The sequence below is a fragment of the Macrotis lagotis genome, chromosome 3, assembly GCF_037893015.1.
Source record: "Macrotis lagotis isolate mMagLag1 chromosome 3, bilby.v1.9.chrom.fasta, whole genome shotgun sequence".
Lineage (NCBI taxonomy): Eukaryota > Metazoa > Chordata > Mammalia > Peramelemorphia > Peramelidae > Macrotis > Macrotis lagotis.
In genome coordinates, this window is record NC_133660.1 from 32,692,906 (window position 1) to 32,817,801 (window position 124,896).

General features: G+C 36.9%; 2 protein-coding genes across 2 annotated transcripts; both read left to right on the top strand.

Annotated features, from left to right (window-relative positions):
* Window positions 1-25,519: 25,519 nt before the first annotated feature.
* LOC141517426 (uncharacterized) lies at window positions 25,520-50,136 on the top strand. Its single transcript, XM_074228392.1, has 3 exons — window positions 25,520-25,660; window positions 29,572-29,646; window positions 43,635-50,136. Exons 2-3 carry the CDS (start codon window positions 29,593-29,595, stop codon window positions 49,329-49,331), a joined length of 5,751 nt encoding a protein of 1,916 aa, XP_074084493.1. The 5' UTR covers window positions 25,520-25,660; window positions 29,572-29,592; the 3' UTR covers window positions 49,332-50,136.
* Window positions 50,137-87,492: 37,356 nt separating this feature from the next.
* AMTN (amelotin) lies at window positions 87,493-104,877 on the top strand. Its single transcript, XM_074227377.1, has 8 exons — window positions 87,493-87,546; window positions 91,491-91,547; window positions 92,561-92,647; window positions 96,737-96,802; window positions 98,460-98,552; window positions 100,038-100,073; window positions 101,490-101,516; window positions 104,365-104,877. The coding sequence occupies exons 1-8, from the start codon at window positions 87,493-87,495 to the stop codon at window positions 104,875-104,877; spliced, it is 933 nt and encodes a 310-aa protein (XP_074083478.1).
* Window positions 104,878-124,896: the final 20,019 nt, after the last annotated feature.

Sequence of the window (124,896 nt, forward strand, 5' to 3'; positions counted from 1 at the left end):
CATGAAGGAATTTATTGATGATTTCATACCCTGTCTCCAAATATTTTTTAACTTTCTAAAAGAAATTACTATTAGAGCAAAATAAATACACTCCCAAGAGGACTATGTTGTAGATTTCCGTATTGGATTTTTTCTTTTCCTCTCAGTTTGCACATTTTATTCTTGGTAAATTTTCAGATTTCTAATTTAAAAACAAACCCAAAATGGGATAGAAAAGGCCCTGACACTAAATCAACATTAAGTAATTCCAAGACTTCTTTGATCCCTGAAAGTTATTTTAAGGGGTGGATACCTCCAAAAAAGTATTCAAAAATGCTTTCTTCTTTGCAGCAAATCACTTTGTTATCTATTGATGACAAATAATCCTTTGAAAAGGGGTCATCCTTCATGAAAAATCCCATTGTAATTGCTCCTTTCACAAAGAAAATGCCATCTCATCCAAAACATACTATTTATTACTGCAATTAACAATGGGAGATCATATTGTTTGTTATGGGAATCCTAACAACCTAAAGGATGAAACCACTTGCACTTGGACATCCTGGCTCTCATCTCTTACTTTCCGGTGAGCCTCCTCTTACAATGACTCTGCTATTGTGTCATATTCAAATTCACAAAGAAAGATTTCAGATCTTAAAAGTAAGTTTTTGTTCTATGAAACTGTTTTTCTTGAGATCAGAACATTCTGATTGACTGGTCTACATTCTGTCCGATCTCTTCCTTTTTTCTGCCCTTCCTCATTTAACCAAGGGCAATCGGCCTTAATATCTGGGGAGGGGATCTAATTCACATCTGATATTAGAGGTACTTCATAAAATATATTAAGAGGACATTTCAGTCCTACTGCTTTCAAGAGCAATATATGGGCTCCTCTATTGGGTTAAATAATTCTTAGAGAAGACCTTAGGAGTTATGGGCAATTTCCTAGGCATATTCATTCACTCAACCCCCTCTTCAGGGGACATACACTGGGACTTGAGTACAAGGGATCAAGTACACAAAAATATCAGATAGGAAAAGGAATCTTTTCTTCTTCTTGAGACTGGAAAGGATTTCTGATAGGTTTGGGGAAGGGGGCTGGAAAATCTTCAAGGAAGAGTCAGATGTAAATGTCAAAAAACATTAATCTCCAGAAAGAAAAGACCTGTAACTATTATCTTTATTTTTCTTCTCTGGCGCTATTACCAAAGGATCATAAGATTTTTTGACCTTGAGCATCATCTCATCCATCCTCTTCATTTTATAAAACTGAGGAAAATAACTTCCATGAAATCACACAGGTAAAAGCTAGAAGATCTGGGTTCAGTAATGAAAGATTCAATTATGTTCCATTTCACCCCATCAGTTCCCCCAGTCATAAAAAATGAAACCTGTGCCTCTATATAACAATATAGGGAACACAGTTAATGAGAAAGATTCAAGAGTACCTATGTGAGATGACATGAAAGATAAAAAGAGTAATCACAGACTATTCAACAAAAACATCCCAAGGCAGAAGGCAGGCACAGAAGCTTACAACCAAGGCATGTCTCTCCTGCCCTGCTCTTTTAGATAAGCATTTAAACATCTGAAATAGTTGAAGCAAACTGAAAGTCTTGGGCATTTTTTTGTCTTTTCTTCTTATGTAAACCTCAAAGGAGGCATTTTGGAAAATATGTAATTATTCTTCCACAAGAAAACAATAAAAATGCAGCAAGTTCAAGGTCATCTTTAACTGACATTAATATGATTTAAATACTTCATTTAAGGAGGGAGGAAATTTTTGGCTTTACAGATACTGACTGACACACTTGCTTCACTATTTTTGAACTCATGCAGAAAAAACAACAAATGTGAACTCAGGAACATTTACGCAATTAAATGGCACACAACTCTGTAGGTCTAGAAATCATTGTCACATTGTTTTAATAAGAATCTAAAATTTAACTGTCTTAGAATTGCTTTAAATAGCAATTTATGGCCAAAACTTTTTATTTTGGAGGGAATCAAGGTTAAGGGACTTGCTCAGGGTCATACAGTTGGACTCACATTTGAGGTCACATTTGATCTCAGGTCTTTCTGAATCCAGGGTCAGTGTTCTATCCATGGTGCCACCTAGCTGCCCCTGTGATGTGCTTTCAAGAAACTGTATGCCAGAGTACTGAGTTCTCATTCTGATTTTAGCATAGTTTCTATAGCCCTACCAAATCTTGTTACTTCTTTTGGGTTCCAGTCTCCTCACTTGTATGTGTTTGTGTGTGTGTGTGTGTGTGTGTGTGTGTGTGTGTGTGTGTGTGTATGTATCTATGTATCTATGTATGTGTATGTCTGCATATGTATATACATATGTATATTTAAGTATATATATATATATATATATATAGCTATATTTGTGTATATATTGAACTAAAGGATTTCAATATTCCCTTCTCAGTTCTCTATTGTGCATCTCCCAGAAAGATTATACTTCCCAGGATTTATCAAATTCTACAAAAAAATTGCTCTTGACAGTAATGACTTTCTTGAAAACTCACAAATGTCTAAAGAAGGAGTCACTTAGATAAATTTCACACTAGGAAAAATTAATTAATCATTTATTTTTGGCTCAGGGTACAACTCTTTACTTATATTTGCATAATTAGGAGAATATTTTGAAATTCAAAACACTTAGAACAAAAGAATGAAGATATATACTCTAAAAAAATCAGTATAGGAGAAACTGGAAAAACTGGTATTGCTCACTTTCTCATTCTTGACATATGCTATAAAGGTGCTTTTCTGAGCCAAAACATTGATCTTCTGTTTTGTCGTTCTTCAGTCATGTCTGACTCTTCATGACTTCATTTGGAATTTTCTTGGCAAAGATACTGAAATGGTTTGCCATTTCATCCTCCAGTTCATTTTTACAAATGAAGAAACTGAGACAAACAGGGTTAAGTTCTTGCCCTGGGTCATACAACTAGGAAGTTTCTGAGGCAAGATTTGAACTCAAAAAGCTGAGTCTTCCTAAATACTAGCTAGCCACAACTCTTTCTCCTAGCTGCCCTCGTCTTTTATTAAGAAAATGCTTAAATGATAAGACTATAAGAATGGGACTTCTGGCCAAGATGGCAGAGAGAAGACAAGAACTGTGCTAAAGTCTCCTGATCTTCCCTCATATATAATATGAAATAAACCTCTTAACAGAAATCTGATCAACAAAACCGAGAAAGTGAAGCTAGGAGAAGAACATCTACCTCAAGGTTTGTCTTATTTAAAAACAATACCTCCTTTAAAAGGAGGACAGTAAAGAGATGGGAGAATGGAGGACACTGGGGTAAATCTCATTACATTAAGAGGTACAAAGGACCTATTGCAATAGAGGAGAACAAGGGAGGAGGTGAGAACCACCTAAATCTTACTGTCATCAGATTTGGTTTAAAGTTAACATACAATCAGTTAAGATAAGAAACTTATCTTACCCTTCAAGTATTAAAAGGCGGAAAAGGGGAGAGGGAGGAAAAGGGGAACCAAGAGAAGGAAGGGAAGGAAGAAGAGGGAAAGGGGGGAAAAGGGGGGAAGTGGGTTGGATATAGGAGGGCATACATGCTGAAGGTGGTGGTATTCAGAAACAAAATACTGGGGAATATGGATAAAGGGGGGAAAGGGGGGAAAATAGAGGGAAGATAACATAAAGGGCAATAAAGATAATGTGAATGGGATGAACTCTCCTTTAAAACATTACCAAATAGCAAAGTGGATTAAAAACCAGAATCCTACAATATGCTGCTTAAAAGAAAGTCATTTGAAGCAGAGAGATACATATAAAATAAAGGTAAAAGGTTGGAACAAAATATATTTTGCTTTAGGTGAAGTGAAAAAAAGCAGGGGTAGCAAACCTTATCTCAGAAAAGCAGCTGCAAAAATATTTAGCATCAAAGGAGATAAAGAAGGAAAAGATATCCTTCTAAAAGGTACCATAAGCAATAAAGTAATTTCAATACTAAATATGTATGCAACCAATGGCATAGCATTCAAATTCTTAGAGGAAAAGTTGAAGGAGTTAAAGGAAGTCATAGACAGCAAAATTCTACTGGTGGGAGACCTCAACTTCCTGTTCTCAGATTAGATAAATCTAACCATAAAATAAAAAAGAAGGAAATTAAGGAGGTAAATAGATTGTTAGAAAACCTAGGCATGATCGATCTATGGAGGAAATTGAATGGGGTTAGAAAGGAATATCCTTTCTTTTCTGCAAGACATGTCACTTACACAAAAATTGACCATGTACTAGGGCATAAAAACCTAATAATTAATTGCAGAAAGGCAAAAATAGTGAATGCATCTTTTTTCAAATCATAATGCAATAAAAATCACATGCAATATTGGGCCAGGGAGATATAGATCAAAACTAATTGGAAACTAGATAACTTCATTTTAAAGAATGAGTAGATTACACAACACATTACAGAAAGAATTAATTATTTCATCCCAGATAATGACAATAAGGAAACAACATACCAAAACCTATGGGATACACTCAAGGTGACTGACAGAGGATATATTATATCTTTAAATGATTACATGAATAAATTAGAGAAAGAGGAAATCATATATGCAACAAAAAATTATAGAAAGAACAAATTAAAACCCCTAATTAAATACCAAATTAGAAATTCTAAATATTAAAGGAGAAATTAATAAAATTTAAAGGAAGAAAACTATCAAACTAATAAATAAAACCAAGAGTTGGTTTTATGAAAAAAAAACAAGAAAATTGATAAACCTCTGGTCAATTTGATTTAAATAAAGAAAGAAGAAAAACAAATTGCTAGTATCATAGATGAAAAAGGGGAACTCATGACCAATGAGGAGGAAATTAAAGTAATAATTCAGAATTATTTTGCCCAACTGTATGCCAATAAATTTCATAATCTAAGTGGAATGTATGAATATTTACAAAAATATAAATTGTCCAGATTAAATGAAGAGGAAATTAACTACCTAAACAAGCCTATCTCAGAAAAGGAAATTCAACAAGCCATTATAGAACTCCCTAAGAAAAAATCTCCAGGGCCAGATGGATTCACAAGTGAATTCTATCAAACATTTAAGGAACAATTGGTTCCAGTTCTATATAAACTCTGAAAAAAATAGATGAAGACAGAACACTCCCTAACTCTTTCTATTAGAATTGGGAACGAATAGACAAACTCTCACTCTTCGCAGACGACATGATGGTATACCTAGAGAATACAACAATATGGTGCCGATACCTAAACCAGAAAGAGTTAAAGCAGAGAAAGAAAATTATAGACCTATCTCCCTGATGAATCTAGATACAAAAATCTTAAATAAAATCTTAGCAAAATGATTACAGCAAGTTATCACTAGGACAATACACTATGACTAGGATTTATCCCAGGAAAGCAGGGTTGGTTCAACATTAGAAAAACTGTCAATATAATTAATTATATCAATAATAAACCTATCAGAAATCATAGGATTATATCAATAGATGATGAAAAAGCTTTTGACAAAATACAGCACCCATTGCTACTACAAACACTAGAGAGTGTAGGAATAAATTGATTGTTCCTTAGAATAAAAAAAATAGTATCTATCTGAAACCATCAGCAAGCATTATATGCAATGGGGAGAGGATAGAGTCATTCCCAGTAAGATCAGGTATGAAACAAGGATGCCCATTATCACCACTACTATTCAATATTGTATTACAAATGTTAGCCTCAGCAATGAAAGAAGAAAAGAAATTTGAAGGAATTAGAATTGGGAAAGAAGAGACAAAACTCTCACTCTTTGCAGATGACATGATGGTATACCTAGAGAATCCCAAAAATTCATCTAAAAACTACTAGAAACAATTAGCGACTTTAGCAAAGCTGCAGGATATATAATAAGCCCTCATAAATCCTCACATTTCTATATACAACTAGCAAGATGCAGCAGAAAAGCTAGAAAGCGAAATCCCATTCAAAGTAACCTCAGATAATATAAAATACCCGGGAGTCTATCTGCCAAGGAAGACTCAAAAAATTTATGAAAACAATTGCAAAACACTTCTCACACAAATAAAATCAGATTTAAATAACTGGGCAAATATCAACTGCTCATGAATAGCCCAAGCTAATATAATAAAAATGACAATTCTACCAAAATTAAAGTACTTGTTTAAGGCCCTACTAATAAAAATTCCAATAAATTACTTCAATGAGTTAGAAAAAAATTATAAGTAAATTCATATGGAGAAATAAAAAGTCAAGAATATCCAGGGATTTAATGAAAAAAAGTGCAAAAGAAGGTGGCTCAGCACTACCAGATCTAAAATTATATTATAAAGCGTCAGTCATCAAAACTGTCTGGTGTTGGCTAAGAAATAGAGTGGTGGACCAGTGGAACAGATTAGGTGCAATAGCAGGAAATGATTATGGTAATCTGCTGTTTGATAAACCCAAAGAGTCCAGCTATTGGGATAAAAACTCTTTCTTCCATAAAAACTATTGGGAAAATTGGAAGTTAGTATGGAAGAAACTTGGATTAGACCAATACCTCACACCCTATATGAAGATAAGATCAAAATGGATACAGGATTTAGAAATAAAAAACTGTATTATAAGCAAACTAAGATATCAAGGAATAGTGTACCTGTCAGATCTATGGAAAAGAAAGCAGTTTATGACCAAGGAAGAGATGGAGAACAACATTTCAAAATATAGGGGTGGCTAGGTGGCGCAGTGGATAAAGCACTGGTTCTGGAGTCAGGAGTAGCTGAGTTCAAATCCAGCCTCAGACACTTAATAATTACCTAGCTGTGTAGCCTTGGGAAAGCCACTTAACCCCATTGCCTTGCAAAAACCTAATAAAAATAAATAAATAGATAAATAAATAAGATAATTTTGACTACATTAAATTAAAAAGCTTTTGCACAGACAAAACCACTGTAACCAAGATCAAAGGAAATTTAGCAAATTGGGAAACAATTTTTACAACTAGTATTTCTGACAAAGGCCTCACTGCTAAAATATACAGAGAACTGAGTCAAATTAAAAAAAACAAGCCATTCCCCAATTGACAAATGATCAATGGATATGCAGAGGCAATGTACAGATGAGGAAATCAAAGCGATCCATAGTGATATGAAAAATTGCTCTAGATGAGTACTTATTAGAAAAATGCAAATTAAGGCATCTCTGAGGTACCACCTCACACCTCTCAGACTGGCCAATATGACCAGAAAGGACAATGATCAATATTGGCAGGGTTGTGGGAAATCTGGGACACCAATACATTATTGGTAGAGCTACGAACTCATCCAACTTTTCTGGAGAGCAATTTAGAATTAAGTCAAAAGGGCAACAAAAATGTGCATACCCAGGGCGACTAGGTGGCACAGTGAATAGAGCACTGGCCTTAGAGTCAGGTGTACCTGGGTTCAAATCCGACCTCAGACACTTAATAATTACCTAGCCATGTGACCTTGGGCAAGCCATTTAACCCCATTGCCTTGAAAAATCTAAAAAGAAAAAAAATTTGCATACCCTTTGATCCATCAATGCCACTACTGAAGCTATACCCTGAAGAGATTATGAAAAAGGGTAAAAATATCTTTTGTACAAAATATTCATAGTAGCCCTCTTTGTGGTGGCAAAGAACTGTAAATTAAATGAATGTCCTTTAACTGGGTTATGGCTTAAAAAACTGTAGTATATGTATGTGATAGAACACTATTGTTCTATTGGAAACCAGAAGGGATGGGAATTCTGGAAAGCCTGGAAGGATTTGCATGAACTGATGCTGAGAGAAATGAGCAGAACCAGAAGAATATTGTACAACCTAACAACAACATGGGGGCAATGATCAACCTTGATGGACTGGCTCATTCCATTAGTGCAACAATCAGGCACAATTTTGAGGTATTTGCGATGGAGAATACTATCTGTATCCAGAGAAAGAACTGTGGAGTTTGAACAAAGACCAAAGACTATTACCTTTAATTTTAAAAACTTCTTATCTTATTATGCAATTTTGCTATCTCCTATACTTTATTTTTCTTCCTTAAGGATATGATTTCTCTCTCATCACATTCAACTTAGATCAATGTATACCATGAAAACATTTTAAAGACTAACAGAATGCCTTCTGTGGGGGGGTGGAGGGAGGGAAGCAAGATTAGGGGAAAAATTGTAAAATTCAAAATAAATAAATGATATTTAAAAAAGATAATTTGCTGGGGCGGCTAGGTTGTGTAGTGGATAAAGCACCGGCCTTGGAGTCAGGAGTACCTGAGTTCAAATCCAGCCTCAGACACTTAATAATTACCTAGTTATGTGGCCTTGGGCAAGCCACTTAACCCCATTGCCTTGCAAAAACCTAAAAAAAAAAGACTATGAGAAGGGAATCTCAATTCTGTTTAACCCCTTAATTTTTGCGCTGAACATAAAGACACTCAACACATAAATGTTAACATTATGACCTCTAAAACTGTAGAAAACCTGACAGAAAATTATAGTTCTTACATTTATCTCAGCAATGATGTATTCCAATTCTCTATTTTGCAAAAAAAAAGTATCTTTGCCAAGAAAATTCCAAACAGGGTCATGAAGAGTCATTCACTCATGACTGAAGAACAACAAAATATTAACAGATAAAGTGACTTAGGAAAGGTGTCTCATAGAAGGGAGCACCTTAAGTGAGCATTGAAAGAAGACAGGGATTATAGAAGGCAAAAATTAATATTGCAATCTAAGCATAAATAACATACATGAATGGGGTGGGGAGATGAAATATCAAGTTTGGGTAACAGTAAGTAGGTCAGCTTGACTGGAATACAAAGCATTATCCAGAGTAATATGATGCACATCCAGAAAACTGTTTTACAGCCAGATGTTAAGAATTTAATATTTAATTCTGGAGGCAATAATGAACCAATGAAATTTCATGAAAATAGAAATGGTATGATAAGAACTGTGCCCTAGGCAGATTAATTTAGTAGTCATTAGAAGGATGAATTGGAAAGGGGAACAATTGAAAGACTTTGAGCTAGAGCATCTATTTTTAGGAAAATAAAAGTGTTCATATAATACTAACATTTCATAACACTTGAGGTCTGCTACATTAGGAAATGACACTTCCTATTTGAGATCTCAAATATTAGTCCTGCCCTTTCATTTTTAGATGAAGAAATCTAGATCCTAAGAGTTGATCATCTAATGCTAAAATCTGATTTGATACATCTTTGATATATATTAATTTCTGTTGTTGAGTAGGACATAGCTGGGAGAGGAAGAGTCAATGAAGAGACCATTTCTGACACCTTTGACCCCAATGCAACCATACATGATGATATGACCACACCTGATTATAGTGTTACCCATGATACTCCCACTAGGACAGACATCTCCTTCACTTCTGTCCATGACTTTTGTCTTACACTGGACTCTGATGACTCTGGAGGAGAGAGTGTGGTTAATGACTTCACTCAACTCTGCCTCACTTAAACTTTATTCAAGTCCAGGTCAAGACATCAACTGCATGATACCATTTGTCTTCTTTTTAGAACAAAAGACCAGTTACAACAATTCTACCTGAGACCCCCTCTATCTCTATACCAGCACCTGCTACATTTACATTTTTTGCACCTACGACTTCCACATCTGTTTCTTGTTTCCATGGTTACCACTGACAGCACTTTTGTTGCCTCTAATATTTCCTGTTTCTGTAGCTTCTGCAAACTCTGATCCATATTTACTGCCCTGGCATCACAACTTCTAACCCTATCAAATTTATTACCACCACCATTACTTTATTCATCACCACATCTGATGCCACCAATACATGTTACAACCACAACATTTGCCACCATAATATCCACCCCTGCTAAATCTACTTTTGCTGCTACAAGATCTATTGCTGCCAGCACCCCTAGTGCCACTAACCTAGATGTTTTCTCTACCACAACCTCTTCTTTCCCTTCACCCCTACAACCATGACCCAATCTGTCTTTTCTACTACAACATCTATTATCACTCTGTCTACTTCTACTGTGGACACTCCTACCCAGCTCTGCGTCCTTAAACAATCATTGGTAGGCACCAAATTTACTATCTTTAACACGATACCTGCTTGTGGGTCTGTGAGGAAAGGGATACTAACAATTAGTCCATCAAGAGACAGGTTTCGATTAGTTATGTTGTCACAGCCTGAAGTTGCTGAATGTGTAGTCTCATATGCTGTGTGTCTCCATGTCATCAGATATCTTATAATGGTGCTTTATCTGGCATAATTGGAGTGCCAAAGTTCCTCACTGATACTGGAGGAAAAGAATCATAATCAGGGGCCAAGGACTCCTGTAGCACCAGCCCAAATCAGACCATGAGGTGAAATGGTTCTGATAAAGGCAAGTGAGCAGGATGTCTTTGCATGACTCTCCCCTCACTATAATATACATAATTGTGTAAATCATGTCATAATGCATATGACGACATGGTCCTCTTCAGTGATGAAGGGTGAACATCCAACCATTAACACTGATTCAAACAACAACCATCTAATACTCCTACCTGTGGCCCTACCACACAAGTTGCCATAATCACTTCTACCACCTCAACAACCACCATTGCTTCCTCTAATACTACTCCTACTAGAACCATTTCTGCTGCTATGGTGCCACTACTTCTGCACCTACCATAGCCCATCCCTCTTCTACAGCATCTATTAGCACCATGTCTACAGCCTCACCACACCTATGGTCACAATCACCTCTGCTAATACATTTTTGTTATTAGTACCACATCTAGAGGCACTGATTTTCCATCTTCTCCAACAACTCCTTTTGACCCTACATCTTTTGCTACTGTCGCCTTTGATAGCCCCCATATCCCCCACTAAGACAACCACCACCAATGCATTGGCCACTCTTGATGAAATGCCTGCTTGACACAAGCACAGCTGATGAAATAGTTATTGCTGAGAAAATGGTCAATCTAATGCAATCACCATCTTTGGAGAACAGTCATTATTGTGGAAACCATCACCACTGAGGAAACAGTCATATCAGATGAAAGCACCTTCCCTGGGGAAACAATGACTGCTTAAATTGCCATCATAACTGATTTCATCACATTTAATGCCAATTAAATTGAAATTAAGAAAAAATGTTGACATTAAGACAGTAAACTGTGACTCTACCAAACCTGATAGAATCAACTACATCTTTGCTTCTACCCCTAGATCTGATGCTATGACATCATCCACTACTATATCTTAAGAGGAAATTGGTCCTTTCTACCACTCCCATACCCGAACCAATCACAATAAGCATAGTCATACCTGATTATACAAGCTCCTCTCCAACACAGATTCAATCTGAATTCCATTCTAAGACCAATATCTCAGCCAAAAATAGAACCTTCATAACTATCATTCTTTCTAACATCTAAGCTGACCCTCCTGAAGACTTCAATATAATTTATAATAAACCCTATTATAGTCTAAATTAATACAGAAAGATCAGAGTAACTATAATTAGTGACAACTATTTTAAAAATTAATGATGGGGGCAACTAAGTAATGTAGTGGATAGCACCCTGGCCCTGGAATCAGATGGACCTGAGTTCAAATCCTAACTCAGACACTTGATATCTACTAGCTGTGTGATCTTGGGCAAGTCAAGGCAGTGGGGTTAAGTGGCTTGCCCAAGGCCATACAGCTAAGGTAATTATTAAGAGTCTGAGACTGGATTTGAACTCAGGTCCTCCTGACTCCAGGACCGGTGCTCTATCCACCGCGCCACCTAGCTGCCCCTAATAAATGTTTTTAATGATCATCTCAGATGTTTCACTAGTAAAATTATATTTTTATGCATTTCTGTAAAAGAAGAGAGAATTATTTCTGTTGCAATATTAACCACATTTTCATTGGATGTCATATGTATAAACAGACAGATATTGGAAACACAGGTTCACTTGGTATTGTATGTATAAATAGACAGAAATTAGCCAGTTATTAATCATCTGCCCTCTAATCAGAATGCTCCAAGTACTCATGAAGTGTGGGTACATGAAGTGATCTTGCATAAAGATGAAGAGTTTCCTGGGGCATTATGGAGAAGTTGAAAAAAGAGCAAGTAAAAGGGAAATAATTGTGAGTAATGAGACATTTTAATATTTCTTTTCAGGATGCCTTTAAAATCAAACCTATTTTATGGAATTTTTGATTCTTACATAAAAATAATTCACATTCTCAAGTTAAAATAAATACACTATTTAGTTAAACCAAGTCATCTAAAATAGATTGCAATCTCCAAGAGACAGAGGTCATCTTCTGACCTTTGAATTTAACCTAACACATAGCTGTCAGCTAACAGTAAGAATTATATAATGCTTACAGGGTAGCTAGATGACGCACCGGATAAAGTACTAGGTCTGGAGTCAGGAAAACTCAATTCACAAGTTCAAATCTAGTCTTGGGCACTTATTTGCTTTTTTGACCCTGGGCAAGTCACTTCATCATGTTTGCCTTAGTTTCCTCATCTGTAAAATGAACTGGAGAAGGAAATAGCACACCACTTCAATATTTTTGCCAAGAAAACTCTAAATTGTGTCACGGAGAGTTGGACACAACTGGAAAAAATGAAATGACAAATACTTTAAGGTTTTCAAAGTACTTTGAAACGTGATTTTAAGGGGTGGCTAAGTGGCACAGTGGATAGAGCACCGGCCCTGGAGTCAGGAGGACCTAAGTTCAAATCTGGCCTCAGACACTTAATAATGACCTAGCCATGTGGCCTTGGGCAGGTCACTTAACCCCATTGCCTTGCAAAAAAAAAATGTGATTTTATCCTCTTCAAATAGGAGATACTTGATGAATGTTTATCAGAGCCCTGAGGACCTTACCTTCATTTCCTCCAGAACAAATTGAAAATAAAACAAAACTATACTCCAAAATAATTTAGTCTTGGTAATACACAGACACTCTCTCTAGATCTCTGAGAGCCTCCTAGGACTAAACAGGAAAGATAAAAAGAAATCAATTTATAAAAAGATTTAAATGACAAATAGGAAATTATATTTGAAACTAGAGATGGTGAGACCATACATGCATACACATATACACATACAAACTCAATTATTTTGATTATTGACTCTTGTTTCCATGTCCCATTATCTTCCTCTTTGTGTAGATTATCAAGAGTTGAATCCATAAACTGTAAGACTGTGACTTGAAACTGCATTTCCAATAACGCAGCCTAAGAATGCATTAGGTTTTTAGCAGCCACATCACAGAGCTGACTCACTTTGTCTGTCCCCACTAGCTAACAGCCTATATTTCTCCTCTCACACTACGAAAAACTTCTCATCTATAGCGCCACTTACTTTCCTTTGAACCTTCTGTGCTCTCTCCCATCTGGTTTCTGACCTCATCATCCACCTGAGAACTGCTCTCCCCAAAGTGGCCAGTTGCCAGATCTAATGGCTTTTTCTCCATTTTCCTTCTTCTTGACCTCTCTGCAGCCACTGACACTGTCAATGGCTGCTGACCTTCAAATTCAATTCTCTCTAGGTTTTCAGAAGACTATTCTCTTCTAGTTCTCTTCCTGCCTGTCAAGCCACTCTTTCTCAGTCTTTTCTTCTGCTTCTTCTTCTAAGTTATATCCACTAATCACCCCAAGTCTCTATCCCTGACCCTCTTTTATTCTCCATCTACAGCATCCTGTTTGATGATCTAAGTCAATATCAGAAACTAACATTATAAATTGAAATTATATTTTTAAAAAGAAGCTTTAATTTATGTTTTGCTGCTGTCCCAAAAGGACCATGGGAATTTCCCACCCAATTTATTATTGAAACCTTATGTCTATGGTCTCCATACATTAGAAAATAAGATCCAGGGATTGTCTTCCTTTTCTATTTGTATTGCCCAGTACTTAGCCCCAGTGTCTTGAATATAGGAAGACTTTGATAAATGCCTTTTACATTCAGATGATTGTTGCTTCTATTTAACCAAGGTTAACCTCTCTTCTGACCTCTAGATTCATATTTCCTACACATTTTAAATTAGAAGTCTCATAATGACTTACACTTGACATATCCATATATTTCCTCTTCCTAAATTCTTTAATACTGTAAAGGGGACCGGTATCCTCCCAGGTACCCAGGTGTCATCCTCAATGATTCACTTTCCTCTCCTATATTCAATCTGTTGCCAAGTTCTATCATTTCTACCTTCCCAATAGTTTCTATAGCCTTTAAAATACATGCACTCATATGAGAGATAGCATTTGAAACTAAAAATAGTGAAGAACAGCTGCATATGTTTGCATGTGTATATGCATGTGTATGGCTTCACCATCTCTAGTTTCAAATATAATTTCCTATTTGCCATTTAAATCTTTTTATAAGTTGATTTTTTTATCTTTCCTGTCTAGTCCTATGAGGCTCTCAGATATCTAGAGTGTCTATGTATTTATTACCAAAAAATGCATTAGGAAAAAGAAGAAAAAATAAATTTAATATGGCTTCATAATGTATAAAATACTTGAAAGTCTATTAAGAGACAAATGAAATACATGAATACAACTACAAATGATTCTTTACAGATTCTTTACTTCTAGACACCTAAATAATAAGACAAATATTCATTGTTCATTGGCAAGCTAAACCAATCTAATAAAAATGATGATATTACCTAAATTAATTTACTTATTCATTTCCATGAGAAATCAAACCAAATCTCAAACTAAACAGTAAACATCAAAACCATTTGGAGTTGGGAAGAAAAAAACCAACAAGGATTGTTCAGTAAAAGATATTAGATATACAACATACAGAGGAAAACAAACATAATAAGTAACCTAGTGTTTGATTAGTCTGAAGACTCCTGTTATAAAGATTCACTATTTAATGAAAACTCATATACCACAGTAAGCTCAAAATAAAGAGGTGACCTAAATAAAAAAGACACCATTATCAAAAAGAGGAACAAGGAGGAGATTACTTTTTAGATATAAGAATGGAGAACAGTTTATAACTAAACAAATTAGAGAAGATCACACTCTGATCAATGCAACATTCCATTGATGGAATTCATTGAAGATAAAATGTGATTTAAATTCCTCATTTCAGCAAGGCAATCTTTTTAATTCTGATCCAATTGATTTTTATTCCTTCACTTCATTCATCCCCCCTTTTTTAAGTTTGTTTGGGGTTTTTTTGCAAGGCAGTGGGGTTAAGTGGCTTGCCCAAGGCCACACGGCTAGGTAATTATTAAGTGTCTGAGGCCAGATTTGAACTCAGGTACTCCTGACTCTAGGGCCGGTGCTCTATCCACTGTGCAACCTAGCCACCCCCCCCCCATTCATCCCCTTTCAAACCTTCTCCTCCACCCTCTCATCCATATCTATGAAGGTCAAAGTCATTCACTCTTTGCTCCCTTTTCTTCTCTTTGCTCCAACTCATACTCCTTTGATATCCTTTCCTGTCATCACCTCCTATCTTCCAGGCTCTGGGAAGCTACCCTTCTCTTCAAGGCTAACTACCCCATGAATCCTTAATTCATTCCTTTCCATTTTTTTCTCTCCAGCAGATTGTAGCCACTATTTTCCTTTCTCTTTAATCTTCAATTTCTCCATAATCTACACTTAATCCTAACATCTCTATAAACTCTCAAACTATACAGCTTTTCCCTTTTTCAGCTCAGTCTCCCCTCCACTCTAACCACTTTCCTCATTCTTGAGTCCTTGTGTGTATCTTGATGTCTCTTCAGATAACCAATATTTGATTTCTATGACTCTATGGCCTTCCACCCCACCTCAATTACACATGCAGAGATGATCATACCCTTGATTCCATTGTCACTCATAGCTGTTTCAACACTATTCACCAAAAAAAATACCTTTATCTCAACATAACCCTCTATTTCCATTATAGTTTGCCCCTCCTAACCTACTCTTGGTTCTCACTGCGGCCTTCAATCACTGCATCTTTTTTCCCTACCCAGCCCAACTCAACTCTCCAGAATTTAATACCATTCCTCAACTTCCTTGTAAGTCTAGAAGTTCCCTCTAAAGCTATGACTTCTGCAGGATTACATCTCCAGTCATCCTAATCGTCTCTGGTCACTGCATCCAGATGAATCCAGATAAAAAGTGAGGCTGATGACTCCGTCACTTAAATCCAATTCACTTGAATGTCATGGCATAACCTCCCTGATGATAACTACTCTTCAATAACCAAGGACAAACTTTAACAACATATATATTTACTTATAAATTATAAGCCTGTCATCATGAGCAGGTAGATTTCAGAAAAACCTGAAAATATTATATGAACTGATGCTGAGCGAAAGTAAGCAGAAACAGGAGAGCATTGACCAACTTAATAGCAATACTGTGCATAGATCAACTATGATAAACTGAGCACCTCTCAACAATACAATGGTCAAAGACAATTCCAAAAGAGTTGAGATGGAAAATACCATCTGCATCCAGAGAAAGAATGGAATCTAAATACAAATCAAAGTTTACTATTTTCATCTTTTTAATTTATTATTTTGTTTTTTTTCCTTTTTTTGTGTTTTTCCCATTTCACTCTGATTCTTCTTTCATAATATGATTTCTATAGAAATAGGGGGCAGCTAGATGTCACAGTGGATAGAGCACTGGTCTTGGAGTCAAGAGGACAGAAGTTCTAATCTGGCCTCAGACACTTGATGTTTACTAGCTGTGTGACCTTGGGCAAGTCACTTAACCTGATTGCCTCACATATAGGGCCATCTCCAGTCATCTTACCTCATCTCTGGTTAGTAGACTCAGATGACTCTGGAAGAGAAAATTAGGTTGGTGATTGCACAAAGCCCCCCTCATTCAAATCCAATTCATGTTCTTGTCATGGCATCACCTCCCTGATGTCATGGTCTTCTTCAAGAATGAAGGACAAAAATCACCCATCCTATTGATCTGGAAATAGGTATAATACAATTATAAAGCTATAACCTTTATCAGGTTATTTGCTATCCTAGGGAAGGAGAAAACTTCATGGAAATAAATTTTGAAAATTATCTCTACATATAATTGGAAAAATAAAAAAATTAAAAGAAAATTGAAAAAATAAAAATAAATTTTATTCCTGAAAAAAATATAGTATGCCTTCTTCCACTATCTGCTCCTTTTAATCATATCTCACACAGCTAGGGCTCTTTTTTTGCCAAAGCAAACTCCTTGACATGCTTAGTAATTTCATTGCATCCTATCTTCTTCAACAGATAAAAGCCTCCATCATCCCTGCTCTCTCACTAATTATTCCCTATCAGGTGCTTCCCTATTGTCTACAAACACATTCATGTCTCCTCCATCCTCAAAAATCCCATACTTAATCCTATGTCTCTTTTGTAGCTTAACCTCCTGGAGAATGTCATCTATTTTCTATGTTTTATTTTCTCTCTTCCTCTTAATTCTTTGTAGTATGTCTCATCAAATGAAATTTCCTCTCTCCAAAATTGCTAATTGTCTCTTAATTGTGAAATCTAATGGCTTTTTGACAAATCTCATTTTTCTTAATCTCTCTTTGATTTCTTTGACACTTTCCTCCAGATTTTTATGACATTGGTCTCTACTGGTTCTCCCCTAACATATCTGACTAATTTTTTTCATCCCGGTTCTATCTAGTAACTATGCGTGTCCCACAGGGTTCTTTTCTTTTCCTCCACACAATTTCACTTGGTAATCTTATCAATTCCAATGGATTCATTTCATGTACGGTACTATAAGATCTACTTGTCCAACCCTTTCTCTCATCCTCCATCACATCTCCAACTACATATTAATCATCTAAAATTTAATGTCAAGATCTCTAGAACTGAATATTTAGCATCTTCCTCCCCTCTACTCAATTTTTCTGTTACTATCAAGAGAAACACCATCCTCCTGGTCACCCAAGTCCACAAGGTCACATCTTTGACTCTTCCCTCTCTCTCACCAATTCCTGCAGACTTTGTCTTTCCAATGTTACTCACATATTCCCCCTCTGGCCTAAAATTCTCTTCTGACCCAGAAACATTCTGGTTCATGTCCTTTCACATCTAGACTATTGCAAAAGCCTGTTGCTTGGGGTGGCTAGGTGGCGTAGTGGATAAAGCACTGGCCTTGGAGTCAGGAGTACCTGGGTTCAAATCCAGTCTCAGACACTTAATAATTAATTACCTAGCTGTGTGGCCTTGGGCAAGCCACTTAACCCCATTTGCCTTGCAAAAAAAGAAACCTAAAAAAAAGCCTGTTGCTTAGTCTCCTTATCTCAAATATCTCCACACTCCAATCCATTTTCCACTCAGTTGATAAATTGATCTTTTTAAGGTTTGACCATTTCACACCTACTCCTTTCATTCAATAAAAATTTGTTATTCCTGACCAGTCATTTTCAATCATGTCTGACTCTTCATGGCCCATTTGGGGTTTTCTTGGCAAAGACACTGGAATAAATTGCCATTTCCTCCTCCAGTTCATTTTAATGATGGAGAACTAAGACAAGCAGGGTTAAATGACTTGCCCAGGGTCATACTCTTAGGAAGTGTCTTAAGCTGGATTTGAACTCAGGAGAATGAAGCCTAGTGTTCTATCCACTATATCGTCTAGGTGCCCTTCAATAAACACAAGCAACTCCCTATTATCCCCAGGATCAAATATAAAATCTTCTGTTTGGCTTTCAAAGTTTATAATTTGATCTCTTCCTACCTCTTCTTATACTTTACTAAGTACCAATGATACTGGCTTCCTTGCTGTCTTTCGCATAATCAACCCCATCTCCTCTAAACTCTAGGAATTCTCACCAGCTGTCTGCCATGCTTGACAGCCTCTCCTTCCTAAATTCTGCCTTCTGGCTTCCCTGGCTTCCATCATGTTTCAAATTAAATTCCTATCTACAACATGCTTTTCCCAGTCCTCCTTAATCCCTCTATCATTTTCTACAATTTAATCTGCATATATCTTGCTCATGGTGTTGATGTTTGTTCTTTGTTCCGTGACATTAGGGAGGTGATGCCATGACATGCAGGTGAATTGGATTTGAGTGAGAGGGGCTGTGCCTCACTTTCTCCTCCAGAGCCATCTGGGTCCAGTGACCAGATATGAATCAAGATGACTGGAGATGCTCTGGATGTGAGGCAGAGTTAAATGACTTGACCAAGGTCACACAGCTAGTGAATATCAAGTGTGTGAGGTTGGATTAGAACTCCCATCCTCTTGACTCCAAGACAAAGATCTGACACCATCTAGCTGCTCTGATCTTGTTCATACATAATTATTTGCCTGCCATGTCCCTCATCCCTCTCAAGAACAAGGACTGTCCTTTGCTTTCCTTTAAATCTCCAACACTTAGCACTTAGTTCCTACCCCACAGTCAGTGTTTAATAAGTGTCTGTTGATCTCCCAATGGACTGTTTGTTTAGTGGATAGAGAAGCATAGGAGTCAGGAGGGGCTGGGCTTAAGTCTCTCCATGAATTCAGACTGACCATGTGACAGTGGGTCAATTAACAAAACTTCTCAGTCAACAGACATTGTCTGAGATCATGAGTTGTAAAAAAAAATAACAACCTGCATTTCATGAGCTGACCCTCTGCTAGTCTATGTGCAGAATTAGGAAATACTTCCAGCTTCAGAGAAGTTCTTGAGCATCCTGCTTCCTCAATATTGCTCTGAGGAATTGAATCATAGTTTGCCAGTCTAAACATAGCACCAGTGTTCAAAATAACCCACTGAGGGTACTATTAGACATGATACTCCTGAGGATCTGGAGCACTAGAGTGACTCTGAGTGGTCATTTGTGCCAAGGAGATAAGGAAAGCCTTTGGGATGGACATCTAAGGACATCTCTGTCCTAAACCAGTCTTAACACAAACATGTGCTCATCACAATGAGGCATGGGAGAGAGAATATGGGAATGGAGCCAATGGGTCAAAGAAAGAAAAGAGAATAGAATAAATATTTATAAAGTCTATTATATATCAGATACTGTGCTAAGTACTTTATAAATATTATTTCACCTAATGATAAAATATATTTTAAAGAGGGTGGGGGAAGCCATTCATTAATATCATCCAAAATCTTCACTGAGGTATAAGAAGATACAGGTAACTGTAAGGTGAGAAGATGACAACTGAAGACAGCGTCCCAGGACATTCAATCCAAGGAAAATACTGGGTCCAGTCCCCCCAGTTAATTCATCTTGTTACCATTACTGACCCTCTCTACACTATGAGGATAGAGAGCAAGGCATCCATGAGGACTTGCCTCTGCCTCTGACAACTCAAAAAAATGGAGGAAGGTCAATTAGGGCTCTTCCTCTGTTCCTGGCCTAGGATTCTCTGGCAATGACTTTGAGAGTTTGGACAAAAGAATAGGGAAAGGTTACAAAAATAGTGGGCTATGTTTTTAACCTTGAAAATCAGTAGTATTGGTTTTATTGGACCAGACAAAGAAATTAATGATAAACTCAATGAAAAAATTAATTCCAAAGTACACAAAATTCTATAAAAAGTATACAAAATTCTAAAACCCAACTAACCTCTAACTTTAATCTTAAAAAAATTAAAGTTATAGGATATGTCTGTATCAAGAAATTGTGAGGCAAACTTCAGTGAGAGAGACTGAAAATCTCAAATGAGCCATGTCCTTTCAGGTACAAATTGTTTGCCTAACCTTCCCATGATCCCCAGGGTGACATACATTGAGATTTTATGAATAACAACATTATATATTGTTAACAAAGAGGCAATTAAGAAGCCATATGGGGTTGTAGAGGCAAGAGTCCTGGATATGGACTCTGGAGAACCCGAGTTCTAGTCCTTCCACTCAAGCTGCATGATATTCTACAAGTCCCTTAACCTCTCAGTGGCCCAGATAACTTTCCAAGATTATAGGTTGAAAATTAGGTACCTATCTGTTTTAGTAGAAGTAGTTTCTTCACTAGAAGTTCCCAAGAAAATCATAATTCTTTTTTCTTCCTCCCCATCTCATCTCTTCCCCACTCCCTTAAAAAAGGCACATGTATATTCATATATATATATATATATATATATACATATACATATATATGTATATATATTACTATTTATATCATGTATACTATATATAAATATTGGAATTAGTTCAAATGCACATTCACTTGCTGAAGTTACATGTTAGCATACACTGGAATCCTAAAAAGTAACTAGTTTCACAATTATCCTTCTTTGGGTGCAGTGAACAATGGAATGCAATAGAAGGAACTCAAGATCTAATCCTAGGTCTGCCCCCCCTATGATCTGGGAAAGCTTGAGTAAGCCCAAATGAGAATCACCACTGCCCACCATCTTTTTATCCATTAAAATCAATCAACAAGTGTTTGTTAGGCACTGTGCTGTGTTCCAGGCTTTGTGCTAGCCTCTGGGGATGCAAAGACAAGGAACTAAAAGGATTCCCATTCAAAATGAGTTCACATTCCAATGGAAGAGACAACAACTACATACATCTAAAAAGGTATAGCATAAATCAAAAATGAATAAATACATGCAAAATAGCTTAAAAAGTTAAAATACTTTTTGTTGTACTATAGGACTCCTGAAGTCTCCTCCGACTTCAAGATTATGATACTAATGAAATCATCAGATCTTTCTGTACCCACCAGAGACACTATTTATTTTTTATTATTTTTTTAAAAGATTTTATTAATTTTGAGTTTCACAATTTTCTCCCTAATCTTACCTCCCTCCCCCCACCTCCCACAGAAGGCAATTTGCCAGTCTTTACACTGTTTCCATGATATACATTCATCCAAAATGAATGTGATAAGAGAGAAATCATATCCTTAAAGAAGAAACATAAAGTATAAGAGATAGCAAGATCAGACAATAAGATATCAGTTTTTTTTCTAAATTAAAGGTAATAGTCCTTGGTATTTGTTCAAACTCCACAATTCTTTCTCTGGATACAGATGGTATTCTCCATTGCAGATAGTCCAGAATTGTCCCTGTTTGTTGCACTGATGGAATGTGCGAGTCCATCAAGATTGATCATCACCCCCATGTTGCTGTTAGGGTGTACAATGTTTTCTGGTTCTGCTCATCTAGCTCAGCATCAGATCATGCAAATGCCTCCAGGCTTCCCTGAATTCCGTCCCTCCTGCTTTCTAGTAGAACCGTAGTGTTCCATGACATACATATACCACAGTTTGCTAAGCCATTCCCCAATTGAAGGACATTCACTTAATTTCCAATTCTTTGCCACCACAAACAGGGCTGCTATGAATATTTTTGCACAAGTGATGTTTTTACCCTTTTTCATCATCTCTTCAAGGTACAGACCCAGTAGTGGTAGTGCTGGATCAAAGGGTATGCACATTTTTGTTGTCCTTTGGGCATAGTTCCAAATTTCTTTTCAGAAAGGTTGGATGAGTTCACAGCTCCACCAACAATGTTATAGACACTATTTATTTAGAGAAAGCAAAGTTAGAGTTTTCTTCAATCAGCCATACTATTCTATATTGGGCCCAGTTCAACTCAAAGCAGAACTTAAAATAGTCAATAGATTCTCCACTTCATCCTGTAATCTATTGTTCAGTAATTTCAATCAGGTCTGACTGTTCATGATTCCATAGCATTACCTTGACAAAGTTACAGGAGAGGTTTGCCATTTCCTTCTCCAGCTCATCCAACAGATGAGGAAACTGAGGCAAATAGGGTTAAAGTGACTTGCCTAGAGTTACTCAGCTAAGTGTCTGAAGCCAGATTTGAAGTCAGGAAGACTCATCTTCCTGACTCCAAATCCTGTACTCTATCCACTGTACCATCTAGTTACCCTGGGAAATAATACAAAAGAACTGAGGAAGAAACTGAAATGGTAAGGTCATAAATGCATTGAAACTAACTGGAAAATAATTTAGTTTTATGCAAGTTTTATGCAAATTATGAATTGCTCGTAATTTTTGCCCAGAGACTGTGATAATTGACATGTACTCCAACAAAATCAAATCAAATAAATACCGAACTATCAAGAGTAGCATTTTTGTGGCAAAAAAGAAAATGCAGGGTTAAATTAAACAAAGTAGGTACCAGTCCACTGAGGAATGGCTGAACAAATTGTAACATATAAATGTAAAACATGTATTATTATGCTGATTTCATAAATGAGGCACAAAAGAAAGATTATATAATTATATAATTATATAAAGGAACATACATATTCATGATTTAAGACAAATACAAAAAAAGATGTACTTATTTTATGTTAGTATAAACTGTATTATAGGCAGCAAATACTTTCATAGTTTCTGGTGCTATTCCCAGGATGTGCAAGGTTACACATAGAGTTAATTTGCAGAGTCAGCCAGATCTCATACTTGAGAAGCATAGGATGTCTTTCCAGTACTCAAGGATGTAAAAGAATATTATTGTGCCATTTAAAAAAGAAAAAAATGAGGAATTCAGGGAAATAAAAGTCTTTTGTTAATTGATGCAGTGAATTAAATAGAAGTAAGAAAATATATTCAATTATTACAATAATGCAAGTAAAAAGAATACTAAAATGAAACTCAATGTTGTGCAATTATAACCACTAATCTTAGATTCAGAGAAAAGATGAAAAAATTGTTCCTCCTTTTCCCTGGGTAAGTAGATTGTTAAGGGTATATTGTACACACGTTAGTCTTGATCTTTGTTAGGTAGTTATGAATGAATATTTCCCTTTGTAATAAAAGAAGTCTCACCAGATAGGTAAAGCTGACATATTACAAAATTATTTATATAAAACAATGTATTATTATTAAAAATACAGGAAGCTTTCCCACCACACACATTTTTGAACTCACTTTTAGGAATTATCTTTTCCTATTAGAATGCAAACATCACGAAGCAGCAACTGTCTTTATTTCTTCTTGTGTTGGTATTCCCAGCTGTTTGGGTTTAGCACAATAGCAAGAAATTAACAAAAATTTGTTGATTTGAGTCACAGTCAAGGATTTCAAACATATATACATATATATATATATATATATGTACATATATATATATATTTAAAGGAAGCAATGGAGATTGTCTTGATTTTGTTTTTAGCTCATTAATATATACTTAAAGAAACCAATTCAATGAATAGCTATGACTTTTTAAAAATCAATGTTAGGTGTCAAAAATAAGAGAATTGCTAAGGAGCATTAAGATTACTTCCACTGGTTAGCAACCTCAAATTCCCTCCTATTCAAGAGATAAGACAATCATAGAACCACTGAATTTGCCTTAGAGATTTTAGAGACCACCTAGCCTCACTAACATCTTTTATATAAGAAAACTTAAAGTATTTGAGGTAAAGAGATTAGTCCAAGGTCATACAAATGAATAAATGGCAGGATTAGGACTTGAGTCTGTTCATTGCTGGTTCATAAGCTGAAATAAATAAAATGTGTATTGTTATCTTCACTTCCTAAATAAGATGCCTAAATGAGAGAGAGAGAGACAGAGACAGAGACAGAGACAGAGACAGAGAGACAGAGACAGAGACAGAGAGAGAGAGACTTCGAGTCTTCATTAAGGAACATGCATGTTCTTGAATTGATGCAAATATGAGGTGATTTGTTCATTTTTAATGGTGACATAGATGGACAAAGATATGAGTGCAAATTCCAAAAATGTGTTAATTAAGCCAGGGAACTATACTGTGTCACTCCAATGCTAAAGACCTTAAAATCTAATTAAAGAACAACACAAAAACAGGAAGGAATGTAGAAACCATATTACTAAGAGTTAACATTCCAGACCCACAGAAGAGATTGAAATCAAACTCAATTTAAAGGATGGGGAAACAAAGATTGAAAGTTGTGAGGACCAAAGATCACAAAAGATCCATGGACCCTAACTGTATGTAAGTTAGTCAGTATAAAACATGATTTGATGATGATTTCATATGCTATACTCTAAGTATTTCCCTAAATTTCTCAAAAATATTACCATTAGTATAAAGAGCAAATGCAATTCATTTTTTTCCTTTATTTCCCCTCTATGTGCTCATTGGGGAAGTAGGTCTAGTGATTTCTAAAGTTCCTCCCAGATTGTATCATAATGACACTAAGTACTAAAGGTTATTGCTTGAAAGCAAAATAAGATTTATTTTATCTAGTGCTGCAAAGGATAGCAATATGAAAAAGGTCTTATTATGAAACTTTATGATGATCATACTGTTCTAGCAGAAATTTTTAAAAGGGAAAAAGTCAATTAGTCCTGCAATGATATTTTACATATATGTCAGTGGATAAAGATATATGACATTATATATAAATTATATGTTATATGATTACATAAATTATATGTCATGATATATAAATTTTTAGATGATAAATTTGGAAGTTCTCATCAAGTCAAGCTGTTTGTTCTTCAGGAAGAAACTGACACTCAAGAATGATTGCCAATGTTAGCAAACTGCTACTATCATTCCTTTGTTTGAGTAATAACCCAGAAGTGACATTATCTTCCATCAAATTGTTTTCTTATCTCCAGAAGCAATCAAATAAGACAGTATAAGAAGCACAACACCTCAGGTGGGTTCTTCTTGTCATTTTTGATCTTGAAAGTCAGTTACCATTCCCAGAATGTCAAAACACAGAAGTTGATTGGAAGGACTCTGATAAGCAGTCAGATCAGACTTTGGAAGAAAACTTCCCTACCAAGGTAGGTTATTGAGAATTCTCATCTTAAAACTACTGGCTACTGACTTCTGCCCAGATCCTGGGGTTTTACACATTCATGTGATAACTAATAATTAATAAATATCTTTGTCCCAAATTCATCTGGCTCAGTATGCTTTCTGGATGAAAAAGTGGAGAAAGATGGTGCTTTTTAGTGCAGTTAAAAAGAAATAAACTATTCAGGAATTGTTCAATGAATAAGCAATCCCTGCTCTAAGGTATAATGTGGAGACTTCTGACATCTCTTAATAGCTTCTGATGGTCACTTAAACAGAAAAGGCCATTACAGTTTCCTAAAGAAATTTTCCCCGGATCTAAAAATACAACTAACTGCCTGAACAGTGATTGGCTTCTCATTTCTGCCCTATTTCTGATTTCTGTGTGTTTCCAAAGGAGAAAAAGCAGTTATCCATGTCAATCTGTAAAAACTTATTAATCACACACTTTTTATCAGGAACAGTAATCATATATATACATATATATATATATATATATATATATATATGTGTGTGTGTGTTTTTATATGTGAGAATATATGTCATATAGAGAGAGGTCTACATTCATGCAAAGGATAAATTGGACATAATGTCAAAGGGAAGGTGCTACAATTAAGGATAACCAGGAAAGTATTCTTGCAGAAAGTAAGATTTCAACTGGAACTTGAAGAAAGCCAGAAACAACAAAGTCAAGAAAGGAGAGAATTACAGGGATGGGGGGGGGGGGGGGGAGCTAGTGAAAGTGTACAGAGTTTGGGAGATGGATGATCTTCTGCAAGTGATAGTAAAAAGGCATGTGTCAGCATGACTAATATGAAATTTTTTACATAATTACACATGTATAACCTGTATCAAATTGCTTTCTGTCTTAAGGAGAAAGGAAGCAAAAAGAAAATTTGGAATTTGTAAAAAAAAATTATCTTTTCTTATAAGTGGAAAAATACTATTTTAAAAAAAGGTCAGTGTCATTGGATCAATCATAAGAAATGTGTGGGTGATTAAAGTGTAAGAAGATTTGAAAGGGAGGAGGGGGGTCAGGTTTTGAACAGGTTTGAACACCAAAGAAAGAATTTTATAATTGATTCTGAAAGCCACTGAAGTTTGTTAATATGGAGGTGATATGGTAAAAATTGAATTTTGGGACTATCAGCTTTATAAGTCAGGAGAAGATAGGCTGGAATAGGAAGAGATCTGAGGCAGAGAAGCTAACAAAAGGACTATTGCAACAGTTTAGAATAATGATATTCCTAAAGAAGACCATGAGATTGGGGAAGTGATTCCATGACAAGTACATAAATTGGATTTGAGGGGGGGGGGGGGGACTGTGCTAAGGCACCAGCCTCACTTTCTCCTCCAGAGTCATCTGAGTCCAGTGGTCAGGTATGAGTCAGGATGACTGGACATGATTCTCAATGCGAGGCAATCAGGATTAAGTAACTTGCCCAAGGTCATACAGCTAGTAAATATCTGAGACTGGATTCGAACTCCCTCCTAACTCCAAGGTCAGCGCTCTATTCACTTCGCCATCTCTAGAAGTGAAGTGATAAAGGATACATCAACTTGATGGCAGTGTTAGAGGAGAGAATGGAGTATATGTATGAAAGAGATGGTATCAAGATAGAAACAACAGAACTTGGCTACAACAGGCTGGAAAACAAAGAAGAGAGAGGAGTCAAAAACAACACCTGGGAAGATGACAGTGTCTTCAACAGTAAGAGAAAAGCTAAGGACAATGGGGAGTTTTGTGAGAGGCAAAAATGAGTTCACTTTTAAACATTTTTATTTTAAGTGGTCTATAAGACATCCAATTGAAGATGTCAGACTGGAGGTAGAAAAGTAGAGCTAAATAATTTGAGAATCATTTGCATAACGATATGAAAATCGTTTGAGAATCGTTTGCATAAAAGATTTGTAAAAATATGCAGAAATTACATCTGGGGCTGTGAGGTGGTTCAGTGAATAGAGCTTCCAGTCTGGAGTCAGAAGGACCCGAATTCAAATGCCCCCTCACACTTACTACCTGTGTCACCCTTAACCCTGATTGTCTGTTTCCTTATCAGTAAAATGATAAGGAGAAGTAAATGGCAAACTCCAGTATCTCTGCCAAGAAAACTTCAAATGGGGTCTCAAAGAGTCTATGTGACTAAAACAACTGATCAGCAAAATAACCAAATCCCTGAAAGCTGATGAGATCACTAAGTGAAATAGTGTAGATAGATGGAGGATAATAAGAAGCCAGGACAAAGTCATGTGGGAAGCTCATAATTAGTGAGTATGACCTGGATGGAAATCAATTGACAAGGGGAGGGAAGTAAGATCAGGGGGAAAATTGTAAAGCTCAAAATAAATAAAATCAAAAAGAATAAAGATAGAGTAATATCATGGAAACCTATCAAGAAAAGAGTAGCAAAAAGACATAGGACTCAAGAGATCAGTGTAGGGTTCAACTGATTCACCTATCAGGTAAAGTAAGGAAATAAAGAAAGTGTAGCCAGTTCAGGGGTAGTCTGAAATAGCATTGAGGGACCAAACCAATTCACTGTTGTAATGAGGATGAAGAAAGGGGTTTGGAGTTGCAAGACAGAGGGAGAGGTTGAATGAGAAGCAACTGAGATTAAATCAAGGATTTTCAGAATTCATGAACATGGAAATGGTGCAATTGTGGGTGATGAAAAGATCAAGAGTCTGATCCTTTCTGAATGTAGCTGAGGTGGGGTAGAGGAAGAAATTCTAGGAAATAAGTAAATTGAGGTGTTTGAGAGACTATTAGTATGTCTGGTAAAGTCCTCTAGCATGTGGGAAGGAGTCCGGGAGGAGAGAAAGGACCTAAACCAGGGATTGATGGTATAAAGAAAGAAGCCATGTGTTCTTAATTTTTAGTCAAATCTCTCCCAAAAATGAACTGGTGGGGGCAGCTAGGTGGCTCAGTGGATAAAGCACAAGCCCTGGAGTCAGGAGTACCTGGGTTCAAATCTGGTCTCAGACACTTAATAATGACCGAGCTGTGTGGCCTTGGGCAAGCCACTTAACCACATTTGCCTTGCAAAAAAAACCCCCTAAAAAAATCAACTAGTGAACAGATATCCTTTCAGAAGAAGGAAAAAGTCACTAAAAAGGAGGTATCATCTTGAAAAAGAGGTATCTCCTATCAGTGATAATTAAATGTCTAGTACATAGAGATGATATTGGATTGTATGTTTCTGAGTCTGGATTTTCAGAAGTTGGAGAAACTCCTGGTGTGGAAATCTCCTCCATTAATACAAATAGCAGTTCAGGAAATTACAGACTTAAGGGGCTATCTAGGGTACTTAGAGGGCAAGAGATTTGCCCCTGGCCACACAGTCAGTGAATATCAGTGGTAGGACTTGGGTCCTGAGATTGCCTGATACAAAGTCCACCCCTCTGCTAAGCCATGCTGCCTCTCTAACCATATTAGATACAGGAGACAAATATGGAAAAATATATTATTTTCCAACTTTATTTTCAGTAAATTTCCAGATTTCTGATCAAATTTCCATGAAGTGATCCCAAGAGTGATATTTAATTAAAGGGTTACATGCTTCCCTGAAAGGGTTTAAAATAATTGTACTAGGTGACACAGTAGATAGGCCACCAGCACTGGAGTCAGAGGACCTGAGTTCAAATCCAGCCTCAGATATTTAATAATTACCTAGCTGCATGACCTTGGGCAAGTCACTTAACCCCATTGCCTTAAATAAATAAAATTAAAAAATAAAATAAAATTATTCCATCTTTGCATCTCTTTTACATCATTTACTGACATGCATGGCAAATCCTTGTGTCAATTGTTCCTTTTGCAAAGAAAATGTCACTTCATCCAGAATATGCTGTTTGTTACTGCAATTTAACCATAGGAAATTATATTTCCTTATTACAGGGAAGACCAATAAGATCAAAGATGAAGCCATTGTATCTGACTTTGGGCCTCCTGGCTCTCATCACATGTTTTCCGGTAAGTCTCTTCAGATACAATCACCCTGATACCATATCTTATTCAAATTCATAAAAAACTATTTAGATCTGTTTCAAAAATCAGTTTTCACTTATATAAAATTTCCCTTCTTGAATTCCGAATGGTCTAACTGCTTTCCACTCTGGCTGACCTCTTCCTTTTCTCTGCCATTCCTCATTTAACCAAGGGTATCTGGTCTCCCTAGTTGCGATTTGAATTTTCTTCACATTTGATATTTGAAGTAATTCTAAGGACCTTGAAATAGAGTAGAACAGGGTATTTCTATTGCCAGATTTGGAAGAATGTCTATAGGTTTCTCTGTTAGGCTGAAGGGACCTTTAGGTAAGGCCTAAATAGTCATGGCACACTTTCTTATTATGGTCACCTCATTCATCCATTCAAGGCATGTACACACTGGTACCTAAGTATGATGAAGCATGTTCAGTACAAATAGGTGACACTTTGAGAAAGGAATCTCCTCTTCATCCTGAGTCTGGGAGGAGGTGTTTAGAAGATTTTCAATAAAGTGCAAGAACTGTAGAGATTTAGTCTCTCAATGAAGCTCTGGCAGTCGTTTAATGAGATGCCACATGAGTTAAATAATCAATGGTAAAAGAGCAAAGATTTCTGCTATCTTCCCAGGTCTCTCTCTATTGGCATAGAGTCATAGAGCTTAGACCTTGGACATCAGTTCATTTTCTCTCTATTTTTGTCCACGAAGAAACCGATTTGGAGGCACATAAGATCACACAAAAATTAAGTAGCAGGGGAGAGTTCTCAGATGACAGATTCAATTATATTTCCATCATATCATGCTATCTCTGAGTCATGAAGAATAAAGAAGCCCCTGGTTCATACATATATTCCCCAGCAATGGGTCATCATAAAACAATAGAGGAAACCAAATAGGTGAGATGGGTTCAAGGACAACTAGGTGAGCTGAAATAAAGAACAGAAAGTCAACTAGAGGCTATGGGATAAAACTGCAACAAGCTAAAAGGGCTGGCCGAGCAGGGTGCAACTGTCTGTATAGAAACCTCTCTTTTGCTTTTCTCTTTCTGCAAATTATTGAAACATCTTGGGGCAGCTAGGTGGCACAGTGGATAGAGCACCGACCCTGGAGGCAAGACGACCTGAGTTCAAATCCGGTCTCAGACAATTAATAATTACCTAGCTGTATGACCTTGGGCAAGTCACTTAACCCCATTGCCTTGCCAAAAAAACAAGAGAAACATCTTTATCAATTGGGGCAAAACTAAACATCTTGGAGATTATTTCATTTTTGTATTTTCTTCATATGTGAGCCTTGAAGGTAGGACTTCAAAAACAATGCTTTAGAAAAAGTTACATTGATGTACAAGAGGCAAATATAAAATTATGCTTTCACAATAAAATACTGAAAAGTACTGATAAGGTCAAAATCAACTTTAACTGACATTAAAATAAGTGAAATTCTTTATTTAAAGAAGGAACTTTCTAGGTTTACAAATTTTGCTTAAAACTCACTCCAATATTTCTAAAACAGACAGAAAAGTAATGAATCAAAGGCATGAAAATTTATGCAATAAAAAGACACCTAATGTTTTCAGTCTAGAAATTATTGTTACTTTGGAATTTACTGAGGAACTACAATTTTACTGGCAAGTATTGTATTTAAGTGACTAATCATAATAGAAATTATTGTTAAATTGGAGTTTATTAAGCATCCAAAATTTAACTGGTTAGAATTGTTTTAAAGTAGTAATTCATGATAGAAGGTGTTCTTTCATTAGATTTTATTAAACACCTATAATTTAACTGGTAAAAATATTTTTTAAGTGGTAATTCATGATGGAATTGTTGTTATGCTGTATTTTCTTAAGCATCTATAATTTAATTGAGTAGCATTGTTTCAGACAATTTATGATATTAAGATTCTAGGACCCCTAAATTCTACTCCAATTCTACCACCAACTACCCCCCCCCCAGCCCTGGAGAAAATTGCCACCTTGAGTTTAAATTTCTTATTTATAAAGAAAGGGGATGGGGGATTAGCAATGAATAGAGCAAGAGCTCTTAAGCTAATATCCATAGCTTTGTTTTTTTAATGTTTTGATCAATGTATTTTCATATAATTGGTCTTTCTATGAGCCTATGTATTTTATTTCATTCATTTAAAAATAAAATTTGGCGAAAGATTTCATAAGTTAACATCGGACTGCCAGAGGGTCCAACCATCAAAAAAGACAAAACAAAACAAAACAAAGATTCCCCTAATTACATGATCTGGTTGATTCCTTCAGACTCCTCAGTTCTGTGTATCTGTCCAAAGAATTATCATTTCTACAATCTATTTCTAGGGAAAATTTAGATTTCATTATAATCACCCTCGTGAAAATCTCCCGTCATCACTCAGTGGATCAATATCCATTTATTTAGTGTTTACTATGTTTCAGGTACTTAATAAGCACTAAGAAAGGCAGAAAAAGTTCCGGCCCTCAAGAAGGTTACATTCTAAAGGGGAGACAAGACATAAAAAACACATATAAAATAAATGTATTCCCTTAGAGGGAATAGCTGTGGCAGTTGGTGGGGGGAAGATGCCAAAAATGTCTCCTGAGGTCTTATCTGAATTTGAAGGAGATCAGGGATTCTGAGAATAAGGTGAGGAGAATTTTAGACCTGGGGTGCCCAGAGACCAGGAATGGAATTTTCTGTGGGAAGAACAGTATAACTGAAAAGCAGAGTAGTGGGGTGGGGATGTAACATGTTAAAAAGATTACAAACCCAAGAATGGACCAACACAAAGAATTTTGAATGCCAAACAAAAGATTTTACAATGGATACTGAAGGAAATCATTGGAGTTTCCTGAGTAATGTGATTTGGTCAAACTAGAGATTGATGATAGAAGGAGTCACAAATAAATTCATACTAGTAAAATGGATGAACCGTTTCTTTTCAGTTCAGTGGGTTATCTTTTTGCTTCTCCTTGCATAAGCATGAGTCTGAGCAATATAAATTCAAAACACATCAAATCAAAGACTGAAGGTATATTGTGAAAAATAGCTGGAAAGCTTATCCTGCTCACTTCTTCCTATTACCAATTCCATTCCAAGTACATGTAGTAAAAATATCTTCATCTGTTTCAAAAAGTTGAGGTTCTGTTAGGGAAATGATTAAATGACTTATTTTAAATAGGTTCAGAATGAGAAGGAAATCTCAGATGTTACCTAGCAGTTCCTTTAACCCATTTATATATTTTAATAAAATTAATCTGAGAAATATCATGTCAGCAGGCCTGTTGAAAATCCTTGCAGAACATGGCTGGCAAGAGTCTTGCCAGAGTCCTCCTTAATAGACTGATGGAAGATACTAATTTAACTGAGCCAGTGCGGCTTCAGAAAAGGCCAAAAAATGGTGTTTACTGATGAACAACTTCAAGAGAAATGCCTGAAGCAGAATAGAGCATTCACCAATATGACCAAGGCCTTTGAGACTGTCAGTCTTGTAGAAGACCATAGTAAAATTTGGCTATCCAAAAAAGTTCATCAATATTATGCATCAGTTTCATAATGGCATGCTTGCATGGGTTCTGGATAATGGGTAATGTTCCCATGCTTCTTAGCATGATGTTTTTAGTGACATCAAAAAACAACAAGAATGAAAATAGCAACAAGGTCAGCTACCCTACTGTAGCTAGTAAATTTAATTTGAAATTCTTAACTAGTCAAAACTAAAATGGAGGGAGCGTTGCTGTGTGACTTTTTGTTTGCAGATGATTTTGTGCTCAATATAGCCTTCGAGGCTGAGATGTGACAGAGTATGGATTGATTCTCTACTGTCTGTACTAATTTTGATCTGATAGCAAGAAAACAGAAGCTCATTTTCAACCAGCACCATACCATCCACTACAGCAAATGGAGAAAATTTTAGTGTTACTTTGGCAATAGATATTCCAAGGATGTATACACAGATGATGAGGCTGACACACATTGCCAGAGTTAGTTCAATAGTTTCCTTTGGGAGGCTCCAAAGAAAGGTGTGAGAGAGAAATATTAGTATTAGGCTGCCTACAAAACTGAAGGTCCACAGAGAGTGAGGACCTCCTTGTTATATGCCCATAAATCTGAATAGTATATCAGCACTATGTGAAGAAATTGCATTGCTTATATTTGAATAGAGCACCTGGAATGATAAAGTTCCAATCATTGAGGTCCTTTCTTGAACTGAACTGCCAAATACCAAATGTACATTTGCCTAAAAATCTAATTTATGAAGAATCTGCACAAGGCAAGTGCTCACGTGAAGGTCAGAAGAAGTGACACAAGGACTCTCCCAAGATCTCCCTGAAGAATTTTGGAATAGACAGTGAGACATGGCAGACATTGGACCACCCAACATGGACCACACGGTGGACATAGGAGCCAGCATGGCAGCTCTGCATCAAAGAAGGTGCTGTACTCTATTAGTAAAGTAGAATCGCAGTAGCTCAAAAGAACTGAGTAAGGCAAAAGAAATTTAGAGACAATTCCATTCTAAGGTTCATATGGACTGAAAGAGAACCTTCTGAGTTTATGAGTCTGACAAATATAATCAGACACACAGTGATGCCATTTTGTCTTTTTTGATTACTAAGGATAAAAACAAAGCAACCAATCACCAACCATATCAAACTGATTGCCTTTTCAAGAAAGGCAGTGGGGATGGAGGGAAAGAGGAAGAGTAATTGAAACTCAACTTTATATTTAAAGGAATGTTTAAAAATTGTTTTCACATGTAATGGGGAAAAATAAAACAAAACACTTTTCACATAAAAAGTATACATAATCACTTGAGAACAAACTCATCAATGAGAGATAACAACAAAGTGAAAATCAATGTTATCTCATCTGATCCTGAAACCTCTCTGTGAGGCAGGTGCTATTATTATTCCCATTTTACCACCATGAAAACCGAGAAAGACGGGTTGAGTGACTTGCCCCAAGTTGCAAGTAGTGTTTGAGGCAGGATTTGGACTCAGGTTCCCCACTTCATCCACTATATTATCTAGCTACCTACATGTATAATTTATCAAAGATATCACAACATCATGGACAAGTAATGAATATGGAAATGACTAGTGTGATCTAACAATCTGCAGCATAGTAACACTATATGATGAGTAAACTCCTTGAAAAAGCTATCTACAATTCTGGCCTTCCCTTCCTCTCCTCCCAGTGTTTCCTTAACTGCCTACAGTTGAGTTTCTGACTTCATCATTCAATTATCTCCAAAATAATGGTCTTTTCATTGCTAACTTCAATGGACTTTTCTCAATCCTCATTTTTCTCAACCTCTCTGCAGTCTTTGATATTGTCATTCAATTTCATCATATTTTCTTCTCTATAGATTTACACAATTTTCTTCTCTCCCACCTCTCAGCCTATATATCTGACCATTTCTGAGCCTCATTTGCGGTATCTTCATCCAGTCCACATCCACTAACTAGTGGTGTCTCCTAAGGTTCAAACTCTCTTCTCTCTCTGTACTAACTCTCTTGGTGATCTCATCAGTCTGACATTCAAATACTATTTCTGAGATAATTCTGAGAGCTATTTATCCAAATTTAACCTCTCCCCTCCCCCCAGTCTTGAACCTCCAATTTTCCATTGGACAATTCAAACTGTTTCTTTCCTTCTGAAACTTTATATGCCTAAAACCAAATTCATTATATCCTCCCCCCAATAAAACTCCTCCATCTTCCTAAATTCCTTACTGATGTCAATGGCATCCCAGGTACATAGACTCATCATCTCTGTATATACTTGGCTCCTTACTCTTTCACTCCCCTCTCCCTATATCTAATCTGTTAGCACATTCTGTTGATACAGCCTGCATACCAACTCTTGTATTTGCCCCTCTTTTTTTCTGACTCCTTCCCCAGTCCCTCATCCTCACCCCTTATCTGATCTCTTGCTGAATTTTTGGTAATTTTAACTCTATAATGTGGATAGATATGTGGTGTGGTGGTTAGAGCACTGGACCTGAAAACAGGAAAATAAGTCCTTGTTCAAATCCAGTCCCATACACTTATTAGCTTATGACCCTGGGCAAGTCACAACCCTGCTTATATATCAGTTGTAAATGAACTGCAAAATGTAAAAAAGAAATAAAGAAATCAACTGGAGAAGGAAATGACAAACCACTCCAGTATCTTTGCCAAGAAAATCCCAAATGTAGTCACAAAGAGTCAGACATAACTGAAGCAACTGAAACAGTTTTGTAACACCTCCTGCATATTCCCCCTTTTCGCCTCTGAAACTGATACCACCCTGGCACAGACCTTCAACACTTCATGCATAGATTATTGCAATAGTCTTTCTGTTTGCCATCCTATCTCAAGTCTCCTTTCCTATCTCAAGTTCATCCTCCATTCAACAGTCAAGTTGACCTTTCTAAAATGCAAATCCGATCATGTTATTGTCATTTTAAATAACCTCCATTGACTCACTACTGTCAAATATAAAAACTACTCTTTGACTTTTTCCCTTTTTTAAAATGTTATTTTATTTTTTCCAATTACATACAAAGATATTTTTCAATATTCATCTTTTTCTAAGTTTCTGAGTTCCACATTTTCCTAACTCCTTCCCTTCTCTCTTCCCTCCCCAAAACAGAGTAGTCTGATACAGGTTATGCATGTATGCATTATATTTAATATATTTCCATATTAGTTATGTTGTATAAGAAGAATCAGAAATAGAGGGGAAAACATGAAAAAAAGAAAAAACATAAAACAAGTTTTTAAAGGTAAATATAGCAAACTTTGGTTTAAAAGTAAACATAGTAAACTTCAGACTGTTTTTTTCTCTGAATGTTGATGGCATTTTTCATCACAAGTCTTTTAGAATTGTCCTTGATCATCTCTTTGACTTGTAAAGTTCTTTATAAGCTGACCCCTTCCTCCTTTTCCAGTCATATCTCACTCCCTTCCTCAAGGCTAGCCCTCTCATTGTTTCTTGCAGAAGAAATTCCATCACACAATCCTATTATGTATTTTCTTTTTTTCTATTATTAGCTTATGACCCTGGGCAAGGCACAACGCTGCTTATATATCAGTTGTAAATGAACTGTAAAATGTAAAAAAGAAATAAAGAAATCAACTGGAGAAGGAAATGACAAACTCCTCCAGTATCTTTGCCAAGAAAATCCCAAATGTGGTCACCAAGAGTCAGACATAGAATAGATGACAATAGAAAGAAATAGAAACAATAGAAAACTTCTAAAGTAACAGGGGAAATCAAAACACAAACTCAGAAGGACAACAATATCATTGTTTTGGTTTTTGGTTTTTGCAAGGGGTTAAGTGGCTTGCCCAAGGTCACACAGCTAGGTAATTATTAAGTGTCTGAGGTCAAATTTGAACTTAGGTCCTCCTGACTCCAGGACCAGTACTCTATCCACTGTGCCACCTAGTTGCCCCATATTATGTATTGTCATTGACTGTCCCCTATGATTGTTTCCCCCTCCTTATTTCCTCTTCCTGATTTCCCTGACTTTCTTTACATCTTAACTAAAATCCCACTTTATGCAAAGAACCATTTCCATTTTCTCTTAATGTTAGTGGTTTTCCTCTGAAATTATTTCCAATGTATCTTTTTCTAATTTTCTTTATTTAAGGCAATGGGGTTACATGACTTGCCCAAGGTCACACAGCTAGGTCATTATTAAGTGTTTGAGGCTGGATTTGAATTCAGGTCTCCTGACTCCAAGACTGGTGCTCTATCCACTGTACCACCTAGCTGCCCCATCCAATGTATCTTTAATATGCTTCATGGGTACACAGCTACTTGTATACTGTCCACAATTCAATTGTGAGCTCTTTGATGGAAGGACTAGCTTTGCCTTTCTTTGTATTACCAGCATTCAGCCTAGAATCTAGCCCCCAATAGGTGCCTAATTAAATGCTTATTGACTTCAATTGACATAGTTAAACATTTTCTTTCAAAGTACAGCTCAGAAAAAAAATATAACAGACAACAGCAACAATACAGAATTTAGAAAGAGGTCCCTGACTTTTGATATTAAGTATAATGTGAGCCACTAATGTACACAAAATCTTAAGCCCAAAAAAATTCTGTTGGGAGTCCTAGACTTAAGCCTAATGTTGCCACTGATCTAATGTTAAAACTAGAGGAGTTTCAAAGTTACTCCTGTACTTTACCTATTTTTAAATGGACAGGCAATGCTTATGATTTCAAAAACCTTAGGACAGAGCAAGTGGTTAGTGTTGGATACATGACTACCCTTGACTGGATATGTGAAAAGAACAATCATTTGTAAATATAGGTACACAGATCAAGATGGAATATGATGACAATCAGGAAAAGCAAAAAATTATAGACTGTCAGGGTTTCCAAAAACATAGGTTTAAGTTCAGTGAATTGTCTATGGAAGAGTAGAAGTTCATAGTATTAGATAAACATGTTGGGGAGGAAGAAAAAGGAATCAAAGCAAAGGCTTTCCTTGAGGAAATTCTGTGGTACACAATAAAACATTTCAAACCTAATAATGGAACCAGACTGAGACAAATTAACAGAAGTTAGAAAGCTAGTAGTATCTGAGATATAGTCTAAGTCTACAAAGTAGAGTCAAGGGCAACAAAAGTCTGTAAACATAGTAGCAATAATCACTGACCTAAGAATAAGTTCTTTGCTGTGACAGTGCAGGCAGAGCCAAAATGACAGAAAAAAGATAGAAAGTTGCCTGGGCTTTCCCCAGTTTCCCTTGAAATGACTTTAAATCAAGTCTCAAATTCTGTAGTGATAGAACCCACAAATGGATGGGGTAAGACAATTTTAAAACCAAAGACAACTTAGAAGGATTGTAGGAAAGGTCTGTCTGGCTTGAGTAAAAGGGGAGCACAGACCAGTGCACATGGTGTTTGGACAAATCAATAGGAGAGAGCCCTCTCAACTTCACAGATCAGTGACCCATGCCCCACTGTCTGGCACAGCAGTCCCACAATACAGCAGACCAGTTGTGAGACCTCAAACCAGAGTGTATCAGGTAAGCCACCAGCCATGGAGGTCCCTAAGCAACAGGCATGACCAGGCCCAACAACTTCAGGACAAGAGGCAAGCTACCAGTCTCAGAGACCCTGACAAAATAGGTGAACTTCTAGCCCAATGGCCCCAATGCAACAATTGAATGACCATGGCCCTGGCTCCAGAAGCATGGAATAATGCCTCCTAAAATATAGGAAAAGTTCAACTTTCAAAATCATGAAATAGACTGGAAAATAAGGGGGAGAAAAGCCCTAACAATAGAAAACTTCTAAAGTAACAGGGAAATCAAAACACAAACTCAGAAGAGGACAACAATGTCAAAACACATACGTCAAAGAGAAATATAAATTGATCTCAAGCCCAAAAAGTTCTCCTGAAGGTGCACAAAAAATATTTTAAAAATCAGAGAGGTAGAAAAAATTGACAAAAGAAATGAGAATGCTGCAAGAGAATTATGAAAAAAAATCAACAGCTTGGTAAAGGAAACACTGAAAAAAAATAACTCCTTAAAAAGTAGAGTTGACCAAATGGAAAAAGAGACACAAAAGATAAATTGAAAATAATTTCTTAAATTAGAACTGGGCAAATGGAAGCTATGATTCCATGATACACCAGGAAACAATAAAAAGTCAAAAAAGGATGGGGGGTAAAGGAAGAAATGTGAAATATCTCATTGGAAAAAACAACTGAGCTGGAAAACAGATCCACTAAAGTTAATTTACAAATTCTTGGACTACCTGGAAGTCATGATGGAAAAAAAAAACTAAAGCCAGACAGAACCTTTCAAAAAATTATCAAGGAAAACTACCTTGATATCCTACAAATGATAAAAGAGTTTAGGAAGGGGCGGCTAGGTGAAACAGTAGATAGAGCACAGGCCCTGGAGTCAGAAGTACCTGAGTTCAAATCCAGCCTCAGACATTTAATAATTACTGTGGTCTTGGGCAAGCCACTTAACCCCATTTGCCTTGCAAAATCCTTAAAAAAAAGTTTAGGAAGTGAAAGCCAATCACTTCCTAAAAGAGATCCCAAAATAAATACTCCCAGGAACATTATAGCAAAATTACAGAACTCAAATTTTTTTTTCTCACAGGAGAAAATACTTCAAGCAATGTGACTAGTGCATGTTCACACAACACACTGAATACTTTAATATCCTTTCCTCATGACAGAACAACAGAGGAAGCCTGTGCTAGTGGAAAAAAATGTTGGATTTGGAGTCAGAGGACTTGGGTTTAAATCATTATTTTGCCACTTACTAAGTAAATTTCTCAGGAAATATCTCCTCTTCTCCTCCAGGCTTCTGTTTTTTCTCATGTCAAAGCATGACTTTGGACTACATAACTTCTCAGTTTCCTTATCATTCTAAATCTGTAAACCTACAAACTCTAAAAGGTACACAAGTTTAAGAAGGACCAGTGGTCCCTGCTTTGTTCTCTTCAGGCGCACACACACACACACACACACACACACACACACACACACACACACAAACAGAGATTGTAAAAATCCATCATCATTCAAAATGGAGAATAATAAATACCATAAAAGTCTTTAGTTTAGTTTTTGTTGTTGGTTGGTTTATTTTTAATTCAGACTAACATCAAAGCAGGGAAGATAGAAACAGCACAGTCAAAGTCATCTTGTTAATATTTCTATCTTCAATTTAGATTATCTTTATGTTAGAGCTAAGGGTACTTGCTTTCATTATCATCTATAATCCTTAGTGCCTTTGAGAAAATGGAAATTTTTTTGAACCCCACAAATATATTTTGTTTTAAATTGTTTGTACCCCCCAGGGGTGACTTAGATTCAGTTAATGTTTGGTTTTTTATTTTTAATTTATGGAATAAAACAAACATTTCTGTACAACAAAAAAAGATGATTGCACATGAAACTGAAAATCTGCTAAGTGTAACTTGTTGATCCTTTCAAAAACACATCAAAATTATCATATAAATTTCTTTTATTCTTCTCTCCCCAAAAGCCTTACACTAGGAATGATTACTATTAGACACAAATAAGATATATATATATATGTATGTATATATGTGTTCATGTGCTTGTATGTAAAATTGTTCTTTACATACTTTTATTTATCACTTTTTTCTCTTAATGCATCTATTGTCTGTCTTCTATAACGTTTATTGCTAATTTGGGAAATTATAATAGTCAAAATAATTTCTTGGCTCAAAGTCATTCTTAAATCAATATTGCTATTACAGTAATCAATGTTCTCTTCGTTCTTCTCATTTCATTCTTCATTATTTCATGCAAGTCTTTCCATGTTTTTCTAAAAATCACTGAGCTCATCATTTCTTATAGTACAATAATATTCCATCAAGTTGCAGTATTTTATTTAGGATCATTGAATCTTAAATAAATTTTCTTTTTCTGGTTTTATTCTTCCTAGTTCAGGTATCAGTATCATATTTGTTTCATAAAAGAAATCTGATAAGATCCCTTCTTTACCTAGTATTCCAAATAATTTACATAATATTGGAATTAGTTGATCTTAAAATATTTGATGGAATTGACTTGTCAATCCATCTAGTCATGATGTTTTTTCTCTTAGGAAGTTCATTTTTTGTCTTATTCAATTTCTTTTTATAAAATAGATCTATTTGGATATTCTATTTTCTCTTCTGCTAATCTGGGAAATTTAAGTTTTTGTAGATATTCTTCCATTTTTCTTAAATTGTTAAATTTATTGACATATAATTGGGGCAAAATAACTCCTTATGATTGCTTTAATTTTATCTTCAATAGTGGAATATTCATCCTTTTCATTTTTGACACAATATAATTGGTTTTCTTTTCATTTTTTAATCAAATTAACAAATTGTTTAACTATTCTATTAATAAAACCCTTGAATTAATAATTCTTTCAAATGTCTAGTTTCATTTATTAATTCAAATTTTTATTCTCAATTTTATTAATTTCACCTTATTTTTTTTAGGATTTCCAATTTAGCCTCCTGTTAGAAATTTTTAATTTTCTCTCTTTTTAGTTTTTGTCATTATATACCCAATTCATTAGCCTATTTTTTTCTATTTTATTGATGTGAGCATTTGAAATATAAATTTAAAAAAATAAATGTTTCTCTAATCACTATTAGATAAGTTGTCTCATTACTGTCATTCTCTTTAATGCAATTATTGATCATTTTTATGATTTGCTCTGTAACTCACTCCTTTAATATTAGGTTATTTAATCTCCAATTATTTTTAATTAATGTTTCCTTGATCCTTTATTAAATTTTATTGCATTATGTCTGAAAAGAGGCATATTCCTATTTGTTTTCATTCAGCTCCCTCCAGATATCTATCATATCTAGTTTATCTAAAGTTATATTAATTTCCCTAATTTCCTTTCTACATATATATTGATTAGATTTATCTAGTTCTGTAAGAGGAGATTAAAATCCCCTATCATAGTACTATTATATTTCTTTACCTTTAATTCATTTAACTTTTCCTTTTAAAAATTTAGAAGTTATAGTATTTGGTATATATATATATATATATATATATATATATATATATATATAGGTTCAGTAGTGATATTGTTTCATTGCCTGTGGTACCTTTTAGCAAAATGAAGTTACCCTTTTTATCTCTTTTAATTAAATCTATTTCGACCATGACTTTATGTGAGATCATAATTGTTACCCTTGCCTTTTTTACATCAGCTGGAAAATAACAAATTCTATTCCAATTCTCCATCTTAAATCTGTGTGTATCTCTCATTCCTATTGCTGTATTCTGATTTTTAATCTATTATATTTGTTTCCATTTTATGGGTGAGTTCATGCATTCACATTCATAGTTACAAGCACTAATTGTGAATTTCCTTCCATCTTACATTTACTCGCTGTTTTCCTTCTTGCTCTTTTTTTTAGATGCTTTATCTTCCCCCTTTACCCTCTTAGTTCTTATTTCACCCTCCCTCCAAAAATTCCTGCCTTAACTTCTCCCCCATCCACCTAATCTTGATCTAAACACCCTTCTAAAAATCCCTCCCTGGGGCGGCTAGGTGGTTCAGTGGATAAAGCACCCGCCCTGGAGTCAAGAGCCAAATCAGGTCTCAGACACTTAATAATTACCTAGCTGTGTGGCCTTGGGCAAGCCACTTAACCCCATTTGCCTTGCAAAAAATAAAACAATAAATAAAACAATAAATAAAAATCCTTCCCTGTCTTATCCTTTAGTTTTCTCACCTCTCCTGTTCAGAAGACTTTTAAACCTCTTCAGCTGACACTTTGTTTCCTCTTCAAAAAAGAAGTAAGATTCAAACATTATGAACCTTCCACCCCACCTGTTTCTTCTCTATTAATTTTTCCTTTCTGTCCTATTTTTATGAGATAATTGTTCCTTTTTACCTTTTCCTACCCAATTTTGCTTTTTCATACAGAACTCAGCCCCAGCCTTTCTTTCAAACTACTTTAGTAATGATGTTTTAAAAACACTGATAGCATTTTCATATATCATTAATAAACTCTTTGACTTTTATCAGTGTGTTATAATTAGTCCTTAATGAATTCCTTATATTTTTCTGGATCTTTTATATCATATTTTCCATTGAGTTCTGCTCTTTTACTTACAAACAACTCAAGAGACACTGTGATTGTGCTACATCTTTGTAATAATAACAATAGTAATAACCAGCATTCATTTAAGATTTGCAAAGTGTTTTTACTCATGATATTTTCACAACTCTAGGATGTAGCTATTATTATAAATTACATTTTACAGATGAGGAAACTGAGGCAAACAGGATGAAGTAACTTTCCCAGGGTCACACAGCAAGGAAGTGTCTCAGGAAGATGAGTCTTCCTGACTCCATGGTCTGAATTATTCACTCTATTCACTCTATTCAATGCACCTGCTAGTTGATTATCTAACTCTAAAATTTGTTTTTATTCATGTTTAACTCTACATACTTTTCTTTATTTCTGCAGTTAAGTAGGACACAGCAGAGACAGACTGGGTCACTTGATCAGAAAAGAATCGCTAAGTCGAAATATATTCAAAAGCCTGGCCAAAGACAATTACAGCAACCAAGGAAAGGAGCAGCAAGATCTCTTTCAAGTACAAGTACTTCAAGAAGATATGCTCCTAAAACTTATCAAAATTCCCCTGTAAAACAAACATCTTTGAAGGCCTCAAATCCTTCCAATATGTCTCCACAAAAAAGGCTGAGTTCAACCCAATTTCATGCAATTCCATCTGTAAATCAAAATAGACCATCAAAAGGTAGATCAGTTCCACGAAGAAAGAATCACCAAAAAATCCAGGCAAGTAACCAAAAACAGCCAAGCAAAACTATTCCACAAAAATCCCAAACCAAAACAGATCCAAAATGGAGATCTGTTCCAAAAGGAACTCCCAGGAAAATAGCACAAGAGAGAGGTCATCAACAAAATCCTCTGTCCAAAACACCTGCCAGGAAAAAACCCATTTCACAAAATACTCGGAGCACAGTAGCCTCCAAAAGGAGAATGGCTCCACGAAAATTTCAACCTAAAACATCAACCAGAAAAAAGTCTGTCTCACAAAATCTTCACACCACCAGGAAGGTTGTTCCACAGAATCCTCAGACCAGAGCAGCCAGAAAAAAGAAATCTGTTTCAGCAAATTCTCCAACCAAAGCAGTCACCAGAAAGATGCCCATTTCACAAAAGCCTAGGCCCAAAATAGCTACCAGAAAGAAGCCCATTTCACAAAAGCCTCAAACCACAAACCCTCTGACCAAAGCAGTCACCAGAAAGAAGCCCATTTCTCGAAAGCCTCAGCCCAAAATGGCCACGAGAAAGAAGCCCATTTCTCAAAAACCTCGGCCCAAAATAGCTACCAGAAAGAAGCCCATTTCACAAAAGCCTCAAACCACAAACCCTCTGACCAAAGCAGTCACCAGAAAGAAGCCCATTTCTCGAAAGCCTCAGCCCAAAAGAACCACCAGAAAGAAGCCCATTTCTCGAAAGCCTCAGCCCAAAAGAGCCACCAGGAAGAAGCCAGTTTCACAAAAGCCTCAAACCACAAACCCTCTGACCAAAGCAGTCACCAGAAAGAAGCCCATTTCTCGAAAGCCTCAGCCCAAAAGAGCCACCAGAAAGAAGCCCATTTCTCGAAAGTCTCAGCCCAAAAGAGCCACCAGGAAGAAGCCAGTTTCACAAAAGCCTCAAACCACAAACCCTCTGACCAAAGCAGTCACCAGAAAGAAGCCCATTTCTCGAAAGCCTCAGCCCAAAAGAGCCACCAGAAAGAAGCCCATTTCTCGAAAGCCTCAGCCCAAAAGAGCCACCAGGAAGAAGCCAGTTTCACAAAAGCCTCAAACCACAAACCCTCTGACCAAAGCAGTCACCAGAAAGAAGCCCATTTCTCGAAAGCCTCAGCCCAAAAGAGCCACCAGAAAGAAGTCCATTTCTCGAAAGCCTCAGCCCAAAAGAGCCACCAGGAAGAAGCCAGTTTCACAAAAGCCTCAAACCACAAACCCTCTGACCAAAGCAGTCACCAGAAAGAAGCCCATTTCTCGAAAGCCTCAGCTCAAAAGAGCCACCAGAAAGAAGCCCATTTCTCGAAAGCCTCGGCCCAAAAGAACCACCAGAAAGAAGTCCATTTCTCGAAAGCCTCAGCCCAAAAGAGCCACCAGGAAGAAGCCAGTTTCACAAAAGCCTCAAACTACAAATGCTCTGACCAAAGCAGTCACCAGAAAGAAGCCCATTTCTCAAAAGCCTCAGCCCAAAAGAGCCACCAGAAAGAAGCCCATTTCTCGAAAGCCTCAGCCCAAAAGAACCACCAGAAAGAAGTCCATTTCTCGAAAGCCTCAGCCCAAAAGAGCCACCAGGAAGAAGCCAGTTTCACAAAAGCCTCAGCCCAAAATATCCACCAGGAAGAAGCCAGTTTCACGAAAGCCTCGACCCAAACCAGGCCCTCCAGGTAGACCTGTCTCACAGAAATCTCCTTGCAAAAAAAGTCCCAAACAGGTACCTGGAGCACAAAAGAATCATCTTCCAAAGAAACCATCACCCAAAAGACCCAACGGTAAATTTCTTCCAAAGAAACCATCTTCCAACAAATGTCTCAAACACAGACCTTGTTCACAAAAGTTTCCCAACAAAGGACCTCAGAAATTTCAACCTTGTTCACAACATGTTCGTCCAAATTCATCTAAACCACAGAGACCTGGCCATCATTATTGTCATCCAAATCCAAAACCTAAACCAATCTCTAAAACAACAACCAAACCTTACACTGCTGCCACTAAACAAACTACTACAACCACCCAGCAACCCACAACCACCTACTCTACCATTACTATTAAAGCTACTACCACCACTGCCACCAAATACACTACCAATAAAAAACCCATTACTACTACAATCAACCCTACTAAAACCACCAGTTCTGCCACTATCAAACAGACTACTACTAAACCCATAGCTTCTACCTCCAATAAAACAAACATCACTACCAAACCTTCTCTGGTCACCAAATCTACCCTGAAATCTATAACCACCAAATCAACAACCACTATGACCATACCTACCACAGTCATGAAAATTACTAGCACCACTATGCCTAAAAAACACACCACAACCAAAAGTTCTACTTCTACAATGTCCACCACCACACCCAACAAATCTACAACTGCTTCTACTCCTTATAAGCTACCTGTTGCCTCAACCACAATTGCTCCTTATACCACAACTGCCCCAACATTTGTTGCCACTACCAAATCTACTACCAAATATGTTCCCACAACCATATCTGATAGCACCACTAGTATTCATGCCAACACTACCAAATCAGATGCTTCCAACACACCTTCTTTAGCTACACCTATAGAACCCATCGATATCAAATCTGCCTCTACCACCATAGTCACCACTGCTGCTACCTCTTCTAACTCCACCTCCACATCTGTTTCCTCTATCACACCTGATGATACAACCACGGCTGAAATGATTCCCCTTGATACAACTGCATTTGATGATTCCACCAGCTCTTATTATTACACTGATACTACCCCTCTGGCTGACACCTCTTTCATTACTGAAACCACTGCACTTGATGTCAACACATCTATCCCTAAAATTACTACATCCACTGAACCTACAACCATCACACCTGCTACTGATGCTGTAGTTAATTCTAGGACCACTTCTGCTTCCACTACCTCTTCTGCCACCCCAAACAAAACACCTGATGTAGCTTCCACTGTTGCCCCCAGAACCACGTCTGCTACCTCCTTGACTTCACCTGCTAGCACATCACCTGTAGCTATCACCATCACTTCTGTGGCCACTAGCCAACCTACAACCAGATCTGTTCTCTCATCTGCTCCTTCCACCACAATCACTGCCAGTCAGACAACTGCTTCTAATAACATGAGCACACCTGATGAGACACCTATCACCTCACTCACACCTGATGCTACAACTACTACTGAAATAATTCCCCTTGATACAACTACATTTGATGTTTCCACTGCCCCTCAAGACAACACTGATACTACCAGTCTGGGTGACACCTCCTTCCCTACTGAAACTACCATACCTGATGTCAGCACTTCTATCCCAAAATCTGCTACAGTTACATCCATTGAACCTACAACCTTTACTACTGCTTCTACTGCCATTACTACCTCTGGGATTATTTCTAATACCACCAACCCATCATCAGGCACTTCTGCAACATCTATGGCCACATCTGTGGTTGCCACCACTGGTGCCCCTAGCACATCAACTTCCTTTACCCCAGCTTCCTCAGGAATGACTTCTACCCCTTCCACATCTACTGACACTTCTACTGTCATTCCCACCAGCACCCCATCTACAGTCATTAACAAATCTGTTTCTTCTACAGCAACACCTGTTACCATTCTATCTTCCTCTACTACAGCTACTTCCACCAGCACCACCTCTGCCACCTTGAACACAAGTGAAGGTACCACATCATCTGCCACTATCACAACTCTGGCAACTACCTCTTCTGTAACCTCTGCCACCTCCCCTCTATCAACCACCTCTGTCACTAGTACCACACCTATTACTTCTACCACTATGGCCACTGAATCTACAGCACCTATCTCTAACTCGACAGAGGCAGGCACCCAGTTTGCTGCCATTAGCACCAACCCTGATACAACAACCTCTGCTACAATTAGGACCACATCTGCTGCCATTACCTCTCCTGCCACCCCAACCACAACACCTGATGAAACTACTACTGTTGCCCCCAGAGGAACCACCTCTGCTACCTTCTTGACCACATCTGCTAGTACAACATCTGGGGCTATCACCATCACTTCTGTGGCCACTACTAAATCTCCAACTAGATCTGTTCTCTCATCTGCTCCTTCCACCACAATCACTGCCAGTCAGACATCCATGGTCACAACTGCTTCTAATAACATGAGTACACCTAATAAGACATCTATCACCCCACTCACACCTGACGATATGACTACTACTGAAATGATTCCCCTTGATACAACTACATTTGATGATTCCACCACCCCTCAAGACATCACTGATACTACCAGTCTGAGTGACACCTCCTTCCCTGCTGAAATCACCACACCTGATGTCAGCACTTCTATCCCAAAATCTGGTATAGCTACATCCATTGAATCTACAACCTTTACTACTGCTTCTACTGCCATTGCTACCTCTGGGATCACTTCTGCTGCCACCAACCCATCATCAGGCACTTCTGCAACATCTATGGCCACGTCTGTGGTTGCCACCACCGGTGCCCCTAGCACATCAACTTCCTTTACCCCAGCTTCCTCAGGAATGACTTCTACCCCTTCCACATCTACTGACACTTCTACTGTCATTCCCACCAGCACCCCATCTACAGTCATTAACAAATCTGTTTCTTCTACAGCAACACCTGTTACCACTCTATCTTCCTCTACTACAGCTACTTCCACCAGCACCACCTCTGCCACCTTGAACACAAGTGAAGGTACCACATCATCTGCCACTATCACAACTCTGGCAACTACCTCTTCTGTCACCTCTGCCACCTCCCCTCTATCAACCACCTCTGTCACTAGTACCACACCTATTACTTCTACCACTATGGCCACTGAATCTACAGCACCTATCTCTAACTCAACAGTGGCAGGCACCCAGTTTTCTGCCATTAGCACCAACCCTGATACAACAACCTCTGCTACAGTTAGGACCACATCTGCTGCCATTACCTCTCCTGCCACCCCAACCACAACACCTGATGAAACTACTACTGTTGCCCCCAGAGGAACCACCTCTGCTACCTTCTTGACCACATCTGCTAGTACAACATCTGGGGCTATCACCATCACTTCTGTGGCCACTACTAAATCTCCAACCAGATCTGTTCTCTCATCTGCTCCTTCCACCACAATCACTTCCAGTCAGACAGCCATGGACACAACTGTTTCTGATAACATGAGTACACCTGATGATACAAGCACTGCTGAAACTTTTCCCCCTGAAACAACTACATATGATGATTCCACCACCCCTCAAGAAAACATTGATACTAGTTCAAACTCTATCACCACCCCTCTATCAACTACCTCTGTCAGTAGTACCACACCTCTCACCCCCATTGACACAATGCCCCCATTGACCACCACTGATGCATTGGCCACTACTGTTTAAATGACCACTGATCTTAACACAAGCAGAGCTGATGAAATCATCACCACTGAGGTCACACCTGATGAAACCCCCGTGGTGTGAAATAGTCACTCCTTAGCAAACCAACACCACTGAGAAATATGAAAACATCTTTTTAGGGAAATGAGTACTGATTAAAATATCATCACAAGTGATTTCACCACATCTAGTGCTAATTAACATGGGGCTGTCAATCACTATAAAGCAGGATGAAAGAGGGTCTTGGAAAAGACATACAAAACAAATCCTAATACAACTTGAATTCAAAGGGAAAAAAATCAATGTAAAATGTGAGAGTTAATTCCTTGTGTAGTTGAATGGAAAATTGCCTGGGAATACATTGTAACCAGAGCTTCATTTCATAAGACTAGATTTTTAAAAAGATTAGCTTTAAAAAAACAAAAACAAAAAAAAAAGATTTAGCTCTACCTGACAACTGCTCACCATGAGCAGATTGATTGGTACCTTCAGAAAATTAACTTTGATTGCTTCCCTTTAATCCAGTCACAAAAGGAAGTGAAATAAAATTAAAAGTAACATTGGCAAGACTATAAAAAAGTTATTCTCACTGTTTCCAATTATTATTGGACTATGAAGCAATTGGTTCTTTGAGGCAGAAGATTAATAGATGACCTTCCATAAATCCTTTAATTAATTATTAATTAATTCTTTCACTCTTCAGGTTTATTTGGATTATGTAACACACCTTTACTCAATTTATTTAAATAAAAGGTGCCTGGCATTACACTGTAAAGAAGTTCATCTTATGCTACATGCAAAATGTCTTTTAAAATCAAATCATTTTGCCTTCTACTTGCACTATTAGGAAAGGGCCTCTTAGGATGGGTTGTTTGAAGCTGCCTTGCAAAATAGATATGATAAAACAAGCACTTTGATCTAGTAACTTAAATCACTTTGGTTTATGAATCTGCCTTTCCATTTTATAACTTGAGTCACAAATTATTTGATGCATTAAAAATTACAATTCTTGGGAAGAAAATAGAAAATTCAAATCATAATTGTTATCTACATATGAATCTCATGGCGAATCATTTAGAGAACACTTCCCTGCTCTATTGGTTGGAAAACTGAATTGTCACAAACTCTAAGTAGCTTAAAGTCAAACTATTAAACAATAAAACTATGATTAAATGTACAATAAAATGCAAATTTGTTTTTTGGGTTTGTTTCACAAAATACATACCCTATCAGAAATCCATCAGTGTCTACAAAATTCATTAAAAAAACCCTCCTGAATGTGAACATCACTTATAAACTATAATGAAGTATATATACAATTTGCCTCAGTGGTTGAGAATTTAAAGACCATGGTATTATTTTTCTCTTTTCCAAATGCCCCAAACTACTCCAGACAACTGTTTCATTTTTTTTCTGCAATTAATGCTACTTTTTTGGTTGTTGTTGTTCAATGTCTTAATGTTATTGTTAAGTCTGACTCTTCATGATCCCAGTTGGGGTTTTCTTGGCAAAGATACTAGAGTACTTTGCCATTTCCCTTTCCAGCTCATTTTACAAATGGTGAAATGGGGGCAAACTGACTTGCAGGAACACAGAGATAGTATCTGAAAATGAATTTTCCTGACTCTAGACTCAGCACTCTCTCCACTGTACCACCTCATTGTCCTTATGTGTATTAAGATAGAGAAACAAAACACTCAAACCTTCTTTTTTTGCTATATTTTTTACAAATATTTTCTCATTTAATCCTCACAACAACCCAGGATTTGAAGTCAGATTTTCATTGAGTCACCTAGTTACCTCAAGGGGAAAGATTACTCATATGGTATCTAATGCCCCATCTTGGTGAAAAAAATCAAATGTAAAGCAAGAAATCTCATATTGTCACTACCAAACAGCATCTTGAATGACTTTAAGATGTTGCAGTCATTAGATTGTGTCCCTAACAATGATTGGCACAAAGCAGGAGGAACAAGCCCTTCAAACAGCATATAAGACCCTGCTTCATCATGATTCGGGGGGGGGGGGTGCTCTCCCCTTGAGAGAGTGACCCTTTTGTTAAGATATTTTAATAAAAGCCATTTTTAATCCCTCTGGACTAGGTATTTATCACCCATTAATAACAGTGGTATAGCCATTACCAGCATTAAACTGTATTTAAAAAGTAGTAATTATCAAAAGTGATCTGCCACTGACTAAGAAATAAAGTGTTGGATCAGTGGAAAAGATTAGAATCCATTACATTATAGCAAATGATGATAGTAGTCTAGTATATGATAAACCCAAAGACCCAAGTTTTTGAAACAAAAACTCATTATTTGGCAAAAAATTCTGGGGAAACTAGGAAAAATATGTCAGAAACTATCTCACATTATATATATACCAAGATAATTTTGAAGGAGAACTATTTGCCTAGCTTTTCCTGTATATTAAGGAATTATTATCTGTGCTTTTCTGACATTTTCTGTGGGCTTACTTACTTCCCATTGTTCAGTTTAACCCTCTTCTCAAATATAAATTAAGCAACATTTCCTCCACCCCTCTTCCACTGGTCTGACTCAGTCTTCCAAAGTGTAAGGCTAACTCCAGTACCATCCAGGTGGGTCACTCCTTGATCCCTCCCCCTGACTCCTCCCTGCACAGGAGGTAGGCTAGGCTCCCTATAAGAATTCTGTCCAGGGGTAGCTAGGTGGTGTAGTGGATAAAGCACCAGCCTTGGAGTCAGGAGTACCTGGATTCAAATCTGGTCTCAGACACTTAATAATTACCTAGCCATGTGGCCTTGGGCAAATCACTTAACCCCATTTGCCTTGCAAAAAACTAAAAAAAAATTCTGTCCACCCCCTTCTCCATACTGGATCCATGATGACCTAAGCCCAGTTACCAGCTAGTGACTTTCCCTTTTTTCCCTTTCTTAACTGTCTTTGCTATTCTGCCCAGCCCAAAAGCTGTCTCTTCATTGCTTAAACTTACTATCTTCTTTTAAAAACTCACTTTCTTTATCTTGAAGATAAGAAGATTCTAGCTTGTGAGCTTTTTGTAGTAACCTGTGAATTTTTACAGTAATCTGTGAATTAAAAGCTATGCTGTTTTTTACTCTCCTTAGTTAGAGAGCCTGGTATTTTCATCACCCAAACCAAAATCTGGTATTTTCATCACCCAAAACCAAACCACATTGAAACTGAAACCTCCCTTCCTGAATCTATTTTCCCAGCATCAATAAAATCAAAATAGGTATATGATTTAGATATAAAGGATGATACCATAAGCAAATTAGGAGACTATGGAATAGTTTATCTGTCACGTCTATAGATAAGGGAATAATTTGGGACCAAACAAAATATAAAGTACTAAAAAATATAATAGGCAAATGATAATGTTGATTATATAAAACTTTAAAGTTTTTACACTTAAATTAAGTTCTCTAATAATTTCGCAACTATATAAAAAAAATTGAGTCAAATGTATCAAAAACTTAAGTCATTTCTCAGTTGATAATTGATTAAAGGATATGAACAGGCAGTTTTCAAACAAAGAAATAAAATCTAACTATATTCATAGGAAAAAATTTCACAAAATAACTATTGATTAGAGAAATACAAATTAAAACAACTCTGAGATGCTACCTCACAACTATCAGATTTGTTGATATGACAAAAAAAGGGAAAATAATAAATGTTAGAGAGAATGTGGGCAAACCAGCAATTCTATTGCTGAGTTGGGAACTGATCCAACCATTCTGGAAAGCAATTTGGAACTATGCCCAAAAGGGCTTTAAAATATACATACCTCTTGATCTAGCAAAAATGGTAGCTCTATGGTCCAAAGAGATTTTAAAAGGGGGGAAGTATCTATTTGTACAAAAATATTTCTAGAAACTCTTTATAGTGGCTAAAAATTGGAATTTAAGAGGAGGCTCATCATTTGGGGAATGATTGAACAAACTGTGGTATATAATTGTGATAAAATATTACTGTGCCATAAGAAAGATGTGCAGGATTGTTTCACAAAAAAACCTGGAAAAGCTGAGTGAACAGAACCAGGAAAACATTGTACAATTAATAGCAATATTATACAACGATCAACTATGATAGACTTAGCTTTTCTCAGAATACAAGAATGCAAGACAGTGCTAGAAGATGCATGATGGAAAATGCTACCTCACATCCACAGAAAAAAACTGTTGAGTCAGAATGCACAACAGCAAAACTTCTGTTTTCATTGTTTTTTCTTTCTCATGGTTTTTCCCTTTTGTTCAGATTCTTCTTTTACAACATGATTAATGTGGAAATATGCCTAATATGATTACACATACTTAACCTATTTCAGATTGCTTGCTATCGTGGGAAGAAAGAAAAGGAGAAAAAGTTAGAACTCAATCTATGCCTACAATTAGAAAAATAAAACACTATCTACAAAACAAAGCAACATACATTACCTTTTGACCCAATAAATACCACCTCTAGGTCTGTATAACAAAGAAAAAAAAGAAAAGGAATTATATGTACAAAAATATTTATATCATCTCTTTCAATTGTGATAAGGAATTGGAAATTAAGGGGATGCTCATCAATTGAGAAATGACTGAACACGATGTATATGATTGTGGTGGAATACTGTTGTGGTATTAAGAAATGACAAGCAGGATGCTCTCTGAAAAACCTGACATGACCTGAGGCAAAGTGAAATGAGCAGAACCAGAACCTTTTTACCCAATCACAGCAATATTTTTTGATGAAAGGCTGTGAATGACTTAGCTATTCTCAGCAATGTAAGGCAATCATGAAGGAGTTATGAAGAAAAATGTTACCCATTCTGCTTTAATAGACTTTACTTGGTAATACAGTGATCATAGGCAATTGTAAAAGACTTGTGATGCTTATACAAAAACATTCATAGCAGTTCTATTTGTGGTAGCAAAGAAATGCAAATTGAGTGAATGTCCATCAGTTGGGGAATGGCTGAACAAATTGTGGTAAATGTATGTTATGGAACACTATTATTCTTTTAGAAACCAGAAGGGATGGAAATTCAGAGAAGCCTAGAAGAATTTGCACCAACTGATGTTCAGTAAGATGAGCAGAACCAGAAGAACATGGTACACCCTAACAGCAACTTGGGGGTGATGACCAACCTGGATGGACTTACTCATTCCATCAGTGCAATAATCAGGGTCAATTCTAAGGTATCTGTGATAGAGAATACCATCTGTATCCAGAGAAAGAACTGTGGAGTTAAAACAAAGACTAAAGACTACTACCTTCAATTTTCAAAAAAAAAAAGTTGTCTTGGGTACTTACATAATTTTACTATCTCTAATATTTTATTTTTTCCTCAAGGATATGTTTTTCTCTCTCAACACATTCAATTTTGATCAATGTAGAGCATGGAAACAATGTAACAACTATCAGACTGGGAACTAGGAGGGGCGGAGCCAAGATAGCAACAAGAAGGAATCGAGTCTTAGGCGCTCTCTGATAAAACTTGAAACTAAGGACTCTCACTGAACTTTCAAGAGACAGAACCCACAGAGGGACCCAGTGAGGCAGTTCTCCTACTCAAGGTAACCTGGAAAAGAGCAGAAAGGCTCTGCTCCCCGGGGTCGGAGGGGTGGCCTGCCAGAGCCAAAGAACTTCAGCCTCCCGGAGGCAGGCCCAGGGCGCTGGGAGCCACAGCTCACAGCAGCAGGGGAGTCTCCTGAGCTGCACCCCAGGGAGCACTGGGCACAAAGTGGGGGAACAGCGGGGGAACTCTGCCAGAGCGAGCACCTGGAGCCCAGCCCTCAGGGCACACAGCGAGCAGCTTGGTCTTTCCTCAGCCCAGATCCAGAAACAGAAGCAAGTGGAGCTGGTAAGCAGGAGCCCCCAGGGCATGAGCCCATTGAGCTGAAGGAGGGGAGTGAAGAGAGACTTCAGAGCTCTGTCCTCTGCCCCTGGAACAGGACTCTGGGGTTCTGACCACATTCAGATCCTGAGTGCAGTCTAGGCCCCCCAATAGAACAGCAGGGCCCCCCCACCTCAGCCCCGTGGGGGGGGGGGGGGCGCTTATGGTCATTCACAGACCAGGAGGGAGGACAGAGCCTCACACACTGAGACCCTTGTGGGAGTGTCCCAAAAGTTCAAGAAGCACCCCAAAATAGGCACAGGCTGGGAAAATGAGCAAGCAGAGAAACAAGAGGAAGACCATTGAGAAATATTTTGCATATGGGCCCAAGAAGGATCAAAATACTCAGTCTGAAGATGAGGAAGCACAAGCTCCTGCATCTAAAGACTCCAAGAAAAACAGAAATTGGGCTCAGGCTATGACAGAGCTCAAAAAAGACTTTGAAAATCAAATGAGGGAGTTGGAAGGAAAACTGGGAAAAGAAAGGAGAGAGATGCAGGAAAAACATGAAAATGAAGTCAGCAGCTTAGTCAAGGAAATCCAAAAAAATGCTGAAGAAAATAGCATGCTAAAAACCAGCTTAGGTCAAATGGATAAAACAGTTCAAAAAGTCACTTGAGGAGAAGAATGCTTTAAAAAGCAAAATTGGCCAGATGGAAAAAGAGATAAGAAAACTCTCTGAGGAGAACAAATCCTTCAGACAAAGAATAGAATTCAGGGAGATTGATGAATTTACCAGAAATCAGGAATCAATACTTCAAAACCAAAAAAATGAAAAATTAGAAGAAAATTTGAAATAGCTCATTGAAAAAACAACTGATATGGAAAACAGACTTAGGAAAGATAATTTGAAAATTATTGGAATACCTGAAAGTCATGATCAGGAAAAGAGCCTTGATATCATTTTCAAAGAATTACTACATGAAAATTGCCCTGATATTCTAGAAGCAGAGGGCAAAATAGAAATGGAGAGAATCCACCGATCCCCCCCCCAAGAGATCCCAAAAAACAAACCCCTAGGAATATTATAGCCAAGTTCAGAACTCCCAAGTCAACGAGAAAATATTACAAGCAGCCAGAAGGACACAGTTCAAATATCGTGGAGCTGCAGTCAGGATCACACAGGACTTAGCAGCAACTACATTGGAAGTTCATAGGGCTTGGAATATAATAAACCGGAAGGCAAAAGAGCTTAGAATGCATCCAAGAATGAACTACCCAGCAAGGCTGAATGTCCTCTTCCAGGGAAAAAGATGGACTTTCAGTGAACCAGGGGAATTTCAAATGTTCCTGTTGGAATGGCCAGAGCTGAACAGAAGGTTTGATCTTCAGATACAGGACTCAGGTGAAGCATGGAGATTGGAGGAGAAGGGGAAAATATGAGGGACTTAATGATGATGAACTGCATGAATTCCTGCATAGGAAAATGACACTGATAATACTCATATGAACCTTCTCAGTTAATAGAGCAGGTAGAGGGAGCTTTTATAGTTGAAGCACAGGAGAAAGCTGAATTCGAAGATAAAATATGGTGTAAAAATGGAGTCAATAGAAAAAAAGGGAAATTTAATGGGAGAAAGAAAAAGGAGAGGGGGAATAGGCCAAGATATTTCATATAATAAGTTTTTTTATTACAATGAGCTATTGCAATGATATGGAAGGGAGGAGGCAAGGGGGAATGAGGGAACCTTTGCTCTCATCAGAGGAGGCTAGGAGAGGAAACGGCACATATACTCAATGGGGTATAGACATCTGGAGTAAGAAGGAGGGGGGAGCAGGGGGAAGGGGTGGGGATGTGAATAAAGGAGGAGAGGATGGACCATGGGGGGAGAGTGGTCAGATATAACACATTTTCTTTTTTACTTCTTGCAAGGGGCTGGGATTGGATGGCCTGTACAGGACCATAGGGCCAGGTGGATTCTGGGCCAAAGGGATGGTATGGGGGCTCAGGGCCTCTTGGCCCCAGGACCAGGGATCTGTCTGCTGCACCACTCAGCTACCCTACAGCAGAGTCAGAGTGAAAGGAGAGAGAAAATATAGTACATGGTAGTGGGGAAATAAGAAAGGAGGGAGTTGCAATCAGCAATGGCAAAGGTGGAAAAATATGGAAGTAACTTTTGTGATGGACTTATCCTAAAGAATGTGATCCACCCATGACAGAGTTGTTGGTGTTGGAACAAAGACTGAAGCACATTTTTTATTATTATTATTTGGGGGAGGGTGCAGGGCAAATGGGGCTGGGTGGCCTGCCTGGGGCCACATAGCAGGGTGATCTTTGAGTGCCTGAAGCCAGATTTGGACCCGGGTGCTCCTGGCTCAAGGGCCAATGCTCTGTCTGCTACCAGCCACCCCTACTATTATCACTATTTTATTTTATTTTGGGTCCTTTTTTTTCTTCTTTTTGGTTTTTGCAGGGCAGTGGGGATTGGGTGGCTTGCATGTCACATAGCAGGGTGATTGTTGGGTCTATGGGGCTGGATGTAGGCTTGGGTGCTCGTGGCTCCAGGACTGGTGCTTCGTCCATTGCACCACCTGGCCATACCTACAATTATTACTATTATTTTTTTTATTTTAATTTCTTTTCTCTCCCCTTTACTTTATTGCTCAAGCAAGTCTATATTCATGGGGGGGTATTTTGTTTACTCTTAAACAAGAATATTTTATTAATGTAAAAAAATTTGTACAAAAAAGAGTTCTGAACTAAAACAGAAATAAAGTTTACTGAGTGGACTAAAAAAAAGACTATCAGACTGTCTTCTGTGGGGGTGGGGAGGGAAGGGAGGGGAGGGGAAAAACTGTGGAATTCAAAACCTTGCAAAAAATGATAGGTAGAAACTACTAATTGTATATAATTGGAAAGCAAATAAAATATTTTTAAAAATAAAAAAGAGAAATGTGATGAAAAATTCAATTTTTATCTAGAGAAAAACTATGGAGTCTAAATGCAGATCAAAGCAAATAATTTTCATTTGTTTAAATTTTATTTGTATTTTCTTTCTCATAGCTTTTCCTGTTTGTTCTGATTCTTCTTTCACGGCATGACTAATATGGAAATATATGTATAATAATAATGGAAACATTGTGCATCACCTATATCAGATCACTCATTTATCTTAGGGGAATGTTGAAAAACTATCTTTACATATAATTGGAAAAATAAATATGTAAATAAATTTTAGCAAAGAAACAAAATATGAAAAGAAAAGAAAGAAAACTACTATCCACTTTCAGAAAAAAGAATTGATGAAATCTAAATGCAGATCAGAACATACTTTTTCATGTATAGAAAGAATTGAATCAAATTTATTTTTAAACAAAACATTCCCCAATTGACAAATGATCAAAAGATATGCAGAGGCAATGTGCAGATGAGGAAATCAAAACGATCCATAGTTATGTGAAAAATTGCTCTAAATCATTACTATAAGAGTAATGCAAATTAAAGCATCTCTGAGGTACCACCTCACACCTCTCATACTGGCCAATATAACCAGAAAGGACAATGATCAATGTTGGAAGGATTGTGGGAAATCTGGGACACTATTACATTGTTGGTGGAGCTGTGAACTCACCCAACCTTTCTGGAGAGCAATATGGAATTACACCCAAAGGGCAATAAAAATATGCATACCCTTTGATCCCACAATACCACTACTGGGTCTATATCCTAAAGACAGCATGAAAAAGGATAAAAACATCACTTGTACAAAAATATTCATAGCAGCTCTATTTGTGGTAGCAAAGAATTGGAAACTGAGTGAATGTCCATGCCCATCAATTGGGGAATGACTGAACTGTGTGAGATTTTATATATATATTTAGATTGTTAGATTGTTATATGTTAATTTGTTATATATATATATATATATATATATATATATATATATATATATATATATTATAGAACACTATTGTTCTATTAGAAACCAGGAGGGAGGAGGGATGGGAATTCAGAGAAGCCTGGAAGGATTCGCATGAACTGATCCTGAGAGAGATGAGCAGAACCAGAAGAATACTGCACACCCTAACAACAACATGGAGGGTGATGACCAACCTTAATGGACTTGCTCATTTCATCAGTACAAGAATCAGGGACAATTTTGGGTTATCTGTGATGGAGAATACCATCTATATCCAAAGAAAGAATTGTGGACTTTAAACAAAGACCAAAGACTATTACCTTTATTTTTTTAATTATCTTATTATTTAATTTTGCTATCACTGATATTTTATTTTTTCCTTAAGGATATTATTTCTCAATCTAAAAAAAAAAGAATAGGGGCGGCTAGGTGGCACAGTGGATAGAGCATCAGCCTTGGAATCAGGAGTACCTGGGTTCAAATCCGACCTCAGACATTTAATAATTACCTAGCCATGTGGCCTTGGGCAAACCACTTAACCCCATTGCCTTGAAAAATCTAAAAAAAGGATATGATTTTTCTTTCTCAACACACTCAATTTTGTTCAATTTATGGCAGGGAAACAATGTAAAGACTATCAGACTAAAAAACAAAGACTATCAGACTGCCTTCTGGGGGTGGGGGAGGGAAGTGAGATGGGGGAAATTATAAAATTCAAAAAACAATAAAAAACATACTTTTTCTTGGGTTTCTTGGGGGTTTTGTCTTTTTTTCATAACATGACTAACATAAAAATGGGTTTTGCATGTATAAAGTATCAAATTGTGTATCTTCTCAATGAGGGTAGAAAGGGGAGCTGAGCAAGGGGAAAAGAATTTGGGACTCAAAATGTTAAAAATTGTTTTAGATGTAATTGCAGAAAGAGACATATTAAATTAGAAATTTTAAAAAGATAATGATACAATTAAAAATAATTAAACAAATAAACAAACAAAAAAAAGTAAAACAAGGTGAAAAGCCTGGGAAAATATAAGGCATCATTGCAAAAATAATTAAACTATAAAACAAATCAAGAAGAGAATTTAATAATTCAGTTTAATAATTGCTGAAGTCTATGACCAAAAAAAGATCCTAGGTATCACATTTCAAGAAATCATAAAAACAGGTCCTCAGATCTATTAGAACCAGAGGGCAAAGTGGAAACAAAAATAATCCACCAGTCACCTTTTGAAAGAAACTCTAACATGAAAACTCCCAGGAAAATTATGCCTCAAATCAAGAGTTTCCAGTTCAAAGAGAAAAATATGGCAAGAATCCAGAAAGCAAAAAAAAATCAGTATTGAGGAGCCACAATCAAGATTAAAAGTGATATAGTGGGGGCGGCTAGGTGGTGCAGTGGATAGAGCACTGGCCCTGGAGACAGGAGTACCTAAGTTCAAATCCAGTCTCAGGCACTTAATAATTACCTGTGTGGCCTTGGGCAAGCCACTTAACCCCACTCCCTTGCCAAAAAAAACTAAAAAATAATGATATAGCAGCTTTCACAGCACTATATATTAAGTAGAAAACTTAGAATACAAAATTACAAAAAGCAAAGGAAATAGGTTTACACCAAGAATGATTAATCTAAGATCATCCTGAGAAAATGATTGACCTTTAATGAAATAAACATTTCTGTTTAAAAAAATAATAAAGCTGAATAAAAACTTGGAAAAAGAAGAAACACTCTTCTATCAAACATCAATTTTCTCCCTTCCATACTAAAGGAGAAAAGTCATTGAATCCAGCCTCCAATTTGGTTTCTGGCTTGGAGGAAGGGAAATAACACCATTCCTTCAGCTCCTAGCACTTTCCTCCTCTCCTATATATAGGACTTCAGAGAACTTCACCTTAGAAGAAGCCAGAAAACTACCTAACTTGTACTAAATGACTAACAAACTTTCCTATCAGCAAACTCCATTTCAGGCATCAGAACCCTGAGATATTCTCATTCAAACCCCGTTCTCACTCAAAAACTAGACAATCTCCTCCTCTCATTTCCCTCAACCCAACCTTCTTCCCCATTCCCAGTCTAAAGTAGTTCGTCTCTTCTGCTAAGTCAATCACACAGTCATTAAATATATTATTAAGCACCTACAATATGCCAGACATAGGGCTAGGCACTTGGGAAACAAAAAGAGGTCAAATAAGATCTCTGCCCTCAAGAAGTCCACACTCCAATAGAGACAAAAAGCAAATAAATATTAGAAAAAGTTATAAGCAAGACAAATAGGAAATTATTAAAAGAAAGAAGATACTGGAATTAAGGGAGGTTGAAAAAAGGCTTCTTATAGAGAGAAGTCAAGATGAGAAGATGAGGAAGGAAGAAGGCAAGAAGGCAGGTAGGCAGCCATATGAACTTATGGACAGGGAAAAGAGATGAACCAGGTCATTTATACAATAACCACAGTTTTTAATGACACATACCTTTGAAGGTTTAGGAACTCTCATTAGAATAATGATCAACTACAATTTCACAGGACTCATGATGAAGTGTGCTACCTATAGAGAGGTGACCTCAGAGTGAAAAATAGAACTTTTTTAGCATGACTAATACAGGAATTTTTTTAATTAACTATTTATATCTGTAATAAAGGTTTCTTTCTTTCTCACTTGATACTGGGAGAGAGGTTAGAAAGGTAGATTTCTATTAATAAATAAAAGAAAGAAAAAAGGTTTTAAGTCATATCATAGATTCATTCTTGATCATTTAGGTTGAAAAAGCAGTACATTATCTACATAATTATATGTGGATAACTAATAATACACATAGCTCCTCTATAGAGAAAAAAACTAAGATAATCAAAACAGTGATAAGGAATTAGATTAAATAGTTCATACACTTTTTTGTTGTTCAGTCATGTCTGACTCTTCATGACTCCATGAACTTTGCCCAAGGAGGTTTTTTGGCAAATGGCCTACAGTGGTTTTTCTATTTCCTTCTCCAGTCTCCATATTACAGATGAGGAAGAGAATCACATAGGGTTTAAGTGACTTGCTCAGGGTCACACAGCTGGTAAATGTCTTTACAAAGCTGGTAAGATACTTTACAAAGAATCAATCTTAAAAATGGGAAATAAATTAGTAGGCAATTATTTCTTTTCTCAAAAGATTTAATCATTTTGTTTTAAATAGCTAGGTTTCCTATTATATTCTTTTTCAATTCAACTTAAAATAGTTTGATTTACATTTGAATTTACAGGAACAAATACACACTATAAATCATAGTAGATATCATGCAAGATGCTATGTAAAAAATAAATTTAAATAAATATGAATATAAAGATGTACTGTAAGCTATTTTTAGAGAAATGATAAATAAATTCCAGTTTCTTCTAGGTAACCAGAAAAAAAAGTGAGGCAAGTTTGGAGTAAGATTAAATCTTATTAAGTCAGTAGGTTGGCAGTTTTTAAAATATAGTCCATGGACCCATGGGGACCCATGGGACCATTTCAGGGAGTCAGTAAGGTCAAAACTATTTTCAAACTAAAAATAAGATATTTTCATTTCTAAAATAGCAAATATCAATAGATTCAACCCAGGTCACAGAAGTTCTTTGTGGGGGGATCCTCAATAATTTTGAGAAGTGTATAAGGGTCCTGAGGCCAAAATGCTTGAGTTGTGATTAAATACAGGTCCTTGTGATTCAGTCTAGCCCTCTCTATCCATTATGCCAACATAAATCTCATTTTAAGTGGACCAGACTTCAGGTACCTCATTCTAAACGTTTATTGCATGGAATGATTGTTCTACTCATAGGACTCTAAGAACACTGGAGCTTTATTTACTGCTTATGCATATATGTTGTCTTTGGCAGCTAGACTATCAGCTCTCTGAAGGGCAAGGAATGTATCTTAGCATGTTGGATACACAGTGGCTAGATATATGTTCTGAAATAGTAGGCACTCAATAGATTTCTGATCAGTAAAATATCATAAACCCCAATTCAAAAACAAAAACAAGAAAAAAAGTCCCTCAACCCTTCTTTGTCTCTTTCTCCCCTCCCTCTCCCTCCCTTCTTCTGTATCTCCCCTCCTTCTTCTCTCTCTGATAAAAATTCAAAGAATTTCTTTTAAAAGTTAAAGTAATTCCCCTTCCATCTTTTATTAGATATGCAAATATGCTCCAAAATTTTTATTGCTCAATCAAGAATAAATAATGACCTGATCAAAAGCACCCTGTGATGAACCATGCTCAATTCTTCTGCTTATTTTCAAGGCACATGGCAGTAAAGAATGAGAGCAGTATCTCTCTTGGCTCAACTTGCTTTATGGTAAGTTGCACCAATCAAAATCACTATTCTGAATTGATGTAGATTCATAAGATGTCTTCAGATCATTTCCTCAAGTATCTAATGTGATCTTAATTTAAGGTCATTGGAATAGATCATTATTTATTTAGGTTTTTATCTGGGGAGGGAGTTTGTGGACTTGTTTTTATTTTTTAATATCTCAATTACTGCATTGCAATCTAGTTAATTTGTTTTGTATCCTTTTTTAAATTCTAAGCATTTAAAAATGATTTCAAGGAATAGTCTCAAGACTTCTCTAAACCACTAAATGATTCCATTATATTTTTAAAAAGACAAAGAACTTCTAATCCAAGTTTCTATTATATTTTTTCAATTAATTAAGGGCAGTTTTTAATATTTTTCTTACTTTAATCTGTGGTGACTACACTGTACTTTTAAATACAAAGCAAAAAATCCAAATGTGTCTGTTTTTAATATTAATCTAAAGAAAGAGTACATGGAGAGGATTTTTAATATTCTGATGTTATCTTAGATTCACCTTCTCAAATAAAGATAATTTATGATGAAAATATATCTCATCTCCATTTTTACGATTTAGAAATATTTCCTAAAGGAAACTGGAATGGAGAAATATTAAGGGGAGCGCTGAATTGTAGTTATTCAGTCATTTTTCCCATTCACATTCGAAGTCATAATTACTAACTCTTTATTGCCCTCTATGCTATCTTCCTTCTGTTTGTATTTTTCCCCTTTTTATATTCAATCTTTTTTTTAGTTTTTGCAAGGCAATGGGGTTAAGTGGTTTGCCCAAGGCCACACAACTAGGTAATTATTAAATGTCTGAGGCCAGATTTGAACTCAGGTCCTCCTGACTCCAGGGCTGGTGCTCTATCCACTGTGACACCTAGCCACCCCTCAATCATTTTTCAATCTAACTCTTCATGACCCTCTTTGGGTATTCTTAAGAAAGATACTAGAGCAGTTTGACATTTCCTTCTCCAGGTCATTTTAGAGAAGAGGAAACTGAAACAAACAGAGTTAAAACCAGGAAACTTCTGATGCTGAATTTGCACTTAGATTTTTGGGACTGTAGGCCCAGTGTCTACCATTAAGTCATCTAGGTTCAACTAGTGTTGAATTAGCCAGAGGGAAAGTCTATTGTCCCCAAGTACTCCAAGCTCAGACTAACAACTTGGAAGGCTGAGAGACTACTATTCTCTCCTATTCTAGCATCATAGCAGAACATAGAAATGCTGCAATCTATAATCTCACCCCTCCCTTTCATCTCTTCTCATCTTCCTTTCTCTTTCCTTCACAGGGTTGAGACTGACTGCAACAAATAGAAGGGCTAATTGATTTAGCAATAGAAAAGTAGTCATGAAATTGTTCTTTATCATGTTCCTTCATTTAATTCTGTCTACACCTCCATAGGAAGCAAGAACAAAGAACAACAGGACTCTAATTTCATTTTGCCTAGTTGTTTTTGCCCTAAAGCATGATAGGATACCCTGCAAACTTTCTCAAATGTGGACTTTCAGTTATTCAAAATGTATGCCCAATGTTTATTGTCTCCTTTTTTCCCACAGTCCAGTGAAGTACAATACAAAGAAAGAGTCTTTCTTCCTTAAATTAAAGAATATAATAAATATCAAAAAAAAGCTGGCCATCTTAGATAGATTTGGTCACTCAGAGGTAATGCACAGCATACAAATGGAGATTCACTTTCTGGGCCAAGTGAATAATTGAGATCAAAATCTCAATATTGCTTTGATTATACAAACCCTTGATGATCTGAACTAGGTGCTTCTCTGAAGGATGATGATGCCATTGAAAGTGGGATTTCCTTTCAAGAACCTGATACAATGAATTCTAAGCTCAACTGTGGAAAAGTCATTCACCAATTTATATATGCCCAAAGGAAAAGATGTAATACAGCAAAAGAAAAAAATACAAGCAAAGCACTGCAATTCAGTTACCTTCACAACCCTCCAGTTTCTTACCTAAAATTAAAAATCTATGGGAGAAATTTCATTCTATTTGAAAAATCTAAGATTCATTGTAACATTCTAAGAGTAATAAGGTATGAACGTTTTTGAGTTTTTATCTTTAGAATTTCAGAACAAAACAAAACCCTCTGGAGTGATACCACTTGACTGCCAGTTACAATATTAAGAAAGTTTATCTTAATGAATTATAAATCTCAAATCTGTTATGTTCTGAAGCCATGATAGAGAGTCAGCATCTATTACTGATCAATAATGAATTCATAAAATTAAAAGAAAAATTCATTCCTACCAATTTAAACATGGAGTAGAAATCATGAAACCATCAGGTCAACCTCTAAAGCAGGGCTGTCCAAAATGCTGTGATTTTATGTGGCCTGCCTATGGATTTACTTCAAGCTTGAGTCAATGCAGAATTCTCACCAAAATGGCAAAGCAAAATATATTGTATATTGCTTCAACAAAAATCTTTAAAAGTAAAGTTGGACAGCACTGTTCTAAAGCATTCTAATGATGAGATGGTAAAACAGGAAGCATGACTAAATGTTAGGTTTAGCCTTTATTAATACTAATTTGAATGTATTTCTAAATTTTTTACATTATTAAATAGATAATTTTGTGGTCTAGCAAAAAAATCTAAATGATTCCACCTTTCTTGGAAGTGTTATTAAGATATTTTAAATATTGCCGAAGAACAGGATCCACTATACTAGTAAAGGACTGGGGAATAAAAGTTATTTCTAATCTTGGTACCCTTATTTTTTGACTTCTAATGATCTTTTAATGGAACTTATCTCCCAAAGCAGTATTAGACCAGTTCATTCTCATGATAGAATTTCTGAAGTTTAAATCATTCAAAAATTTTACTTGAAAGTGAAGCTTGCAAAGCTCGGTGGTTCAGTGAATAGAATACTGGTCCTGGAGTCAGGATGGACCTGAGGTCATATCTGACCTCAGAAGCTTATTGACTTGTGATTCTGGGCAAGTCACTCAATCCCCATCACCTCCAAAAAAATGTGAATCTTGATGTGATATATTAGAAGGAAAAAATGCTGCCTTCATTTATATGAATAACAAATATGTTTGTATGGTTGTTTTCTGACATTAATATTTAAAAGTGTGGGAATATTTCTTCCAAATGTACTATGACTAATAAATGAGTTTAAAATGCCTTTTTTCCTTCATGTAGTACTGGATGAATGGAGGACGAGTGTGGGGGTGGGGAAAGGTGAGGGAATAATGAATTACCATAAAGAAGAGATACTCATGTCTGTCACCATGACAATGCCACAAAAGCAAATGCAGTTGCTTTGGCAACGGGCACTCTTCAGTAAAACACTGGATAGTCTAGTAAATAGCAAGTATTTATCACGCCTGTTGTGCACCAGACACTCTTCTAAATCTAGAGATACATAGAAAGACAAAAAAAAAGAGTCTCTACCCTCAAGGAGCTTACAATCTAATGAAAGAGAACAAGCAAACAAATTACACACAGGATAAACTGAAAATAATCAATAGAAGGAAATTACTAGAAAAATTAAAAAGGATAAGAAAGGTTTCCTTTAGAGGGTGAGATTTTAGCTGATACTTTCAAAAGCCAAGGAAGCCAGAAGGTGGAGATAAAGAATTTCCAGATAAAATAATTGCCATTATGCTGATAGTTGGCAAATAGAGGATCTTGTTCAAGAAACATAAGAAACCAAATATCACTGGTTCATAGTGTATGAAGGAAGAGAAAATATGGTATAAGTTGCAAAAAGACTGGAAAAGTGCTGAAGGTTGAAAAGATCTTTAAATGCTTAACATAAGATTTTCTATTCGATCTTTGAACATTTTAGGGAACCAGTGAACTTTATTGAGTTGGAGAGTAACATGGTCCACCTGTGTTTTAGAAATATCACTTTAGTTATTGAGAGGAAGAAGGGTTGGCATCGGAAGAGACTTGTAGAAAAAAAGACTAGCTAGAAATTTTTAATCATCCAGATGTGAGCTATGAGGGCCTACACCAGGATTGTAGCAGTGTCCAAAAAGAGAAAAGAGAGGAGGACAAATGAGAGAGGAGTGGGGAGGGCTGCTAAACATGGCTTGAGATTTTCCCAAATATCAGAAAAAGGAGCCATCAAAATCATTCTCTGCTCTCCCTCAAGACCTGGATATTTGTGTGACACTTTACCCTGGTAACCTGAACAGTGGCCTTCAAAAATCCAACCCTTTCTCAAAATTTGTCATGGCTTGTTTTGACTTTGTTTCAACTTCAGTGTCACATTCCATGTCTGATCTTTCAACTCCTCACCTTCTCCTCAGTTCCTGATCCTGGCTCATTTGTCCCAAATTCCTGTTTAGGGATAGCTAGTTGCACAGTGGTTAGAGCATTAGCCCTGGAGTCAGGAGGGCCTGAATTCAAATCTAATGTCAGACACTTCATAATCACCGAGCTGTGTAATTTTGGGCAAATCATTTAAACCCATTCCTTGCAAAAAAAAATTCCTGTTTAATACCTGCACCAGAATTACTAAGTTACCCCATTTTTCCTCACTTCCAAAATTATAGTTTGTTGAATCAGCACCGTGGATAGTGCCAAGTAAAAGACCCAATGGAGATCGGTACTTAACATTTTAAATCAAAGCAGTTACTCAGATGAAATAATTAATGATGATGATCATGATGCTGAAGATAATGATCATCATCATAATGCAAAGAATTAAACTTACAACATTGATTAGAATACCTATTAAAATTTAATAAAAAGACAAAAAAACAGAAATAAGGAGCAGTAACATCTTGAAGGAGATGGCTTAAAAACACACTTCTTGAACACATAAAAAAATATGGGTTTTAGTTGAACGCAAGCTAAATATGAGACAAGATCCATAGTAGTGTCACTTTTGTCATTAATGCTCTGAAGACTATGGCTATTCCCTCCAAAAGTGCAGATCACTCTCCACACATACTTCACCATCCATGTACTCATTCAATCAATATCTATTTATTAAGTACCTTCTATGTGTCACACTATGATAGAAAATGGACAAAATTTCAACAGTTCAATGAAAAAAGAGGCAACTAGAACCCAAGGGAGATTGAAAGAATTACATTAAATAGAATATCTGACTTTTTTTCCTATGATATTCCCTTTACCTATGAGGTTTACTCTCCTTAGTTTAGTGTTTTTAATATTCAAAAAATATTAAATTACTAATCTCATTCATTATCTAGTAAAGAAATTTGAAATCAGAGGATATTAAAAAATACTTTGATTCTCCAGGTAGAAATTTCTTGAGACCACATTGGAGTACCTGGAACATGGTAGGAACTTGATCAATTTTTGTTGTCTATGGAGGCAAGAACAAGTAGAATTCAAGTAATGAAGATTAATATAGACAATCTCAGCAGATACAGTGTGATCAACTCCAGAAAAAAAGTTCATTTTTCAACCTTACTAGAGGGACGTCATTTATCAAAAGAGAAAAATGAAGTTCATCCTTGCTCTCTGATACAAATGAATTAGTTCTGGCTATTTCTAAATCTTTTTTACTCCTGGGGATTTAATTTACTTGAGAGCATTTTGGAGGCTGTAGAGGATATGAAAAGACCAAGAATCATCTGAAACATCAAAAATAAGTCCCAGATTCAAAGATATTAAATTTTTGAGCCAGGAAAGCTAGTTTGCTGAGTTATTTTAAAAGATAAATTATTTTTTAAAAAAAAGGATTCTGAGAAGATGTCAGAGTAGTTTAGAAAATTCCAAGTTCTCTAGATTTCTTCCATAAACAAGTCAAAAAAATACCTCAGGGTGAATATAGAATAGCAAAAATAAATAAAAATTGAGTCTGAATTGTGATCTTCCTAGAACAGCTGGAGAAGATCCAAAGAAAGCTCCAGAGACTAAAGTTTGACCCAGTGAATTGTAAATACCTTCAGGTTAGCTCCTGAAATAGCAAGAAACAAGCCCTAAGCGAAGCTGGGGTAGGATGTAGCCTCCACCTCAGCCACAAGAATTCTCACCTTCTGGACAGTATTGGGAGTTGGTATCTAAGTGAAGACTAGAGGGACCTTCTGCTGCTAAGGTTTGCCAAGCCCAGCTGATCAGGTCAGATATGGTCCTGGGCAAGAAAGAACCAGCACACACCTGGTGAGTGCAGAGGCAGTGACACAGGGATGCTGCTGGCTGTGGATACTTGCAGAAGCACTGAGTTCTTGATTTTAGTTTCAGGTCAGAGGAGAGAATTGAAGGTTATAGCCTCTGAAAAGTTCTTAGGGAGTAAGATCATTACCAGCACAGGGTATGGAAGGACTCCAGCTGTGGTTCAGAGGGGGGAAGGAGTGTAGAGATTGGACCCAGGAAAAAGCTCCTGAGGTCAGAGACACCATCTCCCACATTCCAGGACTATAGGTGAATACAACGACAAGTTGCTAAAAATAAATTATTTTTGCATGAAGGGGCAAAGGAGAAAGAATCCAGTCACTGACAGCTACAATGGGAATAGGAGCAATAAAAACCTCTCCTAACCCAAAGAGTAACATCAAATGGCTACCTGCTCAAAAAAATTCATAGAAGAATTTTTTTAAAAGATTTTAAGAACCAAATAAAATAAATTGGAGGAGGAATAAGAATAATTCAAGAAAAACAAGATTATGAAAAAAGTTAAACAACTGAAAAAGGAGATCCAGAATCTTAAGGGAAAAAAATGAGTTCCTGAAAATTAGAATTGGGCAAGGGGAAGTCACTGAAGTTATTAGAGAACAAGAAATGATAAAACAAAATATGAAGAACAAAAAATAGAAGAAAATATGAAACAACTCATAATAAAAACAACCAGTATAGAGAACTGATGAAGAGAAATCATAAGAATAATCAGGCTACCTGAAATCTTTGATCAAAAAAAAAACTCTTCCTACAATAATACAAGAAATAAAGAAAAAAAATACCTGACTGTTAGAATAATAGGGGAATAGAAATAGAAAAAAATTTATCCATCAACACCTAAAAGTCTCCTAGGAGGAAAACTGACAGGAGTATAATAGCTAAATTCCAAAATCCCCAGGATAAAGAAAAAATATTAAGAGCAAAAAAGAAAAAAACCAATTCAAATATGACAGAATCATAATTAGAATTACTTAAGACTTTGTAGTAGGTCTTCCCAGGTCTTGGAATTTTGCATATCAAAGAGCAAAAGAAAAATGATTGTGGCTGAAAATATCATGCCCAGCAAAGCTAAGCATAATCCCAAATGGGAAAAAAAAATAGTCATTCAGTGAATTATCAGAATTTCAGGATTTCATTGCAAAAAGACCTGAACTTAATAGAAATTTGACAAACAAGATCCAAGAAATATAAGGTAAACATCAAAGACTAATTACAAGATTCACTAAGGACAAATTATTTACTTTTTATATGTGGAAATGTAAACTATACATCCAAGGTTTTTATTAGTAATTGGGCAGTTGGAAGGAAAGATTGGGGTAGAGCTGAATAGAATACAATTCTAAAAAGTTAAAAGGTATAAGAAAAGTATTTTTTTAAAAAAAAAGGGTTATCATTTTAGACAACTGGGATTGAGAGGAAAAGATTCTGGAATTAGATGGGGAAGGAGAGCTGGTAGATCTGAAAACCTCTCATTAGGAATGGGTTAAAGAGGAAGCCACATACACATACACATATAATATTAATATATGTAATTATATGTATAAAACTTTTAAAATTCAGAAAGAAATAAGAGTAAGGAAGGTACTGAGTTAGAGGGTGAGGGAATAGGATGGGAAGGGTATAAAAAGGGTATGGAAATCAATAGGGAGAGGTATACAACAATGTGTAAGAAGGATTCTTGGAAGAGGGAGTAGGTTAAGGAATAGGAGGGGAAGGTATCTAATAGAGTAGAGGAGTGAGGAGGGGTTGTATCAGAAAATGCTATAAAAATGAGAGATACAAAGAAAACATATATCTAAAAATCTATGAATGTATTTCTCAATCTATGTATATATATGTGCATATAATGTATATGTGTATATATATGTATTTGAGTGTATATAAATTTGTGTGTGTATATCTATGCATATGTATGCATATATCCATGTTTAATTGGAACCTGAGGGAGAGGAAAAATTAAACACCACACAGCAAAGAACACAAGAAAATCCACAAGGAAGTAAAGATGGAAATTCGGAATGCAATTTGTTATATTTATTATATATGCTTACTTGAAATAGAAATTTTTTGCTTTAAATTAGGAATCCTCTTTTAGTGTTCACATGACAATATTTTCCACTTATTTTGTATTAAAGTTTAAAAAATAAAAATTTGAGAAAAAAATGAAAATAAAAAATAAAATCACTTAACTATTTTGCTCACATTTCCCTTAGGGAAAAGATGGTGTTTGATTACAAATGTGTGTTTTGCTTGTAGTTTGAAATACAGACACCAAGTTCTGTAATTATACTATTGTTGCAAGACATCTAACTCCAGGCATAAATTTTCTTGTACAAAAAATTACTCATCTTTGTCCATTTCCTCCACATGGGGCTTAGATTCCCTAGTTAGGCAAGTTTTTTAATTCAAATGTGGTGGTAGTGATGGGAATGGGAGTAGGGAGAAGCAACGCTACACTATCATTAATTAAATATTAGACCTTTAGTATGTTGGTTGCCTACATTGTCAAAGGGAGTGAATCATTAACTCAAGATATTTCCTTGCACAAATATTGTAAGATAACAAAGTAAAACTTTGGATCATGGATTGAAAACTGGAAGAGATTTAAGAAATCATTGGTTCCACACATCCACTTGACACAAAAGGAAAGAAATCCTCAAAGTGATTTAGTGATTTGGTTAGAGTCACACATGGAGTAAATAACACAAACAGGATTTGAGCTAACTGGCTGACAAAGTGGATAGCGTTTTGGAAAGGGAAAAAGGAAAACCCAAATGGGATTCCCACCTCAGAGATTTATGAGCTATGTGACCTTGGGCAACTCATTTAAACTTCATTATCCTCCTCTATAAATTAGGAATAGTAATATCAGCAACAAGACTGTTTGTGAGGATTGAATGAGAGCAAATTGAGAAGCAACTTTGATTTCTTAAAGTTCTATGTAAATCTGAATGAACTGTTCTGCTAAATTTAGTCTTTCCATTATGCCAAATGGCCTCTTATTATGTTAGTGGACTAGAAGCTCAGAACAATTTTGGGGAAGAAGTTTAAAATACAGGTAGATCTTAGGAAGGAAACAACATTTGAACAGAATCAGGAAGAGTTCAAAGTCTCTCTTTAGGTGATAATTAAATGGTTCCCACATAAACAAAGATACATTTGGTAGAAAATGGCAGATCCTGGAAATCAAACCAATTAATATATCATGATCATCATAGAAGAACCCAACTCTGCCATGTGCTGTATATTCCAACCAAGAGTTCAAAATGACATTAAATAATAAATTCAAAGATTAACAACAGAAAATCCCTTCATCTAATTCAGGATTACACAAGATGCCAAAAGCCTACAGGTAGTAGGAGAGGAGCCCTCCAAGAAAACCAGGGTAAATTCAAGAGAGCAGGCCAAATGACTGCCCACACTCAGACAGAGATCCTTTAGGAGCTGTAAAACCTGGACTACTCTCTTCCTGGGGAGGGGACCAGAGGCAGAAGCCTAGAGTACTCTGACAAAGAAAGAAACTCACTGAAGACTACTAGAGGGCTTAAAGGCATTTGGTTTTGAGTCTAAATGGTAGGGGAGAAAGGTGGTGGAGAAGAGGGTGAGGAAGGAAAGGAAGGCCTGAGAGTTGATGTAATCCAACCCCAATACAATGGAAGAGTGAGAAGTTTGAATGTTGACAGTATTCTTAAATGATTTGACATAAGGAAATGATTCAAATCTTTGTGCAGTTGCCCCTCAACCAATTTCTCCTGACAACTTGCCTTCTGAAATTGGAATTCCATTTGCCTCTGACTATTTGAACCCATCTCTAGGTGCTTCTATAAAGGAGGATGATTCTGAAATTGGGATTTCCTCTCAAGAACCTGATGGAATGAATTCTGGGTCCAACTCTGGTAAATGAATTCTGGGTCCAACTCTGGTAAATCACCAATCACCAATTTGTTTCAATAGTGCAAAAACTTTCCATGAAAGTAAGCATGGGGACAGGTTGGTGGTTTGGTGGATAAAGTACTGGACTTAGAGTCAGGAACCTGAGTTCAAGGTGGCCTCAGACACTAAGACTCTTACTATATACTAAGTTTCTAAGCCTATTATATCTCCCTCAAAAAATGAACCTTGATGTGAAATTTTAAAAAAATAAAAGGGGGGGGTGCAGCTAGGTGGCACAGTAGAGAGAACACCAGCCCTGGAGTCAGGAGGACCTGAGTTTAAATCTGGGCTCAGACACTTAATAATTACCTAGTTGTGTGACCTTGGGCAAGTCACTTAACTCCATTACCCTGCAAAAATGAAAAGAACAAGCAAACCAAAAAATAAAAAAAAACAAAGACTCAATAAGGATCAGTACTTTACATACTATTTTACATTTAAATCAAACCAGTTACTCAGGGGTTTTCAGTTTGGCATGAAAATAATGAGAATGATAATAATCCAAACATTTAAACTCAAAACAGTGGTTTGAATAACTATTAAAATTCAAGAAAGAAGAAAGACAGGGGAAACCAGAAATAAGGAAGAGTGGCACATTGAAGGAAATGGCTTAAAAACACATTTGTGGGACTTCTGGGCAAGATGGTGGAGAGAAGACAGGCACAGTGCTAAAGTCTCCTGATCTCTTCCCCATCTATCACATGAAACAAAACTCTTAAAAGAATTCCGAACCAGGAAACCCAGAAAGAAAAGCCAGAAGAGGAAAATCTACCTCAGGATTTGTTTCCCGCAGCAGCCTTGGCTGAGTACCCGGGGGTGAGTCTGGGCTCCAAGGGAAGATCAGCCTGGGATCAGCCAGATTGACAGCTGAATTGGAACCAGGAGTCTGAGGGCCCAAGAGCTGGACCTGCTGGATCAGCGGTGGGGCTGTACGAGGGGGGCTTGGGTCCGCGGGGAAGCAGAGGCACTGGTGTTGGTGCTGTCCCCCTGGAGCTTGGGGAAGGGGCTGCGGGGAGAGGTCTGGTGCAGGAGAGCTGCAGACACCATCCCTGGGCTCCTCGGGTCTGAGAAACTCTGAGCCCACGCCTCCATTGCACTGAGGCCTCCTCCCAAACAAATGCAAACTAATTCTGCCTCAGGCCCAGGTGTGTGAGCAGAAGAACCACCCCAGCTGAGGAATGACCTCGGGCCAGGGTAAAGCCCACCATTGATTGAAGGCAAAAGAATTCAATAGCTCCAATTCCCTCCCTCAAGCAAAGGGAGAAGGCCTCCCAACCAGGATCACAGACACTCCAGAGAGAGCAACCAGCACCTCCTACTGGCCAGCCAGAGAAACTGCAATCAGTAGAGCCTTTAGCGATCCCAAGCCCAGGGGAACCAGCCCCCCCCCCCCAACTCAAGGTCTTAGCATAATGAAGAAGGGTCAGCGAAAAGGTGGATCCATAGAAAAATTCCTGGAAGGGAAAGACCCCAACTCAGAGAGACTTGGAACCTCTGAGGACAATCTGGTCTCCAGCACAGAAAGACTTCCTTGAAGAAATAAGGAAGGAGCTTAAAAATTTGGGAGAGACAATTAATACATTGCAACAAGAAAAAAAAAACCTTAGAAAGTACAATTGGACAAACACAAAAGGAGAATAAATCTCTCAGATCCTCAAATGAGCAAATGCAAAAAGAAATTAATTCTCTCAAAACCTCAACTGGTCAAATGGAAAGCTCTTTCCAAAGTAGAATTGACCAATTGGAAAAGGAGTTGCAAAAGGTTAATGAAGAAAACTCCTCCCCCAAAAAAAGAAGAGTCTACAGAAACTAATGACTCCATGAGACAGCAAGTCAGTTAAACAAAATCAAAAAATAGAAAAAATAGAAGCAAATGTAAAATACCTCATCAACAAAACTACTGACCTCAAGAATAGATCGAGGAGGGGCAACCTGAAAATTATAGGACTTCCTGAAAACATTGAAGAGAAAAAAAAGCCTGGACTTAATATTACAGGATCTAGTGATGGAAAACTGCCCTGATATCATGGAATTGGAGGGCAAAGTAGTTATTGAAAGAGTACATCGATCCCCACAAGAAAAAGATCCTAAATTGAAAACACCAAGGAATGTTGTGGCCAAACTGCAGAACTATCAGATAAAAGAGAAAATCCTGCAAGCAGCCAGAAAGAAGCAATTTAAATATCAAGGAGCCACAGTAAGGATCACGCAGGACCTGGCTGCATCAACTTTAAGGGATCGAAGGGCCTGGAACGAGATATTTCGAAGAGCATGGGAGCTTGGAATGCAGCCAAGAATCTACTTTCCTGCAAAGCTGAGCCTTCTCTTCCAGGGAAAAAGATGGACATTTAACAAAATGGAAGAGTTCCAAAAATTTCTGATGAAAAGTCCAGAGCTGAAAAGAAAATTTGGATATCAAACAGGAGGTTCAAGAGACACATGAAAAGGTAAAAAAAAAAAAGGGGGGGCAGTAAAAGGAAAAAAATGCAATCCAGTAAGTTGAAACTGGCTATATTCCAGCATGGGGGCGGGGAAGAGACTCTCATAAATCCTGAGGAATGTAACTCTAACAGAGAGAATACACCTAGCCAGAAATGATGGACATCCATGACCTATCCATGAGACTGCTACCTAATGGGATGTAACTGGCTTTAACCCCACTTGGGAGAAAGACTCTAATAACTCTCAGGAATTTTGACTCTATCCAATAGGATATACTGAACTAGAAGGGACAGACACTCAGAATTTTCTATGACCTAGATAGAATGATCTAAAAAAATACACTACCTCCCTAAAAAGGGGTACAGGAAAGAGACAGGAGGAGGGAGGGGATTGAATGGGACAAATTTCATTACACTAAGAGGTACAAAAAACCTATGGTAATAGAGGGGAAGAAGAGAGCAGAGGAGAAACACCTGAATCTTCTTCTCATCAGACTTGGCTTAAAGTCAACCTACATATACTAGGTTAACTTATAAAACATCTAACCTTTCAAGTATTAAAAGGGGAAAAAGGGAGGGGGGACGGAGAAAGGGAAGGGGAGTGGGGGAAATAAGGGTAAATAACAAAAGGAAGGGAAGGGAAAAGGGAAAGGGGAAAGAAAGGGGAGGGTGTGATATAGGAGGACAAACATACTGAAGGGGGTGGTATTCAAAAACAAAATACTGGGGAATATGGATAAAAGGGGGGAAAGGGGGAAAAGTACAAACAGAGGGAAGATATCACAGAGGGCAATAAAGAATTAGTAAGCATAACCTTGAATGTGAATGGGATGAACTCTCCCATAAAACGTAAGCAAATAGCAGAGTGGATTAAAAACCAGAATCCTACAATATGCTGCTTACAAGAAACTCATTTGAAGCAGAGAGATGCATATGGAGTAAAGGTAAAAGGTTGGAGCAAAATATATTTTGCTTCAGCTGAAGTAAAAAAAGCAGGGGTAGCAATCCTTATCTCAGACAAAGCAGCAGGAAAAATAGATAGCATTAAAAGAGATAAGGAAGGAAACTTTATCCTCCTAAAAGGTACCATAGACAATAAAGTCATTTCAGTATTGAATGTATATGCACCCAGTGGGACAGCACCCAAATTCTTAGAGGAGAAGCTGAAAGAATTACAGGAAGACATAGACAGCAAAACTCTACTAGTAGGAGACCTCAACCTCCCGCTATGAGATCTAGATAAATCAAATCATAAAACAAACAAGAAAGAAATTAGGGAGGTAAATAGTTAGAAAAATTAGATATGGTAGACTTATGGAGGAAACTGAATGGGGATAGAAAGGAATATACCTTTTTCTCTGCAGTACATGGAACGTATACAAAAATTAACCATGTAATAGGACATAAAAACCTAATGATCAACTGCAGAAAAGCAGAAATAGTGAATACATCTTTCTCAGATCACAATGCAATAAAAGTCATATGCAATACTGGGCCAAGGAGATATAGACCCAGACCAAATTGGAAACTGAATAACCTCATTTTAAAAAATGAGTGGGCCAAAAAACAAATTATAGAAAGAATTAACCATTTTATCCTAGATAATGATAATAATGAAACAACATACCAAAACCTATGGGATTCATTCAAAGCAACTCTCAGGGGATATATTATAGCTCTAAATGCTTATATGAATAAATTGGAGAAAGAGGAAATCAATGAACTAAACATGCAGCTAAAAAAATTAGAGAAAGAACAAATCAAAAATCCCCAATCAAATACAAAATTAGAAATTCTAAAAATTAAAAGAGAAATTAATAAAAGCAAAAGCAAAAAGCTTATTGAATTAATCAATAAAATGAAAAGTTGGTATTATGAAAAAACCAATAAAATTGATAAACCTCTGGTTAATTTGATTTAAAAAAAGCAAGAAGAAAACCAAATTGCTAGTATTATAAATGAAAAAGGTGAACTCACCACAAATGAGGAGGAAATTAAAGTAATAATTTGAAATTATTTTGCCCAACTCTATGCCAATAAATTTGATAATCTAAGCGAAATGGATGAATATTTACAAAAATATAAGTTGCCCAGGTTAAATGAAGAAGAGATCAAATACCTAAACAACCCTATCTCAGAAAAAGAAATTCAACAAGCCATTATTGAACTCCCTAAAAAAAAAATCTCCAGGGCCTGATAGATTCACAAGTGAATTCCCCAACATTTAAGGAACAATTGGTTCCAATCCTATATAAACTCTTTGGAAAAATAGGAAAAGATGGAACTCCGCCTAACTCTTTCTACGAAACCAATATGGTACTGTTACCTAAACCAGGAAGAGTTAAAATGGAGAAAGAAAATTATAGACCTATTTCCCTGATGAATATAGATGCAAAAATCCTAAATAAAATCTTAGCAAAATGACTACAACAAGTCATCACTAGGATAATACATTATGATCAAGTAGGATTTATTCCAGGAATGCAGGGTTGGTTCAATATTAGGAAAACTGTTAGTATACTCAATTATATCAACAACAAACCTATCAGAAATCATATGATCATATCAATAGATGCTGAAAAAGCTTTTGACAAAATACAGCATCCATTCCTATTAAAAACACTAGAGAGTGTAGGAATAAATGGACTGTTCCTTAAAATAATTAGCAGTATCTATCTGAAACCATCAACAAGCATTATATTCAATGGGGAGAGGCTAGAGGCATTCCCAATAAGATCAGGAGTCAAACAAGGGTGCCCATTATCACCACTACTATTCAATATTGTATTAGAAATGTTAGCATCAGCAATTAGAGAAGGAAAAGAAATTGAAGGAATTAGAATTGGGAAGGAAGAGACAAAACTCTCACTCTTCACAGATGACATGATGGTCTACCTAGAGAATTCCAAGAAATCATCTAAAAACCTACTGGAAACAATTAGCAATTTTAGCAAAGTTGCAGGTTATAAAATAAACCCCCATAAATCCTCAACTTTTCTATATGTGTCTAGCAAGAAACAGCAGGAAGAGCTAGAAAGAGAAATCCCATTCAAAGTAACCTCAGACAGCGTAAAATATTTGGGAGTCTATTTGCCAAGACAGACTCAGAATCTTTTTGAAAACAATTATAAAGCACTTCTCACATAAATTAAATCAGATTTAAATAACTGGGCAAATATCAACTGCTCATGGATAGGGAGAGCTAATGTAATAAAAATGACAATTCTACCAAAACTAAACTATCTGTTTAGTGCCCTACCAATCAAAATTCCAAAAAATTACTTTAATGAGTTAGAAAAAATTGTAAGTAAATTCATATGGAGAAATAAAAAGTCAAGGATTGCCAGAAGCTTAATGAAAAAAAATGCAAACGAAGGTGGCTTAGCACTACCCAATCTAAAATTATATTATAAAGCATCAGTCATCAAAACTGTTTGGTATTGGCTAAGAAATAGAGTGGTGGACCAGTGGAATAGACTAGGTGTAAAAGCAGGAGAGGAGTATAGTAATCTGCTGTTTGATAAACCCAAAGAGTCTGGCCACTGGGATAAAAACTCCCTCTTTGATAAAAAACTGCTGGGATAATTGGAAGTTAGTATGGAAGAAATTTAGATTAGACCAACACCTCACACCCTTTACCAAGATAAGATCCAAATGGTTACAGGACATAGACATAAAAAACAATACTATAAACAAATTAGAGGATCAAGGACTAGTCTACCTGTCAGATCTATGGAAAGGGGAACAGTTTATGACTAAGGAAGAGTTGGAGAACATCACTGAAAACCAATTAGATGATTTCAATTACATTAAATTAAAAAAGCTTTTGCACAGATAAAACCAATGTAATGAAGATCAAAAGAAAAGTAGTAAATTGGGAAACAATCTTTGCAATTAATGATTCTGACAAAGGACTCATTTCTAAAATATACAGAGAACTGAGTCATATTTTTAAAACAAAAAGCCATTCCCCAATTGACAAATGGTCAAAGGATATGCAAAGGCAATTTACAGATGGGGAGATCAAAGCAATCCATAGCCATATGAAAAATGCTCTAAATCATTAATTATTAAAGAAATGCAAATTAAAGCTTCTCTGAAGTACCACCTCACACCTCTCAGATTGGCCAGTATGACCAGGAAGGATAATGATCATTGTTGGAAGGGATGTGGGAAATCTGGGACACTATTACACTGTTGGTGGAGCTGTGAACTCATCCAACCCTTCTGGAGAGCTATTTGGAACTATGCCCAAAGGGCAACAAAAATGTGCATACCCTTTGACCCAGCAATACCACTACTGGGTCTATACCCTGAAAAGATGAGGAAAAAGGGTAAAAACATTACTTGTACAAAAATATTTATAGCAGCCCTGTTTGTGGTGGCAAAGAATTGGAAAACCAGTAAATGTCCTTCAATTGGGGAATGGCTTAGCAAACTGTGATATATGTATGTCATGGAACATTATTGTTCTATTAGAAACCAGGAGGGACGGGATTTCAGGGAAACCTGGAGGGATTTGCATGAACTGATGCTGAGTGAGATGAGCAGAACCAGAAAAACACTGTACACCCTAACAGCAACATGGGAGTGATGTTCAACCTTGAAGGACTTGCTCATTCCATCAGTGCAACAATTGGGAACAGTTTTGGGCTGTCTGCAAAGGAGAGTACCATCTGTATCCAGATAAGGAGCTGTGGAGTTTGAACAAAGTACAAGGACTATTCCCTTTAATTTTGAAAAAAAAAACAACCAGATATCTTGTTGTCTGATCTGGTTATCTCTGAGAATTCGGTTCTCTTTAAGGATATGATTTCTCTCTCATCACACCCAATTTGGATCAAGGTACAACATGGAAACAAAGTAAAGACTGACGGAGTGCTATCTGTGGGGTGGGGGTGGGGGAGGGAAGCAAGATTGGGAGAAAATTGTAAAACTCAAGTAATATCTTTAATAAAAAAAAATAAAACAAACACATTTGCTAAAAAAAACCCAATGGGTTTTAGTCAAACACAAGCTAAATACGAGGTGACTGCAGATTCATAGTGGAGTTACTTTGCCATTACTGCATTGGAAGACTATGGATATTCCCTCCAAAAGTGCAGATCACTCTCCACACACACTTTACCATCCTGTATGACTCTTGATCATGTACTCATTCAATCAATATTGATTTATTACCTCTTATAATGGATAGACAAAGACTAAAATTCAATCATTCCATGAAAAAAAAGAGGCTATTAGAACCCAAAGATGATTGAAAGCACTCTACTGAACAGAATATGTGACTTTTTCCCTAGGTGGTTTATTCTCCTTAGTTTGGTGATTTTAATATGTGTAGAGTTTTAAATTACTCATCTCAACCATTTATCTGGTAAAAAACATTTGTGATCAGAGGAGATTAAAACGTATTTTACTTCTCCAGGTAGAAGTTTCTTGAGGTCTCATTGGAGTACCTGGTACAGTTGGAACTTAATTGATTCATTGCTTTTTGCTGTTTGCAGAAGGCAAGAACAATTCAGAATCCAAACAGTAAAGATAAATAAAGCAAAATCCAGCACACATAGTGTGAGCAACTCCAGAACAAAGAGCTCATTTCCTAACCTTTAGGAGCATCATTTATCAAAGAGAAAAATGAGATTCAATCTTCAGAAATTACTTTCTCTGAAAACCCTTGCTCTCTGGTACAAATGAATAAGTGGTCCTGAATATATTCTTTTTTCATTAACAAACGTAAGGATCATACCTAACTCATTTTTTCCAGGTCACTGAATAGTGTTGAAGAAGCACCAGATCCCTTCTATACATGCTAAGCAGCTGGTGGCAATCCTAAAGCCCTGGGTCAATTGCAAGAAAGTCCATGAAGGAGTCCCTTCCAGAAGAATGTCATGAAATCACTAATATCTCCAGAATATGAATCAATCTGCCTGGATGACTTTAATAAGGAGATTCAATAGCCAAAAAGGAACATAAGAAATCTAACAAGATTAAATTAATCCTAGAAACAACTGGGATATTTCAACTGTATTATGAAACATGAGCCACCTACCCCAGAGAAGATAACCAACCTAAGGCATCATCCAAAAAAGATCAATTTGTTGACATAACCCTATAGTCTAAAATCAAAAGAAAGGTAGTACAACTAGCGCAAGGCAACCTGTGTTCACTCTCCAGATGAGGGTGAGAAGTTAACCAAAATTAAAAGATGACAGATTTAGAGGTGCAACAATACTTATGGTCCTTCAGCAAAATGCAAGCAGTTTCTTTAGCAGGAGAGATTAGTTAAAATAAAAAGCTACCAAATACTGGGTTAGTGAGCTTCTCCCCAGCAACCTCTCCATCAGTATCCCAGGGTTTCTTCCCCATAAACAGATGGCTCCCACACCCACATGCTTTGTGAACTGTTTATAGTTCTTGGCTTGTATTCAAGAAGCCCTGATCATGGCCCTGATCGTGACCCTGAAAATGGTTTACTCTACTGGTCCCATGTCTTGTTGTTCTGGATTCATTTAATAAGTAGCAGACCTGGTATTCCATGACAAAAATCATCAATTTACAGAAGAATTCAATTAAAAGGACTCCACTTTTAACTTTCTCACTATAATAGTTCAATGCCAAACATTCTCAAAGTTTGGGATTGTCCATTAAAGCTCAGAACAAAGCAAAGTCTAACTAATCACCAGCACTAAACACTGGCCAAACCATTAACCCCTTGGTAGCTTTAAGGTTTCCATATCTGTCGGATTGGCTCAAGGAGAAAGTTCTAGATTGAGGCAGAGTCAAAGGCTCCACAATTACCAAGTGCCTGTTCTCCAGCAGGAGAGATATCAAAAAGAGACTGTCATCAAGGTTGGTTCTTTCTAGACTTCCCTCACTCCTGGGAATTATTAACTTGGAGAGCTTTTTGGAAGCTTCAGAGGATCAGAAAAACTAGGAAACATCTGGAACATCAAAAAATGCCCAAAGATTCAGGGATAGCAAATCTACTGAGTGAGAAATGCTGATTTACTGAGTTATTTTAAAAAATAAAAATACTAAACTTTTGCTCACATTGCTCTTGGGAAAAAATTGTGTTTGTTTACATGTCTGTAAGTGTTTTGCTTGTACTCTGAATACAGACACCATACTCTGTAATTATACTTTTGTTACAAGTTATTTAACTCCTAACATAAATTTTCTTGCCCAAAAAATAATTCATCTTTTCCATTCCCTCCACTTAGATTCCCTAGTTAGGACACATCCTAATTCAACTGTGGTGGTATTGGTGGGTTTGGGAGAGGAGAGAAACTATGCTGCATTATCATTAATTGCTAGGTCTTTGGTATGTTGGTTGCCAATATAGTCAAATGGAGTGAATCATTAATCTGGGATCTTTCTCACATAAATATTGTAAGATAGAAAGGTAACACATTGGATTAGGACTGAAAATGGACAAGATTAGAGAAAACATTGGTTCCACACACCCTTTTGATACAGAAGGAAAAAAAATTGCTTAAAGTGATTATGTGATTTTCCCAGAATCACCCAGGGAGTGTCAGGATTTGAGGTAAGTGGAGTATTTGAAAGGGAAACAGGAAGACCCAAATTGAACTCCTAGTTCAGAGGTATCTGGACAACTCATTTAAACCTCATTATCTACCTCTATAAATTAGGGATAGTAACATCAGCTACAAGAGAGTTGTGAGGATCAAATGAAATCATATTGAGAAGCTTCTTTCATTTTTGAAAGTGCTATGCAAATTCAAATAGTCATTCTCACTCTAAATCTAGTCTATCCTTTACAACAAGTGAACTTTTATTATTTCAGTGGAATATAAACATCCAACAATTTGAGGAAAGAAATTTAAAAGACAGGTAGGTCTTAGGAAGAAAGCATATTTGAGAGAGAACTAGACTTTCTATAGGCAATAATGAAATGGTACCATATATACAGAACACCATGAACAAAGACATAGCTGGGAGAAAAGGGCAGATCCTGAAAATTAGCTCAGTTATTACAGCATGATGATCACAGAGGAACTCATCTACTCAAGTAATACATACTCCAGCCAAGAGTTTAAAATGGCTTTAAATAATAAATCCAAAGAGTAACAACAGAAAGTCCCTTCATCAAGATCAGGATTACACAAGAAGATGGGCAAAAGTTTTCAGGAGAAATGAAAGAAGCCTCCCAAAGAAACCAGAATGAGTTTCAGAGAGCAGACCACATGGAGACCAGATTGCTTCAGGAGCCCTTAGAGCTTGGAGAACTCTATCCCTGGCAAGGGGAGAGGAATCAGAAGCCCAGAGTGCTCCAACAAAGAAACTCAAGAGAGGTCCTGGAGGACTGAAAGCCACTAGACCTTATTGTAGATGCTGCAGGCTAGGAGGTAGAGAAGAAGGTACTGGGAAAGGAAAGGAAGGACTGAAGATTGGTGCAATGTAACCCACAGTACAATGAGAGAGTGAGGAGTTTGAATGTCACCAGTACTCTTAAGTGATTTGATATAAGGAGAAGTGGAAGCTGTGACAGGAATCCAGTACAAATGAGATCAAGACCAAATAAGGCTTGACCATCCCAACCAACAGCTCAAGAAATGGAAAAGCTTTAAAACAAAGTTCCAAAGCAGAGACTGGGTTCATTAATATGAATAAAGACATGACACTGAACACAATGAAGACATTCTATTGGTAAAGGGATGCAAATTCCAAAACTAAAATAATCAAAACCTGGAGGAAAGAGGTAAATTACTAAATCACAAAAAGATTCAAGCATACCTCAAAGGAATAAGAAATAAAAAATGAAATGAGAGTTGTTGTACAGTTGTGTTCATTTTCAGTCAGTTATGATCCCATTTGAAATTTTCTTGGCAAAGATACTAGAACAGTTTGCCTTCCTTCTCTAGATCATTTTATAGATGAGGAAACTGAGGCAAACAAGATTCAGAGACTTATACAGGGATACAAAACTATTAAGTGTCTGAGGCCAGATTTGAATTCAGGAAGAGGGGTCTTTGTGACAAGAGACTCAGAGCTCTATCCATTGCACCCCCTAGCTGACCTTCTTGCTTATAAATGTATTTAAAAACACTTCAACCAGAATGGATATCAACAGTGTCACATCTGTAAGGGTAGGGTAAGTCTAAACAATTGCCGTCACATCACTTAATGTAAGTAGTAAGATACCAAGCCCTTATATTCATAATCATGTAAGAACTTACATCATTCAAAGTTTTTTTTGTGGGGGGAACCTTCCCCAATCTCACTCAGGCTGGAAATAAATGGCTGTTCACAGGCCAGTTTCAATGCTGATCAACAGAAAAGCTTTGACCTGCCTTTCTCTGATCTGGGCTGATTCACTCTGACAAAAACCTAAAACTCAGTGTGGAAAGAATTTGATCAACTAATGGTGCATTTGAAAAACATCAAAAGAACTGAGGTGATGTTGGCAGAAAGTCAGTTCCAATTGGCTGAGAGTCTTGGTTATATGCTCAAAGGCTATATAGAAATATCAAGCCAGTTGAAATCACAGTTTTTACTGAGAGGTAAGCGAGGAGATAGCACTCTCACCAGTTCCACCCAAGACAAAACCCTCATTTCTCTGCCTAGTTACAATTCTGATTTTCCACACATATATCTCAGCAATCATTTATGTCCTATGTTCCTTTAAGACAGGGATAACATGTAATAATTCTTTTCATTTTTAAAATGCCTCAGACCTAGGAAATAAAGCTCTAAACATATAGTAAATATAATTTTCAGGTAGTTTCTAAAATTCCCACTGAATTGGGCCTTTTAGTTTAGCAGAGCAATCAAAAGGTCTTGGCCAAAATCAAAATACTGGTTTATTAAAAATCTCTTTTATTCTCAGAAAATATTCCCTTGGTCATTCCAATCCTCCATTAAATTTGTTTCTCCTATTGTTAACTGAACTCTAAAGGATATGCTATATCTTGGAATCTGCAAACACATTCATCTTGGCACAATTCCTGCTACATAATATACATAATAAATTGCTTTTCTCTTCTTGACTTGAAGTTTAGTTCATACTTTGTCTGGCTAATAAACCATGCATTTGGAGACAAATTTCTGTGGAAAGAAAAACATTCTTCTCCACCTATGTGTTTGAGTTTCCAAAAGACATTGTCTCAAAAACATATGACATAATTTCCTTTTGCCCAAGAAGAAACAAATGCAAGAGAAATATATATAATTATACAGGGTGCTGGAAAGACATATTAAATGTATAATTTGACTCGGAGTCATGCAAATGAAAATGAGCTGACAAGGAAATTGGAAAAAGTAGAGAAAAAGAAATCGATGTTTCTACTGTTTGAGTGAATGGTTCCACCTTTATCACCACTACCTTTTCCTATTGAGGTGGGATTCTTGAGGCCAGAACAAAAAGCATGTATGACCAGTAATTAACTTCCCCAAATAGAGAACTCTAACTAGTGATGAATGGAAGAAACTCTTTCTCTCTCCTCTTTTTTCTGTATGAGGAGAAAGTCAATCCAGTATTTCTATTCTCTTAATTTATGTTTATACTTCTCTTTTAATTAATGCTAATACTGGCCAGATAAAGGAGCAATTCTAATTCCTTTTGGTTGTATGTTTTGTTATCTGTGAAGAGGAATGAAGAGGGAAGAGGACCCAAGGATTGCAGAGTAATAGAAAGAAAGAAATTGAAAGGAAGAGAGGAAGGAAGGAAGGAAGGAAGGAAGGAAGGAAGGAAGGAAGGAAGGAAGGAAGGAAGGAAGGAAGGAAGGAAGGAAGGAAGGAAGGAAGGAGGGAGAGAGAAAGAGATGGAGGGAGGTAGAGAGTAGAGACAAAGAGGACAGATCTCTGGTTATTGGAATGGAAGGAAAGTTTTTTTCATTTTCCCCACCTCAAATGGGGGTTCCTGAGCTAAATGAGAGAGAATCTATCAATGAACATTTACAGCAAATTTCTCAAAGTAGAAAAAAAGCTAAATCCAGCTGAAAGTAAGAATACCACTTGGCAAATTTAAGAGGTAGAAAGAAACCAAGAGAGTAAGTAAAGGAGATCCTTTCTTCTGAGACAAGATTCATTGAAGGGAAGGATTTCCTCAAAAAATGTTCGGAGGTCAACTAAGGAGAAATAGCTAGTTTTCCTATCAAGCTAACTACCTCTAACCCACACACTGTCACATTTAAATCATAGGCTTTTTTTTTCTTTTCTTGACTTAATTGGGAAAACTATCATGAAGCATTCTCTCTTCACCTGCCAGACACCAGGTGACATCATGCTGTCTGCACCTAAAAGCCCACCTAATGAAATGTTGGGGAATGGGTGAAACCAAATGATTTCACATAGACTTCTAGATCCTGATTGGTCTTTTCCTAACCAGTCTCTTGAAATTGTGCTTAAATTCCTTCCACAATCAGTAACAATTCAAAAGGCAAACAGAAACACAGAAAATTCAGGAAATCTGTAGGACTCAATTCATCATTTCTCTACAGTCTTGCTGAAGAACATAGAGGTAAAAAGATTGTGTCATACCAAAATAGGAAGGGTTTTTAATGGCATATTATCTTGAAAGGGCAAAAGAGTAAAGGAGAAATAGTAATAACTTAATTTTGTTTTTTAGGTACCAATTTGAAACATGAAAACAGCAGTTCTTCTTTTTTGTCTCCTAGGGACAACTCAATCATTGCCAGTAAGTGCAGTTTTATTTTTGCTAATTCTTATTTTTAACTGATCCAGCTTGGAAAAGAAAATATAAGGGTTATAGTAGAATAAAAGTTCTGAAAAAATGTGACTGATTTGCCTATAGAAATCACTGACAGAATACTTGATAACTAGAGTTATTGAAATATTGACTTATTTTCATTGATATTACTATGTGTCAATCCACTTTGGGAGATGAATCTTGTATAGGCAGTTTGGTTGCTATAAACCTAGATGGACCTTGGTGTCCTTAGGACATGGAATTCTGGAACATGTGACTTAGGAACATGGTACAGGCTTACTCCCATTTTGGGAGGAGTGGGTTAGAAATCTCTGAGACAGGAAAATAGAATCCAAAGGCATTCAAAACAAGTCACATAGGATCCCCTAGGGGAAAATGGCTGAGCAGGAACCAGAACTAAAGCAATGACTATGGGCCAATACTCTTTTACAAAGGCAACCATTGTTGGTTTGTAACTCCAAAGGCAGGTTCCTGGGCTCTATCTCAAGATGGCCTTGTGGGAAGCAAAATTTAAACAGTGCATAAAAATTGCTACTAGTTTTTAAAGAAAAGTAAATCTGTCCCTTGATCACCATTGTGCCAGGAACATGGTCAATGTCTTTTGGCAACTTCTATTTTCTGCCATCCCAGGGTCCAGTAAACATTTACTCTTTCACCACTATATGAGTCACAGTAGCAATTAATTTCCCCTCTTGCTTCATTGAATTTGCCTTAATTGTATTATTTTTATATCATGAATTATGAAGTTTATTTGATAGGGCACCTTGTAATATTTGAGTTGGACAGCAAAATTTCTAATACTAGTTTATTAGAATCACACTAGTATTCTCATGCAATCCCTTGAGATTGTTCTCCCCACCATTTCCTCCCTCCACCAATTCAACTAGACCTCTTCTAGCAACCAATTTTCTCCCTTCTCCATCAAAACTTATTGGTCCTATGTACAATTCCCTTAGAAGAATGTTTTGCTGGTGATAAACTACTCTACAGAATAATGCTACTGCTAGATAATAGGGCAATATGTCTTTTTTTTAAAGAAGTGAGTGCATTTTAATAAGAGACACTAAATCAACCAATAAAATAATGGTAAGGCATATATTTGGTGGCAGGGGGAATCCCATTCCTTCATTAACAAATATTTATTAGATACCAACTATATAAAATACATATTTAGACAAATTCTAGGTCCCGAGAAAAATACAGACAAATAAGGCATAGTTCCTGCTCTGAAAGAGGTCACAATCTATAAGAGAGAACACCAGGGTACTTTAAGGTTCTTTCCAGCTCTAATTTTTGGTGCTAATAGTCTTTCTTAAAACTAAGAGGGTAGGTAAACAAGTTGGAGACAGAAACAGGATGCAAAAAGATCTTGGTGGGAAAGAGCATTGGGTTGAATCTAGGCTTTGCAAAAGTTCAAAAAACTTCACCTTCACATGTATAAAACACAGGAAGAATGGATGGATATGGTTGTTCTGAGGGTAGACTAATTTAAGAATTACCAAGATAGATAAATTTCATTTGAAAATGCCATAAATAAAAGAATAAACTCAAATTTGGGGGATATGACCAAAGAAGTCTTTTTCACCTGGGCCTGACTAAGTTCAGTCTCCTGATAAGTTTGGGTTAGATTCGAGAACAAACTGAGATTTATTAAACAATAGCAGGCAAAAGACAACCAGCAAGGATACAGTTGATGCAGCTGAATGAAGCATCCTTGCCCGAGTTCCCCACATGGTTCATTGTGGCATTTTATTGGACCACTGAACCAGCTAAGCATGGTGGATGGCTTCAATGCCTGTTTAAGGAAAAATTCAATTAATATGCATGAGGGAAGGAATTAGAACATTGCTCCTACCACATGGAGTTTGCATCATTGAATTTGATTTGGGCCCTATAGTTTTAAAGGGACATTGAAAATCTGAAGAGTGTTCAGAGGAGGGTAGCCATGGTGGTGAAGACCCTTGAGCTTGTGTCATATGCTAGTGGGTTGAAATCACTGGGCATGTATATTCTGGAAAAGAGAAGATGACGGATGGGGATGGGGATGGGGGAGACTTGATAGCTATCTACATATGCTTTAAGAACTCATATGAAGAGGAAAGAGTAGACATGTTCCAATTGACCTCAGGGAGCAGAATTATGAGGAAGGGGTAGAAGGTGACAAAGAGACTAATTTAGAAATTTTGTCAAGAAAAGTTTCTTAACAATTAGAACTATCCCTAAGTGGAATAGACTGCCTCAAAAAGCAGAGAGTTCTCAGTCTTTGGAGGTATCCAAGCAGAGGCTGGATGAGCCCTTCTCAGGTATCTTACCAGTGGAATTTCTTGCTGAAAGGAGTGGAGTAGATGTCCATGGAGGTCTCTTCAAACTCTCATCTGTGATTCTGTGACTCATTCTAACTAAAAGACATTAGAGAGACGTACCATAAATGAAAACAAACAGGGTGGGATAAGCTCTAACAAGTACCTATAACTGTACTCATAGGAGGTCAAATCAAGAAGAAACTTCAGACATGATCTAATTCAATTGATTCCTTCATTTTACTAATGAGGAAACTGACTCTGGCTGTGGTTGGGCTTTATTTCATTGATAATAATGACTAGTATGTGGCTAATTGGCCCAGCAGATAGAGCACCAGATTGAGTCAGGGAAAGCTGATCAAATGTGACTTCAGACTCTGCCTAGAAGTGTGATCCTGAGCAAATAAATCACTTTACCCTGTTTATCTCAGATTCTTCATCTCTCAAATGAGCTGGAGAAGGAAATGTCAAACCACTACTGCCAAGAAACCTCCAAATTGGGTCACAGAGAGTGTCAGACACAAATTTAAGATGACCAAACAACTGCAAAAGCATTTATGTAGCAATTAAAGGCTAGAAAACTAGTTTACAGATAACTTATTTGATCCTCACAACAACAGCAACAATAATAACTAACATTTATACAGTGCTTTAAGCTTGGCAAAAACACTTTTCAAATCTTATTCTTACAACAACTCTATTTGTTGTGATAGTGTCTGATTTCACAAGGGGTTAGGGGAAGGCAACAGGGTGTTCACCTGTTTTAACACATTCACACCTCATCTCTATTTCCCATTCTTTTACTTCTTGCAATTATTCTGTCTTACATTTAAAATGTACTAATCTCATTTTCTATGATTACATCATTAGCTATTTTCAGATAAGGAAACTGAGTAAGACAAAAGTTAACTAGTTTGTCCAAGATGTCACAAGTAGTGTCCAAGACAAGATTTGAATTTGGATCTACAGCTCTATCCACTGCATCACCTAGCTACCAAGAGAAAGTTTGCTCTGTGTGGTCCTGGACAAACCATTTAAGCCTGTTTCTCTCTGTTCCCTCATATGAAAAAAATGAACTAGGGGCAGCTAGGTGGCACAGTGGATAGAACACCGACTCTGGAGTCAGGAGTGCCTGAGTTCAAATCTGGCCTCAGACACTTAATAATTACCTAACTTGTGGCCTTGGGCAAGCCACTTAACCCCATTGCCTTGCAAACAAAATCTAAAAAAAATGAACTGGAGGAGGAAATAGGAAACCACTCTAGTATTTTTGTCAAGAAAACACAAAATTTTTTTTACCTCTGAGTTTGTTAAATATATGGTAATGTCCTTAGTAATGTAATAAAGTACATGTGAACACATTGGTTCAATAAAAATACTTGCCATGAGTGGATATAGATGGTCTCACAAAAGAATTAGGGAACTGGGAGTCAAACATCCTGATGCCACCTCTTATTTACTCACTACATACCACATATGTTTTCCTATCTGAATAGTTTCCTTTCTCTCATCTCACAAGAAGAAACTGTGAAAGAATAAGATATATGGGGAAGTGTGTTGAGATCTTAGAAGAAAAACACTATAAATCTCAGCAACTCTTCCTTATTCCAGATACTACAACTGCTGAGCATGTATCCAGTACAGGACCTTGGTCAACAGCAAGCAGAGGTACTGTCTAAAGGAGGTTTGAGCAGGGGATGTGTAATATGGATCATCAGCTTTCATTTAAGCCTAGAAAGTTAGTCAACTTGTAATCTTTGCTTCCCAGAACAAGTTGAATTTTATGGAATTCCAAATCACTACATGGTTTTGTAAATGATTGATTGTCCCATACCCCAAAATGAACCATTTCTAAAACTTAAAGAGATGAAGTGCAGTATTAAAATGAACCATTGAAAATATGGTGCACCTGCACTTAACAGGGAGGCTAAATTTATCTTAATGTCTCTTTTTGGTAAATATACTAGATTGACTTATTTCACCCCCAAAGGTTGCACAGACTTATTTAAGGTTTCTCTGGTTCCCCTTGACCACTCTCTCTTTCTTTTATAGGGCAAAACAATAAGATCCCCAGTCTTCTAGAGATTTTTCAGAGCTCTAACTAGAAATTTTGGCACCTGGTACAAGTACCACAGTTTGAGTTAAAAAAAGGAAACTTTTCCTTACCTCCAAGCCTAAGGTAGAAGCAATAGAAAGGACCAATAGCAAAATCAGAAACCTTCTTATTGGTTTGACCCCACTATTGACTTCACACCAGTGTGCTTGGCATATAATAAGGGCTTAATAATATTATTGAGGTTATTGATACAGCATCACTTGGTATGGTTCTTCTTGAAAGTGGTGAAAATCAGACAATCTACCTAAAAGTTCCAAGCAATAGGTTGCCCCTATACAACAAAGAACATTTAGAGAGAATTCTTTACAGACAGAGGAGAGATATGGACAACACGAAGAAAGAAAAAGTCAGGGACTCCCATGATTGTTTCTCTATTCCCACCCTCCCACATCTGAGACTTTCTCTAGTCATTGATTCCATCCACATTACCTTATTCTAAAAGTTTGCTCCATCATACATGTTTCTGTCTCCAAGACACACCATTTGTTCATTTAGTAAAATTCCATTTCCCCCCCCCCCCAAATATAAGCAAAAACAAAACCTAAAATAATGTGTGATACTGCAGCAGCAGCTTCATCCTGACATGGAACTTCCTCCTGCAAATCTGGTTCTGGATCAGCCAACTTTACCCAACCCACAGCAGCCAAACCAGGTAAATAATCTATACAATAACCTTCAACAGCCTTTATGGGCATAGCTAAGGGATGCAAGGAGCCCTGGACTTAAAATCAGGAATACTCATCTTTTGAGTTTGAATCTGGCTTCAGATGCTAATTAGCTGTGTGATCCTGGGCAAGTCGCAGTTTGTCTGTTTGTCTCAGTTTCCTCATTTGTAAAATGGCAAACCACTGTAGCATGTCTGCCAAGAAAATTCCAAATGGGACCACAAAGAATCAGATAAGACTGAAACATAACTGATTTTACAAAGGAGCAAACATGGGGCAGCTAGGTGGCTCAGTGGATAGAGTACTGGCCCTTGGAGTCAGGAGTACCTGAGTTCAAATCTGACCTCAGACACTTAATAATTACCTATCCGTGTGGTGTTGGGCAAGCCACTTGACCCCACTGCCTTGCAAAAAATCTAAAAAAACTAAAAACAAAAGAACAAAGGAACAAAAACAAAGGAGCAAATAAAACTGCTTAAAACCAGGGATGGTTTAATCAAGGTCTCATGCATAGGCTGGATAGAAGTGGGGAAAGTGAGGGGATTGATAGTAAAGCAGAGAGGTGGTGAACTAAAAGGTGAGGAGTGAGGTAAATGATGCCAATTCAATTCAATCCAACCTTATGCCAGACATTGCACTAGAGAGAAAAAGAAAACAACAATTTCTGTCATCAAGGTAACTGATAAGACTCCTTAGAAGAGTACATATAAGTGCAAAGGTGAGAGTTGGTACTGGAAAAACTGATTTCTCCCAGCTAATGATGCAATCATAGAAAATGAGATGGTAAATTTTAAATGTAAGAATTAAAAGAATGGGAAATAGAGATGAGGTGTGAATGTGTTAAAACAAGTGAACACCCTGTTGCCTTCCCCGAACCCCTTGTGAAATCTCCCTGAGGGAGCTAGAGGGGCAGCTTGTAACCAAGGAGCAGATTGCTCTTGTCCCTTATCCCCTGTTTAAAAAGCTAACATTCTAAACTCTTCATTCAATCAGTACAGAAACCAACTGTCATGGAAGAACAGAGACCATGAAAGATAATTGTTCTTTATTTCTTGGGAAGGAAGAGGAATGTTTTCTCCTCTTGCCATCCTTAGTTTTCTCAATCAAGTTTTATTGATGTGACTCCCCTATTCAATCAGTACAGGTGGCTTCCGGGCCTCTAGGATAAAATAGAAACTCCTCTGGTAGCTTTTTGTCTAATACATCTGGTCCAAACCCATCTTTCTAGCCTTCTTGTACAATTCTTCTTCTCTCATATTCTTCAATCCAGCAAACTGTTCTGTTTCTCATACAGGTCCTTCCACATCCATCTCCATGATTTTGCACTGGCCATTCCAAAGTATAGAATGCACTATCTCCTTATCTCAACCAATAGCCTCTGTCTTCTGTTAAGGCACAGTCAAATTACCATCTTTCGTCTTTAGTCTTCTTAAATCCCCCAATTGCTGGCATCCTCCCTCTCAAACTACCTTGTATTTATTGTTGTGGTGTTGTTTAATCATTTTTCAATCATGCCTGATTCTTCATGCCCCATTTGGGGTTTTCTTGGCAAAGATACTGGGATACTTTACTGTTTTTGTCTCCAGCTCATTTTACATATTATAAAAATGAAGCAAACAAGGTTAAGTGATTTGCTTAGGGTCCCATAGATAGTAATATCTGAGTCTAATCTTCCTGACTTCAGGTCTAGCTGCCTCCACCTTTTCACATATATATATACATAGATAGATCGATATATAGATATATATATGTGTGTGTGTGTGTAAACATATATATGTATGTATGTATGTATGTATGTATTGATTTACTTTACATTTATAAAGGTATAGGTTATCAATCAAATCACCCTACCCAACTTGAAATAATGGACAACATCCTGAAATCTTTCTCAAGTAAGTATATCTCAAGTGTGAGGAAAGTCCTCAATGGAAATTGAATGAACTAAAGTGAAATAGCCTAGGAAGAAAAATCTAGATTTATTGAAAAAACTCAGTGATTCCTTGTAGGTCACTGTAATTATCAGAACCTAGAAATTCAAACGTCTGACAGCCCATGGCAGAATCTTCCTAAACAATCCCCTAGCAAGGAATTATTTGAGAAAGAAAAGAAGATCTCTGGTGTCCTCATAGACCTTGGTCTTAGTTTTTTCCTCACTCCTCTGGACTTTATGAACTTTTTTTTGGCAAGGCAATGGGGTTAAGTGACTTGCCCAAGGCCACACAGCTAGGTAATTATTAAATGTCTGAGGTTGGATTTGAACTAAGGTCCTCCTGACTCCAGGGCCAGTGCTCTATCCACTGTGTCACCTAGCTGCCCCAACTTTATGAACTTTTGAAGGATCAGAAGGTTTGGGATGTCCCACTAGCATCCTAGCCCTAGCAGCATCCCTAGTGAAGTCTGCTGTGTGCGCTGAAGAAAAACCAGACATACTGAGGAAAAGCAGTTTTAGCACTATAAAAAGCCCAGTAGCCTAGCAACATATGCCATGGCGAAGTAAAATGAGGATGCACAAGGGGATTCCCAGCAACCAGAAGCTGTGATTTATCCCATTCTCCACACATAGTTGCTAAGCTTGAAAACACTTTCCCCTGAACTTTGAGTTGCTGTGTAGGAGAGGGGATCACAGACTTTGGGCGGACGGAGGTTGGTACCAAGTTTTCTTCTGCATAACATTAGTAAAATACCATTTCTAAAAGCTAAGTTAGGGCAGCTAGGTGACACAGTGGATAGAGCACTGGCCCTGGAGTCAGGAGGACCTTAGTTCAAATCCGAGCTCAGACACTTAATCATTACCTAGCTGTGTGGCCTTGGGCAAGCCACTTAACCCCATTGCCTTGCAAAAAAAAAAACCTTAAAAAAATATTTCTAAAAGCTAAGTCTAGTTTATTAATTTTTAAATCATGGAGAGAAGCATATCAGTTGAAGATCTCACTAATTGGTCAATAATAGGTCCCAGATAGGTCCCAGTCCACACTACACTTGGTCATCATTTGAGTTTTGATGGCTCAGAGTAAGTGCAAATAGGAATTTTTTTTCTGTTCTGTCCAAAAACTTTGAGGTTCTTACACCTTCCAGATTGATTTTTTCCCCCTCAGGCAAACTAGGCCACCTTTTGCCTCATTTCTTACCTGGTCTTAAACCAATGATTGAGGAGTTGCCTCAGACAAACAGACCTGAAAAAGACCTTAGCTTACGAAGACCAAGATTTCGCATTTCCAGTAGTCCTGATCTATGATTTGCCACTGGATTCTAATGACTCTGGAGGAGTGAGGCTGACGACTTTGCACAACTCTGCCTCACTTTAATTCAATTCACTTGCAAGTCAGGACATCACTATCTTGATGCCATCAATCCTCTTTGAGAATAAAGGACAACAACAACAAAGAAATAGGGGTCCAGCTTGTAAGTGTGGGTGTGTGTGAAAAAAGTGGTCCCAGAACACGCCCTACATATTTATGATCAAACACTATCACATACATAATTGTATATAAACATACGTACAGATTCAAATATAAACCCTTGTTATCTTTTCTATTAGAATGCAAAATCTTTAGGAATAGGAATCATTTCATGCTTTGTATTTGCATTCCCAGCACCTAAGTATATAAGAGGTACATAGGAGACTCTTAATAACATATTGATTGGTTTGTTAATTGATTTTATCCCATGACATAAACTGCTTGCTGGAAAAATATTAAACTGAAAGACAATCTGGTATAGAGAAGAGAACATGGAACTTGGATTCAAAAAGTGCTGGATTCAAATCCCACATCATATTTTTACTAGCCTTGAGATGTTGGTTGTCACTTAATTGATTTTTATTTGAGTTTACTCCTCTATAAATGAGGGGCTTCGATAAAGGATATCATTTTCAGATCTATATCTATCATACTGTCACTTCAAAAGCTACATGAACTCTTTGGAGCCACTCACACACAACCTTTTCTTAATATAATTTATTCAGGAAACTTTACTATTAGAGAATTCTGGTGACTAGATTCCTCCTTTTAGTCTATATACATAAGATATAAGACATAGGTTCTTTTCTTTCTCATACCATTTTCTATATTTTTCAGCTTTTCTCTCCTTTGGGCCAAATACCACTGACACAAATGCTTTCACTGGGAACAGACATGCAACTGGTAAGTGTCCTTTGATACTAATTTAATTATATCTAGTTTTGAATCTACTTTTAATATTTTTTTTAGCTTTTTCAAGGCAATGGGGTTAAGTGACTTGCCCAAGGCCACACGACTAGGTCATTATTAAGTGTCTGAGGTCACATTTGAACCCAGGCACTCCTGACTCCAAGGCCAGTGCTCTATTCACTGCGCCACCTAGCTGCCCCTATTTTTAATTTTTTTAAATACTAAGAAGGAATAATAATTGAAATCCAAATGGAAAAGAGTATCCAAGGATTCAAATAAAAATGTAACATAAAGAACTTTCTCAAAGAAAATCTCTTGAAAGAATTAAATTTATTCTCTAGACAATTCCTCCCCTGTCTCCTCATGCTGCCTCTCCACTACAGACATATACATAAGAACTACTAGTACTGCTGCCACCACTGCTACCATTACTGATCTTACAAAACAACAATGAGCAATGGGATGGTACATAAAAGTCCCCCTGTTTCATTCACTCTGATATCATCAACATTATATCTTCCCCAATTAAGCAGTCACTCATTCTCTGCTCTCTGAATAGTCACAAGGAATTCATACTAAGGAACTGAACTGGGAGACTCAATATCTAACTCAGTCCTACAAAATTTTTGTAGGACTATTTATATCTAGATTATGTTTTCATTAAAAATGGTTCATGATATTGGGTGATTTCTTGCTCCTGGAGAGGCTCAGGCTGATGAATGTCTTATTTTTGAGAGTAACAGCAAAGGGGTTAAAGCAGGATCAGTGTCCTTAACATGTTGGAAAGTTGAGGAGGTTATCAAGGCTCCCTTCTGTCTGGGCTGAACAAACCCAGGTTTGAAATAGAACAAGTCAAAGATGTTGTGCTAATAAGCCACATGCTGTGGGGCAGCTAGGTGGCGCAGTGGATAGAGCACTGGGCCTGGAGTCAGGAGTACCTGGGTTCAAATCTGGCCTCAGACACTTAATAATGACCTAGCTGTGTGGCCTTGGGCAAGGCACTTAACCCCATTTGCCTCGCAAAACCTAAAAATAAAATAAAATAAAATATAAAATAAAATAAAATAAAACACATGCTGTACTTTCAAGCTGAGTAAGATAGAGAAGGGAAAGAAAAGAAGAGAGGGAGAAGAGAAAGGAAGGAAGGGAGGGAGGGAGGGAGGAAAGAAGGAAGGAAAGAAGGAAGGAAGGAAGGAAGGAAGGAAGGAAAGAAGGAAGGAAAGAAGGAAGGAAGGAAGGAAGGAAGGAAGGAAGGAAGGAAGACAGGAAGACAGAAAGAAGAGAGAGAGTGTGAAAGAGAGAAGGGAGGGAGGGTAGGAGAAGGAAGGTGAGACAGAAAGACAGAAAGAAAGAAGAGAGAGAGAAAGTGCAAAAGAGAGAAGGGAGGGAGGGAGGGTAGGAGAAGGAAGGTGAATTCCAGGAGCTATTGATGTTACCTTGCAAAGAAAAAACCCAAAGATTCAATTCTCTAAGTTACAAAGTCAAATTTCATATAGAAGAGAGCCTTGATTTCCATTGATTTCACTAAATGATCAGATGGGTCTTTTTTTACTTCCCATTCTAAATCTAGATCTCATATTAAAACAAGTTCTATATGAAAGGCTGCATTTTTCAGGTGGGCATTTACTAACTTAAACTTATTAACCTACAGATAAATCAAGCTACAGGACTGGTACCTAGCATCCAGATACTCCCAATGACCCTGGCGGACACAAATATCGCACAGCAGGTGTCTCCACAACAAGTAAGTCTGATGCGTGTTAGATGAATGAGAAGCAGTTTTATCCAGAGTACTTTCTTTCACTTCAATACAATATTTTCAAGATTCTTTAAAAGTTTACCTAGAAATCTTTGGGAACAAATATGTTTCCTATCTCTTGGAAGTCTCTCAGAATCAGAGAATCTCGAAGTTAAAGAGCCTCCAGAAGTCCATCCCACTACTCTTCTATAGCATTGTTCCCAAGAGGTCATACAGTATTTACTTAGAAACCTCAAGTAAAAAGGGAAACTCCCAAGGCAGGCCATTTGACTGTGGAACCATTCTAGCTGTTGGAAACTCTTTCAATAGATCAATAGGTCAATAATCACAACTTCCACCCATTACTCCCAGCACTGTCCTATGTACAAACCCAAGAAAAAAAACAAGTGTAATCCCTTTTCTATATGGCTATCTTTCAAATGACCACTAGGTGTCCCTGTAGTGGATCGAGCATCAGGCCTGGAGTCCAGAAGACTGGAGTTCAAGTCTAGTCTCAGACACTTATTAGCTGTGTGACCCTGGACAAGTCACTTCACCAGCCTTGTCTCAGTTTCCTTGTCTGTAAAATAAACTGGAGAAGGAAGTGGTGCACCACTTCAGTAGCTTTGCCAAGATCAAGTGTAGTCATGAAGAGTCAGATATGACCAAAAAAAACAAGGACAAAGCCTTTCAACTATCTGGCCACCAGAGAAAGCACATGAATTAACAGGTTTTTAACTCTCAATTTCTAGGCTAGTGTCACTATGTTAATTGTGTATGTAGAAATGATGTTTCCCCATCAAAGATCCTGTGTCTGCCCAACATTATTCTTCACCTCTCTCCTCTAGGGTTTATACATTTGAAATACTCATGAGAAAATCAACCCTTCCAAGGCTCTCAGACCTAAGTAGTGCCAGCTTTTCTTCCCCACCCCACCCCAATGAGATGCATCTTGATTGCTGTCTTGGATACTTATGAAAAGCTTGTAGCTGAGATAACCAATTCCCTTCCTTTGCTCCTACAGCTCCAGTCCTCTGCTATACTTTTTCTTTATTTCTAAAAGAGGGAATTCCTCCTCTTCCTCATTTCTGTCTATATAAATTAATTAATTAATTAATGCATTGAATAAGCTGATTCTTTTACTGGACAACAACTTTATCAATGACAGAGAATAAAATTTTGGGAAAAGATCAAAGCCTTTTAAACAATGACTTTTCTCTTAAATGACCTAGCATGGTAAAATGAAAGACAGAGTGAATAGCATTCATGGACATTTGGAAAGGGAGAAAGGAAGAGGGGGAGAATCCCAGGCTCCAAGTCAATAAGTCACCAAGTACATTAAATACCTTCTATGTGACATATACTATATTGAGCTCTGGAGACAAGAAGGTAAAATTTAATTTAATTTTTAAGTTAAAAGTCTAATTTTAAGCTTACTTTTAAAAATCAATGTAATCCTAATTTTATTGCATTATTCATTTTATTTTTCAGATGCTCCCCATCATTGTAGCACAAATTAGAGCCCAGGTAAGATGATCAGTTCTCTAAACTTCAAAATCCAGCTACCTTTAAAGGGAGAGTAGTTATTATCTATGTGGATACTCTTATTCATATTTAAATAATAAGGATTCATTATTTCATTTTTGTGATTACTCATTCTATCATAATCATACTATAAGCAGATTCCTTCTCTAAGCCTCAGTGTAACTCCTTAGTGGAAGAGAACTTTTATGAGTTGCTATGGCTGCAACTTTTATCTGATGGTGACACACCATCTCAGCTGAACCTCTGCACATATGGTGGTGCTGGTCCTCAGAACATGGTTCTCATGTGATGCTTCAGATTAACACAAGTATCAGAGCTCTTGAAGTCTATGCTAGTATGAGCACAACCTCTGTGGGAGAAGCAGAGGTTAAAAAGTCTTTGATTAGGGGACTGGTGGACTATCAATCCAGTTATGTAGACATAGTGGTGGTTTCAAGGAGCTAGGAGTTGTCATGCACAGAGTGTTAGATTTGGAGTCAAGAAGACCTGAGTTTGAATCTTGCTTCAGACTCTTCTTAGCTATGTGATCCTGGACAAGTCATTTAAGCTCTTTCATCTTCGGGGTCTTTATCTGTTAAATGGAGATAATAATAGTAACTATCTCCCAAGTTTGTACAAACCTTAAGGACCCTATCCAAATGTGAGCCATGTTCATGATGGTCCAACCTCACAAAGGTCAGCATCAGAAGATGTCCATCAAGTGACAAGTGCTTTGGCCATGGCAACACAAAAGAACCATCAAATCTGGATGAGTGTAGGAAATACCCACTGAATGAAACGGTGAATCCTTGAAAGATGAGATAAAGTATCTGTGGCTTTACTGTGGATATTTGAAAAAGTCATTGCTCTTACTATACTTAACCGATTAAAGGCCTCTGTATCATATATGCTTCATCGATGAGGCACCTCCAACCCTTTAATTAAATACTACAAAGCCAATTTGTATAATGTCCAATAGTCTGGTGGTATACTTTTTTCCAGCCTTGAACTTAATCTCTTTCAAAAAATGTTGTATTACCCAGAAATGTTCATGTTAAATTCTGTTTCTCCTAATGATCTAAAACATGCAAATAGTCAAGAATCCTTCCTGAAGGATAATTCTTGTTCTTGATGCTATAATTCAGAAAGGGTAGAAAATAAAAGCAGAGTCAGATTAAAATTCACAAAATGAGACTTGAAATTCTAATCCACCTAAATTAGAACCAGTCTGCGTCCCAGCCCTTTAGAATGAGGTACAATATGTTCTGTGATAGGAAGAAATAAAGTTGAACAAATTTTGAGAATAGAAAATCTCTCTTTGTAAAAGTCTGAAAAATATTTTTAATTTTGGTCATATATATTTTCTCTTAAATGTATTAAAACATGCCTAATGACTTGTTTTCATTGTTTTGCTTTTAGGGTGCCTTACTAAGCTCAGAAGAATTGGTAAAAAATTTAACCTAATATTTCAAATATTCTTTATTTCTAACAATTTTAGGTTAGGTCTCATTTAAAGTATGACTCTGAATGGTAATGTATCCCATATATACCATTAGAAATTCAGTAGGCCTATTGCTCTGAACTTGGAAGTTCTCATTCTGCTCCAATAGTAATTCCACAAGCTTAATGAAACCTCACATTGTTTGAGTTGCACCCAAAAATTATCAATGCACAGTGAAAACTTCAGGAGAAAGCTGAAGAATTTCTGCAAAGCATTGATAGCAGTGCGTTCATTCATTGATAGAAAGAGTAATTCTATTGGCACAGATAATCATAAGGAAAAAAATCTACATGCTTATATTTGTGCCAACATTCCTTTGAGATTGGCGTTCTATTGACCCATCTATGGTCCAATGGAAAGCCTGTCATTATAAGCTAAGTCTATTGAGGTGTGTTGATACTCCAAAAATTAGCTCACAAGAAATATTTACCCAACCCAGTTTAGTGGATATCCAATTGAACCAAATAAAGTGAAGAGTCAATTGACAAATATTTAAGTGGGCATTGTAGCTCACTGATGGCTTCAGGCAAATGGTTTTTGTTGATTAGTTTTCAGTCATGCCCATTTCTTCATGACTCCTTTTGGGTTTTTCTTGGCAAAGATGTTGGAGTGATTTGTCATTTCCTTCTCCAGCTCATTTTATAGTTGAGGAAACTGAGGCAAACAGGGTCAAGGAATTTAACCAGGGTGACATAGCTGGTCTGAGGCTGGATTCGAACTCAGAAGGATGTGTCTTTCTGATTCCAAACCCAGGGCTCTATGTACTATGGCACCACCTAGCGGCTATCAAATGTATGGGGGTGGAATATTTCTTTTAATGCAATTGAGAAAGGAAAGGAGGGTTTAAACTTGAAATATACCAGATTATTTGTTGCTAATAATCAAATTGATCAAAAACAACAATTATCTTTCATGCTATTGGCTACTACTGGTGCAACACAGGTCAAATGTTGATTGGTTTCTTAGCAATGATGACCTTTTACCCCAATACTTTCTGCTCTGTTTGAAAATTGCAGGACACAGCTGTTAAACCTACTGTCATTCACAAAATTAAACCTAATGATGTGGCCATGTTTAGGTAGAAAATCACAGGAAATTGTTGTGTGAAATTCCTTCTTGTGAAAGGACATCCATCCCTAACACACCTCCACTTTTATGGATTGCACAAATAGACATGATTCATCACAACTGTGTAAACCATGGTCATTGGAATGGATAAAGAGAGGGCTCTTTGAGTGAATCAAGGAAAATACACATGACTGTGTCTTCTGGAATAAAGTTTCAAGAAAACTATTTCAATGTCATTAAAAATTTCACCAGAAGGAAAAAACCTAGGGAGACAGAAGATGGGAAGATTGTACGATTCATTTACATTCATGTTTTTCCATTAATTTACTTTAATCTTTTTAATCTAAATTTTGTTATAAATAAATGCTTTCTGAGTCAACTATATATAATATATAATGTATATAATATATTATATTATAATACATAATGATATATAATATATGTGATATATAATATATATAAATGTAATTTATATGAACAAAGAAGGAACTTTTTCAATTTTTGGTATAATGGTTAGCATAATATTCGGCACATAGTAGGCAACCTATTTGATTAACTAATAGAATGATTTTTCTATCATGAGGTAGCTTGGACACTTAATGCTTGTATGATCTTAGGTAAGTTATTTGACTTACTTGGGTCTCAGTTTCCTCATCTGTAAAGGGAAGGGTCTGGATTGGATGACTCTTAAGGTTTCTTCTAGCTCAGGTTCTGATCTTACAACCTCTATCTCTTGATAAGGGCAAGTTAAATAATGTTATTTGATAGAATTCTTTTTCCTAAAATATGTTCAACAATTAGGCAATCAACAGGCATTCATCAAACACTTACTTTCTTCAATGTGTTATGTTATATGTTATGGCTGTTTGGTTAGTTTTCCAGCTATGTCTGACTCTCCATGACTTCATTTGGGATTTTCTTGATAAAGATACTAGAATTCCATTTCCCTCTCCAGTTCATTTTGCAGATGAGGAAACTGAGGCAAATGGGGTAAAGTGATTTGCCTGGGGTCACACAGTTAGTAGGTGAGATTTGAGGCAGATTTGAAAGGCCAGATTTGAAATCAGGTCTTCCTGACTCTCCATTGTATGACCTAGCTGCCCCAAGTATTAGGAAAATAGGAAGGAAAAAAACCAACCCTATCCTAACAAAGATGATATTCTAATGCCAGAGATAAGATGTAAATAAATAAAAGGCACATACAGAGTAAATGGAAGGTAAAACCCTGAAGGAGAATGTTCCAGCTTCTGGATTGTAAATTAAGAGCTGGAAAGGGTGTTAGAGGTTATCTAATATAATATCCTCATTTTACAGAGGAAGAAGCTATGGTGCAAAAAAGATGTGATTTGCTAAATGTCACCAATAGTAGCATTCAAACTCATGATTTCCAAATTCTGGGTTCTTTTCACTGTGTTATGATGAAAGATAGAATGATAACAGAAAATCCAATGAAATTAGCATTAGACTTGGTTCATGTCAGCAAGGCACAATTTGTTCAAATAGAACAGTTATGCTGTTTTCTCTCTAGCCATGCTTCCCCCATCTCAGCCAAAGCCCTTGAGAATACAAAAATTTTAATGTTTTCTGGTACAACCAAATAAAAAAAAAATTTTCAAGGTTCTCTCTCTCCCTCTCTCCCTCTCTCCCTCCCTCCCTCTCTGCATCTCTCTCTCTCTCTCTCTCTCTCTCTCTCTCTCTCTCTCTCTCTCTCTCTCTCTCCCTCAGCCAATGACCCCACAGATCTTCACAGGACTTCTCCTCCATCCTTTTGGTTCTGGAGCTTTGCTTCCAACTGATCAGGAAAGGATAGATGCTAATGCCCAGGATACAGCCCTTCCTGCAGGACAAACAGGAGGAAACATCTTGGGAACCTCAGAAGGCCAGTTCCCAACTCCCAGTGGTCCAAATGATGTATTTGAAGCCACCATCCCAGTGGGAATTCAAAGAACTGAGGGGAGCACCACTGAAGCACCAAACGGTGGGTTTTTCCAAACCCATAAAATGTCCCTTGGCCCTAAAAAGACATCTGAAGGCAGTATGAGACAGCAGTTCTTGGGCAATCCATCTGCCTTGGCAGATATGAATCCTAGTAACACCAGGGAGCTTCCTTCTTCTACTTCTGATCTGACTCCAACAGGAGGCAATCTGATGATTCCTCTGATAGCACCCCAGGATTCTGACTCAGTCACCAATCCTAGCATGTTAATGCTGAGAGGAGACACTCATCTGCCATTGTAGGAGGGTGCCAAACTTGCAATGCAATGTGACAATTACTATAGTGGATAGTCATCTAAATCTTGGAATAAAAACCACTAAATAATATGAAACAATAACTGAAAAGAAGTATCTCAAGGAAATTCATAGTATCTATGATAGAACTCGTCTTAGATATATTTCAACATGTTTAGAACAGTTAAAGAAGAGTGTTTGTAAAGAAATGTTTTGACATTTGATAAATGATGCCCTGCCCACTTCTGCACTGCCCCCAAATCTTGCCTCAAAACTGAAAAGGCTTCAACTAATTGTCCTTTTAATCTGCATAAAAAATAATGTTCTATTTGCTTCCAGGAACTGATTAAGAGGCTAATTTTTAAAAATCCTCTCACCTGCCTCTCAAGCCTGGTGAAACAATTGGATATGCTTCATTGTTGATATAATGGAATGAATTCAGTCCTACCGAAGATGGGCTCAGGAAGCTACAACTCTTTCTCGTCCCACATCAAAAAATCTTAGGAGACTATACTGTACCCAGGAAAGATAAACTTCTGGACAAGAAGGATTATTAACCATGACAGAATGGGGTTACGACCTTCTTTGAGAAATCACACCCACTCCTGTGTTATGGGCCATCTTCTAATTGGGTAGATATATATGTCAATAAAGGTTTTGGTAGTGGACTTGTCATTGAGTCTCGGTTCTTTTCAAAAGGTTAAATTATCTTACTTTAACTTATTAACATATGTTTCAGAGCAAATTGAGCTAATTCCGAAACTCCCTTTACTCAGATCCATGCTGTTAAGTTCTAGTAGTCTATTTTGAAATAGATGCTTATTTAAGCCAGGGAGTGTCTAGGGCTCTATGGCCTTGAGTGGACAGGGCAGCATACTCCCAGATGCTTATCTTGCCTTCCCAGAATCATTCTAGGATCCCTTCTATCCTAAAGAATTGCAACCACCATTTTCAGTGTTTATTGGAAAAGGTACAAGAGAAGTATATTGAAAAAGGTACAACCTATGTCAGAATACTTGCTGCCTTAGGGAGGAGGAAGGAAAATTTGGAACTCAAAATCTTACAGAAATGAATGTGGCCAACTATATATACATGTAATGGGAAAAAATAAAATACCATTAACTGAAAAAGAAGAAAGAAAAAGGGTCATTGAAGATGATATAAAGAATAGCAAGTCATTCCCCCACAATCTCTTCCGCCCTCATGAAGCTTGGAAGTTGACTTAGTGCCACACTTGTGGTTTTGAAGTTAGATATTTGAGATATTAGAGAGAAGCTAAGGTAGCTAATGAAATCATCAAAGACTTGATATCTGAATGATATTCTCTATGAAATGAACTTAAATCTAAATAACTATAGGTTTAATGTCTAAAACAACAACAGCAACAAAAATAAACCAGTATTTTACAATAAGCTTTGAAAAGCACTTTATAAATGCTATCTCGAGGTGGCTAGGTTGTGCAGTAGATAGAGCACCGGCCCTGGAGTCAGGAGGACCTGGGTTCAAATCCAGTCTCACACTTAATAATTACCTAGCTGTGTGGCCTTGGGCAAGCCACTTAACCCCATTGCCTTGCAAAAAAAATTAAAAAAATATAAATAAATGCCATCTCATTTTATCCTTACAACAAACTCAGGGATGTAGGTGCTATTACCATTATCCCTATTTTACAGATAAGGAAGCTGAGGTGCACAGAATTTTAATTAGTTGGCCTAGGTGATAAGTGTCTGAGGCCAGATTTGAACCTGGGACTTTCTGACTCCAAGTCCACAGTTCAACTCACTGAGCTGTGTGTCTAGAGCCCATAGAGTGGTCTGCAAAGACAATGTGGCAAACATCTTACCTTTTCCTGGTTATTTCCTTGATGTTCGCCTGTCTGTTTCTGCATACCCCAGAATACTAGACCTTCACATCTGCCCTTCTGCAACACAATACTCTCCCAACCTACTGACTTCCAATTCTTGTGCTGCTTTTGGCTTGTGTCCTTCTATAAAATCTCCAGTCATGTAACCACAGCATCAAGTCTTTTCTGTCACCTTGTGACATCAGCTGGTCTGTCATGGTAATAAAAGAGACGTTAATGATAAAATGTAGAAATTTTTTATTAATGATTTAGAAAAGAAGAAAAGAGGGGTGGCTAGGTGGCACAATGGATAGAGCACCGGCCCTGGAGTCAGGAGTACCTGAGTTCAAATCCGGCCTCAGACACTTAATAATTACCTAGCCGTGCGGCCTTGGGCAAGCCACTGAACCCCATTGCCTTGCAAAAACTAAAAAAAAAAAAAGAGTCCATCATTTAAATGTTTCCTTTGTAAGAAATTATGTTACAAATATCATTTCGTTTAATAACAAACATTTATATAATACCTACTATCAAGGCACCATGCTAAACCCTTTAAAAATGTTACCTTATTTGGACCTCACAACAACTCTGGAAGGTCAATGTTATTATTTCCATTTGATAGTTGAGGAAACTGAATCACATAATGGTTAAATGACTTGTCCAGGATCACAAATATAGTAAGTGTCTAAGATCACATTTGAACTCAGGACTCCCTTGACTCCAGACATAGTCTTCTATCTACTGATGCCATCAATTACCTCTAGAAGAAAAACTGCTCTAGAAGGCCTAGTTTCTAAGCAAGGTTGTGCCACTTAATAGTTCTGTTCCATTTCTTTTTTCTTTTTTTAGGTTTTTTTGGTAAGGCAATGGGGTTCAGTGGCTTGCCCAAGGTCATACAGCAGGGTAATTATTAAGTGTCTGAGGCCGGATTTGAACTCAGGTACTCCTGACTCCAAGGCCAGTGCTCTATCCACTGTGCCACTTAGCCACCCCTCTGTTCCATTTCTTTTTTTTCTGCAAGGCAATGGGATTAAGTGGCTTGCCCAAGACCGCACGGCTAGGTAATTATTAAGTGTCTGAGGTTGGATTTGAACTCAGGTACTCCTGACTCCAGGGCTGGTGCTCTATCCACTGTGCCACCTGTTCCATTTCTTAATTTGTAAAATGAGGATTCTGACAACTCATAAGATTATGATGTAGATTAATATATATCTATATATTTATATAAAATATAAGTGCTTTCTAAGGCATGAACACTATGGAAATTTCATTATTCATCATCTATATCCATCATTTTGGAAATTGAGGGGGTGCCCATCAATTGAAGAATGACCTAACAAGTCATGGTTTGTAAATGTTGTGGAGTACTACTGTTCTATAAGGAATCAGGGTCTCTAGAGTGGTTGAACTCTAGAGAAGCATGGAAAGAATTACCTGGACTGATATTGAGTGAAAGGAACAGAATCAAGAGAATGTTTTACACATTAACAACATTGTGAGTTGATTGGTTATGATGGATGCAACACCTCTCAGCAGTTCAGAGATCTAGGACAGCCCTGGGAGACCTGTTATGGACAATGCTATCCACATCCAGAGGGAGAAAACAAACTTCACAGGATTTGAATGTATACTATGTTCACTTTTTAAAAACTTCTCTTATGTTTTTCCTTCCTATCCCACAGTTTTCTTTCTTTTCCTTTAGACCTTCATACACAATATGACAATGTGTAAATATGTTAAATACAAATATAAATATACAACTTTTACCAGACTACTTGCCTCTGAGGGGAGGGGGGTGGGAAGGGAAGGTGATTTAAAAAAAAGTGTAACTTTTAATTATATGCAAATGATGAATGTTGAAAAACTTTCATAGCATGAAATTTGAAAATCAAATATCAATTAAAAAAGAAAAGAAGTAGATTATGGGTGTGGCATTTCCCATACACTATCAGAGTCACTAACTGGCTTATTGATATTAATTAACTGATTTTCTTTGGTATGAGAAGGATTCAATTGAGGAAGAAGGTATTGTGGGAAAATCCTCCATAAAACATTTTAACCAATTAATTCTAATGACCATCTGGGACCTGGGATGCTTCTTTGCTCTTCCTTTCCTTTTTATCCTTACTGCATTTTTGAGAGATACTTTTTCAATTAAGGGTGTTAAAAAACCTACTTTGCCTTGACAGCTGACTATAAGTTGATGTTTTGAAGAAAACAAAATGAAGTATAGACACATTTACCCCCACCTAGTGAATCACATTTTTTTCCTTCCACAAGCTTTGCCTGGCTCATTGTGAATAGTCTCCCCTGCACCAATTCTTGTCTGCTCCCCTCCTTGTAATTTGAGTCTGCTTCAAAGTAGTGTCTCCCCAGCCTAATTGAAGCTGGTGATAACAACACCTTGGAAAACCTGCTCACAAATGCTCCCAAACATCCCAAAACAAGCAGGTACAAGATGAGTGGGCTCTCAGCTATTTGCTTTCAGCATCACATTCTAAGTGAGAAAAAAATCATTTTTGGTTTTCAGAGCCCAAATGTTAGTCAGAGAACCTTGAATCACTAAAATAATAATGGAATCAAACCAATATGCTTGTCTGGACTTCTGAAAGCAGAAAGTCAAACATAGACATACCACAAAATTGGCTGTGCTGACATAGTCTGATGAGGTAAATCATCCCAAGGACAGGTAAAAAAAATTTCTAGACAACTTAGGCAAGAAATGTGTCTTCCTTTTGTTGACCAGAAGGGAAAGCTAGAAAAAGCAAAAGCCTATTTGGCATAACATAAGAGATACCCAAAGACCCATCTACCACCAGGGATCTTTCCCCTAAACTTCCAAAAGTAGCTCTTATTCTATAGGTCTTGTAACATGACCATGTTTCTGCCAGTGATGGAGCTGTCCAGAGTAGCTTCAGAGGACCATAAGAGAGAGGTTAAGGATCTTGTGCTCTTTGGAGAGCTCCATGATGGGCAAAAGCAATTCCAGGCCCTATGATATTCATGGGGCAATATAGACAACACATTAAAGCTTGGAAAAATAATTTAGTGGGGAAATGTGGGGATTTGGGGTTCTTCTAATTGAATTGGGGCTAAGGGAGCTGCATACAGAGCTTCAGAGGGAATTTCCTCAGAGGAAAAATCTGAATTCTTTATAAGGAAAATACATGATTCTAGAGCTAACCATAAACAAGGGAAGCATAGTGCCACAGTGGAATTCTCTGGCAAGGTGGGAATGATGCAGCAAAGTCTCCTGGACATAGAGGAGGGGACCCCAGAGAACACCAATCAGAAGAATACTAAGGGCAAATGGAAGCAAGAAAGTAACAGAGACACAATGCTCCTGTATGAGTTATGCCTGTGCATGTTCAATGGGAAGGGTTATCTATAACTCTTTAGTTCTTTGTCCCTTTTAATGAATGGGATAAGCTAATTCTATAACTATGAAGGAGGGCATAGGTCCTTGAGAGGTGGGGTCATTTTGGGGGAGAGGAAGGACTGATGCTATAAAATATGCAAGATCCTTTTTGGTAGTAGGCCCCCCAACCAAGGTGGTTCTATAAATCTGGGCGACTTGTGGGTCCCTGAGGAAGCTATAGGAGAATTGCTCTAACTGTTGATGAGTATTATAATTTCTGTTAAGTGATATGAAGCCTATTTTGTATTCAGTGCTTTTGGCTTAAAGCCTTATATGGGAATTTAAGGTCAATGACCTCTCCTGTAGCAGTTTAGACATAAGCTATATTATAACTTTTACTGAGCAAGATACACACCTTCTCAAAATTTAATCAAGGTTCCCCCTTGCTACTTTCTGCTGGAATATTGGTTCTCTGGGTTATGCAAATCAGTTATGTAAATCAAAGCTCAAATTCCCAGCAACATAATGTTCTTTATTCATACAGGAGTCATAAATCAAATAGAAAACATTTAATTAAGACAGGAGAGCAAGATAGCTCACAGTAAAATAGGTAGGCAACAGCATTCTCCCATATGTAAATCAATTAATCTTTTATACTTCCCATGGTGATTGATGGGAAAAAAAGGCTTTCATCTCCCAATTCCCTTGAGTTCCCTCAAGGAAATCGAATTCTAATAGGAGAGAAACGTGTGTGTGTGTGTGTGTGTGTGTGTGTGTGTGTGTGTGTGTGTATGTGTACATTGTGTGTGTGTGTCTGTGTGTATAAAATAATAACAATAGCTTGTTTTTCAGTTGTATCCAACTCTGCATGAACCTATTTCAGAGATGGCAAAGATGTTGGAGTGATTTGCCATTTCTTTCTCCAGTTCATTTTATAGTTGAGGAAACTGAGGCAAACAGGGTTAAGTGACCTGTCCATGGTCACATAACTAGTAAGCATTTGAGGCCAGATTTGAACTCAGGAAGATGAGTCTCCTTGACTACAGGTCTGGTGTTGTCTTCACTTCCCCACCTAGCTGACTCATAGTAAAAGATAGTATTTCTGTAGAGCATTTAAGGTCTGCAAAGCATTTCAAAATATATAAAATATATCACAAATAGTAGTCTTGGAAGACCCAAGAACAATTTTATGCTGAAGGTGGAGTTAAACTGAATCTTGAATGAAATCAGTGATTCCAAAAAACATATGTAAAGAGAAAATAGATTTCAAGGCATATAGGAAAGAAAATACATGGGTGAAGAACAGCAAGAAATTCAGGTTAGTTAGACCAGAAAGGATATCTCCAGGTAAGGAAGAGCTTTAAAGAACAAATCAAGAAATTTCTATTTTATCCTGGAGGTCATGGTTAGCCTCTGGAACTCAATGACTATAAGGGAATGACATGGTCAGACCTGAACTTTAGGAAAATCACTTTCCTAAAGAGATATGGGGGATAGATTGAAAAAGGGAGACATTAGAGACAGGGTGACTAATTTGATGGATGTCTCAATAGTCAAGGAGAGGGATGAAATAAGGCCTGAACTAAGATGGTCATTGTGTGAGTGGAGAGAAGATGAATGAAACCGAGATCTATGCACAAGGAGCTCAAGGCAGGATTTGCGTATAGAATATCCCTCCTCAGTCATTTCATGTGACCCTTCATCACCCCATTTGGGGTTTCTTGGCAAAAGATACTAGAGTGGTTTGTTATCTGTTTCTCCAGTTATAGATGAGGAAACTGAGGCAAATAGGCTTAAGTGATTTGCCCAGGATCATTCAGTTATGAAGTGTCTGAGGTTGGATTTGAACTTAAGAAGATGAGTCTTCCTGGTTCTCTAAGCACCACATCACCCAGTTGCTCATGGAGTCTCCAGCCCAAAATTCACAGAACTTTCTATTATCCTGCTCTGCCATAACATACTTCAATTCCATTCCTTGGTTAGTCATTTAAAAGAATTTGGTTTTGTATTGAATATTCTGAAATGTGTAACATTTAATTAGTTATTCATTCTAATGAAATTTCAAATTCCTTTTGTTTTCTTTCTAATTTGTTTTCTTCTTTTCAAGTTTTTCCTTCCTTCCCATCAGACCTATAGTTTGATTTTGATTTGTTTGAGTGGATCTTGTATGCCCTCTACTGGCAGCATCTCAAGAAAACATCCAGTGGAACCAATGAAAGAAATCCAAGGACTTTTATCACCAAAGCAGCATGTGCTCACCCAATCAGGAGGAATCAAACAGGGAAATATTTGAATAATGGAACCTGAACTGTATGGTTAATGCCCAGAGCTTGTCCAAGGAATATGATCATTTCAATAAGTTAATCAATAAACGTTTATGATGCACCTAGTATAGTCCAGCAACTGTGCTAAACTGTGGGGAATACAAAAAGAGACAAAAGACAATCCCTAATTAGAAAAAAAAGTAAGTAAATATGTACAAGTGAGCTATATATAACACCAGTAGGAAATAAATAAGAAAGAGAAGGCTCTGGAATTAAGAGCCATCAGGAAAAGATTCCTGTAGATGGGATCTTTATTGAGACTTAAAGGAAGCTGATAAGGACAGAGATAGGAGGAAGAATATAGTCCAGAAAACTATCCAGAGCCAAGAGATGGAACAGCCAGGAGGTCAGTGTCACTGGACAATAAGTAGGAGGGGGTAGGTTATGAAAGGCTTTGAGCATCAAACAGAGGATTTTGTATTTGGTCCTGCAGACAACAGGGAATGGAGTTTACTGGGGGCAAAGAAGGAACATGGTTAGACCAGCATTTTAGAAAAATTGCTTTAATGGCTGAATGCTAGATGGATTAGAGTAGGGAGGGACTTAGTCGGGCAGACCTGCCAACAACTCAATAATTGAGCATGAGATGATGAGGGTCTACATTCAAGTGATGACAGTGCCAGAGGAGAGAAGGGAACATATTCTTTTTTTTCCTATTTTCCTATTTATTGAATTCTTTTTTAAATTTTTTTTATCTTTCCAATTACATGCAAGTGTAGTTTTCAACATTTATTCATTTGCGAATTGATGAGTTCCACATTTTTCGACCACCCTTACTTTCCTCCCCGCTCCCCATGGCAGTAATGGTGTTTAACGTATTTCCAAATTAGTCATGTTGTGAAAAAGGTATGAGAACTTAGAGGGATAAATTATGAGAAAGAGAGAAAAAATATAAAAGAAGTCTTAAAAAGTGAACATAGTCTGCTTTGCTCTTCATTCAGACTCCACAGCTTTTCTTTGGATGTGGATGGCATTGTCCATAGAAGATCTCTCAGGATTGTCCTAAATCACTGAACTGCTGAGAGGAGCTGCAGCCATCAAGGTTGATCAGCTCACATTGTTGTTGTTAATGTGTACACTGTTCTCTTGATTCAATTCCCTTCACTCAGCATCAGTTCATGCAAGTCTTTCCATGGAGAAAAGAGCATATTCAAGAAATGATGCAAAGGTAAAACCAATAGGTCTTGGTAACAACCTGGTTATGGGGAGTGACAAATGACTCCTCAGTTGTAAACCTGAAGGACTAAGAGGATGCTGTTTCATTCACAGTAACAGAGAAGTTAAAAACTAATGAAACTCAATTTTGGACATGTCAAATTTAAAGTGGCGACTGAAAATCCAATTTGAAATGTCTGAAAGGCAATTAGAGATGTGAGATTGGAAGTCAGCAAAGAGGTTGGGCAAGATATGGTAGATTTGAAAGCCATTAGCATGGAGATAGTTATCAACTCCTAGAGACATAATGAAATCTCCAAGTGAAGTCATTTAGAAGAAGAGAAATGAACCTGAGACAGAATCTGGTGGGATACCTTTGTTTAGAGGGCATGATCTGGAGGAGGATCCAGCAAAGGAGATGAGGAGAACCAGTAGACAGTAGTGTTCTCAAAGTCTACAGAGAAGAGATTATCAGGGAGGAATGGGTGATAAACAGTGTTGGGAGCTTCAGAGAAATTAAGGAGAATGGGAGGAGTGAGAGAAGACCATTCCTTGGATTTGGCATTGAAGAGAGCATTTGTAACCTTGAAGAGAGCAGTTTTGATGTAATAATGAGATTGGATGTCTTAATGTAAAGAGTTAAAAAAAAAAGACTGAGAGGAGAAAAAGTTGAGGTCCCTATTGTAAATACCCTTCTCAAGAATGGTAGCCACAAAGGGCAAAAGAGATAAGGGCTGACTATTAGCATAGATGGGAAGATGAAATGAGGGTGGGGGAGACACAGACAGAAGATGAGGGGAAAGTGGGGGTGACAGAGATGTTAATCTGTTGGAGGATATTGGGATACAATAGGATCACCTGAACAGGTAGACAAGTTAGCTAGGTGATAGTAATCAAGTGAGCTAGGTGATAGTAACAGGAGATAGCAGTAGAAGGCATCTGATAGGAGTGATAAGAGATGAGGAGAAGGGAAAAGAGGGCATTCACAGTGAAGGACTAATTTTTTCTTTAAAATATGAGACAAATTCTCAACTTGAGAGGGGGGAAGGGAAAACAAAAGGTTTGAAAAGGGATCCAACAGTCTGGAAAAGCTGTTAAGACAGGTACTGCCTATCACCTGTGAGGTCTCAACTGAAGTTGAGTAACAAACTTATAGTGGACCTTATCAAAATTGTTGAGTGGGGGCAGCTAGATGGCGCAGTGGATAGAGCACTGGCCCTGGAGTCAGGAGTACCTGAATTCAAATCCAGCCTCAGACAATTAATAATTACCCAGCTGTGTGGCCTTGGACAAGCCACTTAACCCCACTGCCTTGCAAAAACCAAAAAAAAAAAAATTATTGAGTGATTTTCCTCACCTTCATTCAACAGCACATTTGGGAATGAAAGTGATAGTAGAAGTGATGCAAAGCTGAAGGTGGGCTGGGCACAAAAAGATAAGAGGGCTAGGGATTCTAGAAAGAAAGACAATGTACAGTTGAATTGTCAGGAGTGGGGAAAGAGGAGAGACTTATTACCGCAAGGGAGATGGCCTGAAAGAGAGGTCTCATGTGGACAAAGAGTAGAATTTGGCCAGGAAAGTAGAAAGTCACAGGATTGAGCTTGGAGATTTCAGAAGTCTTGAATATGGAAATGGGGTATGTGTGGATTATGCCAAGACCAAGGGTATGACTATCTTTGGTGTAGCTGAGGTGGGGTGGAGAGAAAGGTCACAGGAAGTGAGTAGGTTGAAGAACTGCTTGAGTTAGGGTGTTTAAGGAAGAATCAACAAGTGTCTTGAAGTCTAAGATGAAGGAAGACCCTTACAACAACCCTATGAAGCAGGTGCTATTATTATTCTCATTTTACAGTTAAGGAGATTGATATTAAGAAAGGTTATATGCAAACGGATGGCAAGCATCAAGGTGTAATGGAAAGAGGACTGTCCTTGCTTGGGAATAACAGCAAAGTTCCTATCTTTATAGCCCTACATCTTGAAAGGACTCTACAGAAACACGATGACCAACAAAGCTTGCATCTACAGCACCCTTCCCTAAAGGGGTTCCATATGTTTCTGCCACCCTTACTTTCCTCCCCCCTCCCCATGGCAGCAAATAATCTGGTAAAAGTTTTATATTTACAGTGTTGTTTAACATAGTTCCAAATTAGTCATGTTGTGAAAGAGGAATTAGAACTAAGGGGGAAAACTATAAGAAAGAAAAAATATAAAAGAAGTTTTTAAAAATGAACATAGTATACTTTGCTCTGCATTCAGCCTCCACAGATCTTTTCAGATCATTTCTTTGTCAGTGCTCCTCTCTGGGTTTAAAAGAGTCTAGAGCAGAAGTCCTTAACCTAGTTTGGGTCTCAGCCTCCTTTGGCAACCTAATAAAACTTCATAGAATGTTTTAAATGAATAAAATAAAATGCATGGGATTGTAAAAGAAATTAATTATATTGAAACACTACTATCAAAATATTAAAAGAAAAAATGAACTTTGATATAGACTGAGATAGATGGGAGAGAGAGAGAGAGAGAGAGGAAGTGAGAGGGAGGGAGTCAGAGAGCTGATGGATAGGATAGGATAGGATAGGATGGGATGGGATTTAGATGTCAACATCATCATTGATAATAAATAGATATATACTCTATATAATTATTAGGAATGGCCAAGACATTCTTTCTAATTTTCTAAACCTTTCCTTGACAGTTCAGGGGGAGGGAGGAAATCTCCTTTCTCTATTAGATTTGGCTTCTTCTCTTTCACTTACACTCTATACATTCATAGAGAAACAAACTCATGCTAGGTAACTGTCAAGTTATTTTTTAAAAATACTTGTTTCAAATAGTATGATATAGGGGCAGCTAGGTGGTGTAGTGGATAAAGCACCAGCCCTGGAGTCAGGAGTACCTGGGTTCAAATCCAGTCTCAGACATTTAATAATTACCTAGCTGTGTGGCCCTGGGCAAGCCACTTAACCCCATTTGCCTTGCAAAAACCTAAAAAAAATAGTATGATCTAGACATAGATATTAGACATAGACATAAACATCAATGATAAAGATTTATACAAACTAGAAAATTTTTAGAAATACCCAAGACTTATTGTTTAAACCTTTTCTAGTCTATTCTGGGAGAGTGGTGGGAATTCTCCTCATCAAAAACATTTCTTCCATAAATATGAATATAAGCCACTCCTTACCAAACTTGAAGTGATTGTTTTGTTTGGGGGGAGGGATGAGGGGGAAATAAACCTGTAAACTGTGTACTACATTATTTTTGATTAGCTAAAAGTTGCTGCATACCTGCCTAGTAGAATAGAATTTTTGGAGAACTTTGAGACATGATAAAGACAAATACATATTTTTGCTCATGACTTTCAGGAGCTATCTAAGTCAAAATATCTTCATGCATCGTGACTTCAGCACTTGACTTCCCTAGAGAATGCTAACTAAAAGCTCCTACTACCTACAGGAGGTGTCTTGAATGAGTAGGATCCATGAAAAAGAGTTCCATAGAATGTGTCACCTGGGGACCACAATGCCTTGCAAGTCCAGTATCAAGATACCCTCAAGCAAAGCTGTGAACCAACTCTTCTTCCCAGTATATTGGAAGAATTTCATTATGAATTGAATACAACTAGTATTTCTGACACTGGACTCATTTCTAAAATATACAGAGAACTGAGTCAAATTTATAAAAAAAAAAAGCCATTCCCCAGTTGACAAATGGTCAAAGGATATGCAAAGGCAATTTACAGATGAGAACAAAGCAATCCATAGTCATATGAAAAATGGATCTAAAACATTACTGATTAGAGAAATGCAAATTAAAATATCTCTGAGGTACCATCTCACACCTCTCAGATTGGCCAATATGACCAGAAAGGACCATGATCAATTTTGGAAGGGATATGCGAAATCTGGGATACTAATGCATGTGGAGCTGTGAATTCATCCAACCTTTCTGGAGAGCAATTTGGAATTATGCCCAAAAGGCAACAAAAATGTGCATACCTTTTGATCCAGCAATACCACTATTGGGTCTATAACCTGAAGGGTAAAAACATGAAAAAGGGTAAAAACATCACTTATACAAAAATATTCATAGCAGCCCTGTTTGTGGTGCAAAGAATTGGAAACTGAGTGAATGTCCATCAATTGGGGAATGGCTGAACAAATTGTTGTATATGTATGTCATGGAACACTATTGTTCTATTAGAAACCAGGAGGGATGGGAATTCAGGGAAGCCTGGAAGGATTTGCATGGACTGATGCTGAGTGAGATGAGCAGAACCAGAAGAACAATGTACATCTGAACAGGAACAATGATCAATCTTATTGGACTTACTCATTCCATCAATGCAACAATCAGGGACAATTTTAGAGCACCTGCTATGGAGAATACCATCTGTACCCAGAGAAAGAATTGTGGAGCTTAAACAAAGACCAAAGTCTATTCCCTTCAATTTTTTTATTTAAAAAGTATCTTAAGGGGCAGCTAGGTGGCGCAGTAGATAGAGCACCGGCCCTGGAGTCAGGAGGATCTGGCTTCAAATTTGACCTCAGACACTACCTGTGTGGCCTTGGGCAAGCCACTTAACCCCATTTGCCTTGCAAAAAAAAAAAAGAAAACTAAAAAAAGTGTCTTATGTGCTACATAATTTTACTCTCTCTAATATTTTATTTTCTTCTCAAGGCAATGATTTCTCTCTCGATGCATTCAGTTTCTATCTAACATGGAAATCATGTAAAGATTACCAGACTGCCTTCTGTGGGGGGATGGGGAAGGGAAAGGAGGGTGGAAGAAAGATTGTAAAATTCAAAACCTTACAGAAAATGATGGGTATAAACTACTATTTTATGTAATTGGAAAACAAATAAAATATTAATTAAAAAATAAATTGAATATTTTCCTTATAAATCTCATTCTACCTCTTAAAGTTAGAGACTGCTGAAAACAGACTCCAACAGGAGTGGAAAATTTGTGTCCCTATCACATTGCTATTTATGTGACCTTGATTGTTTGTAGTCTAAGTTTTCTCATTTGTAAAACTAGATGACTTTAGAGATCTCTTTCAGTGACATGATTCTATAAAATGGCCTGGGAGATGTTTAAAATGATAGTTAGACATTTCCCAAAGAATCTGAACTCACTCTCTGTACTCAGCTAGCTCATAATCCCGGATGATCCCAAAACCCTAGAGGGTTCCTGGAAATTATGAAAAAATTCCTAGGACATAGTGAATGCTACTCCTGCAGGGACATATTTAGTGACCCCTAGGAGAAATGGTTGGCATTTAGTTTATAGTTCTACTTCCAAGGGATCACTATCTCGCTTTGTCACAGGATTTAGCAGCAACAAGAGCAAAAAGAAATGACCGACCTAGAAAAGAGAGACAAAAGCCTCAGAATTATCAGGAGTCTTACATTCTTGTCACAAGAAGAATTAGGAACAGTCTGGATTACCTCATAGCTTTCAGACAAGACCTAATCTTCCCATTGGGTTCCGAACTACCGAATTATCATAGTCAATGTTCTTGCAGACACTCCTCTCTTCCCCCTTTCATTACCTGATCTCTATTTGATGTGGTGAACAGATTTGGTATTTCAGGAGGTAATGCTGTAATTCTAGGGATCAGTGACTGACAATCTTCCCATCCCATTGTGTCCCAAAATTGCCCACAGCAAAAATTTGTGGCTTAGACTCAGATCAGCTTCAACCAAAGTGGTTTTTTAGACCTTGAGAACTCAGCAGTTTTTACCCAAAAGACATATCCTTTCTACCTATGATATTCTAAGAGATGATCTCAGGTAGAAACTGCAGATGTTTGAATCTTGGAATGAGGTCAGAGACTAAAGACAAATTTCTCTGTATGGCATTCAACACCTATCTATTATAAAACATACTTCCTTCAGCTCATTAGAACAAATTTTCTATCTCAACACTCTCCCCCAAGTATACTAGAAGTAGACATGACTTCAGACCTTTTCTCATACTGACCACCCCCCCATTCTCATCTAGGATTTATATTTAATTTGATTTACTTAAACAAAAATCTATAAGCTATTATTATTGTTGCAAAGTATTGTGCTACAGCAGAAGCAACTAGGAGCCATGGTGAAGAGCGCTGACCTGGAGTCAAGAGGACCTGAGTTCAAATCTTACTCACTGTGTAACCCTAAGGCAAGTCACTTAGCCCCGTTTTCCTCAGTTTCCTCATCTGTAAAATGAATTGGAGAAGGAAATGGCAAATCAACTCCAGCATCTTCTCGAAGAAAAACAAAGAGATGAAGATGATGGAAAATGGGACATAACTGGAAAAAATAAGGAGAGAATGGTTTTTTTTAGGTTTTTGCAAGGCAAATGGGGTTAAGTGGCTTGCCCAAGGCCACACAGCTAGGTTAACTATTAAGTGTCTGAGACGGGATTTGAACCCAGGTACTCCTGACTCCAAGGATGGTTGCTTTATCCACTGGGCCACCTAGCCACCCCGAGAGAGAATGTTTTTTAATGATGTAAAGAATCAGAGGAGGCTTCATGGCAGAGGTGGTACCTGAAATGAACCTTGAAAAAATAAAAGGATACTTGTTCAGCAAGATGGCAAATTAGTAACTTTCTTCAAATCCCTTGACTCTTTAATTACCAAACAAAGGAGTGATTATGTGAATAATAAAGATTAATTAGAGCCAAATCCATAAGATAAGAAGGTAGAACATATCCAGGAAGTAAAAATATTATGAATTAACACTAAAATAACAACTCGATTAAACAAAATTCTTACACAATACTCAACTTCGCCACTTCCACATGTGTGGAGGGACATATCTACTAGGGTCCCCTGTCATGAAGAAAAAGTAATTTATTTTTCCTTTAACAGGTACTAAAACTATCCTCACAACTCAAATGACTATATGAATTTAAAATGTTTACACTAAAATTAAACTTTAAATTTTTCAATAAACTTTGAATTAAAAATACAGCTCCCCCAACATACTAACACAAAAGAGGCCAAGACAAAAAAGAACTCCCTTGTACTTCTGACTGGCAGACCAGAAGAATGACCAACACTGAAACAAGAAAACTGTTCATTTGAGTCAAGGTTGCATCTCCACTAGTCATTTTTCTACTTTGAATGTTCTTCCCCTGCTATGGCTAACTAAGTCTTTTTTTAAAAACTATTAGATGTTATACCAGGGTCTCCTTTTGTTCCAATCTTGAACCTAAGTCAAGCCTAACCTGGATCAGAACAACATGTGTAGGTCAGAAAAACATCTCAAGTTGCAGGTTTGTATTACTGGCCTCAGGGAAGGAACTCCCTTGTGCCAATTTTACTCACACAGCTGCAGCCCCCCTTCCTCCCCTAAGAAGCAACAGATTTTGACTTTACCCAACCATGTGAAGTACAAAAGGAATCTAAAGGGAGGAATTAAGTAGGCAGAAAATAGTATAGCCTTGGGAGCCAGAGAGAGAGAGATGCAATACTAATAATTGGGGCGGAACCAGAGGATAAATGCTGAAGAATGTTAAAAAAAAAAAGAGAGAGATAATAACAACAATAAAAGCTAGCACTTAGGTGGTGTTTTCTTATGTTTGCAAAGTGCTTTGTATGTGTTGTCTTACTGATCTTCACAGAATTCAATGAGGTAGATATTATTATCCACATTTTACATTTGAGGAAACTGAGGTAAACTGAAGTTAAGTGATTTACAAAGATTCACCCAAGTAGTAAGTGACTGAAACAGAATGTGTATTCAAATTTTTCTGACCCCAGGTCCAATACTCTAATCCCTAGGTCATCAGTGGTTTGACCTTAATCAATTCAAATCCAGGAAAAAAGAAACTTAAATCACAATAATAGAATTAACAAGGGAAAAGAATCTGGATCTGGATGAATTTACAAAGAAATTCTATCTAAAAAAAATTTTTTAAATGCCTGTTCTATACAACTTAGTCTTAAAAGTTGAGACAAAATTCTATCAGATTCCTTTTATGAGATAAATAAGATTGTAATACATAAATGAGGACAGGATGATGCAAAGAAAACATTACTACTAATTAAAATAAAATCAAAAGAATTGTAAATTCCATCTTAGCAAAAAGATTGCGGTCATATATAAAAATTATTCAATATGACCAAGTTACTTTCATATCAAGAATGCAGGAATGATCCAATATTAGAAAAGCAATTTATGTAATATATTAAAAATATAAACATCCAAAACCTCATGATTTTATCAATACATTCAGAAAAGAACCATTGACAAAGTACAAGATTGATTTATGTTAAACACATTAAAAACAAAGGCAAAGAAGACATTCTTTTCAAAAAATTATATAACTATCTATCTAAAACCAAAAGTCTGTATTATAGTCAAAGGGGAATTACTAGAAACTTTCCATATAGTAGTAAAACAAGTTATCCCTTGATGATTTGCCATATATCTAGAATGTAGAAGAAACAAAATGCATCAAGAATTAATTAATTAAACTTGTTTGCTGATGGCATAATGGTTAACAAAAAAAGACCAGAAAATCAGCAAAGAAATTAATTATGACAGTAACATAAGTAAAATAGAATGAAAAAATAAACCAATAAGACCAATAACATTTATATAGAACAATAAAAAAATCTAGGAGGAAATATTATAAAGGAAAGTTCCATTCAAAGTAACTACAAAAGGCTGAAAATGTTCTCTAAGATAAATTCAAAACCAGTGCAAATAAAATTATACTTCTGTAAAGAAATAAGACAGCTAGATGGTGTAGTGAGTGGGTAGTGTCATGGAATCAGGAAGACCCATCTTCCTGAGTTCAAATCTGGCCTCAGACACTAATTATGTGACCTGGGCAATTCACTTAATCCAGTTTGCCTCAGTTTCCTCATCTATAAAATGAGCTAAAGGAAATGTCAAATCATTCTAGTATCTGCCAGAAAAACTCCAAAGAGTCAGATATGACTGAAATGACCTCAACAAAAGAAATAAATGCTATTTTAAAGAGGAACAAAATATAATAAAAATTTATGATAAAAATCTACATTAATTTATAAATTTTGGTGATAATATTAAAACTGCCAAGGGATACTTTAGAGAGCCAGATAAGATAAGAACAAAATTCCTTTAGAGAGACAAAAGGTCATTCAGTTCTTTGAGCTTAGAAAATGCATCATTTATTGCTGTCTCCAAGTCTATAAGTTCTTGACAAAGAAGCCAAAAACCAAATATTTGGTCCCTGAAATGTCTCCAAGGAAAATTTTGTGGGGGGGGGGGGTGGTAATTATATTCTATGACCTAGCCCTCAAAGTATAGGGATATACCTTGAACCCAGAAATACCCTAATCACAGCTTACAACTTTGTAAGTTTTAGTGGTTTACAAAGCCTTTTCCTCACAACAATCTTATGAGGTAGATAGCACAAGTAGTAACATTCCCATCTTATAGCTGATGAAGCTGAAACTCAGACAGGTAAAGTTATTTTCCCCAGGGCACACAACTAGTTTAGAGCAGGGCTGGCTCTTGAACCCAAATATCTTTATCCCAAGTTTAAATTCTACATTCCTTTTTTTTTAGTTTTGCTATTTTTCCCTTCAATTTCCTCCCAACATAAAAAAAAATAAATCATGATAACAAATTGCATAGTCCAGCAAAATCATTGTCAGTGCCTAAATGTGCATGGCAGGAGGTGGGTGGCATGATTCATCTTCAGTCCTGTGCAATTGTAATTTATCATCACATTAATCAGAATCCTAAAGCCTTACAAAGTTGTTTTTCTCTATGCAGTTGTCATTAAATTTTTTGTTCCATTTCTGCTCACTTCATATTATATCAGTAGATTAAAAATCCTGTCCATTTCCTCAAAAACTTTCTTTTGGTCATTTCTCATGTCACAATAATATTCTAGTATATTCATATACCACAATTTGTTTAGTCATTGCCCAATAATTAAGCTCTTTCTTCCAGATTTTTGGCTACTGTGAAGAGTTGCCACAAATATTTTTGTCCTTTTTCTTCTTTCTTTAATCTTTTGGGTTATGGTCTAGTACTGTTATATACAGTTGATTATCTTTGAGAGCTTAGTTCCAAATTGTTTTCAAGGATAACTGGATTAAATTCACAATTTCAACAATATGTATGTGTGCCTACTTTCTGACAGCCCCTCCAACATTTGTCATTTTCCTCTTTTGTCATCTATGCCAATCTGATGGGTTTCAGAACTTCAAAGTTGTTTTAATTTTCATTTCTCTATTAGTGATTTTGGGGTATTTTATATGGTTATTATTAGTCTGAATTTCTTCCTTCAAAAACTTTCTTTTCATATTCCTTAATCCTTAGATATGGAAGAATGCTTCTTATATATTTGAATCAGATCCTTATATAAGTTGTATTTGAGATAAAAGGTCAAGAATCAGAAGGAAAATAAGTCAGAATGAAAATAACACTACTAGATTTCAATTTATGCTATAAAACAGTAATCATCCAAACTCCTTAGTACTGATTAGAAAAAGAAAATTAAAAAACTGAATTCAATAGAATTCAATTCAATTCCGGTGTTCAATAGACTCAAAAATAGAAATTAATTGAAGAAAAACTCAGTGTTGGAGAAAACTGGAAAGCAATTTGATAAGAATCAGATTTAGACCAACATATGGACTGAAAAGGAAGTTCAAAAAGTCATTTCATCTAATCCTTTATTTTACAAATGAGGATGTTGAGGCCTAGGGAATTTAAATAATTTGCTCAAGGCTACCCAGCTATAGGTATCAGAGATGGGATTTGAACTCAAGGTTCTACAGTCTTCTAAAGAATCATCTATTTTCCTTTCTGCCATGATGACATGGTTAGATCTGTTCACAGCTACAGAGGATGGGAGAAGAAAGGAAAGGCAGAGAGAGAAACTAAGGCTATTTCAGGTAAGAGTAAGAATTAGGGCATCTAGGTCATGCAGTGGATTGAGCACTAGCCCTGGAGTCAGGAGGACTTGAGTTCTAATCTGACCTTAATTTTGACCTTGTATACTTGACATTCACTAGCTGTATATCTTTGGGAAAGTCATTTAACCCTGATTGCCTTGAATCTAGGGTCCTCTCCTGTTGTCCTGATTCATATCTGGCCACTGGATCCAGATGACTCTGGAGGTGAAAGTAAGAGTGATGACTTAACATAACCCTATCTCACTCAAATTCAATTCACTTGCTTATCATGGCTTCATCTCTCTAATGTCATGATCTTCTTTTCAAGAAGGAAGGACAAACATCATCATGAGGACCTGAACCGAAGTAGCCAATGTCAGTACAAAGGATGGGATAGCTTTTGTATAGACAGGGCTGACCAAACTGCAAAATAGATTAGAAATAAAGGATAAAAGAG

Bases quoted from the DNA above. Each gene is read 5' to 3' on its own strand.
- LOC141517426 (XM_074228392.1), top strand. From the start codon at position 29,593: ATGAAGCCATTGTATCTGACTTTGGGCCTCCTGGCTCTCATCACATGT. The intron at 29,647-43,634 runs GTAAGTCTCTTC...TTATTTCTGCAG, and splicing joins CTCTCATCACATGTTTTCCG to TTAAGTAGGACACAGCAGAG.
- AMTN (XM_074227377.1), top strand. From the start codon at position 87,493: ATGAAAACAGCAGTTCTTCTTTTTTGTCTCCTAGGGACAACTCAATCA. The intron at 91,548-92,560 runs GTACTGTCTAAA...GTGATACTGCAG, and splicing joins TTGGTCAACAGCAAGCAGAG to CAGCAGCTTCATCCTGACAT. The intron at 98,553-100,037 runs GTAAGTCTGATG...TTTATTTTTCAG, and splicing joins AGCAGGTGTCTCCACAACAA to ATGCTCCCCATCATTGTAGC.